The 115,246-nt window shown below is 42.6% G+C and overlaps 3 protein-coding genes across 4 annotated transcripts; 2 read left to right on the forward strand and 1 right to left on the reverse strand.

Annotated features, from left to right (window-relative positions):
- Window positions 1-29,549: 29,549 nt before the first annotated feature.
- LOC142098482 (uncharacterized) lies at window positions 29,550-46,959 on the forward strand. Its single transcript, XM_075181328.1, has 12 exons — window positions 29,550-29,657; window positions 31,482-31,529; window positions 33,233-33,286; window positions 35,715-35,867; window positions 37,320-37,437; window positions 38,494-38,672; window positions 39,514-39,598; window positions 40,748-40,875; window positions 41,389-42,228; window positions 44,036-44,178; window positions 45,525-45,753; window positions 46,742-46,959. The coding sequence occupies exons 1-12, from the start codon at window positions 29,645-29,647 to the stop codon at window positions 46,888-46,890; spliced, it is 2,139 nt and encodes a 712-aa protein (XP_075037429.1). The 5' UTR covers window positions 29,550-29,644; the 3' UTR covers window positions 46,891-46,959.
- A 2,563-nt stretch (window positions 46,960-49,522) lies between these two features.
- On the reverse strand, window positions 49,523-96,007 carry NPW (neuropeptide W). Of its 2 annotated transcripts, XR_012678189.1 has the most exons (3): window positions 95,883-96,007; window positions 59,481-59,564; window positions 49,523-49,937 (listed from the first exon to the last, which is right to left on the reverse strand). XR_012678189.1 is itself a non-coding variant. In XM_075179333.1 (2 exons), exons 1-2 carry the CDS (start codon window positions 57,130-57,132, stop codon window positions 49,800-49,802), a joined length of 909 nt encoding a protein of 302 aa, XP_075035434.1. In that variant the 5' UTR covers window positions 57,133-57,525; the 3' UTR covers window positions 49,523-49,799. The 2 variants fall into 2 exon arrangements, 1 of the variants encoding a protein (XP_075035434.1); XM_075179333.1 differs by lacking the exons at window positions 59,481-59,564; window positions 95,883-96,007 and adding an exon at window positions 56,362-57,525.
- Window positions 96,008-96,039: 32 nt separating this feature from the next.
- Window positions 96,040-113,096, forward strand: ZNF598 (zinc finger protein 598, E3 ubiquitin ligase). Its single transcript, XM_075179331.1, has 13 exons — window positions 96,040-96,244; window positions 97,662-97,893; window positions 100,469-100,581; window positions 100,966-101,095; window positions 101,765-101,976; window positions 104,063-104,280; window positions 104,415-104,532; window positions 104,657-104,844; window positions 105,052-105,151; window positions 105,463-106,250; window positions 107,212-107,350; window positions 108,924-109,068; window positions 110,002-113,096. Exons 2-13 carry the CDS (start codon window positions 97,714-97,716, stop codon window positions 110,350-110,352), a joined length of 2,682 nt encoding a protein of 893 aa, XP_075035432.1. The 5' UTR covers window positions 96,040-96,244; window positions 97,662-97,713; the 3' UTR covers window positions 110,353-113,096.
- The last annotated feature ends 2,150 nt before the right edge of the window (window positions 113,097-115,246 follow it).

Consider the following 115,246-nt stretch of genomic DNA (forward strand, 5'->3'; position numbering starts at 1 on the left):
GCCTTAAGGCCAAAAGGTTCTCCTGATCAGAGCTAGATTGTGCACTCGACATCACTTGGGAGGATCCGCTGGGAGGAGGAGAGTGTTCTTTTCTCAATCATCAAATAAATCCTCTCTAATTGGAGTTTTAAGGAGTATACCTCAAACTTCACTGACTCAGCACTGCAGTTTAATAAAACCTGCTTCCATCACGGAATCTGACCGTTCTATTAAATTGACAAGCAAAAGTGCCCCAACTGTTAATTTCTATAACCTTAAGAATGAGTTGCCCTGTAAGGGTTTGATACAAGACCTATACAGTAAAAAACGTTATTTCATATCTTACACTGATGAGCTCTAATATATATTTTATTTTTACCATTAATAATACATCATTTACAAACATTTCATATATCTATGTTTTGTCGATATTCTCCATTTCTGTGTCGACAGCGATCTTCTGCAGATCTACAGGTGTCATTGTTGCTATTGGTCATTATGGAGATGTTTAGTCGCTGACTAAATGTTCTCCTTCTTAGAAAACATTACCCTTGGTAGTTAAGAAGGGCACTACATGCAGTGCAACTAAAACGTTAAAACCACTGGTCTGGTCATAACATGAAATCGCTGGGTCCCACAGCAAAACTTGATGACACGTTAGTGCACAGCTGTAGAATGATGACTATACTCTCATCATAAGGAATAAATGGGTATAAATAATAAGCAGAAGCCCTACAACCCAAGTTATAAAATAAATAAACTGATTTTCTTCTTTAAGAGAAACTAAATTATACGTTGTCCGGTATGAAAGAAAATGTCATTACTCAGCATTTTTGGTGGAATATTTTCAGTGCTAAGAAAAGTGACACATGATGGAGTAACCCTTTTCTTTGTTATTTAATCTATAATCAGTTGGCACCGAAAAGATAAAACATGTATGTTTTCTCCTAAAGAAGTTGTTTGCTAACAACCAGGGGTCATCAAGGTTAACAAAGGTCACGTTTTGGTGTGTTTACATAGTAGGCCTCATTATAGCCAATTATGACTAGTGTATAGACACACTTTTGCAAATGTCTTCTTAAACACCTATGCTTACGTCAGCAGTGACATAAACTTTAACATAACTATAAATAGCTACAAACATCAAAAGCACTGAGATTTCATAAAACAGAAAGGGCAGGGCTCTGTTGTTTTGATCGTAGGAGCCAGCTAGATACCTATGGGACCTAGTGGTTATCCACACACAGGGCCGAATTAAGGGAATGGAGGCCCCTGGGCTAAGGGGGCCTCCATTCCCCCGTGAGGGCCCCCCCGTGATCCGAGCTGTCCACCCCCGGCGGTACTTACCTCCTTCTCCGGTGCGTAATTAGTAATTAGGTCTAAAGGGACAAAAGAAGAATTTTGCTTTCTTTCCATTTTTTCGGAACACGTACTGACAGCTTTATATCAAACTACAGTTGAGGTCATGGACAAGATTGGGTCTGATTTTCTGTGCCAGGAAATGATTTCACAGACGTCCCCAAAATTATAGAATCTTTTATTGATAAGATATCTCTTTAGCTGTCCAATGAACACAGAAAACCCACAAGACTTCTATAGAAAATGTATCGTTTTCACTCCTTTCTCCTAAGAAAATTAAATATCACCCATTTCAGCATTAAGACACCGAAGCTTTGAACATGGAGTATAAAGCAGAGAATCTTTTCTTTCTCCACAAACGGCACTAATTTGGCAGTACTTACCTCCTTCCCTGGCCGAGGGAAGCTGGGCGTGCAGAGGGTGGGGCTCCGAAAAGTGCGTCATTTTAGCCCCGCCCCCGTGACGTAATGACGCAAATGCGGGGCCAAATGCAGCGATTCCCAGTGAATCGCGGCATTTTGGACCTAATTCTGCCCACTTCACTTCACTAGGAAGTGGGCAGATGCGGGAGATTGTCATACTCTCCCGGGAGTCCGTGAGACTCCCCAGAAATGCGTGAGTCTCCCAAACATTCCGGGAGAGTTGGCAAGTATGGTGTAACACATGACCCCAGTGCTGTGAGAGAGCAATGCTAACCACTGGGCCACCCTTATACCCATGAGAAGGCAACCTATCAATTCACTAATAACTGGTAACATCACAGAGGCACGAGGCACAGGTTCCTAGTGACCAATGCCACAAAATGGCTGCTTCCTCTTTGCATAGGTGACAGGTGCACTTTAAATAAGAGTACAGTAGAAGAACACTGCTCAAACCCCCCTGTTGTATTAATTCACCAGCCCCTGTCACTGAGTTTTACTGCCTGTGAGTGAGCTGGAATGTCATACATTTCCTGTTTGGGCTTCACAACTTGTCCCATTAAATGCTTATTAGTCATATGATTTCTTCCAGCAGATTACAGCACCTAATACTGAATATATTACACTTTAGATACGTAGGAAGATACTTCTTCCTCGACTAAAAAAAGAAAAATCTCAAGGCTGATTATTGCTAGAGGAAAACAAAATTTGAAGTATTTTCCTTATTAACCTTGGGGTCACGGTGATATTACCCAGATGTGCAGCGCTGTAACTTGTAAGTGATCTCATTCATGTGTTTACCACATTTCTGCCAGAGTTGCATTTTGCAGTGTTGCAATACCCTCTTCTTCTTTCTACCCTTTCTGTTAATATGTTACTTATATGTAAAAACATTCTTATCTCTATAGGGGGATACAGTAGGAGAACAGTAAGGCTGTAAAGTATATGTACTGTACTTTCACCACCAAATATATATATAGTTATAGTTATATCATAGTTGTCTGCTCTCACGGAATGTCCGGAAGACTCACGGAATTCTGGGAGCCCTCCCAGACTCCCTGGAGAGCAGGGCAACCTCCTGGTTCCAGTCCCCCTCATTAATAGAGTTGCGGGGCTCTGGGCTTATGACGCGATTCCTGCGGCATCGTGGCCCTGCCCCTGCTGTAATAGGCCACATAATTATGACTGGGTAGGGGGCGGGGCCAAATGACGAGATTCACCAAGCCCCTCCCCCCCACACACACTTCCACCCGGATGCCAGCTGGCTAATGTTGGCAAGCATGAAATATTTGTGTGCGTGTGTATGTATATATATATATATATATAAGTAAGGGAAAGTCTCACTGTGCCCCAGGGAAAGGCTGACAACTTTTGTCCTGGGGTCAAGGAAAGTAAGTATCCTATGGTGTCACAGCTAGTTCCATATCTACAATACTGGCTATTATAGAAAGGAATAAAGAGTAAAAGTACTGTATTTAGCCATTATGATTTGACAGCTGTATCTATTTGCAGGGTGATCATGGTTATAACTATTTCACCCATACTTACCTACTTTCAGTAGGCGACGTCTGGGAGAGGGGCGTGACTAATGGGCGGGGCGCCTCAAATCGCGTCATTTTGGCCCCGCCCCCACGAGTAAAATGACGTTTTGCCGTGGAGGGCGGGGCCAAAATGATGCGATTCTCTGTGAATTGCGTCATTTTGACAAGGGAGTCCCGGGAGAAATGTCAGCTCTAGCGGGAGCCCGGGAGACTAACCCGAATTTCGGGAGTCGGCAAGTATGATTTCATCTCCTGAAGACCTGTAGCGTACCTTCAGTCAGTCCCTATTTTGGAAAGGCTGTCTTAATATTCAGCAGATGAGAGGTCAACTGTGTAAGTCAGGTCCGTGGCTGGTTGGGTCATGGCATTGACTATCACTAGTTAGGGCTAGTAGCAGGGTAGAGTACAAAACTGTGGTGCATTATGGCTACAAATACAGTAATAATAAAGATAGTTTTCAGCTATTTACAAAAGGTCACCACAGAAACATATCTATACGAGTTCTTAGTGTACGTAGCCCATTGATTCCTAGTGAACTGATTCCTTTTCCTTAATATTCAGCCCACAGTACTGCCACTGGCTTGTAGTGATCTAATATACATTTGCAAGGGACAGACATAACGGAAGCCTCTCGTGAACAATACTTGCGTAGCTCTGACTCCTACTGAGCTCACAAGCTGCATCCCCATCAATACTAATTCAGACCAATACACGGCTGAACCCACTGTGTGCAGATCAGACCAGGAATTCAATGGAAGAAATCGAAAAACTTCAGATTAATTTACCAACTTTGCATGTACCCATTTTGGGGTCCTACCGTGTTGAAGCAGATTGCCGTTGCATCGCTCTTTTTTTGTGAAAGACCCCAATGGAACAGTGCCCGATCTGTCACTGAAAACGGATTAATTAGTGATCTTATCTGCCGTTTTTTGCTTATCTTAAGCAAATCCACTCTGTGCATGCTCAGAAAAGGGAGATAAGAAGCAAAATCCACTGCGTACGTGAAGAATTTCTTAAGTTAGGATGAAAATCCATCTTAACTTCACTCCTATCTCCCCGTTTCTTCTTAAAAATAAGCATCTTAACTTTTGCACAAGATAAGATCGCTAATGAATCAGGCCCAATGTCTTCAATAAATGAAAAAAATAAGCAGTCTGTTAGTCTAATTTCTATGTGAAGCAACACCGTGCCAAACATTTTTGTTTTCTTTGTGTTGTGCAAGAAAGTAATATGTGACAATCCTGTCTGATATTTCTGTGGGAGAGAGTGAGTTTGTTTATAAACAGCAGGCAGCGGGTTTATTAACCTCAGCCGTCCCTTCTGCCCCCTCCTTTCTCCTCTCTCTCCCATCCTCCTCCCATATAAACATCTTATAAGAAAGTAATTTCTTCCCGTCTGCAGTATGAAAGGGAAGTAGTGCATATATAGGTGAGGATAGGTATAGTTAGCACGTACACCAACATTCCTTACGCTACTGTAATGTCCAGGACCAGGATGAGACCTCCCAGGGTCCTTGGAGAGCAGGCACTTCTACCGCTACGGCGCTAACCTGTCTTCCAGACGGGCGGGGATATGCAAATTACATCATCAAGGACACTCTCTGAGTGGACAGAGAGTGATGATGAAGTTAGCGCCATCATATGCCTTGCCCCACCCACTTTATGAATGATGTCATCACCTCTGCTTTCCACACCTAACCTACCCATCTCATATATATGTGTGTATATATATATATGTATATATGAGTTCGATTTCCAACCATGGCCTTATCTATGTTGAGTTCGTATATTCTCCCCGTGTTTGCGTGGGTTTCCTCCGGGTGCTCCGGTTTCCTCCCACACTCCAAAAACATACTGGTAGGTTAATTGGCTGCTATTAAATTGCCCTTAGTGTCTGTCTGTGTGTGTGTGTTAGGGGATTTAGACTGTAAGCTCCAATTGGGCAGGGACTGATGTGAGTGAGTTCTCTGTACAGCGCTGCGGAATTAGTGGTGCTATATAAATAAATAGATGATGATGATATATTTATTTATATGTGAAAATAATAGGGACAATGGTGGGGTTTCAAAGGAGCTGCTTAATTGATATTTGTAGCAGCCACAGTCACGGAATGTACAAAAATCCTGTCTGTACAAACGTTTGCATAAATGCATACCTCCAAACTGTCCCAGTCCGGATTTCTGGTCCCCACCGCAGAAAGTCTTGTCCCGTGGTGGGAACGTTTTTTTGTGGCCACGCCCCTTTGTGCACCTAGCATCAGCATACGCGCATTGCCCTGATTCCACAATGTCAAAAGTTGTGGGGGTATGGAATTAGATTTCTTTATATCTCCATAAGATAAAGAATCATTAACATTTATTTATATAGTGTCAGCATAATCTGGAGTGCTTTACAAAATCATTTGGGAAAAGCTTTAAAAATGGGTTTAGCCTGTCATTATTTCGGTCTATGCAATATACACATGACGTCAATCTCCTGTTGAGGCTTCCAGTTAGCCAATTCCTCCAGGCTCCAGAGCAATCCAGAACATGTAAATCTGCTGAGTAAGGTATTGCACACTTGCCAACTTTGTATTTTAGATCTGCTGGAGATCCTGGACAGGGGGCGTTGGTGAGAGGGTGAAAGGGGGCGGGTGAATTGGATCACTTTGCCCCGGCCCAGCACGGTCAAAATGACGCGATTACCTGCAAATCGCGTCACTGCGGCTTACATACTGCCCACTTCACTAGGAAGTGGGCAGCATGCAGGATAATTTCCTGCTCTCTCGGAAGTCCACGAGACCGACACGGATTTCAGGAGTCTCCCGGACATTCTGGGAGGGTTGGTAAGTATGATGTATTGCCCAATCTCGCTAAATGCTGTGCTGACCTCCATAAAGATAGGACATTAAATGTCATATGTCAGCAGCAAAATATACAATGCGTTTCTTTGTGCACAAATTCGCCACAATTTCCGTCTGTCCCAGTATTTGGAACTATCTCCATAAAAACACTCCCTGATAACTTTTGCAGTCAAAAAGTCACCTAAAGGTCCACCTACTATAATTTTAGGACCGCTCATTTATTTATTTAACATTTTCTCTACAATACTACTTGTTTTTAGCCTTATTTGCGTCTTAAATATTGGTAGAGAGGGCACATCGAGACGTGTGTTACTTTTGTGGGTTTGAAAGTCCTTTCACATTACCTGCAGAGCTCGGGTGCTCTTTCCCATATAAAGTGCTTCTGGTACATGCAGGTGACTCCAAATTGAAAGTATAAGCTGATACCAGCGGGTCTTTTTATAAAGACCCCCCCCCCCCCCCTTTCAAATAAGATTTTTCGTGACTGTATTGCAGCAATAGCCATTTCTTGCCTAATCTATGAAGAATATTTCTCCGGGACAGTTGAGGGACGGATCTAACGATACATTTGGTAATGACTATGGTAGGTTTCCTATGCTCTACTAGACCACACACTACAGGAGACGTACAGCACCTATGTGGAATATAAAATATCAAAAGAACGCACACACACACCAAAAAAAAATCATAATTAATTTTACCTGTCAATAATATAGTCATTTACTATTATACATGGACATTTTAAAACATAAATAAAGATTTTTATATATTTTTTTCCCCTTGGAAAAACATTTGTTAGACTATCCTTAATGCATATGTCTACTGTACATAAAATATATTTATACAGTTGATTGCAAACACATATTTCCGCATGCATACTCAGCACTAGTATTGGGAATTTCAACTAGCCCCCCTCCCCCCAGTTGGTGCAAGAGATACGGCAGAAAACCAGCCTACTTCTGTCTGCGTCTGAGTTTGATTTGGACGGAGCTGCACGTTAACGCCCTTACTGTATATTACCTACAGGCATCCGCCCATTCCCAACCCTGTTCTCTCACTGATCGTTGGCTATAGTATGTGTCGTTTGCATTCAAAGCCGGCATGGACGTGGCCGCGATCTGTTGCGTATCGCCCGGTTCTGCGCAGGCGCAGAGTGATTTTTGGCGGATGATACGCACAAAACAGGCAAATACGTTCCTTAATGACTCAGTCCCCTTGTGTGCATAGAAATGTTCGGTGGATCTAAGCTAAACAGGGGAAAAAATCTAAGTACACCCTCTCTATGCCCCTTAAATCTCATTGGAATAAGCACATCCTGCAAAACATAATCTGATTTTTCCACGTGGGAGCATAACTGGGAGCATTTATAGACTTAGCTGGAGCTCAGCAAGAAGAGGCAACAGATACAGCCCACAGATACAGACACTTTCACTGCTATCGGCGCAACTGGTACCGTATTGTGTCTACTTGTATAACTTTACTTTTATGTACACAGCCAACATAAGGTATTAACTGAGACTAAAATAAAATATATTAGAGGACAACATGAGGTAAGAGGAATATCTGACACTGGAAACAATTCTGACTTTCATTCTTTCCTATAATGTACTTTCCATCCTGGCAACTTTGATAGTAGACTTTCATTAAAGGGGAAATAACAGGATTTAAGAGAAGGTGCTTTATAATAATAATAATAATAATAATAATATCAAATAATAATAATAGTTGTAGCAATGGTAATAATAATAATAATAATAATAAATATTAGTAGAAGTAGTATTATAATAAATAATAATAATAATATTCATAGTACTAGTAATAACAAAAGTGATAATAAAAGTAGTTGTAGTAATAGTAATGATAATACAATACTTTGCCCTTCATTCACTACAAACTCTCCTGGGGTAAATTTATCAAGCTGCAGGTTTGAAAAGTGGAGATGTTGCCTATAGCAACCAATCAGATTCTAGTTGTCATTTTGTAGAATGTACTAAATAAATGATAACTACAATCTGATTGGTTGCTATAGGCAACATCTCTACTTTTTCAGAAGTCACAGTTATTAGTGAATTAGTAGGATAAATTGTCATGAATGTTGTCTGTCTACGCAGGTCGTAATTGAGGGGTACATATTAAGTAATACTCCTGCCCTAACAGCAGGGACAGACCTAGACTTTTTTTTTTTTAGGGGGAGGGGGGCGATTTTGTATTACCACGCCAATCCTTTACGCTGATTGGTTGGCCCCGGTTGGCCTCGCCCCCTTTCTTTCCGATGATCAGACCTCTCAGCAGCAATTTTAAGGTATGGAGATTGTTGCCAGGGGGGGACGAATGCCTCAATCGCCCCCTTCTGGATCCGCCAGTGCCCAACAGTCACGATTGTCCTGATTCGCTGTATCAGAGAGGTATGTGACCGTGTAATAATATGGGCGTGGTTAGGACATTTCTGGGTGTGGTTGCACAGATTTTAAGAAGTTCTGGGTGTGGTTTGCGCCAATTATGGGCCCAATTATGTATCCCAATTTTGAAAGTGTTGGTAGGTATGGCTCTATATAACCATTGCCAGTGGAAGCACCGTGTGTAATTCACCCCCTCGGAACTTGGTGACCCCATTTCCCTATTGCTTTTTATCTTAGTAGACGGACAACATCACAACAGAGTTGCTCCATGTAGAGATGTCAAGGAGACATTAAAAAAAATATGGCCGCCTAATGGCATCCCTGGCCCTGTATATAACTATAAGCTTATCCATAACATTGCATCGAGCTAACTAGTTTACAGATGAAAATATCCTACATTATACGTAGTCTAGCTGACAATTTATTTATTGCACCTACACAATTGATGTTGGGATTGGGTCACCCAGAATCCTTTGCTTGACAGCCACGCTGAGCATAGCTTTAGCAAAATATAACATTATTCTTGGCAGTCTTGTTGGATTGCCTTCATGTGTAGTTGTTTAACCTACACTTCTAGCTGCATTACTTTGTCCAATGTTTATGGAAACCCTAAACATCTGGATATGAAAATGAAGACGTAAGCAAATGTCTTCTGCCAGCTAATTTGGATGCTGTAAATCAATTAGTTTGAGAGCAGTTTGTGCAAGCAGTAGCAACCTTAATACAAATAAACTATCTCTAATACCTTGTAATACTGATGACATCAACAAATTCACTTAATAGCCTCTGAAATCATAGTGTTTGGAAACAGGGAACTTTTCCTCCACCTCCTCACGTCAAAGGTCTTGAGATTTCTGGCTTGTGGAAAATCTACTACACAGCACCACCTACTGGTTAACTGTACTCTCTGCACCTGATAGAAAATGTGCACAGTGTTACAACAAATTGTATAAAGCATTTTGTGGTTGGCATAAATAAGTTTATTACTTAGACATTGATGTCATGGTTCATTTCCAGAGACACTTTATGAGATTATTGCAGATTTGTGCGTTGCCACTCACGCGCCCACTAATTTTCCTATTATAACATGCCCACACAACCACCAAATTGAAACTTGTCCTGTTTCCCCCCCCCCCCCCCCCCAATGAATAAGTAGTATATAACGCTGCCTTAGAGGTTGTGGTAGAGTCTGTGATTTTTTTCGGAACTGAGAAAAAATCTGCCAAAATACAGGGACACTTTTGAGTATGTTCTACCCTTGTAGTCAATATTTAAAATCCCGTCCGCAAAACAAAATGTTCTTCTAGTAATCCAGGTGCTTAATCCTGTCCGTAATTGCTTTTATTTTGTTAAATATCAGGGACACCCACTCAGATGCACAAGTGAACCAGAGGGAAATCAATGTATATGTCAAAGACATTTGATCAATATTGAAAACAAAAATAATCCCTTAAATTTAGAGAGAGTTGTCAGATTTGGTCTCCATGTTAGAGAAAACTTGCAGTTTATAGCAAGCATCGCCATTGGTGCCAGGGATGATAAGAAAAACATGGGGCCAGAATATAAAAAAAAAAAAAACATGCGCCCTAAAAAATAAAATATTTAGGAGTATTTATAATAAAAATAGAGTCTGGATTATAAACAATGGCAGACTCAGGTGTTACAATGTATCTCAGCTGTTTATATTGGTTGTCATGACAACCCTCTGTGTTTCTGGGGTACTTAGAATTATATTAGCGCTGAGAGGGCTGATTGATCCACTGCTAGGAGTGCTCTCTGCTGGATTATAAGGCATTCCGCACTATCGACTCATTGTCTGTTATAGCTGTTGGCTCACTTTGACAGGTCTGCTCGTGTGTGACCCAGTTTGTTCTGACTACTCTGACGCCCACCCTGGACACATTTTGTGAACCCCCCCCCCCCCCTATGATTCTGTTAGCCACCCGCCCTGATTTTTGGATTGTTTCTGACTATTCTTGCCTTCTCTGTTTCTTTACCTGATAGTTTCCTTGTCATTGCATAGGGATTTAGGGCTTGATTCATTAAGGAAAGTAAAGCAAAAAAATTTAGTAACTTTGCACCTTGGCAAAACCACGTTGTTTTGGAGGGGGAGGTAAATTTAAAATGTGGGGACAGATTTATAGTTGGGGTATGACATATCCTAGATCAACTTTAATTTTCAGTGTAATAATAAAGATATCAAGTATTTGTGTTCTACATGAAAAAACAGACAGGTTCACCTACATTAATCATTTTCAAAAATGTCCTTTGTATTTACAAGTAAATTGCTTCTCATAAACATGTACTTAGCTAAGCAAGTGTATTATTATATTATATTAAATGTTCCCAGACACCATACCTCCCAGCTGTCCAGATTTAGGCGGGGCAGTCCTGATTTGAGGGTTCTCTTTTTCCACCCCAATGGGGACAGCTTTGCCCTTTTTTTTTTTATAGATTTTATTAACCTTTTATAATAAACAGTTGAAAGAAAGGTAATGGGGAAGGTTGAGTAGAAAGTGGTACCATGTGTTTTTTATTCTTTATTTAAAAGGTCAACAAAAAGATATAATTGGCAGCTAAAAGTGTATAATAAATTGCTGAAGGAAGGTTCCAATCTATGGGGTAGATTTATCAAACCCTATAAAAACAAAAAGTAGAGGTGTTGTTGACCATAGCAACCAATCAGATTCTAGCTGTCATTTTCCAGCATGTACTAAATAAATAATAGCTAAAATCTGATTGGTTGCTATAGGCAACAGCTCCATTCTTCCTTTTTAGAAGGTTTGATGAATCTACCACTAAGTTAGGAAGCATAAGAGGTTCTAAGAGCCTGGAGAGTTTTTAGTAGCGTAAAGTAGGAAGTCAAACAAATGCAATGGTCATAATTACGAGAGAAGTCCTTTTGATCAGTTGAGTTTTGTCCTTGATTTTGGGATTCAACCAAGAGTCATGGCATCCACACTAGACCATACACATGTTCCTTATCATGGAGATAATATGCTTTTTTATACATAGAGGCTATTATGTCATAACATCTTTAAAGGCTGGTAATTTGGGATGCTGGAATCTTCCCAGTTTGCAGCTATAAGACTCTTGGCACCCGCTAGAATATGGGACATCAATTTGTTAGAGTGTTTATTTAAATTTCAGTGGGGTAACAGCAGAGAAAGGTCCAGGAACCCTTTAATATAGAAACTTCAAGCATAGCGTTGAGGATGGATTATATTTTATCCCAGAAGGGGGAGATCTGAGGGCAGGGCGTCCATATAGGTAGAAATTTACTTCTGTGACCAACGTGGAGAACCTGGGTTGTTCCAGAGAGAAGTGACGGAGAGTAAAGAGTGGAGGGCCATATCTAAAAACAAAAAAGCCCCAACATTTTACGGAGAACCGTATTGTTGGACATACATTGGACAAAGGAGAATTATATCGTTTTTGAAGGAACCATATTGATGAAAGGGATAATAGATTTAAATATTTAGTTTCAAGATGTAACTACAAGACTGTATTGGTGTGGCGAAGCTGGCTGCTATAAGTGGGAAATAGAAGGACATATAGTATCATTTGATATCAGGGAAACATCTTTACCCTGTATTATAGGTTTTCTAAGGAACGATGATGAAATCCTTGTGTAATGTATGTCACCAGCTACCCACACAAACCTATAGAACTGCGTCCAGTCTTCACCATATAGCAGCCCCTATTTCCTATAGAGTGCTCACCGGCACTCAGTTGTCCCAGGTCCTGTATACAATGGTATAGGATTACATTCAGGACTGGTGCATGCACTCACAATAGTAGAGACTGGGGGCCTGAGTCATTAAGAAAAGTAAGGCAAAAAAATTAGTATGATTTCTCCTGGACAAAACCATGTTACACTGCAAAGGGTGCAAATTAGTTTATTATTTTGCACATAGGGAAAATACTGTTACGTATGTACCTTGGAGGCAGCTAAGAATTCAGTCTATCAATTCATTAGGAGCTACTGACATCAGAGAGGCACGAGGCACTTTGCACCTCATGCCTCTGTGATGTCACTAGCTTCTATCGAATTTATAGGCCAATTCCTTATTAATACTGGTTCAGCCCACAAAATGGCTGCCTCCGCCGACAGGTCCACTTTAAAGACCTTTGATATATATTTTGTTTAATGTTTAATAGCAGCTCCTGGGGCCTCAGCTTGGCTGGAAAGCAAATCAGTTTGACAGGAATAGCGAAGTTATCAATAGAAGACTTTGGAGATTTTGGTTACATGCAAATTACGGACCTATGTAAGTATATGTATTTTTTAATATGAAGTATGTGGAAAAATGAGCACACTAGGATTTTGCATACATACAAATACATAGGCTGCGTGTCAGCAGGCAATTACACGCTAATTACTTGTACTGCAACTACACTGCAGACACCCTGGCGTTGGGTGTATTTTTAGTTAATTACTTTGATACTGAAATAAATTAGTCTGCATTTAATTCATTATTTGCTGGCGTCTGTGTATGCAAATCTCAATTCTAGCTTAATGAACACCCTGATAATGACAAATCTGAATGAATCCAAAAAACCTAAAATATTTATAGAGTACAACATTTATAGGTGCACTATATAGTATATACATCACTACTCTCCCCTTAGGGGACCTTACTCCATACTTGCCAACTGTTTACTCTTTCTCTCTGGGTGATCCCGCAGGGGGGGGTGAAGAGTAAGGATGGAAGGGGGCAGCGCACTGTGAATCGCGTCATTTAGCCCCGCCCCTGTTGTCAAAATGATGCTTTTCATTGTGAACCACGTCATGGAGGCTCAATAGGAAGCGGGCAGGATTCGGGAGAATGGTTTGCTCTCCCGGGAGACCTACCCAGAATTTCTGAGTCTTCTGGACATTTCGGGAGAGTGGTCAAGTATGCCCTACCCCTGCTAACTTTCCGTGGCTTCCTGCTTGCTCCCTGTCCTCCTTATATCGTCATGACCCTGTCACAGACAGGCCTGTCTTCACTTACTCAATCACATGAGTCGGCAAGTCACTGCCTCCCATATGGCACTGAAATACTCTGTACTGCTGTGAACATTCCACTGATATGAGTTGGACATATGATTCTCTCTCTCTCACAGATTCTCAATTGTATTGAGATCTGGACTTTGATGTGCCCATTGTAAAACATTCACCTTTTTGCTGTTCAACCGCACCAGTCAACACTGGCCTTGTGCTTGGGATCGTTGTCCTGCTGAAAGGTGACACTTTAGTTCTCTAGCAGACTGAAGCAATAAAAGCTGATCTTTTTAATGATTCACAGATAGAGGCTAATTGAAAGTAGATTGTTAGGGTAATATCGTTAATCTGAGTAAACTTGAAGCTTCCACAGCAGGTTGAATAATTATGTAAACAGCATTTTATAGTTTTTATTTAAAAAATAAAAAATGAAATCTGTAGACAAATAATGAATTTAAGTTTAAAAATTTACTTTAAGAGCCTTTTAGTTCACAATAAAAAATACTGTCTGGAACAGTTTGTGTAAGTGTCATTTTGAAGTATAATTTAAAGTTGAATAACGTAGCTAATACAGCAGGAACAACTTGCCGACATTTTTTTATGTTAATCATAATCCATGACCAAGCAAAAGTCTCCATAAATGTCTGCGAATCATCAAACCTCTAATTACAAGTGGTTCACTAGATCGGGTGTCTGTCATCATCATCATCATCCGCTACGTACACTTGTCCCTGATCACCCCAAATAAAACCACTTTTTCAGCCGTATGTGCTGCTACTACGTCCCAGTCTGAATCTATACACAATTGCTTGAAGACGACCTTAGTGTACATTATGTACGTTACAGCACCCCATCCCTCCCTTGTCATGAATCTTCAGGTGTAAGGAATCGGAAGTGCAAAAAAATCACAGGTCTTAATTGCGTCTGTTCACTTTCTGAGCATGCACAGCGCCAAAAACGCAAAGATGCGCTATGCAAAAGGGGCTTTGTTATCTTTGAATACTGTGGCACAAACCTCCGATAGTACGCTTGAATACTATCAAGTCATCGATGTACATCGACACCTCTTGGAAGCTCATGTCACCGACAACTCAATCCACTTCTGGAATGTGACTCAGGCACCTGACACTCCCTGTGGTATCCTCATAAACAGGTAGAATCCTGGTGGGCAGATGACGGCAGTCTACTCCACATCCTCAGCACTCCTGGGTATCTGATAATAATACACTGTACAAATGCAGTACTGAGAATCACTTTGAAGACAATCCAAAGCCTCATCAATTCCGGGGATGGTGTATTGGCCAGGAAGGGCTCTTCTGTTCAGTATGTAGAAGTCTACATACATCCTAATGTCACCATTCTTCTTCTGTGCCACCACTATGGGAGAGACTTAAGGGTTATTGGAGTCTACGGTGACCCCCCCAGTATGTAGCAGCTTTTTCAAATGTTGTCAGACATCCTCTAGGTCAGTCTTGCCTAACCTGTGACACTCCAGATGTTGTGAAACTACAAGTCCCAGCATGCTCTGCCAATATATAGCAGGAAGGGTGATCACTGCCATCCAATCAAGGCTTGAAACCTTCCAGTCGCATCCCTTCCTTTCTGAGCGTGCATGGTGCCAGGCACATGGGGTGTACGGTCAGGGTTTCAACTTTCCTGCACCACTGGTATAGTGTACGAAATAAATTGGCATTCATGCCTATGATGATCTGCAAATGTGTGGGTTCATTCCATACTTGCCAACTCTCCTGGAATGTCCGGGAGACTCCCGCAATTCGGTTGAGTCTCACAGACTTCCGAGAGAGTGTGCCAATCTCCCGCACCTGCCCACTTCCCGGAATCGCTGCATTTAGCCCCGCCCCCCGCTGTAAAATGATGCATTAGCGTCATTACGTCACGGGGGGTGGGTCCAAAATGATGCGATTTCGGAGCCGCGCCAGCTGCACGCCCACCTCCCCCCGGCAGCTCCCAGAAGACTTAGACAAAAAGTTGTCAAGTATGATTCATTCGCCTTATCCAGCGGCGCACGGAGGATTGTCGGGGGGGGGGGGTTCCCCCCGCCGACCCAAAAAAACAAAACCCAGAGAGAGCTGCTCCGTTTCGCCAGCGCTGTCCTATACAGCAGCCGCGGCACTGTCTGAGAAGCGTCTGTGGCGGTGCTGTATACAATACAGCACCGCCGCGGACGTTTTTTTCACAGCGCCGCGGCTGCTGTATAGAACAGTGGTCACTTAGTTAGCGCAGGGGGGGGGGTTTCTAGAGACTCAGAAACCCCCCCCTGCGTGCGCCACTGCTATCTGTTTGTTGTTCTGGCATGTTTTATAGCTTATGTGAGTGCATATAGTTTTTAGGGTACTGTATGAACTTGGTAGTTATGTGGAGCTTGCGCTTATGTGGATCTGCTCACCCATGTATATGATGCCAGGTTGTACTTTTTATAAAATGAGGAAATATCCATCTTCAAGAACAGGTAGTGAGAACCACATCCAATAAAATGATGCAGATAATGGTTCTGTATAGTTGGCAATAATAAATAGGGGGCTTACATTTACATGACATATAAAACTTCTGCAGAATGCGCTGTCATGTGTGTGTGTTTTTATAATGCCTGGCAACGATTCAAAAGCTGCTATTACTGAAATTCAAGTTGTAAATGTCTTGTAGTTTTCCATATTGTCCACTAGATGCCGCTCTTTACCTTAGTGCAGTGGATTCCAAACTTTTTCAGTTCAAGGCACCCTTAAGGCCTCCAAAATTTTTTCAAGGCACCCCTAAGCCAAAATAGCTACCAAGTAGTCCCCCGCCTTGCTTACAACCGGCCCTGGCCGAGGCACCCCTGTGAGATTGCCGAGGCAACCCAGGGTGCCTAGGCACACAGTTTGGGAACCACTGCCTTAGTGTGTTCTCTGGACACTAATCACAATGCAAATTGACTTAAGTGCCTGGCACTACTGCCCAGCAACAAGATTAGTGAGCAATTTGGCCACACACGCATTGACGCTGACAATGTCTGCCATGGTCTCCAGCACTTCTGGCAAATGGTGATCGCACACACCTGGTCATTGGGGTTTTCATCTGACCTGGGTTTTACCAATACCTGACCCAATCTGATCCAATCAGATCACATTTACATTGAATATGATTAGCCCACACATGTTAGGCCTGATTCATGTGCCAATTTTCTGCGTATTGTTTATTTTTTTAAAAAAAGAGGGTGCCCAAAGCCCAATCCAGGAAGTGGGGAGGTAAAAAAAATATATGGGGGGGGGATAAAACTATGTGGGAGAAAATTTCCATTATTTGGCACCTCATGCTCTATATTTGACTTGCAAACTATGTGAGTGTCATTGTGTGGTTTCTCCTTTCTCTTGGTGGGGCCCTCACCGGTACATCGATGCCTCAATCTTTGGACCTCTACGCCTCTCTGTGTACCGAACCCGGCTTGTTTGACCTTTCTTACCATCTCACCTCCTGTTAGCCAGCCTTCCTCCCTGCCACTGGGCTCCTATCCTGTCTCCGGACCGTGACAGCAGCAGTGTGATGAAGGGACCCTGCCATGTAATGAAGGGGGCAACAGTGTGATGAAAGGGGCAGCAGTGTGATGAAAGGGGCAGCAGTGTGATGAAGGGGCACCTTAGTGCAATGAAGGGGCGCAGCAGTGTGATGAAGGGGTGCAGTAGTATGATGAAGGGGGCAGCAGTGTGATGAAGGGGCGCTGCAGTGTGATGAAGGGGTGCAGTAGTATGATGAAGGGGGCAGCAGTGTGATGAAGGGGGCAGCAGTGTGATGAAGGGGGCAGCAGTATGATGAAGGGGGCAGCAGTGTGATGAAGGGGCACTGCAGTGTGATGAAGGGGCGCTGCAATGTGATGAAGGGGGCAGCAGTGTGATGAAGGGGCACTGCAGTGTGATGAAGTGGGCAGCAGTATGATGAAGGTGCACTGCAGTGTTATGAAGGGGGCAGCAGTGTGCTGAAGGGGCGCTGCAATGTGATGAAGGGGGCAGCAGTGTGATGAAGGGGCGCTGCAGTGTGATGAAGGGGGCAGCAGTGTGATGAAGGGGCGCTGCAGTGTGATGAAGGGGCGCTGCAGTGTGATGAAGGGGGCAGCAGTGTGATGAAGGGGCACTGCAGTGTGATGAAGGGGCGCTGCAATGTGATGAAGGGGGCAGCAGTGTGATTAAGGGGGCTGCAGTGTGATGAAGGGGGCAGCAATGTGATGAAGGGGCGCAGCAGTGTGATGAAGGGGGCAGCAATGTGATGAAGGGGCGCAGCAGTGTGATGAAGGGGGCAGCAGGGTGATGAAGGGGACAGCAGTGTGACGAAGGGGCACTGCAGTGTGATGAAGGGGGCATCAGTGTGATGAAGAGGGCAGCAGTCTGATGAAGGGGGCTGCAGTGTGATGAAGGGGGCTGCAGTGTGATGAAGGGGGCTGCAGTGTGATGAAGGGGCGCTGCAATGTGATGAAGGGGGCAGCAGTGTGATGAAGGGGCACTGCAGTGTGATGAAGTGGGCAGCAGTATGATGAAGGTGCACTGCAGTGTTATGAAGGGGGCAGCAGTGTGCTGAAGGGGCGCTGCAATGTGATGAAGGGGGCAGCAGTGTGATGAAGGGGCGCTGCAGTGTGATGAAGGGGGCAGCAGTGTGATGAAGGGGCGCTGCAGTGTGATGAAGGGGGCAGCAGTGTGATGAAGGGGCACTGCAGTGTGATGAAGGGGCGCTGCAATGTGATGAAGGGGGCAGCAGTGTGATTAAGGGGGCTGCAGTGTGATGAAGGGGGCAGCAATGTGATGAAGGGGCGCAGCAGTGTGATGAAGGGGGCAGCAGGGTGATGAAGGGGACAGCAGTGTGACGAAGGGGCACTGCAGTGTGATGAAGGGGGCATCAGTGTGATGAAGAGGGCAGCAGTCTGATGAAGGGGGCTGCAGTGTGATGAAGGGGGCTGCAGTGTGATGAAGGGGCAGCAGTGTGATGAAGGGGCACTGCAGTGTTATGAAGGGGGCAGCAGTGTGCTGAAGGGGCGCTGCAATGTGATGAAGGGGGCAGCAGTGTGATGAAGGGGCGCTGCAGTGTGATGAAGGGGGCAGCAGTGTGATGAAGGGGCGCTGCAGTGTGATGAAGGGGGCAGCAGTGTGATGAAGGGGCACTGCAGTGTGATGAAGGGGCGCTGCAATGTGATGAAGGGGGCAGCAGTGTGATTAAGGGGGCTGCAGTGTGATGAAGGGGGCAGCAATGTGATGAAGGGGCGCAGCAGTGTGATGAAGGGGGCAGCAGGGTGATGAAGGGGACAGCAGTGTGACGAAGGGGCACTGCAGTGTGATGAAGGGGGCATCAGTGTGATGAAGAGGGCAGCAGTCTGATGAAGGGGGCTGCAGTGTGATGAAGGGGGCTGCAGTGTGATGAAGGGGCAGCAGTGTGATGAAGGGGCACTGCAGTGTGATGAAGGGGGCAGCAGGGTGATGAAGGGGACAGCAGTGTGATGAAGGGGCAGCAATGTGATGAAGGGGCACTGCAGTGTGATGAAGGGGGCAGCAGGGTGATGAAGGGGACAGCAGTGTGATGAAGGGGCACTGCAGTGTGATGAAGGGGGCATCAGTGTGATGAAGGGGGCAGCAGTATGATGAAGGGGGCTGCAGTGTGATGAAGGGGCAGCAGTGTGATGAAGGGGCACTGCAGTGTGATGAAGGGGGCAGCAGTGTGATGAAGGGGACAGCAGTGTGATGAAGGGGCACTGCAGTGTGATGAAGGGGGCATCAGTGTGATGAAGGGGCAGCAATGTGATGAAGGGGCGCAGCAGTGTGATGAAGGGGACAGCAGTGTGATGAAGGGGCACTGCAGTGTGATGAAGGGGGCATCAGTGTGATGAAGGGGGCAGCAGTATGATGAAGGGGGCTGCAGTGTGATGAAGGGGCAGCAGTGTGATGAAGGGGCACTGCAGTGTGATGAAGGGGGCAGCAGTGTGATGAAGGGGGCTGCAATGTGATGAAGGGGGCAGCAGTGTGATGAAGGGGCACTGCAATGTGATGAAGGGGGGCAGCAGTGTGATGTAGGGGGCAGAAGTGTGATGAAAGGGGCAGCAGTGTGATGAAGGGGGCACTGCAGTGTTAGGGACATAGTATATTGTGTGGAGTATATTGGTAGTATAATGTAGTGTGGGGTATTATTGTGGTAGCAGAGAATGAGTTTTTACGGAGGCAGTAAATTGTGTGGGGTATATTGGTAGTATAATGTAGTATGGGGTATTATTATAGTAGAGTATGGGTTGTTACTGATGCAGTATAGTGTGTGGGGTATAGTGTTAGTATAACATAGTATGGGGTATTATTATAGTAGAGCACTGGTTATTACGGACGCAGTATAGTGTTCGGGGTATATTGCTAGTATAATGTGGTGTGGGATATTATTATGGTAAATGAGGGTGGGTTGTTAGTGAGGCAGTAAGCATGAAATTCAAGTTGTATTATATTACCTACTTGTGATATTCACAGTATATCTGTAAAAGTTTCCATACCTTGTCAGAACTTGAAATGTTCGACAGTGTATTTAAATCTGCCATGTTCACTGTGTATCTTAGGACATCATCAGAGTCAAACGTCAGAATCGGATTATATTATCATCGTTTGTCAGAATCACACAGGTCTGTGATGTGTGAAGAGATGGGTGATGAGGGATATCGGGTTAATCAGACATCAGAATCAGATTATACATCATTATTTGTCAGAATGAAACAAGTGTGTGATCTGTGAGTCAGAAGAAGTGAGTGACAATAATTGATGACTGTAGTCAGAGCTGATATTTCCATCATGTAAAATGCATCCACACCACATTGGACCATAAACGTCTCTGTAGTTTAAGAATCAAACTGATGTCTGATGTTGGAGAATACACATCATCATGCACCTCTCATCATTTTGACTTCATCATTATCATTTTTTAATATAGCACCACTAATTCCGCAGCGCTGTACAGAGAACTCACTCACATCAGTCCCTGCCCCAATCGGGCTTACAGTCTAAATTCCCTAACACACACACATAGACTAGGGTCAATTTGATAGCAGCCAATTAACCTACCAGTATGTTTTTGGAGTGTGGGAGGAAACCGGAGCACCCGGAGGAAACCCATGCAAACATGGGGAGAACATACGAACTCCACACAGACAAGGCCATGGTCGGGAATCGAACTCAGCTTTTCCCTCCATTTACACACATTGTAATACTTAAATACTCTACTGTAAATACTTAAAAAAACAAACAAGTTAGTTCTGATGTCATTGCTTATAATTGGAGAGTTCTGATGTCATTGCTTATAATTGGTGAGTTCTGATGTCATCACTTTGGTGTTCTTCGGGAAATCTTATTGTATGATAGGGAACAATGTACCCCCTACCATAACTTATTGAGGATTGTCATTCTGGATTTACTTACCTGCATAAAAGCAGATTTTATGTGACTTGGTGACTTCTCTAACACCCATATAATTTACAGTAGGGAATACATTTTTTCTTAAAATACACAAATCCCTTATATAAAACCCAGAGGAAGTCCTTTGTATTCGCAATTTAGTAATCTACAACTTTCTAAACTTTCAGGGTCTGTCTATAGTACTCTTGTGGCCATGGCATTGTATGGTAGCAGGTTATATACAATGAACAGGATCACAGTCAGGATGTCGGCTTTAATGATGCAAATTAATTGCAAACAGTTCAAAACCAAGCAGAGTCCAGTGCACAAATAGTATGTATCTAGCCCTTAAGAAATAGAGCACTGCTTCCATATACAGTAGTTATATTCCTATAGGAAGGACATTTCATATTATATTAGACCCATCCTGATGTGACAATTACTGGGCAAAAAAAAGTTATAAAACAATCTGCAAAAACTTCTTGTATTAAATTGTATGTAGTAAGATACATTGCAGTCATCCATTCATCTGTGTCTACAATGGAATGAATTAATTACAAGTATTTTGCATACCATGTGGGTCTTCATTCACATGAGAAACAACACTGATTGCCCTGTATATATTATTATTATTATTATTATTATTTGGTAATAGAAGCAGTACCTAGTAAGGAATACATGCTTAGAATTTAAGTACTTATTTGAATGAAAACCCCCATTTAATGCAAGCGATTCATTCAGTGGGACGATACAAACATTTTTCATAAATCTTATGTAAAAGGAAAACTAGTAACTCTCTTTTTAAATGTAAATGTATTAATTTAGGAACTTTCTTATTCTGTTACTCACACCAGCGCAGCACATAGCGCTTGGGTCATAAAGAGCCTGCACGGCCTTCGCCCCAGACAGCCCCACAAAAAGGCACTAGTGCTGGGGGAGGGGGGTCATTGCATTGAAGAACTAGCCCTAGATCTACCTCCCTAGGACGTTAGCCGTACATGTTGCGTTATCACGGGACATAAAGTCACCCAACCCCAGCCATTTTCCTGATATTTTAATTTATTTACAAAACCATATTGTGATCTGGTCTCCATAACGGCCATTGGCATAGCAAGAGACACAGCACCTGCACAGACACCCCTATACCTGATGGTATAAAAGCAAAGTTGGGCCTCACCTGGGGGTGTGGCCAATCAGCTAGGGGCGTGCCTAGAGATTAGAAGTGCTAGGACCCCCCTCCAGCCACTTCCCCGGACATTGTATAATACAGAAGGGGTGAAATTGGTTAAAGTGACTTATAGACCAAACCAGCATTGCCAATCAGTCACAAAATTAATACATTTATTTGAAAACTTATGTCTCTCAGTAGGTCCCAATATTGCCCCTCATCCCAGGGTATGCATACAATCTGTAGAAATCATTCTTATTAAACCAAAGAGGACATCCTAGCTAAAGTATGCAGACAAACTGCAATGCAATGTGATAGATATACACTGCAGGGCTGCCAAGAGGCACCGTTACAGCAACTTTTCGGGGCCCCTTGCATGGCCGCCAAAGGATGTGTGGCCATACCATGATTGGTGGCTCCTCCCACTACCAAGGCCCCTGGTACAAAGCTGCCCCTCTCGGCACCCCTTATGTTGCTTGGTCTACTCTACAGCAATGTTGCACAAACAGGACATTCCCATTTAGTATACGTTTGTATAAGGATGGAAGATTGCATGCTCTGTGCAACCCTATAAATCCCACAATATTTCTGACAAAATTTTGCCTCCCTGACATCCAGTTTTGGAGATGGTCTGAGGTGGAGTGTACCTCGAACACTTTAGAGGGTCCTCGCTTGGTCCACTGGTCGTCATTAGGCTATTATAGCGACCAATGGAGAATTACATCTTTGATCAAGATCTCTTTCTAGTCTCTGTATGCTGGAATATTCCCTAGAGGGTTAGTTTTCTCAGAGACTGAGCTGTTTAATATTTACACTAAAAGGTTTTATGAACTTGTTCCCTTCTTAGCCAGACTGTGGGAAATTGTCTTTTTTCCTTTATCTCTTTCAGCTGAAATCCTGCCTCCCGTTTTTTTCTTTGATCTTCATTTCCTGAATACAGGAGTTAGAAGTTTCCCTTTGTGGTTGTGGTCTTTAATTTGTAAAGGTGTTCTTTATTCATAGCACCAAGGTCTCTGGTGGCCTGGGGTCATGGGCTCTATTGTGACCGGGGGGTTTTATTAATAAGATTTCCTCAGTAGAAGGCAGAACCCTTTTGCAGAGATTTCTTGCCCAGAAACTAAATGGCGGTTCCCTGTGCACATCGCCGGACCACCCGGTGGTAAATGGCGTTTCAAAGGGGCGCAGCCCTATCTGTAAAACTAGTGTCATTGTGTAGAGGGCCAGGATCTGTTCACAACCCTGTAAATCTCTATGGTATCACCACTGTTTAATGAGACATTCTATTCATAGCTGGACCCATTGCCCTTCATGAATTATTGTCACCAGTTAATAATATAGGACCTGATTCATTAACAAAAGTTAAGTACAAAATTGAGTAAGTTTTCTCCTGGACAAACCATGTTACAATGCAAGGGGGGCAAATTGGTTTTCTATTTTGCACATTAGTTAAATACTGTCTGTTTTATCATGTAGCACACAAATACTTGATATCTTATTTGCACACAAGTTGATATTTGTGCGCTACATGAAAAACTATACAGTATCTAACTTATGTGCAAAATAGAAAACTAATTTGCACCCCTTGCATTGTAACATGGTTTGTCCAGGAATCTACTTACTAAATTTTGTACTTAACTTTCCTTAATGAATCAGGCCCATAGTCATTAATGCAAAAACTTGAAATACATTAATTTAGCATGTTATTAATGACTTCTGCACATAAAATGCATTTTTTTACAGTTGATCTTAATTGCAAACACATGTTCTAGCATACATATACAGCCGCCATCACTTGTACTCGACACATACACCAGACCTGTAGCTGGTGCAAGTGATACGACTGAAAAACACGTACCTTAGAGATGGCCAAAGCTTGAATCAGATGCTGCTGCGTGCGCTTGACTTTGGCACGCCCTTACTGCAAATTGACCACACACATACGCCCCTTCCCAGTTCCGCCCTTTAAATCGTATGCTGTCAGAAGCACGAGCATGAATTGCGTTCATTGGCGTATGTTTCAGTTTTGCACGTGCGTAGAGTGAAAAATGCAAAATACGCCACGTAAATGGACTTAAGTTACTTAATGAATTAGGCTCCCCATCATTAATTATACTAATTAATATATTGTATCAAGTTAACATTCGAAAGTCTGATCTATTTAATACCACGTTCACAAATTCGGGAGCTATTATGAAATTATGTTGTGTTAATTTCAGTTGTAGGATCACTTTTGTCATTTTGACTATAGCAGTCTTGAAAGTAACTTTGACAAAGTAAAACATTGCATTAACCCTTTTATTTATGACATTGATTATATTTCTCCTATGCTGATTTTCTCTTCTTAAGCTGGGTACACACTACAGAAAATTACCCGATGAGCGTACAGATTAATGTGTACACAACTGCAGGATTTAACCTTCAGATCTGTGCTCTTCATCTGTCATAACCCTCTGCTGAATAGATGGTGGCTCTGCACACTCTATGGAGATCTGTGGACACTGCCGGCCGTGGCACAAACACACTTACACATTTGCCCGACATCGTTGATCGTGATTTATAAAATCAAACTGAATAATACAATGTGCTTTGGAACGGTAAAACTTGACCGTGAGAGCGTAATCACTAATACAATATCGGAACTAGCAGTCGTTTATATTGTGATTAACACAATAATCGGTTGAAAAACCTGTAGTGTGCACCCAGCTTTACTCCCAGCAGTTGTTTAATGAAGGTCAAATGAACAGTTAAATATCAGTACTAAGTGAATTGTGATTTACATCCTGTTTGCTGGTTTTCCTATATATAAAACATTAAGGTGTATATAAAAAGAAAAATCCTTTGAAGGTTGTGAGCGGGGAACGCGTCATTGCAGAAATTGCTTTGTGAGTGCAGATGTAGTATAACGTATCATTGTCATGCAGGAAAGTGCTTTGTCTCCAATTTATATCAAAAGAGGAAATAGCATCAATTTTATATTGGAAATTCATTTTTCTCCTCCCTCCATTACAAAACGCCTAATTACTGTATTTGACAGAAGAAAGACAATGCAATAATATAATAAAACTATTTTTTTTACTTATTATCAGTAATGAAATTTGGCCCCCTCATTTATTCTTAAAATAATTTGGCTCCCGTAAGATAATTAATAATAATTTTGCCCCTCTAAACAAGAAATCATGATTACCCTCATAATTAAGACTCGCATTGTGACTCCTGTTATGTTAACATTGGCTTGCAGGGGAAAGCTGATGTGTTTGCTAATCTCGCCTATCTAAAGCAGTGTGTTGATTCTGGCGATTATCACAGCGATCTGGGGCAAGTTTGAGGCGAGCTTGACCAATCCAACGGTGGGATAATTATTTTAAAATCGACACAAATTGGCAGAGATTGGATTTTTGAATCTCAAAATCGCAGGTCAATAATATGGCGACTTTGTTCATAAAATTGGGGGCAATCTTCGACCTGTAAGTTTCCACAACAGAACCAAAATCCTGCAAAGGTAGATGTATGCTCAAAACCAGAGTATGGGCTTGAATCTATGTATGCTACAGCCAGACAAATAGGTTAATTGCGCAGTGAAAAAGGGACTGCGCATTTTTCGTCCACAAACAAATCCTGGGGGTAAATGTATCTTCCTCCGATTTCTGTAAGTCGCCAGAAATTAGTGATTTCTGGCGATTTTCTGGCATAAATCTACCTTTGCAGGATTTTAGTTCTGTTTTGGAAACTTACAGGGCCATAAGACTTTTCACACTTTCATCATCATCATCATCATCAACATTTATTTATATAGCGCCAGCTTATTCCGTAGCGCTTTACAATTGGGAACAAGCAGTAATAAAACAATACTGGGTAATACATACAGACAGAGAGGTTAAAGGATATGAGCCTGATCTAGTTTCCACCATTTTTTTGCTCTTTGAGGAATTCATATCTGGATTATTATAGGTGCACCTATATTGTTATCAAAATCCTCAAGAGATGGTGGTCAATACCATCTGAATATCGTGTATTTGGTACAAGTTTAAGTTTGTGTATCTGTTTTAATAAATATTATATATTTTTACTCAATCACATTACAGTGCCAGTGTTTTATGATTTGAGGGCGTACTGCAATTTGTGTTTTTTATATATATATTTTACTTACGGGTTTGCAGATCCCGTGCAGTTGGTCCTTCTTATCATATCCATAATCTTGTACCATTATATTTGTTGTTTTTTGAGAGAGGTAAGAGAACCCTGCTCACAAGTTTACAATCTACGGGACAATGTGAGTTTGAAAACAAGGGCACGTGCTACATCATATTGCACATTGGACCAACTAGAATGCAAAGGTAAAAGGATTGAGTGGGCTGTGTGATCAGTCACACAGCAATGTTGGTCAGAGGGTTGTTGTCTTGTGTTAGCTGTGTAGAGGGTGGTAATAGGGTAACCTAGGGAGATTAAGAGGGTGGTTGAGTTGCTTTGATAAATATTACACAGTTACACTCCTTTCATGGAATGAGAATATATTCATATCATCATCATCATCATTTATTTATATAGCGCCAGCATATTCCGTAGCGCTTACAATTTGGAGCAAACATTAATAAAACAATACTGGCTAATACAGACAGACAGAGAGGTAAGAGAGCCCTGCCCGCAAGCTTACATGTACAACTTTGAAGGTTATAAGATCAGTTTTTAAATTGTATAAGCTTAAACTTTAGATGTAGTTGCCTTGTAATTGGTCTTAGCGGCATGCAATTTCAGCATAGATAGAGAGAATCCAATCAAGGCTGTCTATCGGAGGTTATAGAACATTCTGTATCACCTCTCCTATTCAGATGTAAATAGTTTCCTACACAAAGCGTTCTTATATGACAGTGCTTTGTTATCTATAAGGGTATGGATGACAATGATTGCTGTGTGTATATAGATGCAGTCAGCTTGTCTACGTTCAGATCTGAGTCAAATCTTATGCTGTGCAAATGAAGACAAATGCTATAGATGCACATCTAGAGGGTCTGATATTGTCAGTAAATCGTGTAACCTTTATCTACCTGATCTATAACCTCCTGTGAAACAAGAAATAGGAGGATTTCTAAGCACATCAGGGGGTAAATGTATCAAGCTGAGAGTTTTTCGGCGAGTTTGAAAAGTGGAGATGTTGCCTATAGCAACCAATCAGATTCTAGCTGTCATTTTGTAGAATGGACTAAATAAATGATAGCTAGAATCTGATTGGTTTTCCAAACCCGCAGCTTGGTACATTTAGCCCCATATCTTTTCCTTTGATTTTTAATCTGGACTAAAAATGTAATTCAACAACGGAACGATGTCGTTCCAGTCCTGCAGTGTGTATGTACTCAGGACCGGCAGTGTCCATAGATCTCTATGGAGTGTGCAGAGTCACCATCTTTTCAGCCGATGGTTATGACAGATGAAGAGCACAGATCTGATGGTAAATCCTGTAAAACGTGTATAATGTGTACAGGAATCAGAATGCTGATTGGGACTTTTTCCTTTTTTAATCGTTGGTAGATCTATAAGGATATCGCATCGGGAGAAATTTTGTATAGAGTGTACCCAGCCTAAGGGCTGGGTACACTCTACAGAAAATCTCTCCCAATACGATATTATTATTGATATTTCCAAGGACAAAGTCCCAAATCAGCAGCCGATTCCTGTGTACACACTATACACGGATTTTATTTTATGCTTTTTTCTGTTATATATTTATTCCTTATAATATTTGTAAAAATATTATATTTTTCATATTCAGTTTATTTTTTTTAAAAAAAGTAGGACCACGATTAGGAGAAACGTATATTGACTTAACAAAAGTTAGAAGGTAAACTTTTCTTCTTCCCCTCTTATTAGGGGCGTAAATTGTTACAAATACAATTTTTCTTACAGACATAACAAAACGACACCACATTTGTGAAGTCCACCATAAATTCAGTTTCGGATTCTTTAATTTCAATATAAATTCAATAAGTTAAATAAAAATGTCAATCTTTTAAATATTTAAGTGTTACAGAATTTTACAAACTCAATTAATCATCATCATCAGCTATTTATATAGCACCACTAATTCCGCAGCGCTGTACAGAGAACTCACTCACATCAGTCCCTGCCCCATTGGAGCTTACAGTCTAAATTCCCTAACACACACACAGACAGACCGAGAGAGAGACTAGGGTCAATTCAATACCAGCCAATTAAACTACCACTATGTTTTTGGAATGTGGGAGGAAACCGGAGCACCCAGAGGAAACCCACGCAAACACGGGTAGAACATACAAACTCCACACAGATAAGGCCATGGTCAAGAATCGAGAATAATTAGTTCATGTTAAAGATCATCCAACAGGGCTTTGGTCTAAGAACATTGTTTGCCTCTAAACAAATTGCTCGTAGACTTCAAAGTCCTGAAATGCAGTTTTGGCTACTATTTGATCTCCTTTCTGACAGTTTTAGATCAAATGATGGCATGAGTGATAGGATATGGATAATTTTACAGATCAATACCCTCCAGCAGCTAGACACTGGAAAGACCAGTCATGAACATGGCAGCTGTGAGCAGACAATAGGTCTACGCATTTGGCCTCTGTTGTTAAACGAGTTTCTGTAGATACTGGATATTAAAGAATAGAGATGGGTTTTGTTCCGTGGGGGCTGCTTGGGTATATAATGGAGTGTTCCTTTGCTACACTCTCCTCAGACACTTTAACAACTGCCTGAGGTGTGTAGATCACAAGAACTTTCAGCGGATACACAATGAGGAGTCTACTGCTTACAGCGCTGTGCTGCGTGTGCCTAGCTTATCCATCTCAGGTCGGTATAACACTAAAACATTTTCTAACCAGTCCACTTTACACTGTTTATCTAGGTCAGTGTTGGCTAACCTGTGACACTCCAGGTGTCCTCCAGCATGCTTTGCCAATATATAGCAGCTTATTGCTGGAAGGGTATGCTGGGACTTGTAGTTTCACAACACCTGGAGTGTCACGGGTAAGCCAACACTGATCTAGAGGCCAGCTGAAACAATATCTCACACAGTAAAAATATCTTGCAGAGTTATGTTGGCAGGTACGGTCAAAGGCTTCTACATCGTGCTTGTACCCAAGCATCACCCCAAATCCCACTCCAACTGTGACTGTACACTGCTAGTGTATAAAGCTGACATGATCTGGCTGCTTTGTCCAATAGCTCAGTGATCATATTTAAGAGTAAATTGGGCATCTCCTCTTTTCTGATCTGTTACTCTCCAATAGGGAATATTGGCGGTAAGATGTTCCACCCTGATCAATCAAATTCAATCTAATTCTGATTAGATTTTAGTTTATTTGGTTGAGTCCCATTCCCCATGGGGCTTTCTATGTAATATTACTTATTTCTTAATCAGAGGCGGAACTAGCAAGCTGTAGGCCCCATTATCTCCAGGGGCCCCGGACCTGCTTCTCCAAAGGTAGTCCCGCCACTGTTCCCAATATTTGTTCACTAATAGTCAACTTCATTTTTTTTGTATTTTAACAGAGATCACCCCAAAGGAAGAGGAATAATGTAATGAATGTACCAGGTAAGATTCAATGTATAATGGTATTTTCCCTACAAATACCTACTTACTTTCCGCATATGTAGTACTATATTGTTTTAAAATGTTTATCTAAGCAATTTCCTGCAGTACGCCACGATGTACATATGATTACTATCTTGGGGGAGATTTACTAACGTGTGTTCTGTTTTTGTTTGTTTGGATTTTTTGGGGGGAAGGGGGTTGAATCCTGTACATATTAATGGTGTTTCTGCCCTGTAAACTGCAGAATTTACTATCTTTTTGTTTGGATGGTGAAAACTCAAACCACCGGCGATGTGGGATGGTTTTCAAAGACCTAAATTGAGTCAGTGCCACCATACACCTGTGCATATGCTGACACTTGTAGTGCCACAAGCGTGCAGAAAAATAGTGCACCCATCATGAAATAATAAGTAATCGCCCCGTTGTAAATAATTATGTCTCCAGGTAGCAATCAAATTGTATTGTCCATTTAATATAATTATATAATCCTATTGCCCCCATAATATAATAATACAATAATATTGCCCTAAAATATAATTCAAATAATGATATAACTTGCTATTATACTTTTGGTAATTGAAATCAATATACAATATGTAGTCTGTCCTTTCCATGGATAGCTGTATTTCTAACAGCTATGGGCCTGAGTCATTAAGGAAAAGGATAGGAAAAAAAAAAAAAGAGTAACTTTGCACCTGGGCAAGACCATGTTGCATTGGAAGGGGAGGTAAATTTAAAATGTGGGGATAGATTTATGGTTAGGTTAGGGCATGTCCTAGATCAGGCCTGTCCAACCGGCGGCCCTCCAGGTGTTGTGGAACTACAAGCCCCAGCATGCTTTGCCAGTAGACAACCAGTTGATAGCTGGAAGGGCATGCTGGGACTTGTAGTTTCACAACACCTGGAGGGCCGCAGGTTGGACAGGCCTGTCCTAGATCAACTTTACATTTCAGTGTGAAAATAAAGCTATCAAGTATGTGTGTGCTAGATGAAAAAGCAGCCAGTATTTAACTTATGTGCAAAATAATAGACTAATTTATTCCTTTTTTGCCTTACTTTCCTTAATGAATCAGGCCTATATCTTTATAGCGATGGGATAATTACCTAGGGGGTGTTTCTATTTTGGGTATATAAATGATCGCTTTGTTGGGGTGTGTACCACTGGGAGTGCACTGAACAAAGGGCTTGGACCCTCCAATGTCTATCACTATCTCCTCTCTACTATAATGACAGTTATATCTTTTTTTAATTCCAAACATTTTTTTTAATTGACATTTGATTGTGTGCTGCTTTTTGTTTAGTTTTCTTTTGTATGTTTTCAGTAGTGCATGCTCTGATACCTCTATCTGCTCTTTCAGATCCAAATTTTTACGTGTGTAAAGCAATTATTTCCTTTTCCCTTTTTACAATCTGATTAAAAATTATCCAGTTGTAATGGGTAACCCTCGATTGTACATTGATGTGATTGGAAAGCAATGCAATGGTTAGTTGTGATAAAATAAGATGTATTTATACATAGTAATATTGATAAACAATGCTGACTTCTGAACTAACTTACAATATATGCTGGACTTGTTGACTAAGAAGTGATTGATGAGGGGTAGATTTATCTAAGTTTCTAACAAAGGAAAAGAGGAGGCGTTGCCCATAGTAACCAATCAGATTCTAGCTCTCGTCTTCTAGAATGTACTAGATAAATGATAGCTAAAATCTGGTTGCTATGGACAAGACCTACAATTTCCTTGTTAGAACCTTTGATCAATCTACTCCTGAGATTTCATTGTACTTTACATGTCTAAATACCCATTTTTGATAAATCCACAGATACTCAGTGGACAGAACAAAACCAGGAGTTGGAATCCAGTGGGGATGGTAAGTTATATCTATGGTTTCTCATTTCAATGTATTGATTAACATGTTGTTATAACCTCCATTTGTCACGACCCATTCTAACCAACCAATCAGGCATTAGCTTTCATTAGTGTAACTTGCACTAGATTGATGAAACCTAATATTTGATTGGTTGCTATGGTTTACAGCCTATACCGTTTGTACAGGGTTTCACTCTCAGTCTATCTTTCGGCAAATGTCATAAATAACAGCAGCTATTTAAATTAAAACTTGCTGCTTTCACCAATCTTCTAGTTGCCCACTCAGGAGCAAATGCAGGATTTTTAGAGGGGAATTTCCACACCACGTCGCCAGTGGGCGTGACCAGCATGCATGGGGGCGTGCTGTAATATTAGACAGTGCTTGGCTGCTCTCCAACTCTTCCTATCCCTATAATATACATGGGCAATGGTGCATGTACTACTGTTAGGTGCACACAGCTCTCCCTTTTAAAGCAGAGTCGTGTGAAGCGGGGGCAGGGTCCAGCCACCTCAATTATACAGTGCTCTGGCTTGGAGGGGGGTTTCCAGGCACTAGGAACCCCCCCCCCCCCCCTCTCCACACACACACACACCTTGGTTTGCCTATTCAACTGTAAGTAAATTTGCTATCAGTTGATAGTTTATACTTACAAAAGTAACTAAAACTGTCATTAAAAAATATTGGTCATCACTAATTTGTTATAAATGGATCAATTATTTATTATATCTCTAAACTTGCACAATGAAACAAACAGAAAGTAAATATTTGCAACTAAATCTGATTTTTAAACATTTGCTGTATGTTATGCATTTATGAAAACATCACACTTTAATGTGTATGTCTTTCTCAAAGTCCTATTATGTGACATTTTCAGCCCCCACAGAGTAGATCAGCTGAAAGGAAACTACAACAGTACAATAACAATAGAAAATCTTTTAAAATCTTTTTTTTTTGGGAACATGTAATTGTATATCTAGCACACGCTATGCATCAATGGATTTGATGATAGTAATAAGTTGAATATATAAGATGTAAGTGAAGGTATAATTGTAATACATAGTCATGGGAGAAGCAGTGTCTTACATCATTGGCTGGATTCTTCTTGATGCCGTATACATTATACATTGGCTGACAATGCTACTTTAAGACATCACGGAGGAAATTCACTAAAAAGTCAATTTTTTTTGGGTGGTTTTAAAATTGCCGCCATACATCGCTGGCGGTTTTCACATCCCAATCCAGCGGATTGGAAGTGTGTATGTAATGTAAATAAATTATTAATATATCCCCTGTAATCCATATGGAATAAGTATAAGAAAAAACCCACATTGACGGCAAGGATGGCTCCTGATGTCAGGTAAGTATGTCTGTTTAATAGACGGGCAGCCAATTAGGAGCCTTTAAGGCTTAAGTCATGGTTTAGGCAAATGTTCTATCTGAAGTTGAAGACTTGGGGGTATATTTACTAAACTGCGGGTTTGAAAAAGTGGAGATGTTGTCTATAGCAACCAATCAGATTCTAGCTGTCATTTTGTAGAATGTACTAAATAGATGACAGCTAGAATCTGATTGGTTGCTGTAGGCAACATCTCCACTTTTTCAAACCCCTTGGCGAAGGCAGCACTTTTTGCTAATGTTAGGGCTATGATAATGAAAACAATTAGGTTAAAGTATTAGATAGTATTTTTTTTTATCTTTTACAGATCCCACAACAAGCAGGATGAGCGTGACTGATAAAATTCATGAAGTCAACAATGGTAAGGTTTAGTTCTTTGCATACTTAACAATAAGAAAAATGGAGTAATTATAATTATGGTAGTTAAATACCTGTGACCTACTCACATTTTGTGGGCTGAACCAGTAAGTATGTCTGCGTCACCAAATATTAACCAGTGTCAGGAGCGCGCTGCATTCAAGCAGTGTTAACAACTGCAGCTTCTGAATAGTCCTTTCACTCTCACACCCCCGACGCAGCTCTGTTAAACTGGTGAGCTTAAATGTTCTGTTGGCTGAAAAGGCTGAAAGTGAAATTATTATTGTTTAAATTTAAGGTGCAATTCCACCTAACAATGCGGTGAGTTTTTTTGTTACATAAATAATTCTGGTTGCCTTTACGAAGAATTATGTAGTTTCCTTATGATTTCAATTCAAACCCCTATTTTTGATTTACAGTTTGCTAAGTGTCAGGTGATTGCATGACATACGATGCAGAGAGGCTTTGGAACAAACTTAACTCCGCCTTCCTCTGTCATCAGGTGACCACCAAGGAGCTTCCTGACTAACTGGCTCAGGAGAGAGACACTTTAATTTTTGCAGTAACCATATAAATCTACTAAAGAGATCAATTTTACAAAGGCGACACTGAGTTATAGGTGAACCTCCTAGAAAAATGGGAAATCAGCTTCATGATAGGTTGTTAATCCTTTACATTTACCATCAATCTAAATGGCCTTCCAATTTTTAAGATTGTATAGTTGATTATGCATATACCTGCAGTGCATTTCCCACTGTGTACACCAAAATGTCTATTGATCACTATGAGGAACACTTTGACTATACCCACTCTTCATTGGACAGACCAAAATAGGACACGTTGTCCCTATTTTGAGGTCCACTTAAACTGTGTTCACTTTTTGGTGTATGCAAGGTAGGACTACCCTCCACTACAGGTAAGTACAACCCCTCCACTGAACTATAAACAATAGGTAATTATAGTTATAGGCTGTATAGAGTATAGTGTTGCCTATAGTCTAGGTAGCCCGTGTCAGGCTCAATGGGGAAATGGAGCATAACGTATAACCTGGATGCTGTGCAAGACTCTTCTTAATACACAGTGATCCTGCATACCTGCCAGCAGTCCCAATTTTCCTTGGACAGTTCTCATTTTTGTCAGAAAAAAAGTTTGACACCATTTGGAAAAAGGCTGTTGGATCAACAAAAATGATTGTGGTTTGGTTGTGGGAATGTTTTTGTTTTTGTTTGTTTTTTTGCATATTGTGGTGCTGTCCAAAATTTCCAATTGGAAAGGTTGACTGATGAGGACCTGTGCATGGAGATTCAAAATCTCAGTTAACAGAGAATAACATTTGACATTTTATTTTATTGACATTTTGTTTTTCACTTACTGAATATTACCCAATGTAGTGTTATGACCCCTATTCCCTCCCAATTTCTCGATTCCCTCTCACCTACTGCATGCTCTGTTAACCACTGTTGATCACCCTCTTTTCCTGCACACCCCATATTGTCCATTGGCCTTCATGACATCGTTCTTTTCTGACTGATTACATATCTAAAGAACCGCTCCTTTAGTGTCTCTACCTTTGACACATCCTTCCCTCCACCCTCCATCTGTTGGGGTCCCTCAGGGCTCCGTTCTTAGTCCTCTGCTTTTCTCACTGTAACCTCTTCTCTTGGGGAACTTGTTTGCTCATTCTGCCTCCAATATCACCTCTACGCTGATGACACCCAAATCTATATCTCTTACCCTGACCTCTCTCCTTCTGTGCTACCACACATAACCAAATGTCTCTTCCAATCTTCACACTGATGTCCCAACACTACCAAAATCTCAGCATGTCCAAAATAGATCTTCTTATTTTTCCTCCTGCCAGAGTCACCCCCTCCCCCCACCTCAAATATCCTCACCTTCAATAACAACAGAAGTTTGTCGGTCTCCCAAGCCTCTGCTTTGGTTTCAAACTTGATCCCTTCCTCGCCCCGATCGCCCCCCCCTGGATCCGCCACTGCTCTCTGGTAACCAACTCTCACTCTACAATGCCGCTACCAACTTCTAGTATTCCCTACCACACCTGATCAGACTCTGCCACAGCCTACAAATCTTTAAAGGTTCTCTGAAAACCCATCTCGTTATTAGAGCTTATCCTACTCCCGCTGACACTACTCACACTAATGTCCCCTCACAATTGTCCCAAGCTCCACTCTGAACCACTCTCACACCTCTTCCTTCAGCTGTGCCCTCTTCCACTTAGAATGTAAGCTCTCTCGTGAGCTCTCCATATTCCTCCTTTGCATGTCTGCATTTATTTTATCTACCTTGTATATCCCGGACCCTGATTAATGTATGTCCTGTTTTCCCCACTGTCTGGCACTCTAGAGCACTGTGGCGCCTTACAAATCATAATGATATTAATGATAGTGTTTCTTCAACTAATTCTTTCTTAGGAACCTTTTTATCTGGAAGATACCTAATTAAAGATTTGGATATTGCTCATAGAATTGGAAGAAGTATTAGTTCATGCCAAAAACTAGTTTGCCTATGGCCCAAATCCTTGGATGGATTTGTGTATGTGCCGTATTCCATATCCAGAGACTTCAGTAAGTACTTTCTTTGCTTATCACTATACAGGATAATTAGGCTGATGCTTGAATATGCACATTAGTACATCAGTTAAATACTAGGGGCCTGTTTCATTAGTGATCTTATCTGCCGTTTTTTGCTTATCTTAAGCAAATCCACTCTGTTCATGCCCAGAAAAGGGAGATAAGAATCAAAATCCACAGAGTAAGAGAAGAATTTCTTAAGTTAAAATGAAAATCCATCTTAACTTCACTCTTATCTCCCTGATTCTTCTTAAAATAAGCATCTTAACTTTTGCACAAGATAAGATCACTAATGAATCAGGCCCTAGGTGTTATCTCGTTCCTGCTTGGAATGTGAGGTGTAGTTTAGAAATGTATTTTCTGGAACTTTCTAGCACTGACAATGTTAGAGGAGAACATAATAACAAGAATAGATATATAGACTGGTTTATACATTAACATAATGAATGCTTCTCATCTATCCCCCTGCTTCCCCCCTCAAGCACATTAGTCAAACCATCACAACACCTAGGATCAAGAACGCCACCAGCCCACTGAACCATAGTAGCCCCATTACGTACAATATTTCATGTTTATATACTATACTTTACATGTGCAACACTGTGTACTGGCATGGTCTCATGTACACAGGGCAAATGCTCATAGTATATATTCCATTGAGTGAGCCACATTCGACCGGGCAGTATAGAGACCTCTGGAGAACCAAACATTTTCCAATTGGAAGTGACGGAACCAGTAGCAGCAAAAGTGCATCATGAGCTTATGCAGATGATTCGGAATGTTGGAGACCAGGAGCGGAAGCAGAAAGGATTGGGGGGATTTAGGCAGCTGGACACCCACTATAGTCAAGATCAAGTTGACCACATTCTCTCCAGCAGAGTTGAGATGTGGTAGGATGGATGGTGTGTAACTTGGAAGAGATTAGATACCAGCAATAGTAGATTTTACATGTTTTATATATTCTCTTTAATGTGGGCAAATATTTTTATTTATTTTTATTTATTTAATGCTAATCCAGTTTTTGGAGCCCTGGAACAACCCTCATCTCAGGCTCCCATATAACCTCTTGAGGCTCATTTGTTTGAACTGCGAAGGAAGACAAAGTGTTATACATAGTGACTATGGGCTAGATTTACTAAGCTGCGGGTTTGAAAAAGTGGGGATGTTGCCTATAGCAACCAATCAGATTCTAGCTATCATTTTGTAGAAGGTACTAAATGAATGAAAGCTAGAATCTGATTGGTTGCTATAGGCAACATCCCCACTTTTTTTCAAACCCGCAGCTTAGTAAATCTAGCCCCATGAGTCTTTTGGAATAATATAAAATAAAAAATTTTTTAATCAGTCTTGTCAGGTAAATGTACAATAGAGTTTACACTGTGCACGGCAGTATGGTGGAACCAAAGCTACTACTCAATTTATACATTTATTATTCTCATCTTTCAGGTTACTATGGTGTAAGTGTAATTACATCAAGCCTCGATGACATTCAGGATGCCACCTGCATTCGTTTCATCAACCGTACATCACAGATTGACTACATCAATTTTTTGCCTACAAGTGGGTATGTACGAAAATGTGGACCATATACGTGATTTGTGACAGAGACTCCAGCCATACAGCTAGGATATAAGGCATACTGGGGAAATAGGACCAGGGGGAATATTTACTAAACTGCAGGTTTGAAAAAGTGGAGATGTTCCCTATAGCAACCAATCAGATTCTAGCTGTCATTTATTTAATACATTGTACAAAATGACAGCTAGAATCTGATTGGTTGCAACTTGTATTCTGATGCATGTTTGCTTAGCCAATACAATGGCTGGCTGCCTACACTACTAAGCAATATGCTCTTTGATGAAACCTCGCCGGAGTTGCCCTAGATTTAGGAGTAGAGAGAGCTCATTCTCAGAGGTGTTCCTTTGCTTTGCAGAGGGCTACATGGAAACACTTTAATATTACTTCCAGGGGCACCAAGAGAAGGGGGAGCATGCACAAAGTACTGGCCCCTGGAAGTGCTTGGGGGCCCTGGCCTGCCAGTGTAGTGGGTGGAACAAACAACCTGGTGTGGCCATGATCCCATTGGCAGCTAGGGAAGGGTCCGAAGCTGCTGTTGTACCAGGGTGTTAAATTCCTGCTGGCGGCACTGGTTACACCCAATCTAAGCTGTCAGAGATCAAGTCTCAAACTATACGTCTAAAGTGACGCGTTTCGCACCGGCAAGTTGTACTTCTGCAGGTAAGCTCATTTTCACATGTAAAGAAGAAACTCCAAACGTTTTAGGTCCCTCATCAGGACCAACACAGGGGCTATGCAGTGTGGCTACTACATCTGAGTTATGACCACCAAACTACCAGATCAACTTCTCACAAATCTGGTCATTTAGGTGGTCTGCCAAATGAGAAGACCAAAAGGGACACAATTCTGTCTTATTCTGCCTCATTGGATGAATGTCTTTCCATATATTTTGTATTTTCTTGTGTTACTTTCAAGATCATCTTCCCACCGAATAACTTTATTGAAGTATTAAATGATGGTTTTTGCCACTTTGGAAACACAAGTGTTCAACCACCTTTCTCATTGGTTATCCTAATGCAAGTGGTATTTCCACCTCTTTCAGGTGCTGGGCTTTGGTGGGTCGCACTGGTGGTGGGCAGACCGTCTCCTTGGAGAATCCGGCATGCCTCTGGTCAGCGATTGTCACACACGAGGTTTTCCATACCTTAGGTCTTCACCATGAGCATGTGAGACGAGACAGAGATAACTATGTGCAAGTTCAGTGGGATAACATCCAGCAAGGTACATTCCCGAGACTGAAGTATAGTTGTTGTCAGTGCTTATCCTTACTATTGTAAATATGTGTGTATCATGTATTATGTATGTATTAAGTATGAGGTACAAGTTCATATTTTGAGCATAACATTCTTTGCAACCCAACTTCAATCTCCCTCATTATTGCAAGTCCTACACTGACATCTGTGCTTCAAACAACATGAAATGCAGTTAAAATAAAATGCACTTATCTCTAGGTTACGGAAGCTGTCATGTAACAAGGGGCTGTTTTTATAAACCACACCCAAAAGAGACTTAAATAGGCTGGGTGGATAGCAGTTAGTATAATAATCGGTTAAAAAGAGGGACTGTCATTGGAAAACAGGGACTCATGGGAGCCCGGCATAAATCCCTGGGATGGGTTTATCAATATCTTTTGCCTTCAACCACAGTGTAGCGGATGCAGAGCTGACTTCCAAACAAGTGTAAGTTACCTTTAAAGCAAGACAGGCTTAAAAAATGCGTATTACTCCCATATGCTGAGCCGTAGACGTTCTGAGATCCGTGCAGCTTGGCGCTGGTAGCACACACACACACACACACACAATATATGCCTGAACAATGATGAAAACACCAGCGCTGCAAAAGTGATTTTACGCAAGATTTGCTACACAAACAGGCGAATGTCCCACTAGACCTCCGTCCCAGTGTGCGCCAACTCATAGTGACCAGTGGTCCAGCTAGGCTCGTGCACTCCCTGTTTTTTGGCACTGGTGGTCCAGGCGGGTTGAGCGAGAGATTGGGCAGATAACTGACACATTAGCCGGTATGGAATTGGCTTAACATGCATCTAATGATCTCATTACAGATGGAAAGAGTAATTTCGAAATGGTCGCTACCTACAATGAAAACCTAACCGCTTATGATTATGGTTCCATTATGCATTATTCCAAGTAAGTGTCTTACTGCGATGCTGCTTCCTCAAAGAAAGTCGAAAGATCCGACTAGTTGTGAATGTAAGTAGTGTGTTGGGGTTACAGTGGGGCCCCCAGAGCTCCTTGGTGTGGTCGTTACTGCAGCCATTGGAGCCAACTTTTTAACATGATTGAGAGTTCCTAACCCAGTTACTGCCCCAACACACAGACCTGCGTGACCTGTGGCCACTTTCATTTTCAGAAACGTGCTATAAAGCTTAAAGGAAATCTATAACTATTGTTTTAAATGTAGTATACATTCAAAATATGATTACTCGGCCTCCTCTCCTCCCTTCCCAAATGCCCTATCAGGAGGGAACCGTGGTCCTTCCTCCTCTGCTACCCTATACAGGACCTTGATGCTTACTCAGCAAAACTAGATCCACATGTTTTGGCAGATGCTAGATGTCTGATAAGTTGTGGAAGCGTGTGACCGCCCCCCCCCCCCCCCCCTCCCCCATCCCCCGCCCCACATCTCTTCTCTAAGATCATATGTCTGGTTCATTGCCTATATGGAAAAAATCACCCCCCTCCTGCGAGATAAAGACAACAAATTCCATCAATTCTGGGCTCCCTGGCTCTATTTCTAGGGTTCCCTCCTCATCACCCTCTAACTAGCCTTCCCCCTGAATGATCCCAAGCCTATCATTTTCCTGAGTCCCATAATACAGTTCTGATGGTTCTCCCTCCCGTAGGGGTCCGCACTCTCTCTGGCTCACCAAATCTGATGGCCACAGCCTTCTTCCCCCCCTTGTCTTACACCCCCCTTAATTTCCATAGCATTATCTACCCCTCTTTTCATTGTTACCTTGTTTTACTGCAATTTGTACTTTTACTATGGAAAGTGACACCGGCTGATATTTGTATTTTTAATGTTTCATTTATGTTTATTGTCACTTGTGTTTATATAATAACATTTTTGAGTTTAAAATATGATTATTGAACATGGCTTTATATTTAACTAGATCATCTTAGTTAGCTGGAATTGTATTTACTGTATCATTGTCTCAACGCTGCTATCAGGAGAACGTCCCACAGAATGACTCTATAAATATTGGGCGGGCACCAGATAAAAACATTGAATCTAACTGATAAACTGCTTATGAATCATGTGCTGTTCTCTTACAGGACTGCTTACTCGGTTGATGGCATCAAACCCACTCTGATCGCTGTTCCCGACAGTACAGTCAAGTTTGGACAAGGATACTTCATGACGGATTTGGATGCCAAAAAAATTAACCGTCTATACAACTGCAGTAAGTCCTCAACAATTTATGTCCTTTTGTCTTCTAAGAACGGGATGTAGTGTGGTTCATGGTGGGACAGGAAGGGGTGAAAGGACTGTCATTTGGCGGCAGTGCTTGGGCCACAGGGTGAATTCCGTATGACTAGATCACATCCAGTTTGGTTATCTGTGTCTGTGGTAAAACTAGATTTGCTCGGGCCAAGGGACAGGATCAACTAGTTGGGGGCCAACCTTAATATAGCCAAGTCATGTAAGGCGGAGATAAACAGTTTCGGATTTCTGCTGATATTTAATAGGTCAATCATCAAGGATACCAAGTCTTAGCTCTTTAATTACCATTATAGACTATAGTCCTTCATTTTGTCATCATTTGAGTGCCAAAGGAAGATCGTGATGGGAGTTGTAGATTGGACGTTAATGTTTGCTTTATTATGCTATTTTTACTTTCATACCTGCATTGTGATTATGATCCACTGTGTTTTCTGATCTTCATCTTCTAATAGACTAACCAATCTCCTCTTAGGCACCCTCACCAAAACCACCACCCCAAAGACCACCACAACTACATCTCCTGGAACCACCACTAGATCTACCACGACAACCACGCCCAGAACCACCACTAGATCTACCACGACAACAACGCCCAGAATCACCACTAGATCTACCACGACAACCACGCCCAGGACCACCACTAGATCTACCACGACAACCACGCCCAGAACCACCACTAGATCTACCACGACAACAACGCCCAGAATCACCACTAGATCTACCACGACAACCACGCCCAGGACCACCACTAGATCTACCACGACAACAACGCCCAGAATCACCACTAGATCTACCATGACAACCACGCCCAGGACAACCACTAGATCTACCACAATAACCACGCCCAGAACCACCACTAGATCTACCACGTCAACCACGCCCAAAATCACCACTAGATCTACCACGACAACCACGCCCAGAATCACCACTAGATCTACCACGACAACGACGCCCAGGACAACCACTAGATCTACCACAATAACCACGCCCAGAACCACCACTAGATCTACCACGACAACCACGCCCAGGACCACCACTAGATCTACCACGACAACCACGCCCAGAATCACCACTAGATCTACCACGACAACCACGCCCAGGACAACTACTAGATCTACCACAATAACCACGCCCAGAACCACCACTAGATCTACCACAACAACCACTCCCAGGACTAGCATCGGAAAAACTACTACTTCCACCACTGCAAATAAGACCACAACCAAAGTTAACCCAGTTGTAATAGTCAGCCACGGTAAGACAATATTACAGGACTTCTGTATGGCAATGGTTTATACTTGGCCAATTGTAGGTGGCCATACTTGCACGATGTTCCATATTTGGATTGACCGCACTGATCAGACACGACTGCATAGAACCTCTTTTTGCAAGTAGGTCAAAAGACCATGCATCATACATACCCCAATGTGCTTCATCGGCCAACCTAATAAATATAGTTTTCACAAATTAACCAGTCAGGAGAACCCACCGGCAGCACATACATTCACAGAGGACAGGAATAACACTGTGCCAAGGAAAAACTGCTACAATTACTTTCTAATTCAGCTCTCCAAACCACAGTGTCAGTGTTTATTCCACCAGAATGTTGCTGAGTCTTCTCTCTCCCCCTGGCATAGAATGTCCGTGACATTAAGGAGTAGCTGTAAGCAAAGGAGAGCAAGCGAACAACTAAAAGAAAAACCTAAAATTGCCTAATTACTATTTCTGGGACAACTGGCTAGCATGGTATATAGGCCATGTTGTATGAAATAATGAATTAGGAAAATGGTAATTTTTTAAAATTAAATTCCAAGAAGCGTGCACCAGTCACGCAATGTGCCCCGTTCTTCTCCATCCCTTAGGGGGACAATAGTCTTCAGACCACCCTTCTCTGAAGACAGGGGAGTCCCTTGACATCCCGACCCCCATGCAGTATGGTCCCTTAGGAGGCAAGAGGCTTCAGGCCCACCTCTTCAAGGCTCGGATGGGCACCTTTCCTTACTGGGCCTTCAGCTACCCCCCAGAAGGAGGGAGCCTCCAATAACATGGGCGGAGGGCTGCCCATAAGGTTCGTGCCCAAACCTCTGAAAGAAGATGTGAGACAAACACATACATAAGACAAAAATGGTGTTTGTGTACATGCAGTACATTTGGAGGTGGAGAACCATGGGTGTAACCAGTCTAAAGTTGATGGATACTTCAAATTAAGGATAACTGACACCCCCCCCCATTCGGCTATACCCTCTGTAGCAAACTGCACTACTTCAGTTTTAGCTTAGTTTACTTAGGAGGAGAACACAGTAAGTTTTTATTCCTGAATAAATTACATGCTGTATAGTCCTCCTTTATTCATTTCAGACAGATCCATTTTCCGCATTTTAAACATAAATGTTGACTTTTCCTACTTTGCTTCTGGGAGTATTTCCTGCTCTCTTGGGACTCTGGGAGGTCTCCCAGAAGGCCACGGTGCTAAACCAGAACAAAAAAGTACAGAAAAGAAATGAGTATTCTATAAAAGTCTTATTTGGGAGATAACTAAACCACGCCCACTGTATGCATCTAATTGGCTCTCATCTACTATTTCTAGGTACGAGTAGGACCCCAGGGCTGTATTCAGCAGCTCATCCTTCCTAATCCCGATACAATGGAGTTTGGGGCATAGCTGTAGGAAGGATCTTCCACCAAAATTCAATCAAAGTTTTTTAGGGTGCAAAGTTGTGACAGGGAGAGGTATAAACTGAAATTCATTTAAGAATATAAGAGATAGTTGTTCTCCAAAATAATCATGAGAGAAAAGTGTAGTAAGGTTTATATCTTGACATATTCCCATGGTGGAGGTTGAAGACAACAAGTCATCCTTGGGTGGACACTTGAGGAGTAGAAGAGACAAGGAGGGCGGAAGGTGCAGGTGTAACAGCACGATCCCCCCTTTCCATCTTCACTTTCAGCAGCGCTCGTCAAATAGCACAGCTATATTTAGGGGTCTTACAGATATACTGATTAGGTTATAGGGGGGGGGGGGGGGTACAACGTCATTCCCCCATAGCAGATGGAGACTGCAGAGCTCTGCCAGTTATCCTGTTAAGTAGACATTCTAGGACAGGTCTTCTACTGAACAGCGATTATAAATACATGTTTTGTGTTTTTTTTAGGTTGTGGAGGAAATTTAACAAACTCAGAGGGTGTTATTACATCTCCTAATTTTCCTGACAGTTACCCCAATAATGCATACTGTCACTGGAACATTACTATGAATACAAAGGTAAGGGTACAACTGGAAGCTGTCATGAGAAAAATTATATTAATGATGTTTATTACCATGTACCCCCTGACCCCATCAGAAAGGGGTTTAGATTACTTTATTTATTGGTTTGTACAGACTGTCCTACAAGATGTACGAAATCCTTCTGACTTCTAAATGTGGGAAGCATGTGGGTTTGCAGTGTTCCTTACTAAGCAACCTGGTTATACATCCACATGCAACAGTTAGGCTATGGCCTTACGTGATAATATCTTTTAAATAGGATACAAGGTGTAAAGGTGCATTTTGAGCTTACATGCCAACTCTCCCGGAATGTCCGGGAAACTCCTGACTTTTAGGTAGGTCTCTCGGAATCCCGGGAGAGCTTGCGATTCTCCCGCATCTGTCAAACTTCACTAAATTAGAGCTGGCATGTACGGGTGGAGGGGGGCGGGGATTCGCGTTATTTTGGCCCGCGCCCCCAGTGATGTAATGCCTGTTTGGGGTCTTTTTAAAGCAGGCATTACGTCGCCGGGGGCGGGGTCAAAATGACACAATTCGCAAAGCCCCACCCCCTCCGCCCATACACCCCTTTATGCCCTCCAGGATCTCCCAGAACCGGTCAACATATGGTTGGAAAGTATGATTTAGAGGAGCATTCAATGTTTATCACAGAGGCTGCAGGGTTTTCCTCCTGCAAAAGCAGTTGAAGGTTAAACAGAACAGTTTCTAAAGTTTTGACAAAAGTAATCGCTTTATACAGAGAAGCTTCATAAATGATGATTAACTGACTAGTGCTTTAAATGGAGACCACAAGAGTTAATATTAATGAAGAAGGTGGCTCTACAGTGCTAGTAATATGGATTTTGAAGTCACATTTTCACTCTTAAACTATGGAGTAGATTTATCAAACCTTCTGTAAAGGAAAGTAGAGATGTTGCCCAGAGCAACTAATCAGATTCTAGCTATCATTTATCTGGAATCTGATTGGTTGCTACGGACAACACCTCTCTCGCTTTTCCTTTTCATAAGGTTTGATAAATCTACCCCCCCCCCCAATCTGCTTTTCCAGTTAGATCTGCAATTCTTCACAAGGTGCAAATCAATTTTCCGGGTTCAGTTCCGAGATCCGGGATGTGCTGAGCAGACAAGTTTACGGATTCATACAAATTGTAAAGTTCTGCAAGCCATCATTCTTTACAACTTAATAAATTACCTTTTATTGCCTCAGGGAATTGCAATATCTGCTATTACCAATATATTGTTTTATTTTGATGGTTTTTGTTTTTCCTTTTGTCTTATTTAACCTCATTACCTTTATAAAAATGGTTGCAGGACACCTCACCCCTGATCTCTTTCTGTCACAGTTTAAAATCACCTTCACGAGCTTTGACATCGAAAGTGGCGGTTTAACCTGTCTGTTCGACAAGCTGAAGATCTATAACGGGAGAGACTTCAATTCATTGTACCAGTACGGCGATCTCTGCGGACAGAATCTCCCAACGCCAATCACGTCCTATGGCAACACTATGCAGCTGATCTTCAACAGTGACTGGATTGTTGGGCACAAAGGATTTAGCTTGATATACAAAGCAGGTAAGGCTAATATAAACTCTTTGGGCCTGATGCATTAAGAAAAGTAAAGCAAAAAAAAAAAAAAAGAGTAACCTTTAACCTTGGCAAAACCATGTTGCATTGGAGGGTGAGGTGAATTTAAAACGTGAGGACAGAATTATAATTGGAGTAGAGCATGTCCTAGATCAGCTTTTAATGTCAGTGTAAAAATAAAGCTATCAAGTATCTGCGTCCTACATGAAAAAACAGCCAGTATTTTCCTTATGTGCAAAATAATGAACTCATTTGCACCCCTTGCATTGCAACATGGTTTTGCCAAGGTTCAAAGATACCCGTTTTTTTTGCTTTCCTTTCCTTAATGAATCAGCCTCTATCTCCAATTTTGGTCAATGCAGATTTTCAGCTCAGAAAGGTTATTTTATTAGAATCTGATGCATCTATGATCGACACTGTCACCCAAACTGGGAGAACCTAATGGCTGAGAACCCATTGGCTCAAGAGTTTCTACCACTAGTGCTGGTAGCTGGTCATGGCTATATTCAAAGGCTTTTCTGGCTTGCTGCATTGCTAATGCTCCATGCAGCTTTATGAACATAAGCACATGAGAACTTATGCAAGACATCTTTATGCTAAATTGAAAATTTATTCTAAAAAAATATAATTTTTTTTTTTTTTTTTGCGAAATTTTTGAGAGTGCACTTACCTTCACGGACTGTACCTGAGTATCAATACTGCAGAAGGTGTTTATCTGGTAATTTGGTGTACACTTATCACAAAGCTATGTACACACTTATAATGTGTAATATATTATACTCAGTTCGTACCAGCATACATATATTTGTCCTTATTTCTTTATATAATTTATTTTGAGATTATTATTTTACCCTATTCACTGATTTTTTTTGTGTTGATTGTGCAAAATGCTGGATAAGTGTTAAAAAAAACGTAATTATATAAAACACTGGTGCGCTTGGAATGAGACCATGCCTTTCTCTTGCAGTGTAATCAGTGGAATGTAATATCACAGAGCTTATTAATTTCCCATTTTACAAAGAACATGCTGCAGAAGACAGTCAACGTGCCTCTAATTCCCATCCTAAGAGGCTCGCCTGGTATGGGGATTGTACCGTTATCATTTTCCAAATTATATTTATATAGTTATTTTTACAGCCTGTTTTTTTTACCTTTTTGTTTAGAATAGAACAATAAAATATTGTTTAAAAGAAATTAGTGTTTTGTCATTGTTTTAAAAGGACTGGTGACGTTCTCTTCATAACTAGTTATGTTCTACCTTCATTGATTATAAATTCCATTGTAGAACACTTTCAGAATGAGTGACCCAACTGATTCTTGAGTACACACAGTCAGGCAGACAGATCAGACGTTAGACTTAAACCATACAGTATACTGTCCAAAACATCCAAAGAAAAAATGTAAAGTACAGTGCCACTTATGGCCACCAGGTGGCAATTCAGGACCCTTTTAAACTCTAAGGGGTATATTTTATGTACAGTGTGCATTAAAAACATCCTGATTTATTTCATATTAAAAAAAAAAAATTTAAAACACATTTTTATTAATGAATATAGTATTAAAAGTTATTCATTTGTTTTATAAAAAAAAAAGTGAATGCATTTAAATAGGACTTTATATCATACGTCTGCATTCTGTTGTCTGTCTACATACGACTAGTAACATTTAGAATGTGAATACTTATACCCAGATTCAAAAGGAAACATATCTTAAGAATACGGGCATACGTTTGTACAAGTTACATGTTTGTTTGTTTTTTAAATGCAAGATGCATTCAGGTTATGTCTGAAGATGAATCAAGTTGGGCAAGATGACAGTTGTTCCAAGAAACATATCAAAAACAAACATTTTAGTTTTAATGCCGCTAACCTTGAAATAGAAAGTTACACAGAGATCACTTGATTGAACTTGTGTTTAATGATGTTTAACGTATACAAGCAACCAAGTGGCACATTTATATAATATGGCGTTACTGACAAGCTATTTGATCCATCGAAAAATAAAATGTGTTCTCTTTTTTTGCTAATGTATTTTTTTGGGCTGCTTTTTATAATTCTTAACTATCTGGCAAAAGGCAGGAATAGAAACTAAGCATTGGACCAGTGATGCAATCACTAGTTTGGGTGGGCTTCCCTTAGAGTAGTGAGCAATGTAGAGAGTGAAGATGGTTATCCAAGTTTGGTGAGATACATTGAAATCATAAATAGTCTGTAACGTGGTTCTGTAGGAACACATGACCTTGCCATGCACTGTGACTCTCGCCCATGGTGTGCCACGACTGCCATGGATTTGCTGACGTTAGAGGTGGTACAGGGTGGGGTATGAGATTATGAATGTTGCTCCCAATTTTGAAACATGGACCTCAGCAAAAGGGAGGGGGGGGGGCTCTAGTCTCCATTACTTTAAACATAAAACTTCCCTATCCCATAAATTATTGAGGGGCCCTTGATATTATCGTGGCTCTTTCCATAGCGCCTCTACGATTTTCAAACAAAACATGGCACATTTTTGTTGGCACTTTGCCGGAATGGCAGAGACGATGCCTGGACGGTGGCTGAAGCTTATCCGATCAGCTGCCTTCAAAACTTTTTGCTAATTTTTGGTGTTTCACATTGTCTGATGCCCGTAGAAAACAGGGGGGATTGTGGTATCAGTGATACAAGTGGGAGGGGCCCTTTGCAACCTTAGGGTCTTCGTGCAAGGAGAGATCTGTGCAAGGGGGTTATTCTTATACAATGGGGTATTTTTCTCAAAAGTAGGTGGTACCTGTGTAATGGCAATGGGCCTGATTCATTAAGGATCTTATCTTGAGAAACTTCTTATTTCAGTCTCCTGGACAAAACCATGTTACAATGCAAGGGGTGCAAATTAGTATTCTGTTTTGCACATAAGGTAAATACTGTTTTGTCATGGAGCACACAAATACTTGATAGCTTATTTGTACACTTAAATTTAAAATTGATATTTGTGTGCTACATGAAAAAACAGGCAGTATTTAACTTATGTGCAAAACAGAATACTAATTTGCACCCCTTGCATTGTAACATGGTTTTGTCCAGGAGACTGAAATAAGAAGTTTCTCAAGTTGAGATCCTTAATGAATCAGGCCCAATGTTTGGACTTCTGTGCCATTGCTCATTGCCTCAGTTTGGACTAAGGGTGAGATTTAACACTGAGATTAGGGGCTTTCAGCTATGCCATTATTTATAGACATAATTGTATGTTATCCCTTTGTACAGATTAAGAGCAAACTCAGGAGTTTGCTTCCTTTTTTACAAGCTCTTTGTAATATTTTTCCGTCTTTTCTGGACCTAGCAATACCTTATCTGATGTCACACATCACTCCACGCCCTCCACCTATTGTATTGTGAGAGATCTATCGCTCTCAGTTCTCAGTAAGATTGACAGGAGAGCTTTGGGGGAAGAGATTATCAGCAAGAGACAATCTCTTCCCCATAATCTCTAATAACTGATGTTCTCTGCAAGACTGCCTAGCCCCATCATAAATACTAGGTAGTCATGTAATAAGAATATTTTTTACATTCATCCTTTAATATTTACATTAGACAAATATAAAGTGAAAATAAAAAATATAGGGTTTGAATTTAGTCTTCTTCTGCGTAAATACACTAGGATAATATTGTGACATCAGGGTGACTGGGATAAGTACCAGAAGGGAAGATTTCTCGCCCACCCCAGGTTTTACCGATTTAATGAGCGCATTCTGCTGAACAAACCACAAAACACTTTTTTTTTTTATTTTGAAACTGTCTAAATAGGGAACATTTAATTTAATAAACTGCAAAATTACACATTTTGATATGTATTTACACATAGCGTTATTATTATAGCATATTATTAGATGCGGGGCTGTGCACTAAGGACCCTCAGCCTCTCATAATTCACCCTCAGTGATTGCAGCAATGGTCTCTCTTAGGGATGGTTGATGGAAAGATCCATACGAGCGTCAGAGCCGATATCCATCTGAAAACAGCTTGGTTTAAGTTCATGAAGGAGCGTTGGGGGTCTCTGTCTCATGCTTCGTTCTCCCAGGGCTGTGGTTGTGAGCGGGACAGGAACCGTAGACTGGCTCTGCAGAGGACCTTGTAAGAGGTCAATGGGAGGTCTTCACAACTCATCCATTCTGCAGTCTTGGACTTGGGATAAAGCACCTGAGATAAAGGACAGACATATTAAGCATGAAAAAGGGTCTCCAGAAGTGAAATAATTTATTAGTTCTTTCCTCTAAGCAAATTATCATGTTGATTCTAACGTAGCAGAATTCTAGTGGGCTAAAGACAGAGAGTACTAGAAGAATATTTAGTGTTGTTCATTTCTGGACCTATGACAAACCGCAACCACCCTTGTTTAAATCTGAGTCGTCCATCATCCAAACTTCAAATGTCATCTGTGCAGGTTGTCTTGTGTTGAAGCAGTGATGCCCTAATAACTATGTTATACAACTGAGTAGACTAGGATAGCGTGCAGCTGTCCAGGTGTTGAGGAACTACAAGACCCAGCATGCACTGATTGAAAGTCTACAACTGCTATAGAGCCTGTTTTGAAGTTCCACTGGAATGGACCTGCAGCTCCAAAGAAGCTGTAGTGCCCCATGTGGCCTGCTTCTGCAGTACAGGTTATAGCAGGCCTTGACAATCTGTTGTTGAACTACAAACCCCAGCATGCCTTGCAACACTTGAAGAGCCACAGGCCAGGCCTGGGCTATGGGGAGGTTAGATTCCACAAATTGGCCACAACTGTAGTCTGCACTGCGTGTTTCCAGGGTGACAGATGTTATTAGGGAAGGTCAGTTATCCAGAACCGACCTTACAAATGGAAGCAGCCTTGTGTGTCTGAGTTTTAAAGAAATTGGATGGATTAGGTTGCTTGACACTTAGTCCAGTTACCAGGCTGACATGGGATCCAGTTAATGCATTTGGACAATGACCATACAAGCTTGTAGATTTTAGTCATCAGTGGACTGAAGCTGATTTGGATCAACAGGATTTCTACTAAAGCCATTATCCTTACTGCTCTTCCTCACTCTACCACTCTCATTACTGCTCTTCCTCACTCTACCACTCTCATTACTGCTCTTCCTCACTGTACAACTCACATCACTGCTCTTCCTCACTCTACCACTCTCATTACTGCTCTTCCTCACTGTACCACTCTCACTACTGCTCTTCCTCACTGAACCACCTAAAAACAATATCTCCAAGACGGAACTCATTGTCGTTCCTCCGCCCAAACTCCCATCCCACCATGACCTCTCTATTGTCGTCAACAACACCACCATCTCCTCTGTCACCCAACTCCGCTGCCTAGGTGTCACCCTTGACTCCTCTCTCTCTTTTGCCCCACACATTAATTCCCTTGCCCAGTCCTGTCGCTTCCAACTACGCAACATCGCCCGCATCCGTCCCTTCCTTTCTCAGGATGCCACCAAAACTATCATCCACGCACTCATCATCTCCCGCCTGGATTATTGCAACCTTCTCCTCACTGGCCTCCCCCACTCCCATCTCTCTCCCCTCCGCTCTATACTCAATGCGGCTGCAAGACTCATCTTCCTATCACGCCGCTCCTCTTCTGCCTCCCCTCTCTGCCTCGCCCTACACTGGCTTCACTTCCGCTATAGAATCCTCTTCAAGCTCCTCGCCACCACTTACAAGGCTCTCTCCCACTCTACTGCCACCTACATCTCTAACCTCCTCTCCATACACACTCCGGCCCGCTCCCTGCGCTCAGCCAATGATCGCCGCCTCTCCTCCTCTCTTATCACTTCTTCCCACTCCAGAATCCAAGACTTTTCCCGTGCAGCCCCCCTTCTCTGGAACGACCTCCCTCGTTCCATCCGTCTCTCTCCTACTCTGTGCTCCTTCAAACGTGCACTGAAAACTCACCTCTTCCGTATAGCCTACCATCTACTTAACCCCCTCATCTCCACTACTCGCTCTCCCTTCTCTCTTCTGGCTCCCCTTGTGCCTGATTCTGTCTACCCTCCTTTAGGATGTAAGCTCACATGAGCAGGGCCCTCTTCCCTCCTGTCTCCTCACATGTTCTTCTGCTCCGTTCTTATTGCAGCAGCCTGCCTGGAGTTTCTGAAGTATTGGTATTTTTGTTTATTGTTCTGTACTGTTTCACCCTGTATAGTCTACTGTTTGTACTGTGTACGGCGCTGCGGAAATCTTGTGGCGCCCAACAAATAAATGATAATAATGATAATAATAACCACCATCATTACTGCTCTTCCTCACTGTACCACTATCATTACTGCTCTTCCTCACTGTACCACTCTCACTACTGCTCTTCCTCACTGTACCACTCTTATTACTGCTCTTCCTCACTGTACCACCATCATTACTGCTCTTCCACACTGTACCACTCTCATTACTGCTCATCCTCACTGTACCACTCTCATTACCGCTCTTCCTTACTGTACCACTCTCATTACTGCTTTTCCTCACTGTACCACCATCATTACTGCTCTTCCTCACTGTACCACTCCCACTACTGCTCATCCTCACTGTACCACTCTCATTACTGCTCTTCCTCACTGTACCACTCTCATTACTGCTCTTCCACACTGTACCACTCTCATTACCGTTCTTCCTCACTGTACCACTCTCATTACTGCTCATCCTCACTGTACCACTCTCATTACTGCTCATCCTCACTGTACCACCATCATTACTGCTCATCCTCACTGTACCACTCTCATTACTGCTCTTCCTCACTGTACCACTCTCATTACTGCTCTTCCACACTGTACCACTCTCATTACCGTTCTTCCTCACTGTACCACTCTCATTACTGCTCATCCTCACTGTACCACCATCATTACTGCTCATCCTCACTGTACCACCATCATTACTGCTCATCCTCACTGTACCACTCTCATTACTGCTCTTCCTCACTGTACCACTCTCATTACTGCTCATCCTCACTGTACCACCATCATTACTGCTCATCCTCACTGTACCACCATCATTACTGCTCATCCTCACTGTACCACTCTCATTACTGCTCTTCCTCACTGTACCACCATCATTACTGCTCATCCTCACTGTACCACCATCATTACTGCTCTTCCTCACTGTACCACTATCATTACTGCTCATCCTCACTGTACCACTCTCATTACTGCTCATCCTCACTGTACCACTCTCATTAATACTCTTCCTCACTGTACCACCATCATTACTGCTCTTCCTCACTGTACCACCATCGTTACTGCTCTTCCTCACTGTACCACCATCATTACTGCTCTTCCTCACTGTACCACTCTCATTACTGCTCATCCTCACTGTACCACTATCATTACTGCTCTTCCTCACTGTACAACTTTCATTACTGCTCTTCCTTACTGTACAACTTTCATTACTGCTCTTCCTCACTGTACCACTCTCATTACTGCTCTTCCTCACTGTACCACTCTCATTACCGTTCTTCCTCACTGTACCACTCTCATTACTGCTCATCCTCACTGTACCACCATCATTACTGCTCATCCTCACTGTACCACCATCATTACTGCTCATCCTCACTGTACCACTCTCATTACTGCTCTTCCACACTGTACCACTCTCATTACCGTTCTTCCTCACTGTACCACTCTCATTACCGTTCTTCCTCACTGTACCACTCTCATTACTGCTCATCCTCACTGTACCACCATCATTACTGCTCATCCTCACTGTACCACTCTCATTACTGCTCTTCCTCACTGTACCACCATCATTACTGCTCATCCTCACTGTACCACTCTCATTACTGCTCATCCTCACTGTACCACTCTCATTACTGCTCTTCCTCACTGTACCACTATCATTACTGCTCATCCTCACTGTACCACTCTCATTACTGCTCATCCTCACTGTACCACTCTCATTACTGCTCTTCCTCACTGTACCACTATCATTACTGCTCATCCTCACTGTACCACTATCATTACTGCTCTTCCTCACTGTACCACCATCGTTACTGCTCTTCCTCACTGTACCACCATCATTACTGCTCTTCCTCACTGTACCACTCTCATTACTGCTCTTCCTCACTGTACCACCATCATTACTGCTCTTCCTCACTGTACCTCTCCCACTACTGCTCATCCTCACTGTACCACTCTCATTACTGCTCTTCCTCACTGTACCACTCTCATTACTGCTCTTCCTCACTGTACCACTATCATTACTGCTCATCCTCACTGTACCACTCTCATTACTGCTCTTCCTCACTGTACCACTATCATTACTGCTCTTCCTCACTGTACCACCATCATTACTGCTCTTCCTCACTGTACCCCTCTCATTACTGCTCTTCCTCATTGTACCACTCTTTACTGCTCTTCCTCACTGTACCACTCTCATTACTGCTCTTCCTCACTGTACCACCATCCTTACTGCTCTTTCTCTCTGTACCACTCTCATTACTGCTCTTCCTCACTATACCACTCTCATTACTGCTCTTCCTCACTATACCACTCTCATTACTGCTCTTCCTCACTGTACCACCATCCTTACTGCTCTTTCTCTCTGTACCACTCTCATTACTGCTCTTCCTCACTATACCACTCTCATTACTGCTCTTCCTCACTATACCACTCTCATTACTGCTCTTCCTCACTGTACTACTATCATTACTGCTCTTCCTCATTGTACCACTCTCATTACTGCTCTTCCTCATTGTACCACTCTCATTACTGCTTTTCCTCACTGTACCACACTCATTACTGCTCTTCCTCACTGTACCACTCTCATTACTGCTCTTGCTCACTGTACCACACTCACTGCTGCTCTTCCTCACTGTACCACACTCCTTACTGCTCTTCCTCACTGTACCACACTCATTACTGCTCTTCCTCACTGTACCACACTCACTACTGCTCTTCCTCACTGTACCACACTCATTACTGCTCTTTTGCACTGTACCACTCACATTACTGCTCTTCCTCACTGTACCACTCTCATTACTGCTCTTCCTCACTGTACCACTCTCATTACTGCTCTTCCTCACTGTACCACCATCATTACTGTTCTTCCACACTGTACCACACTCATTACTGCTCTTCCTCACTGTACCACTCTCATTACTGCTCTTCCTCACTGTACCACCATCATTACTGCTCATCCTCACTGTACCACTCTCATTACTGCTCTTCCTCACTGTACCACTCTCATTACTGCTCTTCCTCACTGTACCACTCTCATTACTGCTCTTCCTCACTGTACCACTCTCATTACTGCTCTTCCTCACTGTACCACTATCATACCTAGAAATACATTGTCCCATCATAAGAGCATATGGAGGGTGCAGAAGATACCTCATCAGAAGTGTAGGATAATTCCCAATAACTGGGGAGGAGAGTTTTCTGTAGGCACCCCCCCCCCCCAATCCCCACAATGTGGTGGAGGCTTTCCTAAGTGCCTCTTCTCCACCCCCTGGATCACATTTAAATAGTCTTGTCCAAACCTTGTTTTTTAAGTGAGCAATGAGAGCTATCGATATGCCCAACTCCTCCTAGCACGCGATGCTTCATGTTGCACCTGCACCCCTCCCTGCCCCCTCCCTGCAGAAACAGTTGCCCCTGTCCAAAAAAGTGAATTTTATGTTAAAAAACCCGAAACCCTCCAAATCTGATGTCCTTTTGCGTGTTTGTAAGTTTTATGAGTACATATAACAACCAGAGCAAATCTCAGTAAAATCCTTTCTGTGCCAAGTAAAGTTTACATATCACCCACAATCATTATATCACCCTAATAAATGTGTCCTGATGACCTACTGATTGGAAATCATTGCGCTAACCAGACCTGCCTGCATTACAATCCCCATCATGACATGTTTGACGTCTATGATTATTGTTTCTTATATTAAATGTTTTTATTACGTTAGCTTATGAAGTCCAAAGAATGAGAATAGAATTCAATATCTAAATAAGTGGAAAATGTCAATATTAAATCTGAGAAATTTACAAAGAAAAACATTTAAAACTTAATAAGCAAATATGTATAATATAAACAATTTTCACATAAAACAGACATTATTTCCAACTATTGCCCTAGAAACTTCTGCCATCCAAAACTTATTTCCTCTCCCACAAATCTGAGAACTTACCCATGTACTTGCTCTGTCCATGGCAATGTGTAACTTTCTGTACAAATGTAGTAATGGGCAGATTGTTAATTTATTAACATTTATTAATATAAACATTTATATATTTGTAATCATTCCTGAGTTTCTTATCTGTCTCTGTACATAATTTGCTGCAGGATCTGCATTCGTGTCTGTTCCTTGTTCAGTGCATCATTTATCTTGAGTATTTATATATTCCACCATTCTGTTACTATGTGTGTATGTTTCTGCTAGATATAATGGGCTGTGTAGATTCTTACAGTGGGACTAGGGTGAGATATTCACATCAGTAAATGTAAGTCTCTATAACACCACTACTCTTTACACAGATGATCCAAACCTATCATTTGATACACTGAACCCTATCTCCTTCAGATGTGACAAAAATATTAGTCACTATTAAATGTTTCTAAAATTATCAGTAGGACATATCCAAGAACTGGAGACTCAGTGGTGTATTACCTGCTTGTCTATCCTGGTCTGTGTGCTCCATGGATGGGACCTGCTTTCCTCCTGCAGCACCATGGACAGGATGTCCTCTACACTGGGTCTTCTCTCCTGGTCAGACCCCTGGGGTGTCCTCACTTCTCTGTCCGGGCTCCTGGTTTCTACTCCTGGCTGGCTGACCTTCCACTGTTCATCTTCCAGGCTTCTGCTCACCTCTCCTGGCTTAGTCACCCAAACCTCTTCCAGGGTCCTCCTGACTTCCCCCGGATCCCTGACCATCAGCATGTTCTCCCTCAGGTCTCTATCTTCATCTCCTGGGTATTTGGTCAACCAAGTTTGTCCTCCCAGGCTCCTCTCTTCTCCTAGTTCTTTAGACGTCCATTGTTCTGGGCTCTTTGCATCTTGAATGGTCCCCTGGACTTCATGAAGACCTCTCTCCTCCAGACCTCTACCCATGCTCTCAGAATTGAACCTCTCCACCAACCTTCTGTTCTCTCCTGGGTCGGGGTACAGCTGGTGCTCCGTGCCTGCACCTCTCCAGGGACCATGTATTACCCCGGTGCCTTCTGCTGCCCCCTGGTGGCTAACCGGAAAGTTGTCTGCTTTAAGGTCTCTCCGCCATAAGTAGGGTGAGCGACGGACCCCTATGAGGAGTCCTGAGGCTCTCCCTACAGTGTGGTACCTGGGGCTAGCAGAGTGCTTATACCAGGAGCTCCCTGGCTGGGGGGTAATCAAAAGTAGGACGCCTAAAAACCAGCACCTAGCAGGGCTCATCAGCCAGCCCATGCTTGTCCCAGGGGAAGAGAGGAATATTCTATTGATGTCCGGAGCGGTATATACAGGGTCTGGATGAGGTATCCTCAGTCAGTCAGCTCTATAGGAGCTTCAGGCTCTTCTTGGACTACTGATAGACTTCTAAAGAGCAGGACATAGAAGTGTGCGCTCAGGCTGTAATGGAGAGAGCAGTTACAAGGTGCAGTAGACCTCTCCTCTGTTTGCAGCGTGAGTTCTCAAGGCAGATCTGTGTGTGTCACTTATCCCCCCTGCTCCCCTCTATATTAAGGGACTCTGGGTGGGTTGGGGAGGGGGGACTGGAGTCATCACATCATTGCATGTAAGAGACTCATCACACTGGGTGCATTGGGGATATAGTACAAAGCGCATCTCCCCATATTTGCATCATCATCCATTAGAATAGTACAAATAAGTCAAACGCTGTACATTATTTTATATACGAAATCTTTCCATGAAAAATGATGCAGGAACAAGTGTGTTAAGTGTTAATAGTTAGGAAAGTAAAAACATAACTTTTAATCAAAGTATCAATTTGTAGATTTGCACATTTATTACTATCCCTAAACTGTCGGCAACTAATACAGACAAGAACCGTCAGCGTTTATAATATATTTTACTTGCATTGTGAGACTCCATATATAATATGATTTCATGGTGAAATAAGTGGAATCAGGGTCATTTAAAAGGAAACTACTGATTAAACAGTGATATCAGCTGATTCCATTTCAGACCTTACTTGACAATAATTTTAAATGCCCCAGGAACAATTGTAATTACCTTGGCATTCCTATTTCCAAAACTACATACATGGATCAACTTTCTTTCCACTTAGACTGCAAGAATACATGATCAATCTAACCCTGGCTTAACTTGAAAGTATCAGAAACAGTTGTGGACAGACACATACAGAGACAAACATATATATATATATATTCAGTGCCTTTTTAAGTCTTTACAGCCTGTAAGTGGTATTACTAACAATGCATATGTGGTGGTCTTTGCCAGGACAAGATGCCAGAGAAGTCTGAATAATAGTACAGTACTGGGACCAATTAGTGCTGTACACTGTTGTACTATTAATGCTCTACTGAAAAATCATCCTATATATATATCCTCATTTATGAGCAAATAAAGCTCAGTTTATAACAACAACAACAACAACGTAAAAAACACAAACTTACCCCTGCCCCCCCCCCCCCCCCACACTTCTCTTCTACCTCTTGCTTTCTTTTTCTTTTCTTCTTTTGGCGGCCTGCCACACCGCCTCCTAATCTATCTTGCCCACTTTTCTCTGACTATCCTTTCTTTTCTGTCTCTTCTTGCTTCTATTCTTATGGTTAAAACTTGGTCAATATCAAAACTCTTTTTATTATGATATACAATGATTGTATTAGTCCCTGAACATGCATAACCTGATTGTAACAGATTTTGTCTTGGACTGATGCTCATTATTGACCTTCTCAAAAATAAAACTTTAAAAAAAAAACAAAACACAAACTTAAATAGGCATAAAAGTGAGAGTGTAACATAATAGAATAAAATACATTTTAATGTTCTTTACTGTAAAGAATATAATTGGTGATAGTTTCGGAGAGGCATTATAGAGAGGGTTGTTACAAAGAAGAACTGTATATGAAACCTCCGGCACTACTATAAGATAGCAGTGAGCAGTCCTTTTTACTGACTGCAGATTAATATATAGTAGTACAGTAATGTCTCTTATTGTAATAACATTCCTTTTTCAATGATCAGTCAGTGAGTAGCAGATATTTGCACTGTCAAATTACTATTAACCATTATATCTTTATAATGAACTAAGATATTATAAACTGTACCTTTAGTTTTAATATAATATTGTATCTGTAACCTAATCCCTCCATTATACAGCACTGCGTAATATGTTTACACATTATAATAATTTTAGATGTAATCTGTGTTTTTTAAAATAAGATTGGTGTATTGATGTATTGGTGTATTGGTGTATTGATGTATTGGTATATTGGTGTATTGGTGTATTGATGTATTGGTATATTGGTGTATTGATGTATTGGTATATTGATGTATTGGTATATTGGTGTATTGGTGTATTGGTGTATTGGTGTATTGGTATATTGGTGTATTGATGTATTGGTGTATTGGTATATTGGTGTATTGGTGTATTGCACATTGGTTTTTCCCCTTATAGACAATCCTGTTTTATAGTGGCAATAAACATTCACAAATAAATGTGCAAAAGTTTCAAATGCCTGTCAGAGCTTCAAGGACCTTTAAGTAAATGTTCAATTATATAAAATACCCACTAGTAACATTCCCATATATCTAGGTACAAATTTCCATACCTTGACAGAAAGTGAGATATTTGACATTCCATTTGCAGCTGAGTTATTGTCTTCTGTTATCAGACCATTTGTAGAAGAGGCTCCCTGCAGTCTGTGGTGTTTAGGAAATGAATATTACTAGATGCTCCTTTTATATAGTCTATCACAATCATCATCATCTATTTATATAACACCACTAATTCCGCGCCGCTGCACAGATAACTCATCACATCAGTCCCATTGGAGCTTCCAATCTAAATCCCCTAACATACACACACACACACACACACACAGACTGAGAGAGAATTAGGGCAATTTAATGGCAGCCAATTAACCTGCCAGTATGTTTTTGGGGTGTGGGAGGAAACCGGAGCACCCAGAGGAAACCCACGCAAACACAGGGAGAACATACAAACTCCTCACAGATAAGGCCATGGTCGGGAATCAAACTCATGACCCCAGTGCTGTGAGGCAGAAGTGCTAACCACTAGGCCAATGTGCTGCCGACATCTTTTAAGTTCGCTGTGTGTGTGTATATATATATAGGGTGTGTATATATATGTAGGGTAAAGCTGGCCAAACACGAGTGGTAGGATTAATGTCAAATTTGGTGACAGATATGGGTGCCCAAGTTGAACAAAATCTGGCTGTTCAGCTGGATCACGTTTTCCATACACGGGGTCTATTGGTGAGGTCAGAAGATCACTGAGCGCACCTGGATTAACCAAGTTGCTGGAGATCAATGTCATTAATTATGATAAGATTATTATCAGACTTGCGGGTTGTTTTGACACCATGCGCTGTGATATCTGTTATGCTCAAGGGAGTCCCTCAGTCAGTATTTACACCGGCTTAGCAGGGCGCAGAGTCTAACAGTCTCTCAGATCTTCACCAAGAACCGCCGCAAGGCGGGATGGGCTTGGCTGCCGGGGAACTGCAAGTTGCGGCCCCTGGTTAAGCCTACTGATGTGGGAGACTGATAGAAGAAGCGGTGATACAGTTAAAGAACGGTACCAGCGGGAGGTTCAGGAGGTATGTGTGGTATTGCAGAGAAGTCTGGAAGAAGCCGGGTCCGGTACAACATAACAGATGACAGCCGTACAGTGGAGAATCCAAGAGAGTAGTGAGGAACAAGCCGGGTCTGGTACACAATAGTAGATGACAGCCGTGCAGGGGAGAATCCATGAGAGTAGTGAGGGACAAGCCGGGTCCAGTACACAATAGCAGATGTCAGCCGTGCAGGGGATCCAAGAGAATTAGCGCAAGGAAAACACACAGGGAGAGCCAGGAGTCAGGACATGTAACTGTGGTACCCCAAAGCCCTGTTGAACAGCACAGAGGAGTGCATAAACGCTTTTAAAACGCAGGGCTACAAGGGGTTAATTGTGCTCCTGAAAACTTTTACCCAGGAGTGATTGACAGGAGGAGGATGAAGGCCCTGATTGGCTGGGGGAGTAACAGGAAGAGGATGTGCAGGAAGGAGAGAGAGAGAGAGCAGCATGGTAGAAGGAACAAGGGGGAGGACGTGCAGCTGAGCAGAGAGAAGATAAGCTGCTGCCAGAACTGTGACATTGCCAGCAAAGCGGACGGAGAACAGCTGGGGACACACAGCGGGGTGCCAAAGACAGTCTCCACTAACTGCAGAACCGTCTCAAGGTAAAACCCTAGCCTGCAGTGTACTGCACACACCCCAGTGTCAGAGGGAAGAGTGATGAGAGAATCTATCCAAAACTGACATTGCATTCTTGTACAAGGAAGGATTGTGAGAGCTTTTCCCCCAGATCATACCTTTACGCTGCAGGGAACAATTAAGACGGTCGTTTCAGCTATATCCTGTGTGTGTGCTGATATCTGGACATTATACCCTGTTGCAGAGCACATGTGCTGATAGAGTTTCATTGACTGCTGAGAACAGCGCCATCTTGTGGCTGAAATGAGCAACAGCCCTGCTTTCTACTATAATACTTAACCCTTGAAGGAAACCTCTGCAGGACATTGGAACACTACCAAATTCCTGTGCACAGGTCAGCCCAGGACTGAGTGGAAAATATGGTAACGTTACCAGGGATAATATTGGTGCACCAAATATTTTAGATGGATGTTAATGTTATGTGATTTACCTAAGAATTAATTTATTAATATTGAAGGTGTGACATTCAGTGTTAGTGGTACCGCTGCAATTCAAGTTAACTCAGCAGTAGATGCTAAAAGTGGGGCGCCTGACCCATAGGGAATAGCATGGTACCCCAAACACCTGAATAAGAAGTAGCCCTCTAGTGGGCGCGGTAGTGACCGTAAGAGTCTTGATGGGTTATTATTGATGGTTCTTGCATCATCACCAGTCAGATATTGTTAACGTGAAAGTAGTAACTGTGATTACCAGTGTGCCTTATTAGACAATGTGTATTGAAGATGTTATAGTTATTCTGCCTTATACTCACCAGGTGTATGTCATATGTTAAATGCTGTTGTGCTATATGCTGATCAGACGCATTATTTTGTCATTACTATTGAGCTGAAGGGGTCAGTGGCGCGGTGTCTTACCGAAACTATCCTTACCGCATTCTCAATAAACCCAAGTTGTTTGACCAATCCTTGTCCCTTTCATTGAAGTATTTATCTCCTGACCACCGAATATCCGAACAGAAAAGAACCTTACTCGTGTCTGGAGGACAAGGTAAGGGAAGGATTCCCATCAGTACTCGACCACCACATAACCTAGTGTCAGAGCGCGATCTTTATACAGGGGGAGGAGGGGTTTCAGATTCCCCTCCCAGGGCTCATGTGAGCGGGAATGCCGCAACCCGGAAGTGACGGGCGGCCGGCAGAGCGAAGGGGGCACCACGTAAGGTAAGTGTTACAATATCACAGTATGCGTGGTAAAAAAAGAGTCTATTAAAAGATCCTGTGTATATTGTGTTGGCAAGAAGTGCGTTCCGTATACTGTCTTCTCTCTCACATTCTCTATGTTGGTCCTCTAGTGCCAACTGGTGCAGGGGGAGGTGATTATTGACATCAGTGTCCTGCTGCTATATGACCCTATGACCCTAATTGCATTCTATAGCAGCTGCAGCCATTAATCCTGTGTGTACCTGCATTACTGCTGTTGTTCCTGTTCTCAAATAAACCAACAACGTGGTTAAGTTTAATGCTGTGTGGACTAACATCTCTTGGTGATAGGTGTCTATTTGCTTCAGAGTCCCCAGAACAGCAGAGAGGGGGACTCCAGGGTCAGAATCGCCTGGACCCCCTCGCCACGGGGCCCATGGCAGCAACATGGTAATACCACTGCTGTCCTGCAAGGAGTTAATGCATGTCTTCCATACAGCGAGCAGCTTATAGATTTCAGTGGATCATCTCGCTTTCTAGAGATGTCTCAATTTTACCTGTGAACAATGGGATCCACAAGCGCGTACAAACGTAAACATTTCCATACTGCTTATGAGGCGGACAGCATAGGACACAAAGCATTGTTCATCTAGCTTCGGAGAAAAGAACAGTCCATAATTAGCCTCGTTAGTTGATTTGTAATTCCTGCTATTGTTGAACACATGTTTAAAACCTCATTATCTGGCAAACAAATAAGTCTGTGCCACTCTCTTTTAATAAAAGAAATTATCCGTGAACATTAAACTTTACAGCATGATAAAAGATGGCAAATATAGGCAATAAAACTCCTATAATTACTCATCTTAATGAGAACTAGATTGTGCTAAATGTCACCCATTATAATACAAACTCATTTACTATCCACATCACAAGCAACTCTCTGATTAATACAGCAGAGGAAACAGAACTATTACATTAACTCTCAGAGATGTATGGATGGAAGAATGTTGCTTTGTGGATCTTTCAACAAAGGTAGGTTTCAGAAATGTTCTTTAGTATAAAGGTTATACATATAGTATTATTATTAGATATGACTGAGCTCCCGAAATTTACCATTACTCACTAAAGCTTGTTTGTGAGCCATTAAAAAATCTTATTTATGTATCTGCTTGTCTGCCAAATCAATCAGTGTCTCTGGATACGCCCGAAGATACATGTAGTGACACACTGAGCTCTACCTGGCTGGACATGCTAGGCCTTGTAGTTGTTGTATTTATTAACAGGTATTTATATGGTGCCAATATATTACACAGCGCTTTACAGAGAATATTTAATCACATACTTGCCAACTTTTCCTTGTTGGCCTCAGGGAGATCCTGGGGGAGGTGGGCATGCAGGGGCGGGGATTAATGAATTGCATAATTTTGGCCCGCCCCCTAAACGGTTGTCACAATTTTGGCCAATTACAGCAGGAGGTGGGGCTAAGATGACGTGATATTTGCATCATTAAGCCCTGCCTCCGCCACTTATCTAGTGTGGGGGCGAGAACCGGGAGGTTGCCCTGCTCTCCCGGGAGGCCGGGAGGTCTCCTAGAAATTCGGGAGTCTCCCAGACATTCCGGTAGAGTAGGCAACTATGCATTAAAGAAAAGTAGCTAATGAATCTCTAGAGACTGAAGTGTCTTTTACATTTCTGTCTCCATTACTAAAGTCATGTTGTCTTATCTGTCAGTCTTTGATTAAATCTTGGTCTCCATGAAAATGGCCACCTCCATAGGCGTCAATACATGGACATAGGCCACAATTTCTGAACTGTGTCATCATGCCACAGATGGTGAAGCCAACAACATCTTGTACAGGCTCAGCATCAGGGAGAATGCCAGACTCTTCAGGGAGTGAGGGAGATCACCCCTATTTCAGGGAGTCTCCCTGACATTCAGGGAGAGTTGGCAAGTATGTTTAATCATTCACATTAGTCTTTGCCCCAGTGGAGTTTACAGTCTATGGGTCTGATTCATTAAGGAAAGTTAAGCAAAAGCAAGTAAGACAAATCCATGTTGCATTGGAGGGGGAGGTAAATTTAAAATGTGATGGTAGATTTATAGTTGGGGTAGGGCATGTCCTAGATCAACATTACATTTCAATGAACAAATAAGTTATCAAGTATTTGTGTGCTACATGAAAAAGCAGACAGTATATTCCTTATGAGCAAAATAATAAACTAATTTGCACCCCTTGCATTGTAACATGGTTTTGTCCAGAAAACTTGAGTAAGAAAACTTTTTTGCTTAACTTTCCTTAATGAATCAGGCCCTATATTCCATGCCATGCATTTATATTGAATGCCCGGGATCATGCTTTTGGTCACCAAGTGTTCTAAAAATGGAAACAGAAAATTGCACAGAGTGCGGAGCTTCGGGCCCTCCACAAAAGAGGAAGGGCCCCAGTATCCACGACCACCAAGACCAATAGGTCCCTTAGGGGGCAAGGGTTTTCAGATGACCCTTCACTCAAAGGCTAGGGAGGGTCCCTTTCACCCTAGGGTCTTCCAAGGCTTCACCCCACCCCCCCCCCAAAAAAAAACCCTTAGTGAGGAATGACCGAGATCATTGGATGAGGCCCCCCTTTGCCGAAGTTAGTGGAGGACGCTTTACAATCCCGACTCCCAGAGCATTAAGACCCCTTAAGGGACAAGGGTGTTTGCGACCATCTCTGCCGCAATGCTCGGGCAATCCCCTTTTTCCCAGAGGTAAGCCGAAACTTCTCCCGGGGAACTGGTTCTTTAGCTCCCCCCATAAGTAGGGAGCCTCCACAAACTCGGGGAGAGGGCCACCCATAAGGGTCTATAACCAAACCCCATACGTGAGGATGAAACACACAAATGAAAAACGTAAATAAAATACATTAAGTGCTAATGTCAAAAAACAGAAAATAAAAAAGTGCCCGTATGCCCCAGCCTTAAGGCCGGGTTTAAAAACTTTTCTGGTCCAGCCAAAAGGGCAGGACCAAGAAAAAAAAAAGTTATCTAGGGTTAGCGAGTGCATTGTGTTAGTGTCTTACTCTGTGCAAGTTGAGGGTTCCTTTCTGGACAAAACCATGTTACAATGCAAGGGGTGCAAATTAGTTTATTATTTTGCTCATAAAGAAAATACTGTCTGTTTTTTCATGTTTCACACAAATACTTGATAACTTATTTGTTCATTGAAATGTAATGTTGATCTAGGACATGCCCTACCCCAACTATAAATCTACCATCACATTTTAAATTTACCTCCCCCCAATGCATTTTCAGGTCACCTCCGAGCCCTGTGGAGGCTTCAAACAACACCAGCCTTCCGGCATCATACCAAGGCAGCCCGCCTATTCAGATAGTGGCGACTTCCCCCTACTAGGGCAGGTGCTACATTTGAGCCGAGAAGACACATACTAGGGATAATTTAGTCATGAACCAATTAACATACCAGTAAGTTGTTGTTTTTTTAGTGTGGAGGAAACCATACTACCCGGAGGACCCCCACACAAATAAGGGGAACATAGAAAATTGCACACAGAAAGGGCTCTGGTTGGAATCAAACCCATGACCCCAGTGCGGTGAAGCAGTAATGCTAACCACGGTGCCACCATGATTACCAACCCAAGTCCACAACAGCTGGAGTGCCAGAGGTTGTCTAAGCCCGTCTTAGGTAAATCTCTAGTTTTAAAAGTAAATCAACTGTTGAAAGAACCTTTGCAAAGTAGATTTGTTATTGTTGCTGGTACAATGTTCTAGTACGTGGGCAATTATATATTCCCACTATAGTACACAATTGGGATGACTAAGACAATGTAAGGATAGTTTCTAAGAGATGTGTATATTTTTGGAGTGTTGGAGTCATTTTTATTCTCTAGCAGCCAGTTCAGAAACCCTTTAATTGCTGGACAGGTGTGCAAAGTATCGTTCCTTCGTGTGCGTCCGATCCCCCTTAGCATCACATGGGTTAATGGCGCGTCCAATTATATAATTCAGTGTTGGAACTATTATTGTTGCGGTAAAATGATGGCACACATGAAGCAAAGTGCACTCTCACAGCTTGATTCCTGCTGCCTACAAGCACACCACCCACTTCAAAGAATTAGACACAGCCATCTTGCTCCTGTTGATATGATTGTTATATAATTGACCCGTCTTTTCAAGGGGCTGCAGTGATTTGCCTTTTGAGAGAGAAGACTGGAGTGATCATACCACTTTAGTATCAGCCTTACAACTAGAGGAGTCAACAAGGATAATAATGTTTGTTTGCTTTTCTCCAAAGCTCCAAACCCTAAACAAATAGTCGTCTTCTTCACACAGTGAAGGCGACTCGCAAAGTGCGAAGCGCTCACTCTGCAAGCAGCAAACGTAGGACCTCTGCGCACCTCGGTTAACGTGAGTGCGCATCATTTTTACTGGGGCGCAGTATGCGGAAGAGCAGCTGTAAGGGGAGGGGGGGGGGTGAAGCCTTATCAGCAAAGTTCGTAATAGGCACGCCAGTGTGAGAACAGTGCAAATATCTGATATCTATTTGGCCTCACTAAGGGTTAACTAATTAGGGAGGTGGATTCCCCTATAAGTGCACTGTAGGGTTAATATACAACAACAGAGATTCCCTATTGAGTCCTTTTTGTCAATCCACTTGGACTTCGGTTAATATATGAATTTTTATATTGTGATATGTAGTTTGTCCAGTATATGTTTTTAATAAAATATTTGTTGAATTTCAATATATTTATGGTGGTATTTTTATTTGGTTCAAGTGATATGCGCTCTTTTATTTTGTTTTGTTTTATATAAGGGCAAGGAGGATTCAATTAGTTCTCTTGGGATTCTGGTAAGTGGCTCTCTCACCCATTCCCGACTGCTGGATCTGGTGTTCTCGTTGCCTGGGTTATGGTACTAGGCTGTCAGCTGGGAGGAGCACGAGTTTTGGTAACTTGTACGGCCGTGCTGGTCTAGCCCCGGAGTTATGATGAGCCACTTGGTGAAAAGGCCGAGGTGTTGTACGGGTGTGCTGGTCTAGCCCCGGAGGTATTTTGAGCCGCTTGGTGCGTGTGCTCGCAGTATGGTACGGGTGTGCTGGTCTTGGCACCAGACGTGGTTGAGCACAATGGTCTTGGCACCAGACGTGGTTGAGCACATTGGTCTTGGCACCAGACGTGGTTGAGCACATTGGTATTGGCATCAGACGTGGTTGAGCAATTACCTGGTGCTTGGGATCTATGCCGAGGGAGTCCTGAGGATGGAGCAACTTTTGGAGTGGCAGTAGAACACTGTACAGCCAATAAGCAAGGTTGATAAAGCGCACATGGATGGTAGTGAGGAGTTTGAAACCCGTTCACTTCAATCAGTCGGCTTAGGCTCGGTGCAAGTGCAGCCGCTTTGTGCTGGCTTGCGGGGCGTTACGATTAGCCCGGAAGGGTTCGGGTTCCAGAATGCCTGGGGATTATTGTCCCAGTTTAAGGATACAGTACAACGGTGCGCTTAGGTAAAATGGCGAATAATGGGTGACTCGTGCTGGGACATCCTGATTAGTACTGATCAGTAGCCAAGGCTGAGAACAGTGTTCTCCTTCCACCATATCAGTGCAAGGTTAATTCAATACACAAAGTTAATTTGCCAACAAGTGTGGTGTCTCTTACAGCATGGCACAAGTGTTAAGGTAAAGGTTTATGGTTATGTTATCAACCGCTAAGTATTTTAAGTCAGTTTCCTTGGCTCCACACACCCATTATTAATAAAAGCCATTTATGACGCTAAGCCAAGCATTATTTTATGAGAAAAAGTAAAGTTTATTGGATTTAAAGTGGTCGGAGGTTGGGCTTTTCATGTGATGCCTACATTTTTGTGTAATGTGCTTTCTAAAGATTTTCTGCCTCTCCGCACAATGAGACTTTTAGTTTGTAGAGGTGGCTCCTGGGAGGGAGGAGGAGGCCTGCACCTTGTGTACTGATAGGCTACATACTCATGAAAATTGGTTCAACCTACAAATGTTCTGCCCTGCTTTGTGTAGGTGACAGGCACACTTTGAGCATAGTCGCCTACTCTCCCGGAATATCCGGGAGTCTCCCGAATTTTTGGGAGTTCTCCCGGACTCCTGAGAGAGCAGGCAAAAATCCCGGATTCAGAAGTCGCCGCTGTTGAAGATGGCGGGGCTAAACGCGGCATCGTGGCCCCGCCCCCTGCTGCGATTGGCCAAAATGGCCTAAGATTGACAGGGACAGAGCCTAACGGCGCACCACGCGTGGCCACGCCCCCTCGACGGACCCCCTCCCGGACAGCTGCCTCTAAAAGTAGGCAAGTATGACTTTGAGCCTGATTTGCGACTTGAGCATAATTCCGGCTGTATTTAAATCCGAGCGGATCGGTATTTACACCTGCCCTGTAGTGGTACAAAATTTACAGGTGAAAAGAAGCGCATTTACAACAAACACAAGACATGAATCAATACCTGAACAATAATAGTAAAGTGAATAATATAATTGGATGTGCCATTAACCCATGTGATACTAAGGGGGATAGGATGCGCATGAAGGAACAATATAGCTCACATCTGTCCAGCAATTAAAGGGTTTCTAACCTGGCTGCTAGAGAAAACATTTTTTCCATTTAAAAAAAAAAAAAAAAATGTCTGCTGGTTTTATTGAGATGGATGCAGCACGGGAAGGCCAGAACGTACAGTCAGTCAATGATATGCAATGGGCCATTCTTCTGGCCCAAGTGACAAACAACTGAATCTGCCCATTGAATCAAGTCACCTTCCCATTCGCAGCCTACTGCACATTGACGTCCAACACACTGGAAATGCCCCATACAGTATGTTATATGCATTGGAGTTCATGGTGCAAATAGATCTGGTTGAGCAATAGCTGTTTGATTTCTATTTTTGACAGGAGCAACCTGAAGTCACCAATAACGAACATCCAGAGATCTTGCAGCCGAGTTCTAATTTGTGTCGAGTTATTTTGCTGTCGCTCCTGCACAGTTCCCACAGCAGACCGTGGCGGGTGGACCTCCGCCGCTGATAAGTGCTGAGGAACTGCGCCTGGAGGGCAAATATATTTTATCACATACACAATCGCCCCACAGACTTTATTAAGATAATTTTTTGGCGCAGAACCGCTCTAGAGAGTTTACCTTTAAATCCACTATTATTATTTTTTTATTTGTTTTTAACACAACTACTTAACTCTCTTTTGCTAGATAATTGCAAATATACAGCTGGGACACAGATATGTCAAAGATGTTGGGAACAAACATTTGGTGTGATAAGAGACCCTTGTCAACTCTATACGGAAAGGCCTTTTATCACATTTATCTCAACAATGTAAACTCATTGGGTACATCTTCCACGTTGTATATACACTGGGTACTTATCTTATTCCCCTGATAATTATTGCAGTATTTTTTATACTATTTACCTCTTCAAAGTCTTATAAGCACTCTCCAGTTGTAACAAGGTAGCGGTCAGCATCCTCCTCATACACCCTCTAACGTTTCACAATGAATGTGCGCTGTACACTAGATACCACTTCTCCAGGCTCCAGGTCTCTTTATAATCAGGGCACAGAAAAACATAATGAATGTAGCTGCAGGAAATGGAACCGCTCATTTGCGCACGTTGCCCCAAACCATGAGGTGGCTGAGTAATAATAATCTCAACGATGTCACGTTCTCCTATCTCTTACCGTGACCCTACTCTGTGCTTCCATAGGGTAGACTTAGGGGGGGCAGGGGTTGCCAGACTGAGTGCAGGGGGCCAGATATCTGTAAGTTACAAACATTGGACTACATTTGATTACTCCCAGGAATAAGTTATATCTGCAAAGTCTATTTCTGCATTACTTGTCTATCTATAACGAACACTGAAAAGAGGTGATTCTTTAAAATCCCCTAATTTTTTTGCTTTTACTCTTTTATCAAAAATGTTTAACAAATTGCTTTTCTTGGTCTCTTTTCATGGCATTATCTTTAGGACTGTTACTGATCATCTTTCACCCCTCCACCAACACAAACATTTGTCCACATTGCACCTGCATTACTCCACTCACCTCTAGTCAACACCCATGTACTGTTGTCCTATTTATTATCTCTAACAAGTACAACCTCCACCTGTCGTCAGAAAATAAAAGGTCACACATATTACAGTCCCCTTACCTATCTTTCTCTCTCTCTGCTTCTATTAGCTGGTGATATATCACCTAATCCAGGTCCCCCACACTCCTCATACACACATACATCAGAACACTACCGCTCTATAGCAAACCTCAAACACATCACCTGTCTCCCCTCTCTTCCAAATACCTTTAAATGTGCCCTTTGGAATGCACGCTCTGTTTGTAACAAACTTACCTCCATTCATGATCTCTTCCTCTCAAAAAACCTCAACCTTCTGGCAATAACAGAAACATGGCTCATGCAATCAGACACTGCCTCACCTGCAGCACTTTCACATGGTGGCCTCCATCTCACCCACACCTCCAGACCTGAAGGCAGACAAGGAGGTGGGGTTGGATTACTTCTCTCCCCACAGTGCACGTTCACAGTTCTACCAAATGTCCCATCACTCACGTTCACATCTTTAAAAGTACATGCTATTCACATTTTTAATCCCTTCTCTCTACGTGTTGCGGTGATCTATCGTCCCCCTGGAGCACACCAACAATTTATTGTGGATTTCTCTGCATGGCTCCCTCACTTCTTATCTTCAGATATCCCCACCATCATACTGGGTGATTTCAACATCCCCATTGATAAACCACCTTCCAAAGCTGCTTCCAAACTGCTCTCTCTAACCTCCTCACTTGACCTCTCCCAGTGGATTGAATCATCTACTCATAAGGATGGCCACTGCCTTGATGTTGTTTTCTCTAGACTATGCTCAGTTTCTAATTTTATTAATACACCCTTCCCCCTCTCGGATCATCACTTTATCAACTACACGCTCACCCCCACTGCTCTAACCTCTCTACTGTCTAACTCTACCAAGCCTCCACATACCCGCAGAATTCTTAATTCTATTAATTTTCAACAATTTTCCACCTCTCTCCAACACCTTCTCTCCCCTATCTCTACATTCTCCTCCCCAGAGATGGCAGTACCTCATTTTCACCAAACCTTAGCAACGGCCCTTGATCAAGTGGCTCTAGCGACACTACATACTACACGTCGACTTCTATGTCAGCCGTGGCACACTACAGCAAGGCGAAATCTTCAAAAACTTTCCCGTAAAACAGAACGTCACTGGCGTAAATCTCGCACCTCTAATGACTTCTTCACATATACTTCTATCTACCTCTCCTATAGAAATGCTCTGGACACTGCAAAACAAACATACTTCCAATCTCTTATCTATGCTCAGGCTTCTAACCCCAAACGTCTTTTTAACACATTTAAATCTCTTCTCAATCCTCCCACCCCAAACGCTCCGTCTACTATCAGTGCCCATGATCTTGCTTCCTATTTCCTATTTAAGGACAAGATTGATAAGATCAGACTAGAAATGGTATCCTCTTCCTCGACAAGCAATCAGTTCAATTCCTTCCCACTACCCTCTGACACTCTCTCATTTGACCCCACAAATGAAGAGGAAATTTCTACTCTCTTCTTATCTTCCTACTTTACCTCCTTTCCTCTTGATCCTATTCCCACGCAGATTGGTAGATCCCTGTCTCCTGTGCTTATTTCACCTCTAACTAAAATCTGTAATCTCTCGCTCTCTACTGGCATCTTTCCATCACTATACAAGCATGCAGTGATTACTCCTATTCTAAAAAAACAAGATTCCGACACAAACTATCTCTCAAATTACCGTCCCATCTCTCAGCTGCCGTGCCCCTCCAAGCTTCTAGAGAGACTTGCCTACACTCGCCTCACACGTTTCCTTTCCGCAAACAACCTGTTAAATCCTCTTCAATCTGGCTTTCGTTCTCAACACTCCACAGATACTGCGTTGACTAAGGTTGTCAATGATCTGATCACTGCTAAAACTTAACGCCATTACTCTCTCCTAATTCTCCTGGATCTCTCGGCTGCATTTGACACCGTTGACCACTCTCTTCTCATGCAAACGCTGCAATCCCTAGGGCTTCAAGACACTGTTCTATCCTGGTTCTCATCCTAGCTTTCTAATCGCTCGTTCACTGTTAATTTCTCTGGGGCCACCTCTGCTCTGCTTCCTTTATCAGTTGGAGTACCACAAGGCTCAGTGCTAGGTCCTCTGCTGTTCTCTATCTATACCACTTCTCTTGGAAATCTAATAAGTTCCTTTGGATGGGCCGACTGCAAATGTAGACTTAACCTCATGTGTCAAACTCCCATTGTCCCATAGACTGTAAGCTTGCGAGCAGGGCCTTCTCACCTCTTTGTCTGTTTTACCCAGTTCGTTTATTAATTTACTATGTTTGTCCCCAATTGTAAAGCGCTACAGAATATGTTGGCGCTATATAAATAAATGATGATGATGAAGAAGTGTATTGTGAAATATCTGCAAGTACATCATATGGACAAAAGTATTTGGCCACACCTGTTAATTATTGATATGAGGTGTTTCAATCAGACCCGTTGCCAGAGGTGTATAACATTGAGCACCTAACCATGCAGTAATAGCACCGTTGGAGGTTATCGATGGTGCAGTAGTGTCATTACCGGTGGAAATCCTTTGATATATAGGGCGAAGCGAAAAAAACACGTATCACCCCATCCATAAATCACCCCCTATATTGTTTTGTTTGTTCCGATTGTTAATGTTAAACGTGGGGGTTGTGATTGGACGTTTTAGGGTAAGATTTAAATTCTCTTTTCTACGAATCTTATCAGAATACTTATTTCTGTAACACATTATTATTATTTTATTATTAATATTTATTTATAAGGCGCCACAAGGCATCCGCAGCGCCGTACAGAGACAAACAAAATTACAATACAATGGGAGACAGCACAGTACAGTAAACACAGCAACTCAGTAAGCTCAATGCACAGCTAGAGAGGGCGGGGAAGGGGGAGGGAGGATCCGCAAACGACGGGAATAATGACGAATAATGACCTACAAATCCCCGCTTATAAAATGATAAAAGCACGATTCAACATGCATAAGCAAGTAAAAGGATTAACGGTGACAGGATAGCCTTTTTTTCTTCTGATAGATTGTAATTGAATTAAAGAGCAAATATCTAATCACAGGCTGTTTAACATAGTAAAAAGATACATTGTGCTCATTTGTTTAGACGTTAATGATCAGACACAACAGAGACAACTAAATATATTTGTAATACTTGCTACATAACTCACCGGTCCATAGCATCGATATGTTTGTGCAAACAGTTCGTGATGATGATAGATGCACAGCAAAAATTATTATTCTAACACATTGTCCCCGCAAGAAAGGTCTGTTGAGTAATCGTCAGCTTCACGTGTCTGCAACACAGCCCCGTTATTGGGTCCTTGTTATGGCACCAAAAATAGGAACATTTTCCAGGGACCATTAGTTAAATGAGACAATGAAAGTTACAAGACATGAAGTAAGTGCTGTTATTACTGCGTAAGACAAATACAACTGACTCATCCATAAGCATATTTCTGAAGATATTTTATTTTATTCTTGCCTCTCGTCAGTGGCAGGTAAGCACTGTGTACTATGTAACTGATTTAAAGACCACTCAACAGTCATAAGTGTTTACTGCTGCTGAATACAATATAAATACACACAAATACACGAATACAAAGCACATTTGGGGGTAGAGTTAGCAAACATTCTAAAAAGAAAAAGTGGAGGTGTTGCCCATAGCTACCAATCAGATTCTAGCTATGATTTATCTAGTACATTCTAGATAAATCATAGCTAGAATCTGATTGGTTGCTATTATTATTATTATTACTATTTTTTATTTATATAGAGCCACAAAGTATCCGCAGCGATGTACAGGAAAAAACAGTAGGACAGTACCAGGTAGAACAGTACAGTACAATAACCAAGTCGCACTATAACTCAGGTAGCTGAAAGCACAGCTAATAAGAAAGGCTGAAAGGGTGAGTGATATACAGCACAAGCAGGAAACCTGTGCCCAAGAGTGTGGGCGCAGCTAATAGGTTAAGAGTGGAGTCAGTGGACAGAAAGCTCAAGGAGGAGGAGGACAGAGTAGCTGGAGAGCAAAGTTAAAAGTGGTGGAAACAGGAGGAAATAGGGCCCTGCTCAAAGGAGCTTACAATCTAAAGGGAAGGGCGGACGAACCATAGACGCAAGGTGTGAAATGGGAACAGAGTCACACGGAGCAAGAGAGGAAGGGGGAAGAAGGGAAAAGAGGGAGAGGTAACCCTCAAGGTGGGTAGTTAAGCAGATGACTGACAGGCTTATAAGAAAAGGTGGGTTTTTAATGCCCCTTTGAAGATGTTCAGATTGGGGGATGTTCTGATAGAACGAGGGAGATCGTTTCAATGGAGAGAGGCGTCCTGGGCGTGGAAGGGACGAATGCAAGCACTGTTGTGTAACTGGAAGTGGCAGCATTTAGCAAGAGAATTTATGTGGGGGACAAAGGAGAGAGAAGAGTCCAGGGTGACACCCAGTGATAGAGAGGTCGGAGGGAGTCGGAGGGGGAGGAAGTTCTAGATGGAGGGAAGAAAATAAGTTTGGTTTTAGCAATTTTAAGTTTCAGAAACCCAGATGACATACTGGAGGAGATGGCTAGAGATGTAGAGAGATCAGGAGATGAGAGGTAGAGTTGAGTGTCATCGGCATAAAGGTGGTCCTGGAGGCCAAAGGAGCTGATGCCTTCACCCAGCGAGGATGTGTGTAGTGAAAAGAGTAAAGGGACAAGAACAGAGCACTGTGGGACCCCAACTGGAAGGGTGGAGGGAAACAGAGGTGGAAACAGAGAAGGAGCGTTGACAAGGTAGGAGGTGAACCAGGAAAGGACGGTGCCGGAAAGACCAATGGACTGGAGGTTGTGAAGCAGCAGGAGGTGGTCCATGGTGTAGAAGGCTTCTGAGAGGTCCAGGAGGATAAGAAAGGAGAAATGACCCATGGCTTTAGCCAAGAGGAGATCGTTGGTGACTTTAGCTGGGGTAGTTTCAGTGGAGTGGAGGGGGCAGAAGCCAGATTGGGGAGGATCAAAGAGGGAGTGTTCAGAAAAGTAAGTGGTGAGACGGTTGCAGACAAGCATCTCAAGTATTTTGGTGGCAAAGTGGAGAAGAGAAATGGGGCGGTAATTAGAAAGTGAAGTAGGATCATGATTAGGTATTTTAGAATGGGTGAGATGAAACCATGTTTAAAAGAAGAGAGGAAAATTCCAGTGGAGTGGGACAGATTAAAGAGGTGAGTGAGGTGGGAGCAGACGGTTGGGGAGAGGGAGTGAAGGAGGTGAGAAGGGATAGGATCCAGGGGGCAGGTTGAAGGGGGAGAGGATGAAATGAGAGAGTGGGCTTCATCACCCGAGGCAGGGCGGAAGGAGTACAGGAGCTGGTGGCTGGGGGGAAAGGAGGGATGAGCGGAGGGGGTAATTGAAAAGTGAATGGAGGAGAAGATTTCAAGCCTGATGGCCTCGATTTTAGAAGAGAAAAAGGAGGTTAATTAGCGTTAATGCCCGTAAAGGCTGCAGGGAATATGGCAATTTCCACAAAGCAATTCAGATGCTTGTCAGTGTCTGTGTTTACAAGTCCATTTGCTTATATTGTTTTTAGACTATTAGCGTTAAAGTGGGTTTACCAGGCTTTAAGAACACAGTTTGAATGCCTGATTTTAACACCTATATTTACAAAGCCTAAAACTGAGTCTTTGGGAAAGTTAATATTGTTGGCATTTGATTTATTTATTTATTTCAGCGCTTGCGGAATTAGTGGCGCTATGTAAATAGATGATGATGATGATGATTTATACAGTACTTCAGTTCCAGCTCTTACAGGGCCATTGTATTTAAGAAGAGATCACAAACACTGTATATCTCAACGAAAGTTGAAAGTTGAAGTTTTGTCATCAATGCCTGGGTGGGGGCAGAAACCAGATCCCCCACTCCTCACCTAGTTGCAGAGAGAGGGGTATTACAGTATAGTGCTAGGTGTTAGGCTGCTGGCCTGATCACCAGCCCACAGAACTAGATGACAGAGGTTTTCACCTATAGCAGCCGCCTTTCCCTTAGAGCTTGATGCACTCACCGGTACTCAGATGCCCCCAGGACATAGCTCCAGATGTAGTGTGGGTTGGTAATGCAGGACCACAGCGGCGGACCAGGAGACTGGTAGAAAGCAGCGGATAGTCAAAACGATAGCCAAGGTCAAGGTTCACAGGCAAGGTACAGGCTAAAAGGGTCAGGGTCACGAGCAAACAGGCAGAGTCCAAAATCCAAGCAGGGGTCATACACGGGAAATCCAACAGAGTATTCACAGGACAGGGAACAGCAAACAGGAGCAGGTCAGCAAGATTGGGTTAGAAACGCTATAACCGGCAGGGAGGCTAAGCCCTGGCTTGTGGCAGATGATTGACATGCTTAGTTAATTAAGAAGAGACTAAACAACAGGCAACAAAATTGCCTAGAAAATTTTATTAATGGAACCGTATATTTAAGAAATGTTAGATGGCAGGCAGGGCACTACCACTTTAATTAAAGATGGCCTGTTGTTTCTATCTAAACAACATTTATTGTTACCAGCCATCAGCATCTTTATAGAATGGTACTATGATCTTGTCCAGTATTTGAAAGGGAGATCATAAGAAAAATAATAAAACCTTAGACTAGTAAATATCACACAGCATTCACTAAGCCACTAATTGTCTGCAGGCTGAATAGGGTTATAAGCCTCCTATTTGCAGTTTACCTCTAGGGGTCACTATTTCCCTTTTTGATACATTTTCTGAATACCATACATAAAATGTCAGTAAAACGCGTTGGTCATCAGTGAATTTTTACAGTAGAATTTTCAGAAGCAGCTCCACTGGTGTCTTTCATAAAACAAATACTGATAATTTATCTAGGTTTTTTTTCTCTAAAGAACTTTTCTTCTATAAGCTACTTTAAATCCGTCTCCTGCTCCTCAGCTGTAGTTTCAAGAAGTCGTCTTTCTGTTTAAGTTATTAAAGAGCCTACTGATTCTGCCTACTCTAAAGTGGAATACTACTGTTATTGGCTTGACAGTAAAGGAGACTGTGGAGACAGATAAAATGTATAATAGATAGAATTATACAATAGATAAATAATAGAATAGTTAAAACATGGGGTATTGCTGATTTTTTTTATATAAAAAAACAAGTTTGTAGTTCTCATTAAAGCAAGCGAGAGTCTGATGAGACTTTGTGCACAAATTCCCCTCTATATTAATATTCTATACAAATGGCGCAAAATAAAAAATAGAAATCCACAAAAATAAATGTAAGACTTGTCAGAAATAGAGGGAATTAAAAATAATTGGACATGGATTGTGGATTAACACATTTGATTTACTCTTCCAAGAGTTTGGATGCAGATACACCTTAAAACTGTTAGAAACTAAAGGGTTACATGAGTTCTTCTCATAGGCACCTGCGTCTCTAGTTAGACGCAAGCTGAGCAACTGTAGGTCCCTCTTCAATCCACCTGTGCCATCTTCTTCAAGCAATATATTTATCCACTACACTCTTAACAGTCTTAATGTGTGCAAAATGCATCAGTCGACGATAGATATAGACACGGAGCAATCGTTTAACTCAGTACCAAGCATGCCAGATTTATGACAGATTTTGACATTTTTTATTTTCCAAAGATGGAGAGAACAGATTTATTTCCCCAAGAATACTAAGTGTGGAACTACATGTTCCAGCAGGTTCTGGCTGCCAGGATCATGTTGTCACTGTTAGTTCTGTAAACGTTGTCATGTTCTGGCAGTTATGGATATGCTATCACTTATAGTTCTACATGTGTCAGTAAGCCCAAGCAGGTCATGTCTGTCATGGCTTGATGGGACTTGTATTCCACAAACACACATAATGAGCATTTTATTTAATTTAATTTTTTTACATATAATCGCGAGCCCCATGGCCGAGTAGGGTCGGAAAGAGCCTCAGTGCTTACTGGGAAGCTATTGAGGGTCGGCCAATCGAAAGTGCTGTACAAAGTGGAGGCCTTTCCCCACATCTGGTGAGGATATGTTTGACATTTTGGAATAAAGTTAAAGATCTGTTGGATAAATATTCTGATGCTAATATTCCTTCTTTGCTAATTGATTGAAGGAGGAGATAGATCACCAAAATGGCATCCTATGTTTTGTCAGTGGGTGAATGTTTCATAGCAAAACAAGGAAATATCTGGAAATGCCATAACTTCCCTTAGGAACTATGGGCCTGATTCATTTAAGGATCTTAAATTAAGAAGTTTCTTATTTAAGTCTCCTGGACAAAACCATGTTACAATGCAAGGGGTGCAAATGAGTTTTCTGTTTTGCACATAAGTTAAATGCTATCAGTATTTTCATGTAGCACACAAATACTTGATAGCTTATTTGTACACTGAAATTTAAAGTTGATATTTGTGTACTACATGAAAAAACAGTCAGTATTTAGATGGGAAAATGGATGGAAAATGATAAAGAAAAAAGGAATGGGAATATAAAGTAAATAAGAATGGTAGAAAAACAAAAGGCAAAAGAATAAAATTAAAAAAGAAAATACTGTTAAAATCCACTGAGTGAATCAGGAATTGATCATGTCCTTATTCTCTCCAGCTGCTGCTGTTCCAATGGTAGATCTGTCATTAAAAACAGGATTTTCTTTGAGAATTTAATTTGACGTAAAGAGAGTAAGAGGCCCACGGCCTTAGGATGAGAAAATATAAACCCTCTGCTCTCCCTGACCCCCCCCCCCCCCCCCACGCACACGTGTTCTCCCATCTGCTTTTCCTCCTATACCTATTGCTCTCTTCTGTCTCCAGGAAAGTAAAAGTGGGAAAGGGGGAATCTATGACTTACCTCACCAGTTCCTTGCCCCCTGCCCCAACCATAACAGCTGCGCATATATATTAAATGTCAATTATATTAATTTAATTGTTGGGCTGGTTGGAGGGAAGGAGCATTATTTATTAAACAAAAAAGCACTATTTAATGATGGACTGGTTATGGGGAAAGAGGCGTAATTATTAAATGTGGGTGCTATTGATTTAATGTCAGGTTAGATAGAGGGAAGGAGTCCTAGGGGTAAATGTACCAAGCTCCGATTTTGAAAATCCCGTTATTTTCTCGGGAGAGTTGAAACTCGCTGATGTATTAACCTGAGATTTGATGTAAAATCGCCAGAGATGTGATAAGTAAACACATCACTGTTACACTGCCTGCCTGTACAGCCGCAAGCTATATTTTTACTCCATGGGGATTTCCCACGCTGTCATGGGAAATCCCTTTAGAGTATAAATATAGTTCGCGGCTGTATTATACTCATTAGCGTTAGGCTGCTTGTACACTGTACAAACAGAAGTTTGTTTGTTTGTGATAAGGGTTTATTTTTTTAACGAGCATGTTCTGGTTTTGGATCTACATATATGGGGGTCATTGTGACCAGAAGATAAGAAGATGTAATTCAAGCATGGACATTTTGGAATACAAATATTCTGGGACATGGTCGTCAAGCAATTTTGGATAAAAGGCTGCTGACAAAAGAAGACATCTTAGTGCTGAGTATATTGAGTTTTATTATTTTCAATAAATTGATGTGGTATTAAAGAGGTTGTGTTATGTATTTATTGTTTTTGTTATGTTTATAACATTTTTGTGGTGTTAAACAGGGTGTGGTGTTTTTTTTTGTTTTTTATCTTGTGGAACTACAGATCGTAGCCAGCAATGGGTGTCAGGCCATGTTGGCACTTGTGATTTTCCAAGTGCCAGCATGACCTGACTGCCATGGGTACGCTGATGCTTGTAGTTATGCAACCATCAGCATGCCCAGACTGTTTATGACACCCTGGTATGGCTGAGACTTGTAGTTCCACAAAATAAAACGGAGTCCATTTGCTTTTTTCACAATTTAATTGTGGTTATAATCCTACACCCACCGCCCAGGGGTGTAGGAAGATCTCTAGTGCTTTCAGCACTGGGCCGTTTATTCCTAGAGGGGGGGCCCCGCACATTTTTTACTTAGCAATTATTAACAACAATTTTAACAATCACAGTCATTTTAACTGCAGAGTAAATAAACGGTATTATTATTTATTGAACTTGCATTATGTGTATATATTATTATTTGAGACTTCAGCTTAAATATATATATATTACCTAGTATTTTTGCACTCATTTTATACAATGAAAGAAAATACATTATATTTAAATTAAAGGGCATATGGCCACATAATATAAATAAATAATAATTAAATACATACCTTTTATAAAACACATCAAACACAGCAAGCACAAGGTGAAGAACTGACGAAGCACACTCAAACTGAGACTGACGCAATGAAAAATATCTGCTGTCTTTGTAATGTATGCAATAACTAAGATACAAAGTTGACTCCGGCTACACATCATGATCCCAGGCTGGGATTCCCAGCTAAGCTTCATTGCACAGTCGCAATAGTAAAGATCCGAGCCTATACAACGTAAACCGAATCAGAATTATTTTTTCAGAGCTAATTATTATATTCTTAAATATAAAGTATTTTGGAAAAATTATTTTATTAAAATAGTAATATTGGAACTTCTATTATATTTTCAAACTATTAAAAGGTCATTAACATTTTTAACCATACTTGCCAACTTATGGCAAGTATGATCCGGGAACTGCTGAGGGAAGGTGGGCGTGCAGGGGGCGGGGCTCCGAAAATCGCGTGAATCGCTGCGTTTTGGACCTAAGTGGGCAGATGCGGGAGATTGCTATACTCTCCCGGGAGTCCGTGAGACTCACCCGAAATGCGGGAGTCTCATGGACATTCCGGGAGAGTTGGCAAGTATGCTTTTAACATATTGTCTAATGTTTAAGGGGGAAAACTGCACCAGGGGCCCACAGGACCCACTTGCCATCGGGCAAGCTGACACCCTGGCCAGTCCGCCACTGGGCACACCTCTATAGTAGATTGACCACGTCTCCTCCTGCAGTCTGCTTGCACTTGGAGGCAGCCTTTGCCCCCACCATAATGGGGGTCGCCAGTAGTGTCTTTTGCCCAGAGCATTAAAATGCCCTAATGGTCCTGTGGGCCCCTGGTGCAGTTTTCCCCCTTAAACATTAGATGGGAAGTCTGAATCAGGGAGGGGCAGTCTGGCAGTTGGGGTGTTTGGCAGCAGAAATTAACTAAACCAAAATTCCACAAATGTGAAGTTACTGATTTTCTCATACAAATAAAGATTACTTCAAGTTATTAATGTAGTTATAGGTTCTACAAAGTGGAGATGTTGTCTATAGCAGCCAATCAGATTCTAGCTGTCATTTTGTAGAATGTACTAAATAAATGATAACTAGAATCTGATTGGTTGCTATAGCTAACATCTCCACTTTTCTAACCTAACAGTTTAGTAATATACCCCCAGGTCTCTCCTTGTCATGATTCCACCCCTGAACTTCTGAATTCTGGGTAAGTCTCCCAGACGAGCAGACCATTCTCCATTCTGTTTCCTTCCTAGTGCAGTGGGTGGGATGGGAACAAGATTTATCCTCATTTGTCGTTTTGTCACGCCCCTATCTGTGAAATAATGCAATGCTCCTGGGACCAGTGGGTTATGGTATGACCTCACACTCTATGGCTTTACGTCTGATTGCTGACTGCTCTGCTCTCGCGGCCAAAATCTTAGAGTTTACTTTCATTTAAATAAAAATAAACCGTGACCTTTTGCCAAGTTATATCTGGTGTCCGTGTGGTTATTACATGCTATTAAAGTAATAAGAAATAACATTCTGTTAATGGTTTAAGGGCATGTAAACGGGACATCTGAACTATGCAGTTTATTTCTATAACATTTAGGCCTATCGCAGCGGGGCGCGGGGTCAGGATGACACCCACTTCACCAACGAAAGGGGCATGATCCGGGAGGTTGCTCTGCTTTCTCAGGAGTCCAGGAGAGCTCCCAAAAATTTGGGAGTCTCCCAGACATGCCGGGAGAGTAGGCATTCCATGTTTTAATGCAGATTTTTGCTCGCGCCTTACAGAGCTGCAAGCAAAGATCAGTGTTGGCAGGCCCATAGTAATGATAATAATGCGTATCTATTACTGAAGTAATGGTAATAGCGTGTTGCTCCTTAGATTCTTGAAAGTGGGACAAATAAACCTCTGACACCCAAACTCTGCCCACACTTGGGCAAACTGCTGCAAACGCCATCCTTTTAAGCCCCATCCCTTTTGCTGCCCACGAATCGGGATGCCCCTCCTATATCAGGGCCATTGGAGGGTATGCACACACTCTGATCTCTTCCTGCTGTGCTGCCTCCAGCTTCCTCTGGGGCAGTATAGGCAGAGCGCAGGTCTATGCTTTGATTGGCTAAGTGACTGTGTGATGTCACTGGGAGCCCAGCAGAGCCTGCTGAGGTGTTCGTTCCTAAGCAGGACACTCCTCAGTATAACACTGCAACAGTGGCACTGGGGCCCACCAGAGAGTTTTATATAGACTTTTGACCTGCTATGGGGCCACCAGCCCAGACTGGCTAAGCCTAGGGCTGGTTGGAGGACAATAGGGGGGACCCCATGCTGTTTGTGCCCCTGATTTTCCTCCGACCAGCAATAGGCTGGCAGCGTTAGGGTTATTATTTAACACTTTCATTACCCCACACCCACCGTCCAGGGGTGTGGGAAGAGCCCTGGTGCTGTCAGCATGGGGCTAGGGAGGAGGTCCGCATTTTTATCACTGTTTACTACCAGCAGGCCCAGTGGCTGTGTAGCCGATGGACCTGCTGGCATTGCCATTTTAATGCAGGTTTGCATTTTCAACGTCAGTAATCACAGTGACGGTATCTGTGAAATTTACATGCTGGCATTTAGCCTGTTGGCATTTTAATGTCGGTCATATTTCCGTCGGTATTTCTATTGTTGGAAACATGACTCCTACTGGTCCTATGTCTGTATAGTGTGTAATAGAATTGTATTATGATCATATCCAGTGGTCAGGTCATGTTGGAGGTGTAGTGTCCTATGTCTGTATAGAGGGTAATAGAATTGTATTATGATCATGTCCAGTGGTCAGGTCATGTTGGGGGTGTAGTGTTCTATGTCTGTATAGAGTGTAATATAATTGTTGAGGGCAACACAGTGGCCTAGTGGATAGCACTTCTGCCTCACAGCACTGGGGTCATGAGTTTGATTCCCAATCATGGCCTTATCTGTGTGGAGTTTGTATATTCTCCCTGTCTTTGCGTGGGTTTCCTCCCACACTCCAAAAACATACTGGTAGGTTAATTGGCTGCTATCAAAAATTGACCCTAGTCCCTCTCTGTCTGTCTATTTCCCTCTCTGTCTGCGTGTGAGTCTGTGTCTATAGTAGGGGATTTAGACTGTAAGCTCTAATGGGGCAGGGACTGATGTGAATGAGTTCTCTGTACAGCGCTGCGGAATTAGTGGCGCTATATAAATAAATTATGATGATGATGATGATGATGAATTGTATTATGAACATGTCCAGTGGTCAGGTCATGTTGGGGGTGTAGTGTCCTATGTCTGTATAGAGTGTAATAGAATTGTATTATGATCATGTCCAGTGGTCAGGTCATGTTGTAGGTGTAGTGTCCTATGTCTGTATAGAGTGTAGTAGAATTGTATTATGATCATGTCCAGTGGTCAGGTCATGTTGGGGGTGTGGTGTCCTATGTCTGTATAGAGTGTAGTAGAATTGTATTATGATCATGTCCAGTGGTCAGGTCATGTTGGGGGTGTGGTGTCCTATGTCTGTATAGAGTGTAGTAGAATTGTATTATGATCATGTCCAGTGGTCAGGTCATGTTGGAGGTGTAGTGTCCTATGTCTGTATAGAGTGTAATAGAATTGTATTATGATCATGTCCAGTGGTCAGGTCATGTTGGGGGTGTAGTGTCCTATGTCTGTATACAGTGTAATAGAATTGTATTATGATCATGTCCTTAGTCATGTTATGCTAGGGTGTATGGTATCTGTATAGAAGTATTAAAGGTCTAATTCAACATCCTTAGACCAGGTTTTAAATTTTCCAGAAGATCCACCCCAGATTAACTATGATATCTCAAAAACATAATCCAAATATATCCATATTGTATTTTGTGCCTATACTAAATATTCCATTGTCTCACTCATCTAGATGGTGACTGTCCTATAAGTCATGAGTAAAAATGCAGACTACAAGGGACTTGATTCCAGGCCTTGGGAACAATGGTACCATAGTGACAGCTGTTTATCTGATCTCTTCAGTTAGAGAATTTATACCTTATGAATTTTCCTGGAACATGCTCAGGTCAGACTAGAGCCCACGTCCAGTCTGTAGCCAATCCCCTGCATTCTGGGGTACCTAAACCTGCCAGATTATTGGGTTATTTAGCCATAATCCATAAACCTACATCTGTGACCTTTCTCAATGACCTCTACACCACTACACGACATCGGAATCCTTACTACAGTCCTTCCGGCCCAAGCTTCCCCCTTGCATCCAGGAAGTACCTTACAATATATAGTTAGTCCTGCATACTACAGTCTGACATTCGTTTGTGTAGTTTTAATGGAAACAATCATAAGTAATAGATTAACAATTATTATTACATGTCAATCACATCTGTCCGTCCCATTGGAGCTTACAGTCTAAATTATTAGACACACAAGCACATTGTTTTGCATTTTAAGTCAGCAGACAATTAACCTACCAGTATGTTTTTGGAGTGTGGGAGGAAACCGGAGCACCCGGAGGAAACCCACGCAAACACGGGGAGAACATACAAACACCACTCAGATAAGGACATGGTTGGGAATCAAACTCATGACCCCAGCGCTGTGAGACACCTGTGAGAATGCTAATCACTAATACTATCCACCACCCTGCCCTAGTAACCATCATGCATAACTAGAAAATAATCTTTTTGTTAGCAAAAACGAAATAAATGCAATCAACCAACCTTTACAAGCTCAGATCTATGTTTTAATGGCGGTCAGGGGCTGTTAGTCCCTCGCTGGCAGCGTTTGCAAGATGTAAATACACCCATTAGTTCTGCCGGACCTCAGCTAATTTCATGCTAATTGCACTCTGTGACGGCTGATGTGCCAATATTGACATGAATTCCTATTTTACATAACTATTAGTTTTAAGCAGGGTGGACGGGTGATTTTATGGAGTAATTACTTAGCGCAGCCTTTGTCGCTCCAGATTAATTTATCCTCAAGAGTGTTTCCCTGACGCCTCCACTCTGCTACGCTGCACTGCATCACGTAGAGGACAAAGCACATCATTCACAGCAGATCTGGACATATTTTTTATTCTAGATAAATCGACATTTACCCTTTGATATCTGACCTCATTATCTCTTGTTTTTTTCCAGGATAATTGGATTTGTTAAACTTTTTTTAACCTGGAAAAGACCTGCTATATAGAATAATATCGCAGTACCATTGTCTACATTGTGTCTGTGGTCCTGCTGTGGTGAATCTCTCATTGACCCCTAAAACTGTGATAATACAACGCTGCTTTACCAGTTCAATAAGAAGCAGTTGACACTAAATTGTGATGGCTCGAATATATTGTTTGGCCTCATAGTCCATAGAGAACAATGCAACAGCATTATTTTTTGAATGCTGTAACAGATAAGTGACTCTAATATATGTATAAAATCCTGTAGATCAGTGGTCAGGGAACAGGGGTAAATTAACCTAGATGGAGTAAAAATGAAATTCCTGGGGGTAATGCTGCCGATTGACATGCTGTCAGTTGGATTGTAGACTCCTTTAAATGTGAACTTGCTGTTGTACCAGAAGAGCCTCAAGGGTTGGCAGAGGCACTTCTTGAGCTTCGATGCAATAATGAAGCACGTATTGCATTTGAAAACAAAGCAGATCTGTCATATTTTTGGATGTCAACCGCTGCAAAGGCATTCAACATTACACAAGAGGAGGCAGTCACAAAGTTGCTGCCTTTTGCAACAACCTACCTTTGCGAACAAGGATTTTCCACTCTTACGAACATAAAAACAAAGCAGAGAAATCGATTGGACGCTGAAGACTGTATCCAAATTGCTCCGACATCAAAATGCCCCAATATTGATGCTGTCATATCAAAAATGAAGCAACATCATTTCTCCAAAACATGAAGTTTTGAAGTTGAAGCTTTCAAAGAAATTTCGAATAGATTCAATAAAATTTTGAATTCCAACATTTAATAATATATGATTTCCTTCCTTTCAAATCAAGGGGGTAATGTCTGCGTATCTAAATATATTTTGGGGTAAAAGGTAAAAAAGTTCCCTGACCCTTGCTTTAGATAATATGCGTATAAACGATGAGTGTTAACGTCATCATTTATAACCTGCGAGTTCTGATCTTATTACGGTAATTCGGGTTTCATTAAGAAAACTTGTGTTTTATAAGAAGTAACCCATGTCCTATGGTTAATTACTACATATTTTAGAAGTCACCTTGAATATCTGTGACCTGTATAAAAAAAACTATTGTGCATTAAATGTGTTACATTATCCCATATATTATTTTTGTTCCTAAAACAATAATTGTCCGTCACAAAGGTGAGCATATTGCATATATAAAATGCATTGTGCAGGTAAGTAGTACAAGAGGTCATGTCAATAGTTGCTATAATAGTGTACATTGTAAGCTTGTGAGCAGGGTTCTCTTACCTCTCTGTCTGTATGTATTACCCAGTATTGTCTTATCAATGTTTGTTCCCAATTGTAAAGCGCTACGGAATTTGCTGGCGCTATATAAATAAATGTTGATGGTGTTGATAATAGTGGCTATGCTAACTAGTGGGCTAGTTGATATAGATGTAGATACAGTTAATTGTTTAAATAATATTTATTTATAAACAGATATTGTTATTATGTTTTCATACCTCACACCATCTCAGCAATTTGAAATTTTTTCCCGGTGTCCATGGTAATGCAGAAGAGACTTTTTTAAGGAAGGGGTGGCGCTAGTGCTAAAGAAATCATCATCATCATAATTTATTTATATAGCGCCACTAATTCCGCAGCGCTGTACAGAGAACCCATTCACATCAGCCCCTGCCCCATTGGAGCTTACAGTCTAAATTCCACACACACACACACACACACACAGACAGACCGAGAGAGACTAAGGACAATTTGATAGCAGCCAATTAACCTACTAGCTTGTATTTGGAGTGTGGGAGGAAACCGGAGCACCCGGAGGAAACCCATGCAAACACAGGGAGAACATACAAACTCCACACAGATAAGGCCATGATCGGGAATTGAACTCATGACCCCAGCGCTGTGAGGCAGAAGTGCTAACCATTAGGCCACTGTGCTGCCCTAGAAATGCTAGTCTAGAAATGTTGTCACGCCCTTGACAAACAGGCCCACGCGCAACATGACCACGCCCCCTCGCAATGAAGTCACGCCTCCAACATTGATAACACATCACTTACAAATGGTGGAGGCAGTCATTGTATGCCAAGAGAATTAATATTATCAGTTATTTATATTGCGCCTACACAATACACAGCACTTTAGAGTATTTATCATTCATATCAGTACCCGCCCCAGGGGGGTTTACAACGTACATTTCCACACAGACAAGCATGCACCATGTTTTCTTTTTATCAGAAGCCAATTAACCTACCAATATGTCTTTGGAGTGTGGGGGAAACCAGAACAGCGACAGGAAACCCAGTCAAACACGGGAAGAACATACACACTTCACTCAGATAGGGCCCCGATTGGGCCCCAGAGCTGTCAGCCACGTGCTGTTCACTAGGAACAAGTGACTTTTCTGAGGTGCAGTGGGAGGAGACAATGGATTGAACCAATATTGAAATGCAAGTAACTGAATCAGTAGGGACAATATTGATGTCAATAGTTCCAAGTGAATTTATACACATTGTTATCATGAGTTTGACAAGAGAGACCATAAGTCAAACGCACTTAAACGCATATGTCTGTTCCTGAGTCATTCACCTATCTATTAGGGGTTAAGTCTGCTGACATCTTCCAGCCAATAGTATACACAGGGAATTGGTCCATAGCTGACCCATATATTCTTCCCCCAGTGGTGACTAGAGGCTAGATTTACTAAGCTGCGGGTTTGAAAAAGTGGGGATGTTGCCTGTAGCAACCAATCAGATTCTAGCTTTCATTTAGTTAGTACTTTCTACAAAATGACAGCTAGAATCTGATTGGTTGTTATAGGCAACATCCCCACTTTTTCAAACCCGCAGCTTAGTAAATCTAGCCCTAGATCTTTTTTGCACAAATTCCCACCATCCCTGCATTTATGTGTGATGTATTAACCATTTTATTTTTCCCAATACCAGAGGAGGCACAGCTGGCAGGAAAGCTTTTGCAGTCAGCGACTAATTCACACGGTGCTATCGCTGATTGGGCGCAGGTCACTGCCCCCTTCAAAGCACTCTGGCTCTTGGTCTCTCTGTGTGGGGGACCCCTTGACCTGCTTTGTGTGGACACATCATTGTGAGCCCAGATGGGGGGCAGTCACGATGACACAAGATACAACACCGGCCAATCATGAAGGACTATGTCCTGGGACCAATGGTTAGCACCTGTGGCCATACACAGGTTTGGTTTTGCTATCAGTTGTTAGCGGACTCACAATTTGCTTTTGCCGCCACCATCTTTATATTTAATTCAATAAACGGTGACCTATTTTGCCAAATTCAAATGATTGTCAGTGTCTTTATTTGTGCATGGATTACAGTGTTAAGTCTTAAACAGTAAGAGAGGTTTTGTGCAGTGAAGAAGAGACATCAACAGTGTGCAGTCCATTACCTCAGCCAACAAAATGGCTGCCGCTACTCTGTGCAGGAAACGGGTACATCGAGTACAAACTGGTCCAAAGGCATCCATTTGATATACAGACACAAAAACCACATCAAACATTTTAATCAGCTTGCTTAAGCTGCGGCAGGGAAGGCGCTGACAGTTTACAGTCAGAAACTTCCGGAGCACCATCACTATGCTCCATTACTTCATCGCCATCATACATTTAGCGTATACGCAAGTAATCCCATGATGCCCCCTGACTCATTACATTTTCATGGATTTTTTCAGTAATAGACTCATTTTCCTGTTAGTACCACTTTAGACATGACAGGATTGCCAGACTTCTCTATGACACTACAGCGGAATAATTATCCGAGTAAAAGATATGTCAGGTTTTAGCTGAATGTCTCATGTCAGAGTGAATGCAGTCACTCTGTAACGCTCTCTTGGGGTTAACTTGTATGAAGAAGATTAAAATAAAACAAAATGAAGGTTCTTTATCTAGGAGAGGTATGACGCTGGCATTTTACAGTGGTTTCTCTAATCCAGATTATTTTATTAAGGGAGCAGCAAAAGTTTATGCACAACGCAGACACTGGAGCAGTTCCCCAAGCATAATACTATTGTTATTGCAGAACAAAACAATAATGCACCCATACATTGCAAATATTTCTTGGTACAGCAAAGCATGTGTGGCCATGATACTCCCTGGAAACTGGTAGACATTAGTGTAACTCTGATGCCTCCTGTAGACAGTATACGGCACTCCTAAGGGGTACATTTATCAAGCTGCAGGTTTGAAAAAGTGGAGATGTTGCCTATAGCAACCAATCAGATTCTAGCTGTCATTTTGTAGAATGTACTAAATAAATGATAACTAGAATCTTATTGGTTGCTATAGGCAACATCTCCACTTTTTCAAACCCGCAGCTTGATGAATTTACACCCTAGACTCAGAATCCAAGACGGCATCTCAGAGTGCAAGTCATCATCATTTATTTATACAGCATCACCAATTCCGCAGCGCTGTACAGAGAATATTTTAATATTGTAATCAGCCAATTAATCTACCAGTATGGTTTTGGAGTGTGGGAGGAAACCAGAGCACCCGGAGAAAACCCATGCAAACACGGGGAGAACATACAAACTCTACACAGATAAGGCCATGGTAACGAACACATGACCCCAATGCTGTGAGGCAGAAGTGCTAACCGCTGAGCCACCTTGTTGACCACAAGTCAACCAAATCCTTCACTTTGTCGAGAGGCCCAGACGCTACCCGATCTGATTTGGCTATGATTAGGTCATGAGCAGGTAAGGTTACAGGTCAGCAGTTATACTGATTTAAGAGGTAGTTTTAAGAAGTTCTGCAGAGTTTTACGCAATTGTAGAGATTAGGAGTAGTTTCGGGTTTTTTTGGTGGGGGAAAGCAGCAACAGTAAATGATCTAAAGAGAAGATGGCATAATTATCTTATCTCATTACCTCTAGACCAGGCCTGGCCAACCTGTGGCTAACTTTTTTGAAACTACAAGCCCCAGCATGCTTTGTCCCAAGAGAGCCATCTGATATCTGGCAGGGCATGCTGGGATTTGTAGTTTCATAACACCTGGAGAGCCACAGGTTGGCCAGGCCTGCTCTAGACTGTAAGCTCTTAGGGCCCTCTCAACCCTCTGTCTCACATCTGTTACTGCTTTGACAAACTCAAACATACTTCTTCATCTTTATCTGCGATTTGTTTTTTTGTATGGCTTGTTATAACGACTGCCCGGAGATGTAGAGTTTTGTGGCGCTTTACAAATAAATGATGATGATGGTTAAAATAAAGTATAAAATATATGACTAAATGCCTTTAATATGAAGTTTTAAAATAAGTGCTTTCATATTTTGGCATTTTGTTACACTTTAAGTATGGAAAACATATTTATATTATATATATTATTTTATAACATGCTTTGATAAAAAAAAATCACAAACTCTGCTCTGATTGAACAATTACCTAGTGACACACTGAACATAAGGCGCCACCTTGTGGTAACAACAGAAGAGGTTATTTTCATTTGCGATCATGGAGGCATTTAGATTTCTGTCTTACAATCTGTTTGCCCGCTATTTAGTTACTCCACCCTAATAACTGCACCTGTACAGGAAGAGCGTGGATTCATCTACAGTGCAACAAATGAATGAGTTAATATTAAATTAATAAACAATAGTAAATTAATAACAACGCATGTATCACTTTAATTATTCAAAGGATAAATCCAAATTTGTGAACTTTTAGGGATTAATTCAACAAAATAGATTTTAATGAGAGTGCGCATAATGGTTTAACTTCCATGCAGAACACTACAACAGGTAGGTAAAATAGTGCATTAATGTTTGCTTTATGTAATGCCAGTTTTAAAGAAAGAAATGCAAGTTACCAAATCAACACCTTCTACACTTGTGAAACAGTTGGATGCAGGACTCTTTTTTTTTTTAGTAAACAATTTTAATTGGGCTTCACAAAAGGAAATGCAAGACAACAGACAAAAATCAAGGCGCCAGGCATACATATCAACACAAAACACTTGGAAGAGTATTGAAGAGCAAATACACAGAAGTGTCATACTCCAACTGATACAAACACAATTACGCATGGTCATTGCTGCAATGGGGGAAAGAGAATGAAGCAGGACAAGACATACTTGCCAACATTGGCAAGGACTCCTCCGTGAGATCAGGTTGAGGTGGGCGCGTTGGGAGCGGGGCCTGATGGGTCACGTCATTTGGCCCTGCCCCAAAACATCAATCACGGTTTCTGGCCAATTACAGCAGAGGGCGGGCCATGATGACATGAGATTCACGTCCTAAGCCCCCCCCCCCCCCCTGCCACTTAAGTGGAAATTAGGAATCGGGCAACTATGGAAAACAAAGTGTGGAGAAATAGGGGAAAGAGGGGGCATAGGGGAAGTCACTGTGCATTAAGGAATATAGAGGTATAAAGGTGCGATATGAGAAAGATACTGACTCATATGGGGGGACATAGAGATCAGTGCACCAGGGGCGGAGGAGAGCCATGATACTTGGTCTAGGGACTCCAAACACAAGTGAAGGGTGTAAGAGTGTGGCACAATATGTTCGTAATATATTCCATATGATAAACTTGCCAGATGCGATTAATAACGGAGGGAAGGGGTGGGGGCTTTGCATTTTTCCAAAAGTAAGTAAGACTTCTCACTGCACTGAGGATGTGCGTAATAAGTTTTTGGGTGCGGTTAGGAACATCTGGCAGGGGACGGGGTAGTAAAGAGTAGGACAGAGAGGCAGGAACAGAAACTTGAGTGATTTTAGAGATGGGGCAGTGTATAGAGTCCCAGAAGGGAAGCAGTTTTGGGGAGTGCCACCAGATGGGGGACACTTGACCACACAAGCGCCATCATAACGGGGAGACGCTTGGATAGATCGCATGTATTCTATGGGGGACCAGATACCATCTAAAAATATATGTTCCAAGCGTTTTCCCTCATTTTTACACAGATTGAGGTTTTAGCTATATGAAGGCGAGTTATGCCCCAGTCTTCCGGGGTGAGCGTTTCCCCCATATCCTCCTCCTACTTGAGTTCATGTGGTTCCTTGGGGGGGGGGGGTGCACTAATGCTGTAAGATAAGGGGACAGAAAGTGGATATGTGGCCTCTAGAGGAAGAGTGTAGGGAGCAGATGGATACTAATGGGGAAGTCTGGTGACTGTCAGTCCCCGAACGCCGAGAAGTGTTATAAAAATTGCGGAGTTGTAGGTATTGAAAGAAGCAGGACGAGGGGATACGGTATTGTGTTTGTAGGTCAGAAAATGTAAGAATCAGTTGAAAAGGAGCCATGGCTTTAAGAAATGTAATGTCGCAACTCATCCAAAATGAAAATTGGTATAGTTGAGTGCCATGGGGGAAGGATGGGTTGTTCCAGAGAGGAGTCATTAGGAGCCAGTCATATTACACCTCTCTATATGACCAGCTTGTGAGCGAACAAGCTAAGGGGAGGTTGGGGTGCGTGAGAGGGGGCCGGTGTTGAGGTTTGAGCCACAGAAGTGAGGCTGGCGAATAGATGTTGGAGACGGCAGTTTCAATGTCAACCCAAACCCTGTAGCAGGGAGGCGAGTGAAGTAGGACACACTGGGTGAGATGGGTGGCTCGGTAATATTTAAGAAACTGCGGGACTCCAGGCCCTCCTTCGTGCGTAGGCTTATGAAGGATATTCATTCGAACTCTCAGCTTTCTTGCCGACGAAACAAATGTAGTGGCCGATTGTTGAAGGAGTTTATAAGAACTTGCAGGTGGTGGGGGGTTGGAATAGGTACAGAAGGTGTGGGAGGATCTTCATTTTGAGAGAATTTATGCAACCGGTCCAAGAGATAGTGAGTTTAAACCATTTGATGAAGTCATCTTTAATGGTCGCCAAGAGAGGTGGAAAATTTGCAGCATATAATTGGTCATAGGTGCGAGTCAAATAGACCCCTAAGTATTTCAATTAAGTAGATTGTCAGCGAAAGGCAAAGCTGGATTTTAGGTTTTGCAATTGAGCCAGAGGGACTTTAAGAACCAAGACTTCGGAAGTAGAGGAATTTAGAGGGATTGATGTTATAATTTGAGAGGTCGCCAAAAAGGGTAAGATCGTCAATTAAGTTGGGAAGGGATATAAGTGGGTTAGTGAGTGTCCAAAGGATGTCATCCACATACAATGAGAGTTTATGTTCACAGGAAGCGAAGCGGATTCCTGATATATCGGAGTTGAGCCTGATTTTACGGGCGAGTGGCTCAATCATGAGGGCAAATACGGATGCAGGACTTTTATGGGCTCTATTGCACCCTTCCTGTTTGCCATATGTCACATTCTTTTATGCATAGTATACCCATAACACCAGGCGCGGGCTGGCAAGTTTAAGCCCGGGGGGCCCACAGGCGGCCGCATCACGTGACACGCGATGCGGCCTCGTAATTGATGACGCGGCTGCATCGCGTGTCATGTGATGCGGCCGCCTGTGCGCTGACGCGCCCGCATCGCATGTCATGTGGTGCGGCCGCATCGCGCGTGATGTGATGCGGCCGCCTGTGCGCTGACGCGGCCGCATCGCACGTCATGTGGTGCGGCCGCATCGCGCGTGATGTGATGCGGCCTCCTGTGCGCTGACGCAGCCGCATCGCGTGTCATGTGATGCGGCCGCCTGTGCGCTGACGCGGCCTCATCGCACGTCATGTGGTGCGGCCGAAGGTAATAAATAGGAAATATTGCATCGGAGGGGGGGGGGCCCTAACAGCGGTGAGTGGGGGGCCCTAACAGTGACTGAGTGGCCAGGGGGGCCGCTGCCCCCTGGCCCAGCCCGCCCCGGCATAACACACACAAATATGAATCCTGCCTAAAAACATAATCTACATATGACATTGCATAGCAAATTTAAGGGCTCTCCATCACTTCATGTTCACAAGTAGCGCTGTACCTTCCCACTCCTTCTCAGCATCTTTTGGACAAGATGTCTTGATTTGGGGTGAGGGAATCTCAGGCAAACGATTCCCTATGTTTGGCTACTCGCATATCATAAATAGGTCTAATTAATGTCACACGCCGCTCGACTGCGTCTGCCACCCGGTAACCTGAGCATCGATTCATTCCTCATTCCCTGCTTTCTTCCCCAGCTGTCAGGTCGGCAAACGCCTCTGCACATGAGCGGGTGATCATCTCACCTGTTCTGCTCATCCATTGGTTGCCTCTCATTTATAAGACTCCTCCCAGCACCTCTTAGTACCTGCTCCACTCGTTAGTGGTAACTACCGCAGACTATCGCTTATTGGCTTCACTTACTTAGTGGTAACTCCTGTAGACCATCTCTCCTTTCTCTCTATAGACTATCATTGAGCATCGCTCAGTACTCCCACTCATTAGTGTCTAACTAGTGCCTATCTTCTTCTCTACTCGGTTCTCTATCACTGCTCACTGGGAACTCCCCTAGAAGGCCGCGACCTGCAGGGTGGAAGCTGCAAATCCCAAATTTCCTTGCGGGAACCTGTGGTGAAAACCTTCCACTTTGTTAGACTCAGCGCCTCTGGGTGAAGTACCGCCTGTCCCAGGCAGAACAGAAGGATCCCACTCATCCTAGTGAATCCTGACAATTAATATCATGTGGTACCAATGAATATGCATTGCCACAATTTGCAGTGATGCATATTTAAGCACCGCTGAAATTGACCATCCTGGTAGCGGAATGCAAAGCTTTTCAAAGCTTGATTCACTGCAAAACTTTGCAGTCTCCATATTATTATATGGGGACTGTGTTAAGAAACATTAGGTGGTATATGGGAAATCTTTGATTTCTCCTACCAAAAAGGCTTCATAGATTTTGCAATTGGAGTTTTATGTAGAAAACTTCTGTTTTAATGGTTGATCACACACACTTTAGTACATAGGCACCACTGTGTCTTCCGCTTTGTTCATACATAGGGTGTTTAGAAACAAAATACCCAGAATGTTCTACAAATCAGAAAAATAAAAAATTGCTGCCGCTCTGTGACATCATACCCACAGACATGATCTCCAGTCACTGTGAGGAGCTCTGCTAAATAGTATAATGAGGAGGAAGATGTAATATAGTATGTGAGACATGGTGCTCCAAATTATTACACCTAACATTAAATAGGCTCTCCCCCCCCCCCCAGCCATTGCTTGGAGAAGCTTATTTAACAAATATTGTAAGGATACAGCACAGTACTTGTTCTGTTATCGCCACCTCAGGTCAGGGGATAAGACTCAGCCATGTTACTGCTACACATAGGAAAGTGTACGAGGTGAGCGAGTGGAGACCTCCAGCGTACAGAGAGTACTGTGAGGAGCGGACACTCTAGCCCGCTCTCCCCGTCTGCTCTATGATCTGGTTCCGGCAGTGTCAGCGTCAGGTCGGTGACGTTTCCTTAGCCGGTAACGTGTGCTCGCTGCCTGGGTCCGTGCCTGCCAACGCCAGGACTTCTAAGCGGCAGGCGGGCTGCTCCAAGGGCGGCGTCACCCGCTAGTGACACCGGACATCCGAGTCCCCAGCACCGTGCGCAGCTCTCCGGCTCCTGCCAGCCCGGTACTAGCTCCTGTCCTCCCTTACTGTCGTCGTCCCCAGCTTCCTATCACACCGGTCTGTCTCCCCCTTAGCTTCCCATTACACTGATCTGTCCCCCTCCAGCCTCCCATTACACTGATCTGTCCTCCCCCTCTAGTCTCCCATTACACTGATCTGTCCTCCCCCTCTAGTCTCCCATTACACTGATCTGTCCTCCCCCTCTAGTCTCCCATTACACTGATCTGTCCTCCCCCTCTAGTCTCCCATTACACTGATCTGTCCTCCCCCTCTAGTCTCCCATTACACTGATCTGTCCTCCCCCTCTAGTCTCCCATTACACTGATCTGTCCTCCCCCTCTAGTCTCCCATTACACTGATCTGTCCTCCCCCTCTAGTCTCCCATTACACTGATCTGTCCTCCCCCTCTAGTCTCCCATTACACTGATCTGTCCCCACCCTCTCTAGCCTCCCATTACACTGATCTGTCCCCCTGCAGCCTCCCATTACACTGATCTGTCCTCCCCCTCTAGTCTCCCATTACACTGATCTGTCCCCCTTCTAGTCTCCCATTACACTGATCTGTCCCGTCCGTCCCCCCAGCCTCCCATTACACTGATCTGTCCCCCTTCTAGTCTCCCATTACACTGATCTGTCCCGTCCCCCCTGGCCTCCCATCACACTGATCTGTCCCCCCTAGCTTCCCACCACACCGGTCTGCCTCCCCACCAGCCTCCCATTACACTGATCTGTCCCCTCCCCCCAGCCTCCCATTACACTGATCTGTCCCCCTTCTAGTCTCCCATTACACTGATCTGTCCCGTCCCCCCCAGCCTCCCATCACACTGATCTGTACCCCCTAGCTTCCCACCACACCGGTCTGTCCCCCCCCTCTAGTCTACCATTACACTGATCTGTCCCCCCCCCCCAGCCTCCCTTTACACTGATCTGTCCCCCCCCAGCCTCCCTTTACACTGATCTGTCCCCCCCTAGCCTCCCATTATACTGATCTGTCCTCCCCTAGCCTCCCATTACACTGCTCTGGCCCCCCAGCCTCCCTTTACACTGATCTGTTTCCCCCTCTAGTCTCCCATTACACTGATCTGTCTCCCATTACACTGATCTGTCCTCCCCTAGACTCCCATTACACTGATCTGTCTCTCCCCCTCCCCTTTTCCCTTTTCCCTTTTCCCTTTTCTTCTTTATTTATAGCATTTCTCACTTTGTAACCTGATTGCGAGATAGAAATATGTTTCCTCTTTGTGGCTTGCTAGGAATCTGCTTCCTCCCCACCCTTTTTGCCAACCCTGGCCCATAGTTTCTCCCCTTTTTAATATCTGATTTTCCAACTATTGCTAAAATCAGTTGTTTATCTCTGCTCCACCAGTTTTCATGTTCTGCATTGTACACCTCTCTATTGACTCCTCTTGTCCTCTCACAGGACTTCCACTGTCCTGATCGCACCTACAGCATTTGTGTTTCATCCGCTGGCCATGGCTTCAAAGTCAGGAAAGACCTTGGACCTGGAGAAGAATTGTGTCTTGTGCTGCCTAGAGCTGGATGTATATGCTCTGGGAAAATGTGACCACCCCGTTTGCTATCGCTGTTCCACTAAAATGAGAGTGCTGTGTGAGCAGAAGTACTGTGCTGTGTGCAGGGAAGAATTGGACAAGGTAAGTCTAGAAACTTATAGTAAACTTAGAACCACTCGCAGAAAAATTATTAAATAATCATCAATGCCACTTGGCGCTGTCTGCTGGAATTTACTTGCAGCTGTGAACATTGACACATATGCGATGTGTAAATTGCTCATCATTTGGGCTTGTCATTACCCTGTTGTGGCTAGGAGAGTGCACTGCACGGTTTGCTGTGTCATTAATAGCACATACATTCTTTACTGACTATATCCAGATATAGGCAAGGTCTTGAGTGTACTACATTATATGTGTGTGTGTGTGTTTTTTGCACAGCAGTCACTCGTTTATTTTTAATTTGCCCATACATTGGCAGACTTGGTTGTTTGGTCTAATGATTGAATGACCTGTTCTTTGATTAGTGCCTTATTAAATCTATTCCCATTGGCTAGGGTTTTTACAGAAGTGATCCACAAGTTACGTCATACCGATTTGGTTAAAAACCACAAGTTTGACCTTGTCTGCCAATGTCTGGGCAGTATTTCTGTGGCTCAAGGAGTTTCATACAGCTAAGTGTGTATCTGTCTGTGTGTGTATGTTAGGGAATTTAGACTGTAAGCTCCAATGGGGCAGGGACTGATGTGAGTGAGTTCTCTGTACAGCGCTGCAGAATTAGCGGCGCTATATAAATAAATGGTGATGACAGTGCATCACAAAGGGTACTCCCATCTGTTAGATGTAACCCAATGTCATTTTGCTGGACACAATATTCCAAATTAAAGGACATGTTTATTAAAACTTTATTGATGTTGAGAGAACCTCTCTTACTACTTGCATGGAATACAGTACTTTGTACACTAATGCAGACAAAACGCAGAATAATGCAGGTAAAGGGTTAGGAAACACATGTTTACCCAATTTTCAGAGTGGACCATTCTGTGGGGCCCAGTGCTTCATGCAGGCCTTGTTTCATTCATTTTATTATGTGGCTGAAATTAAGTAGCATTATGAGATGGTTAATGTAATCTCCACAGATTCCATCTGTGTCCCCCTTCCCCCATCTAGGAACCTGTCAGCCCTGGAATTCTAGACTTTGTATAAATTGCTTCTTCTATGGATACTGCATTTGGTACCATCGTCCAGTTATTGACTTATAGCATGTGTCATAATGTTGGTCTACTCTTTTCGAATGCCCGTTTGGCTGGCTTTCTCTACTCCACATGAATGCATTGTGCACCCACCTCCTTCTGTCCCAGTTGTCGGGGGGCTGTCAGATCTGCGAGGAGGTTACCCAACTAGCAGGGTACAACGTTATAAAGCTTTATATGCTCTAGTAGCTTTGTTTTCTTTCTTATGTTTATGCTTTCAGCACAGTGATGCTCTGTTTCTAGGAAATAGACATCATTTCTGAAATTTGTATGAATTTGTATGACATTTTAGTGACATCACTATTGACCTTTCACCTTTAAGCCTCAGAATAACTTAGTGCCGGAGAGACTGCTCTGCTGCTATTCAAGTAAAGCCTAGGTGTGGTGTCTTCATAGGGAACACTCCTTGTTAGATCTGCTCGGCGATTTGGCCTGGCTGTCTGTTCTTTACTGTGAAACAGTCACCACACAAATTAAATCATTTCTGCGAGTAGTTTAGCGTTGAAGGGTGTTACAATAACTCTAGTTAGAAAGTTTTCTTTCTGGAAAGGGCTAATGATAACAAGGTCTGCTTTATAGGTAGATTATTGGAAGTATTAAGAGTATTAAATTGTAGAATTATTTAAAAAGGATTGAATTTTTTTGTAAAATTGATTTTATTGTATTAAAATCATAGTTGCCAACCTTTAACGATCGCCCTCCGGGAGTCTCAGTGTAGAGGTGGGCGTGAGGGGACGGGGCTCCGTGAATCGCGTCATTTTGGCCCCACCCCCTGTGACTTAATGACGCAAACACGTCAAAATGATGCGATTCCCGGAGAATCAAATCATGGAGGCTTCAAATCTGCCCAATTCACTAGGAAGTGGGCTGATGCGGGAGAATTGTCAGCTCTCCCGGAGTCCGGGAGACCTACCCGGAATTCGGGAGTCTCCCGGGCATTCTGGGAAAGTTGGCAAGTATGATTAAAGTACATGTAGCAGTGTATATTTAGTGTTCCCATGAGATAATGTACATACAGTAAAAGGCATTTTGTGAGCAGAACCCTAATTCATGAGAATGCAGCCTATCCGTCCCCTAAAACTATTAATGCCTTTGTGGCTGTTTGGGAGGTACACAACAAATGCCTCCAATATTCAGCCTAGGACTAGTCACGTTATTAAAGGGACAAGTTTCCTATGTCTCACCCTTCTATTTAGATCATCTTATTAGAAGATGTTCCTCCAATAAAGGATCCTGGACTTATTCCCCATTCTGCAGGGCCGTACATTATGAATTTTAATTTAGCTGCCAATATGGCTGCCTCCACTGTGTGCATGTGATTTGTCGCTCTGAGAAGTCATGTGATTTCAATGTCATCTCTGCGTGTCTTACAATGCAAGCTTGGACTGATCCTTTCTGGCTTCTCCGCATGGAGCAGTTCAGTCTGCACTTCGGCAACTTGTTTATAATCCTTTTGTCTTTTACAGGTGGTGTTTGTTAAAAAACTCGCCCCCTTCTTAAGTATCAACACCTCACAGATGCAGTGTGAGAGAAAGTATGACATCTATTACAGTGATGGCAAAGTGTTTTCCCAGTACAGGTAAGTACTCGCGGTTCTCCAAGACCAGCTGCATTTAAAAGCTGATTTGTTTGGGGGAAAAAAATGGTATTAGTGCAGGTGTTCTGACTAGTGCACAATACGTACCCCTCTCATAAGGCTACCCTGGGTGCTAAGTCTGCTTTAATTGGTCACACCTCATTGGTTCATGGACCATATTGGTTTTATTGCATACACCCACTGCTGGGAAACATTCATTACAATGATGCTGTGCTGTTGGCTGCGGATACCACACTATCTCACTTCTAGTACCTGGCCACGGTGCACATGTCTGTTTTCTAGAGCAGCATCCAGACAGCTGTCTTGTAATCCCATTTCCTGTGTATTTGGTCAGCTCGTTTCATCTCTCCCATATTTTGCACTCAGGCGTTTGCTGCAGCACGAATGTTACCTGTGTCCGGAGCTGAGACCCTTTCATGCCTTCGGGGACCTGGAACAGCACATGAGAAAACATCACGAGCTCTTCTCTTGTAAGCTCTGTGTGAAGCACCTGAAGGTGAGACTGTCCGGCATCGTTAGTAACAGATGGTTCATTCATTGCCTCTAGGTGGCGATATCTGTTATACGTAAAGGTCCACTAAACTGGAAACACGAGATGCTTTACATAAAGAGCTATTATTGGCATTCAGATATCTATGTTAACCTAACAGAACTTGAGACTAGAACTGGAGATATTTTGAGTTGTATTAACATTTGCGGTGTAGCTGAGAGCAAACGATTGTCCTACTTGTGTATCATTTCAGGCTGGGGAGAGTCTGACTCCCCTTCACTTCAATTACTGTACAGGAAGTGTACAAACCTATCTGTCCAGGTCTGATTAGCTTGTAAAACGTTCACATAGATTTGTGAATGTTATTAGTATCTATATTACATATAAGCCCACTTGTATTTTAGGTTAAGTGGTCCCTCTAGAGCAGGCCTGGCTAAACTGTGACTCTCTAGGTGTTGTGAAACTACAAGCCCCAGCATGCTTTGCCAGCAGACAGTCAGCTGATTGCTGGCAAGGTATTCTGGCACTTGTAGTTTCACAACACCTGGGGAGCCACGGGTTGGTCAATCCTGGTATAGCATAATAACCTGTGTGGGGGGTAATATTATGATCTTGTTTCATAGCATAGCTGTGCCCTTTGTTTGTGTGAAACCATTTTCTATCCTGTGCTTACAGAATTTTACATACGAGAGGACGTGGTATACCCGCAAGGACCTCGCTCGTCACCGCATCCACGGCGATCCTGAGGACACCTCCCACCGCGGCCATCCTCTCTGCAAGTTCTGCGATGAGCGTTACCTTGACAACGACGAGTTATTGAAGCATTTGCGCAGGGATCATTACTTTTGTCACTTCTGTGACTCTGATGGGGCCCAAGAATACTATAGGTGGGTGAGAGCGCGCCAACCTTACAGATGGCGGTAATCTGAGCCAGCTTGGGGAGTTTAAGGAGCTAAAGAAGTAACAAAAAAGTCATCCAAAATTGATGCTGCCAATAAACTGGGACAACTAGTGTTTGTACGAAAGAAGGAAGGATTATCGCACAAGGAATGGAACTGACCTCATTAGACAATAGGTCCCGATGTTATGCTAACTATATTACTGAGGGGGGTGCTCTTCCAATATAAATTTAACCATATGGAGAAAAAGACCGAAGTACGGTCTAAGTATATAGACAGAAGGCACTCCAGTCCACTAGTTAACAATTAACAAATAATTTTTTTATACATAATAAGCATTAAAATTCTCATTATTTTGCAAAATAATCCTTTATTCCAGAGATCAAATGTTGGTGAAATATTAAAAACAATAGAAAGTAAGTGTAGATGAAAATAAATGTGAATTAAAAACCAGGTCAGACCCTTCAGTGTATAGACCGATAGGGATAAATTGTTTGGAAATGTGAGACGTCAGATAGCTAGGTATCCACTATTACTTGGGCTTAATTAAACTCAATGTGCCCATCTAAATATAGACATCTCATCAATATCCCATAGTCCCAGGCACTAATTACACATATATAAAGGGAGCCAAAACCAGTCTCCTATAAGGGGCATATCTTATAAATCTTAGAATTACAAATAAAGGGACCTATAAGATAGATCTGACATATGAAATCACTTTTCTCCTATTTAAAGATGGTGACTTATAAGAGATTGATAAAACATATAGTTTTGCGGAGAAAGAGTGTATGTATGTATGTATATATATATATATATATATATATATATATATATATATATATATATATATATATATATATATATATTCGTCATTGTCATATATATATTCAATGATTTTCTCACAATTAAATGTACTATATAGCATAGGGGAGAACTGAACAATATAAGGAGCGTGTAATTGATGCAGTATTATGTAGCAGAATTACATAGATATTACAAAGATATAAAAAATGATGTAAAGCACTGAAGTGCTTTCTGTCTATACTGTATATTTAGATTGTACTTCGGTCTTTTGGCCACCTTGGGCTAGATTTACTAAGCTGCGAGTTTGAAAAAGTGGGGATGTTGCCTATGGCAACCAATCAGATTCTAGCTGTCATTTTGTAGAAGGTACTAAATAAATGAAAGCTAGAATCTGATTGGTTGCTATAGGCAACATCCCCACTTTTTCAAACCCGCAGCTTAGTAAATCTAGCCCCTGGTGTTTGTCTTGCCCAGTCCCAAAGTCTGTGTTATCAGACGTGCCGTGTACAGAATTGGTTGGTTCATCGCAAGTGTATATAACACTTTTTGCTTTTCCATTGGAATTTGCGTTAACACTTTTCTCAAAATTAGCTACTTGTGACGGGGAAATACCCCATTACACTTCACGTAAAAGGAGCTATAGTAGAAAGTCACAGGACAACTAGGATGGTATTATGGATGTAGATTAATTAACATCTATATAGAAATGAGGAAAATGGAACATGAATGTTAATAAAGGTGCAATCCCCCAACTTTTTTCTTTTGTTTTCCTTTAACATAATGATTCAAGCTGCTATTAATTTGCAGTGTCATGTGATAAGCCACATGACTATATAGAGAGCAGAGGCTTTGTAACCTGACCTCCCCACTTTCCCATGCCATCAGGTGACCACAGAAGAGCTTCATGACTGACTGGCTCAGGAGAGAGACACTGGTCTACTTTGTAAACTGAACCCTGAGTTATAGGAGAATCTCCTGGTTCAATTATTTGTTAGAGCTGTAAAACCTGCTGTGGATTTGCAGCTATAATTTATTATAATCTCCATATTTTACACTAGAAATCTGCAGAGGGGATACGAATGGTGTCTATCTATGAAAAATGTTCCTGAATCGCATTTGAAATCCCTTTATGAGAAAGATAGTAAGAGTGTGCGGTCATAGCAGCCATGGCGTTCTGTCTCTGTCACAGTGACCGATGTGCTGTATTGTGACCGCTTGTGTCTGACCTTGTAGCGATCATTAAAGTCGTACAATCTGTTTCGTGCAGTGACTACACCTTCCTGCGGGAGCACTTCGCCAAGAGCCACTACCTGTGTGAGGAGGGCAGGTGCAGCACCGAGCAGTTTACACACGCGTTTCGCAGTGAAATTGACTACAAAGCGCACAAGACTTCCTGCCACAGCAAGAACCGCGCAGAGGCCAGGCAGAACCGCCAGATCGATCTTCAGTTCAACTATACACCCCGGCATCATCGCAGGGCGGAGGGTAATCACTGTGGTTTGTCTTTTCACCACACCGGAGAGATAATATCTATTTATACTGATCTTGGTGATCATGTGTCATGTTTGGACATACGATTGGTTGTTTGTTCTCTAATCCACCCACATTTTATTTTCCAGGAATAGTTGGAGGAGAGGACTTTGAAGAGGTGGACAGATATAATAGACAGGGCAGACCGGCGCGGGGGGCGGCTCGTGGAGGCCAGCAGAACCGGAGGGGAAGCTGGAGATATAAACGGTAAGAGATCACTTGTGTAAAAGCATCCAACCAGGCCCATTATAAGTAATCTAGAGGGAGTATAATGTGCTCCTGTGGGGGAATGGTTTAAGTCATTCTGACAATTGTTACTGATGCCCTCCAGAGAAGAGGAAGACCGTGAGGTTGCAGCTGCCGTCAGAGCCTCAGTGGCAGCCAGAAGACAAGAAGAAGTGGGGAGGAAACAGACACAAGAAAACACTGAAAGCTCAAAATCTAGGATGGAAGAGGCCCGGGACCCTGAGGAAGGACGCAAGCCCAAAGCTGCCCCTAAATCGGGTGGAGATGCTCCAGGTGAGCATTTTTGTGTACTCAAGTTCGTCTCTTGCCTCTGTGTCCAGTTTTCAGAGGCCAACTAGGTCTACCCTAGGATCCTGACCGGATGAAGAACCTGGGAGGTCTATTTAGATTTGCACTCATCCATAATGAGTTTTCTGATGTTGCTATATTTGTTGTGTTGTATTGTGTGTACTTTATAGTATGTTTTATATCTATTGCTAGGCCCTAACGATTCGGGGATGATGTCCAGCACCTCCAATGGTATCTTGAACCCCGAAGATTTCCCTGCGTTTGGCTCTGCGGTGGCGGTACCTGTCCTGAGGTAGGGGTGTAGAACTGATTGTAAGGGGTCAGTCTGTTGTAATACAAGTACATGTGTTTTTAGGTATAGCCATGTATGTTTTTTCATAATTTAGAGCATTGTGCCTAAAAGTTCCAAGCACTCCTGATCCCATACCTGTCGCCAGAACGGGTATGTGTTGGCCATAGGTTCATACTTTCTGGCCTCCATTGAAGTGTTCTCTTCTCCCTTGCTGCATGTTTTCCTAGTTATTTAGCTCTTTTGGCATTGACTGGAAATATAAAGATGTTGGTATTAGTGTTACTATTCATGAGTCTCTTGTGTCTTTGCAGTGCTCCAAAGCTTACTCCTGGTAAACTAAAAGAAGAGGATTTTCCAAGTCTCTCCTCGTCTTCCTCCTCTGTGCCAGCCTTCTCGTCCGGACAGTCGTACCCGGCCTCTACTAGGTCCTCTAAGGCCTTCCATGAGGAGGACTTCCCAGCGTTGGTTTCCAACATAAAGCCGGGTAAACCACTGTCGGCTGTCACCTCTGCTTGGTCTACTAATTCTTCTAAGAGTGCAACAAAACCCTCTGCTCCAACTGTAGCTCCAACTTCAAGCAAAGTCTCAATGAAAGCCCCCCCACCTAGCAATATCAAAGGGTTCACCAAGAAAGTCCACAAACCTCCCTCTTTCTCTGATGATGAGGATGACTGTATCGGGATGACCACACAGGAGTTTCGTAGCGCGCCGACCATGATTGATATCTCTAAAATGCTGACCTCACCGAATTCGCAAACCGGTGGGAAAGTTAATAAGAAGAAGCGAGTGGGCTCGGAAAAAAAAAGCTTTTCGTCTTATGGTCAAGCTGTAGAAGACCGTTCCACCAATACCTCCCACAAGGAGAATGCTGGTGATATTGAGTACACCCCAACACCACCTGCCAGTTCGATCCTCAGTGACAAGTCTAACACGGTTGTTAATGGAGTCAACGAGTGGAAGGTAGTGGAGAGAGAAGAAGCCAGCTCCAGGGACCCTCCTGGCTTCAAGAAAACGGTTTCTTCTGTACCAAAGTTCTCTTTACCAGAGGAGGAGTTCCCAGCTTTGGTGAACAGCAACCTGATGAGGATGCCACCACCAGGTAAAACCATATGGGTACAGTCGTCCTCCACTTTTATAACCAATTCTTACCACAATCATTCCCCTACTCTACGTTGGTGATCTAGACCTGTGTAGCACTGGCGTCATTCAGTGGGCTGGCAGAAGGGGCACAGTCTGCTATCCACAATGTAATTAGAACACCGATCCAGTTCATTGCCATCTCTGCCCTCGCAAGCCAGGGGTCGGGCGTTTGGGAAACTATTTATTTCTTTGGCTTTGATTAAGTTGGAGAGAATCTGTCTCAAAGTTGACAAGTCTTCACTGGAAACAAATAGACCCCCTTCTGCAGTTACAAGACATATCTGGTATGGTGCATGATGTTCCATGATAGACCCAAATCTTTTTTTGGAAAAGTATGAGCTTCATGGGTAGCCCAGCCCCCAGCTCCTCGCCTCTCCCCTGGGGGGTATATTTACTAAACAGTTGTTTTGACAAAGTGGAGATGTTGCCTATAGCAACCAATCAGATTCTAGCTGTCATTTTGTAGAATGTACTAAATAAATGATAACTAGAATCTGATTGGTTGCTATAGACAACATCTCCACTTTTTTAAACCCGCACTTTAGTAAATACACCCCCAGGTCTCTCCTTGTCATGATTCCGCTCTCCACTTGCAGTCACTAACTACCCGTGATCCTTTTGTTCCCTTTGTACTCTCCCCTTTGCCAGTCCGCCCGTTGACCTTGTTTTTGTCTTCTAATAAAACAGACCTTGTACTGTTTGTTATTTTTATTACTGTATTATTGAACCAATAGTAAATGATATTTGTGTCATTTAAAAAAAAAAAAAAGTTGACCTGCCCTTTTTATAAAAGAACTGCACAATAGGCAAAAAATATTTATTACTTATTATAATGGACTAAGGATTGAAACTAGAATCTAATAATGTCTGAGATTGACATCTGTATTATCCCTCCCTTCTTGTTTTCTCTCTTCATGTAGGATTTTCTCCAGTAGTGACGGCTGCCCCGCTCGCACCGCCCCCAGGGTTATCCTCCTCCGTTGGAAAGCCCCCGCCCGGCTTCACCAATCTCTCCCCTGTGTCTCTTCCTGCAGAGTCCCAGCCTGCGCCAGAGAGAGAGTGAGTGACGTGACAGTGTGCGATTAGGGATCTGTGTCTATCCCTAATTCTCTTGATACAGTTACTTATGGAATATAATACCTATGTTAGCTGCCGGTTATCTCCCCATCAAACTGCTGTTCTTAATATTGTTTCACAAGGTCACTGACTAGTGAATTACTAGGCTTACAGGCCACAAATCGTATATGACGGCTGCTCTTAAATGGGTCTTATTGCTGCCTTTGGTTTATTTTTTAAATTTTTCCCCATAGGATTTCTGTAAAGGAAATAAAAGAAAAGAACGATTTAAGGGTAAAACGACAGGAAGAATGACACTTACCTGAAAAACGACTGTGCAGATCTCCGATGCCAGCAGGATGACAGCACCTTCATCCGACTGTCCAGGTCTCCGGCAGCACAGTGTGACGTCTGTGCACCCTTCATGCCTTTACATTTATAGCGGCAATGTCAAGACCCCGCAGGCACACTGTTTAAACAGTGTCCCCGCAGGGAAACTGCATTGCCGCTTTAAATGTAAAGGCATGAAGGACACACTGACGTCACACTGTGCTGCCGGAGACCTGGACCGTCGGAAGGAGGTCCAGTCCTCCTTCTGCTGGCATCGGAGATCTGCACAGTCGTTTTTCAGGTAAGTCTGTCATTCTACCTGCTGTTTTATCCTTAAATCGTTTTTCTATTGTAGATGTCTTCTGTGTCGGTGTGACCATCATCGGCGAGCCGTACCCCACCCCAACAGATAGTGAGAAAATAAACACAGTGGGACCTAAAAATGTGATGTCTGTGCTGACTTATCCAAAAGGATGGAGATATCACCTTTGTCTTAAATACACCCCTTAAATACACCCCTTAAATACAGTATAGGTAAAAGCTGTCTCCCGCCTCCCCTCCAAAAGCCTCCTGGCCGGACATAGAACTTTAAAACAGACAGGATTACTGAATAGGTTACAGAGCCTTTAAAGTGAATATTTTGTACACTCAACTAATATCCATGAGGATACGTCTATCCTTCCACTAGGATGGGCAGCACGGTGGCTCAGTGGTTAGCACTTCTGCCTTACAGCACTGGGGTCATGAGTTCAATTCCTGACCATGGCTTTATCTGTGTGATGTTTGTATGTTCTCCCTGTGTTTGTGTGGGTTTCCTCCGGGTGCTCCGGTTTCCTCCCACACTCCAAAAACATACTGGTAGATTAATTGGCTGCTAACAAAATTGACCCGTGTGTGTGTGTGTGTGTGTTAGGGAATTTAGAGTGTAAGCCCCCAATGGGGCAGGGACTGATGTGAGCGAGTTCTCTCTGTACAGCGCTGTGGAATTAGTGGCGCTATATAAATAACTGATGCTGATCTACTGCCTTGCACCAGTCTTTATAAGATGTCAGCGACGTGCCAGTCTGTGTCTACGTTATTCTACGTAGCCTTTGATAGACCAGTTCCAGAATGAATGGTAGGCGTAGGTTTGTGATCCAGTTATCTGGGGAACATAATCTCGGTCGTGTGTATTGCACATACAGATAATTATATAACACAGTAAGGCTTGCAGCCACCTGATCACCATTTCACTTCCATCTCCCAGGGTAACGTTTTGCAGCAGGATGTACCTTGAGCCTGAAAACTTCCAACAGAGGAACATTCACCTGATCAACTCCATCAAAGACTATCTACACAGCGATGAGTCCACGTTCAACGAATTTAAGTCCCACTCGGGCAAATTCAGACAGGTAAATGTGTGGTAGCTGTTAGTGACATACATAGGATAACATTACTGTGTCTACACTGGCGTTATAGTCCTGCCTTATGTCATGACTGTTAATGGCCACCAGATGGCACCTATGTCAATCAGACGCATTCTGTCCCCCCCCCCAGTTGTAACCATCATTAACCGCAAGAGATAGTTCAGAAAGTTGTCCTTATACCTGTTATCTGGTGCATAGAAGTCTTAATTTATATTCTAGTTTATATTGGATCTATGGCAGAGACTACATAATGTGTATCGCCCTTGGGCTAGTAACCCTGTGAAATGTGTGCTCAGTATTGAAGTCTCACAATCTGTTCTATTTTCTATGTGAGAAAGTTGTACAACATTCTTATTGAGCAGCTCATAGTCCCGGCTGAGGGCTGCAGCGCAAACGGTGAACCCGACCATGAAAACTGGGACAGAGGGTTAAGAAGCGGCGTTCAGTTAAAGATCTATACAATAAAACTCCATAAACACATAGTTTAGCCTGCACCTGTAGGAAAACAATACTTTTTGCTGTAATATCCACTTTCATTTATGATCATCATCATCATTTATTTATATAGCGCCACTAATTCCGCAGCGCTGTACAGAGAACTCATTCACATCAGTCCCTGTCCCATTGGGACATACAGTCTAAATCCCTAACACAAACACACACTAGGATCAATTTTATTAGCAGCCAATTTAACCTACCAGTATATTTTTGGAGTGTGGGAGGAAACCGGAGCACCCGGAGGAAACCCACGCAAACACGGGGAGAACATACAAACTCCACAAAGATAAGGCCATGGTTGGGAATTGAACTCATGACTCCAGTGCTGTGAGGCAGAAGTGCTAACCACTAAGCCACCGTGCTGCCAAATGATGTTGATGATGTTAAAGCTGTGTGTGTCCTCTTATTGTGTCATTCAAGGGGCTGATATCGGCGTCGGAGTATTATAGGAGCTGTAGACAACTTCTCGGGGAGAACTTCAGCCTCATCTTCAAGGAGTTGCTGGTGCTCCTGCCAGACAACACCAAGCAGCAGGAACTGCTGGCCGCCCACCAAGAGCTCCCGCTCGAGGAGAAACCGAACTCCAACAAGTCCAAAAAGAGTAAGAAAGCAGCCTGGAAAACAGACTCCAGCTCCCCTGAATTGGACTACTCCACTTGCCCCTCCTGCAGACAAGTGCTGGCCCCCCGGGACGTTGCCTATCACAAGACGTTGCACCTAGAAGACAACGATTTCCCCTCGCTCCAGGCTATCAGCAGGCTCATCAGTTAGGCCCTGCAGAGAACATTACCCACTTTTGGGTTTGCACTTAGAAGGAAAGAGAGAACCACGACAAAATATAAGTAATAGTAAAGTGAGAGAGTCCAGGCTGCATTTTTCCGCCTGGTAATATTGAAGTAAATTATTACGATGCTCTGAGTGGCCAAATAAAAAATACAAACAACCAAACAAAAAAGCCCATTGGTGGTAGATACCGTCTGTAGACCTCGTGCTCTCTGTGTGTCCCACAATCTATTAGACATCCCAAGCAGAGTTACTGAATGGGGAGTACACCCCCCAGCATCTCCTTCAAGGAGACTGAGCCCAATTACTGCCAGAAGAGGCCACCTTCTCTATTAGCACAGACAAGGCATTATGATCTCGCCTAGCTTTGTGGAATCTGCCAAGTATTGCCATGAAACATCACAATTACTTACTGTCCTAACTAGGTCCCATCTCTAGTCTATCAATAGTCCTGGGTTCCTAGCTCTGCTGAATACACCTGGGGTTCAATGGTTTGACAGGACACAACTTCAGTTGTCCGTTTGTAAGTGTGACTGGGCTTCCCACACACGGGAAACTAGAACGTTATCTTCTTTGTAACTGTAGAATGGCTGCTGTTTTCTTTGTGCCTTCTTGCGGACAGCAAGCTGGATGGTTCTGGCCTCTTCCCCCAAGCCCATCAGCCTTGGGAGAGGACCTCCCGAGACACACAAGCCGTCTAACAAGTAACGGCAGTGCAAGCAGTCGGCATATCCCAGTGCGGCATTGTAGTCCTTCGGGAACTCGGGATAAAGAGATTATTTTCCCTGTTATGAATGGTTAATATGAATGTGGCATCAGAGATGATGTTGAAAGGCTCAGTGTTCCATTAACCTCCCTGAAATACATTACATAGTTAAAAATACAACAGGATTCCATAACCTCTCACGTCTCCCCCCACGTAGATCCACTGGTGTCTTGCCTGTGTCCGCTCATGTTCACCCCTATAATAGCTTGTCAGAATCAAACTGGTGTTTTAGCCGAATCACTTTGTTTTCCTAATTAATAGCATATTGTCAGATTTGTTAATTTTCCTATTTGATATCATTTTTTGGGGAACCCACTAACTTACAGGCTAGCGCTACCTATGTATTTCAGACTACCAGCTCATCGCCCTTTAGAACCGATTGACTGAGCGGAATCACACTTCCCTGCTGTGTTCTGCTGGTGTTGCCTCCCTCTGCAGATAGGTGACGTGTTTCCATGATTAAGCCTGACCAGTGATATATTGCGCTGTGCTATTAGATGGCACGTAAGAGTATATTATACTAAAGTTAACATACACAGGTGTTTTGGCCAAGGGTTTGTTTCTAAATGATTTCTTCCAAAAGGGAGCAGCTGGATGATTTTCCTAAATAGGAGGGTGGGGGTATCCTTCCATAGACTTTACTTACCGTAGCCTCCGTTCATGTTATAGGGGAATTCCTCTGCCCTTGTTGGATCTGCAGAGTTTTCGGTTTCCTCCCCCTTAATTCCGTTATGCAGATTGTAGCCTTTGATTTTTCTCTTGGTTCTTATCGGGGAATATTTTACCAGCAAATGTACAATAACCAATTGGCAAATAGTGTTCAAAATAGGAAATACGATTGGCTGCTTTTGTTTGATTGATTACACTTGGTACATAACCCCCCCCCTCACTATGCTTGTCCATTATTTGTCAGTAATCTAGTAGAGAGCACTGTCTGCCAGGGCCCGTTCGGGCAGACCTGCCAACCACACCGAGGGGAAGAGAAACTGAGTAATTATCAATTGACAAATTCCCATTCGTTTGTATCTTGCTATCCAAGAACTATTGCAGAATGTTCCCCCTCATTACACAACCTGTTTATCATCACACAATCGTTACCTCCTGTAGGTCCACCAATATAGGACCACCAGTCTCTCGGTCCATGCTCTGCAATACCACTAAGGTTATACAATCTCTTACGGCATCACTGAGGATAATGCCGGCTCGTAGGGTCGGTATATTTAGAGTCGTGGCCTAACGTGAGCACTTTTACCTCAGATCGCAGACAGGATCCAGGTTGGATGATTGAGAAGCTCTGTTGCTGTAACATAGTTGTGCATTGTGTCATTTGTTCCATCTGTACGTGTACAAAACCTACATACAAGACCACACTTTTCACTCAGACTTATCGTGCAGCTCCACTGCCCCTGTACAAGGATCATGCCTTATAGAAATTGGGCTGCACACGTATGTAATATGTATATAGTATTAGGGTGTTCTGTTTACAATAATGCTGAGCAATGTATCCAGCATTGAAGTGGACCTGTCACCTATACACAGTGGAGCCTATCAATGTGTATCTGTTCAGTAGGTGCTAGTTTGTGTAGGTGTGAAGTCCACTTTAATTCGGATACCTGGCCCCTGGCCGTGTATTTTTATAACCTGATGTACATGCTGGATCTGACCGTGTTATTCTCGTACAGTATTGCATGATAAAATATTGTACCATGTTTATTTCCTGTTGACGGGCTGTTCAGTCTTCCGAGCATTGTGTGACTGTGTTGCCTGGTTGGCAGACGGTATCATGTGACCTGCAGGGTCCTGTGGTCAGGATGGGGATGAAAGCTGCAAAGTTCTGTGTTCCAGTGTTCACTCCTGTCCTCAGTCTAAGAGGTTTGTGAGAGTTCCGTGAACAAAACGTATTACTAGCGCATGGCAGGATTTGCATTGGGAAAATAAATAATAATAAAAAAAATCTTTAATTTTCTTTTGTGTGTGTGTTGCTTTTTTTTACCCGGGTAGCGAGAATGTCCTTCTGTATCAGCATTACACGGATTCTCCTGTATAAATGTTTCCTACTGTCTTTAATCCCGCTCCCTTTACCTTATGCCTGTCCCTGACCCTTATTTGTATGCCACTTGTGTTTCTCTAATAACCACTGCTAAGCCCCAACAGTTGTATCGAGTGTACTACAATCTGTCTCCTAATTGGCCCAACGCGTTTCATCAATATTCCGTGTCATTCACTTCATCTGATGTTTGACGCTTCACAGTGGAGGAAAATAGACCAATAAACAGAAAAGATTGTAATCTATAGTGTTTTTCCCCTAAACAAATTAAGTGTTTTGGGAAACCAGTCCTATTTTTTTTTTTTTTTTACAAGGCCAGAAAAAGTTACATTTAATGTATGCTTAAAAAGACATTAGTGTAGATTTAGATGAGTTGAGTATTCTAACCGAAGTAAGTTATAAGTGGTACCTTGAATAGCTAACTAGTGAAAGTCATTGCAGGTTCTTAAGGCCCCTTTGTCTAGCACATAAACAAAGCCTAGATTGTATGTATAAGATGTTAGGGTACCAACCTTCCGAAATGCAAACGGGCATGTTAGATGATGTCCCAGGTTGTCTGCTCAGACAGGTCACAGCCTAAAGCTGGGTACACACTACAGAATTTTCCACCAACTTTTTATGCCGAGCGATTTTACATGCGATCGATGGTCCGATCGCTCGGTCCATGGACTGCATACACACTAGCCTTGTTTAGGACGATAAAGGGAAGAGCGGACGTCCCTTTAGCGACTTTTTACAGCCATTTTGTCGTGAGCAATGACTGTACTCACTGTTGTGGATCAGTCGGAAGTTTATACACTACACAACGGAAACGAGATTGGAACGAAAATATTAAATGGTACGATCAACCAAATGAGGAGACAATCGTCCATTTGGGCAGACTTTCGACCATCGTGTCACTACACACTGACCCGACTTTTGAACGAGCGGTCGTATGTCGGCTGATTGAGACGATTATTGGACGAAAACTGTGTAGTGCTGTGTACTGTGTAGTGTAAGCTAGGCTAACTGTGACCTAGCTTAACGCTGAGGACACCATCCACCTCCAAATCTTTCTGTTGGGTATAGGCGGCATTTTCATGTATACAAAGGGCAAACTTTTTCTTTTCTTTTTTTAATTAAGGTTTAAGACCTATAATTGCTTTTGTATTGTCTTTTATTTAAATGGGACATTTAAACCTTTTATTCCTATACGGGCAGACCAGTCTCAAGTGTTTTTGTGGAGCAGCTGGCACTAGTGTAAAATAACAAACCTCTCAAGACTTTTAACTCTATAAAGCGGTAATATGCTTTATTTTTATATATGGTGTGTTTTATAAGAAGTTTGGATTGTCGTTATAAGGAAACATACAGATTTGACCGGTAACAGCATACATAAGAGGAGAGGAGCTCCTCTGATATCTATGCCCTCTGTCAGGGGCTGGCCAGTATCTAATGCCATCCTGAGATGGCGTAGAAATGCAAAGCTTTTCTCCGCTTGATTAACAGATCGCAGTCCCCATAGAGAGGTCTGTAGGAACTGCAGTAAACAGGTTCTCAAGGTTACGCTGATAAATTAATTGAAGTCTTGCAACAGCCATTTTCTCTGGAATTTTGGGCTGTTGCAGTTTGATTGATAGACCCTACAGTCATGGCCAAAAGTTTTGAGAATGACACAAGTATTGGTTTTCACAAAGTTTGCTGCTTCAGTGTTTTTAGACCTTTTTGTCAGATGTAGTTATGGTATACTGAAGTAACATTACAAGCATTTCATAAGTGTCAAAGGCTTTTATTGACAATTACATTAAGTTTATGCAAAGAGTCAATATTTGCAGTGTTGACCCTTCTTTTTGAAGACCTCTGCAATTCGCCCTGGCATGCTGTCAATCAACTTCTGGGCCACATACTGACTGATGGCCGCCCATTGTTGCCTAATCAATACTTGGGGTTTGTCAGAATTTGTGGGTTTTTGTTTGTCCACCCACCTCTTAAAGATCGACCACAAGTTCTCAATGGGATTAAGGTCTGGGGAGTTTCCTGGCCATGGGCACAAAATTTCGATGTTCTGATCCCTGAGCCACTTAGTTATC

The sequence above is a fragment of the Mixophyes fleayi genome, chromosome 7 (assembly GCF_038048845.1).
Source record: "Mixophyes fleayi isolate aMixFle1 chromosome 7, aMixFle1.hap1, whole genome shotgun sequence".
NCBI lineage: Eukaryota > Metazoa > Chordata > Amphibia > Anura > Limnodynastidae > Mixophyes > Mixophyes fleayi.

Excerpts from the sequence above, each read along its gene's own strand:
- LOC142098482 (XM_075181328.1), top strand. Across the intron at positions 39,599-40,747 it reads TCCATTATGCATTATTCCAA|GACTGCTTACTCGGTTGATG; the intron begins GTAAGTGTCTTA and ends GTTCTCTTACAG. Across the intron at positions 40,876-41,388 it reads TAACCGTCTATACAACTGCA|GCACCCTCACCAAAACCACC; the intron begins GTAAGTCCTCAA and ends ATCTCCTCTTAG.
- NPW (XM_075179333.1), bottom strand. The coding sequence starts at position 57,132 with ATGGGCTGGCTGATGAGCCCTGCTAGGTGCTGGTTTTTAGGCGTCCTA. Across the intron at positions 49,938-56,361 it reads AGACCAGGATAGACAAGCAG|GTGCTTTATCCCAAGTCCAA; the intron begins GTAATACACCAC and ends CCTTTATCTCAG.
- ZNF598 (XM_075179331.1), top strand. The coding sequence starts at position 97,714 with ATGGCTTCAAAGTCAGGAAAGACCTTGGACCTGGAGAAGAATTGTGTC. Across the intron at positions 105,152-105,462 it reads GTGGCGGTACCTGTCCTGAG|TGCTCCAAAGCTTACTCCTG; the intron begins GTAGGGGTGTAG and ends GTGTCTTTGCAG. Across the intron at positions 109,069-110,001 it reads ACTCGGGCAAATTCAGACAG|GGGCTGATATCGGCGTCGGA; the intron begins GTAAATGTGTGG and ends GTGTCATTCAAG.